Source organism: Lactuca saligna, chromosome 2, assembly GCF_052625555.1.
Source record: "Lactuca saligna cultivar CGN05327 chromosome 2, ASM5262555v1, whole genome shotgun sequence".
NCBI classification, from domain to species: Eukaryota; Viridiplantae; Streptophyta; class Magnoliopsida; order Asterales; family Asteraceae; genus Lactuca; species Lactuca saligna.
In genome coordinates, this window is record NC_136418.1 from 177,510,777 (window position 1) to 177,654,955 (window position 144,179).

Here is a 144,179-nt window from a genome sequence, read left to right on the forward strand (position 1 = left end):
GACGGATTTCTATGTGATTGATCTAGATGAGCAATTGTCTTCCAAATCGGCTCTAATCTTGCTTGGGAGACCGTTTTTGAAGACAGATAGGACAAAGATCGATGTGTATGCGGGAAGTTTGACAATGGAGTTTGATGGTGAAACAATAAGTTTTAATATTTATGATGCCATGAGATATCCTAGTGATGTTTCATCTTTGTACTTTGTTGATGTTGTTGAGCCAATTACTCAAGAATTGTTTGAGTTATCTAACGGTGATATGTTGGAGATGATCTTAAGCAAAGGATTCGATTGTGGGAAGCTAGCCGAGCAATTAAAGCTTTATTCTTTGGATCCGGAAGTTGAGAAGTTGGTAAATAAAATGGAAATGAAAAAATCCACAAGATTAGATGTCAAGCAAATTGAATTGTCCCCAACTCATACAAAATTGTCTCCATCCCTTGTTCAACCACCCGAATTGGAATTAAAGGTCTTACCTCAACACTTGAAGTATGCCTACTTGGGAAAGGATGAAACCCTTTCGGTTATCATCTCAACTCTTTTAACCGAATTTGAAGAAGAGCAACTCCTCAAGGTGTTGAAGGAGCATAAAGAAGCCATGGGTTGGACGATTGCGGATATCAAGGGTTTGAGCCCCTCCACTTGTATGCACAAGATCTTAATGGAGGATGAATGCAAGCCAAGTAGATACGCGCAAAGAAGGCTAAATCCACCAATGATGGAAGTCGTGAAGAAAGAGATATTAAAGCTTCTTGATGCGGGGATGATCTATCCAATCTCGGATAGCAAGTGGGTGAGTCCAGTGCAAGTCGTTCCAAAGAAGACGGGAATCACGGTGGTCGAGAACAACAAAGGTATGATGGTCCCCACCCGTGTGCAAAACGGGTGGAGAGTATGTATTGACTACCGCAAACTCAATGCGAGCACACGAAAAGATCATTTCCCATTGCCTTTCATTGACCAAATGTTAGAAAGGTTGGCCGGCAAATCCCATTATTGTTGTCTAGACGGGTACTCTGGTTTTCACCAAATCCCGGTGGCACCGGAGGACCAAGAAAATACATCATTCACATGCCCATTTGGTACTTTTGCATACCGGAGAATGCCATTTGGATTGTGTAACTCCCTGGCCACTTTCCAACGTTGTATGGTTAGCATCTTTTCGGAATATGTTGAAAACATAATTGAGGTTTTTATGGATGATTTCACGGTATATGGTAACTCTTTTCAAGAATGTTTGACCAATCTCACAAAAATTTTAAAAAGATGCATTGAAACAAACTTGGTTTTGAATTTTGAGAAATGTCATTTCATGGTGAGTCAGGGTCTCATTTTGGGTCACATTGTGTCGAAAAAAGGGATTGAGGTAGATAAGGCCAAAATTGATGTTATTCAAAGCTTACCTTACCCGACTTGTGTTCGGGAAGTTCGTTCTTTTTTGGGCCATGCAGGTTTCTACCGAAGGTTCATCAAGGATTTTTCAAAGATAACAAGACCAATGTGCCAGCTCTTGCAAAAGGAGGTTGATTTTGAGTTCAACGAGGCGTGCAAAGAAGCTTTTGACAAGCTTAAAGAGTTGCTTACATCCGCTCCCATCATGCAAGCACCAAATTGGGATCTTCCTTTTGAGATCATGTGTGATGCAAGCAATTACGCGATAGGCGCCGTCTTGGGTCAAAAGAACGGGAGGGCATCCCATGTGATCTATTATGCATCAAGAACACTAGACAATGCTCAAAGCAACTACTCTACCACAGAGAAGGAGCTATTGGCCATAGTGTTTGCTCTGGAGAAGTTTCGACAATATCTACTTGGCACCAAAGTCATAGTGTATTCGGATCATGCGGCTCTCAAGTACTTGATGACAAAGAAAGATGCAAAGCCGAGACTCATCCGATGGATCCTATTGTTACAAGAATTTGACTTGGAAATCCGGGACAAGAGCGGGTGCGAGAACCTTGTGGCCGATCACCTAAGCCGGATCACTTCAAATGAAACTCCTCTCCCGTTGCGGGATGAGTTTCCGGATGAGCATCTCTTTTCCCTTACTCAATCTATTCCTTGGTATGCCGATATCGTTAACTTTTTGGTCACAAAAAGGTATCCCGACACATTCACACGTGCTCAAAAAGACAAGTTGAAAAATGATGCAAAATATTATGTGTGGGATGAGCCTTATTTGTGGAAACATTGTCCCGATCAAATCATTAGGCGATGTGTACCCCAAAAAGAGCACCAATCCATTTTGCAATTCTGCCATGAATTCGCTTGTGGGGGACACTTTGGACCTAACCGGACTTTGAGAAAAGTCCTTGAGTGTGGATTATTTTGGCCAACCATGTCACGCGATTGTTATATGTTTTGCAAAAGTTGTGAGCGATGCCAAAGGACGGGAAACATTTCGCATAAAAACCAAATGCCCCAAAATCCAATCCTTGTTTGTGAAATTTTTGATGTATGGGGGATCGATTTCATAGGCCCATTTCCTGTCTCATTTGGCAACGTTTACATTTTACTCGCGGTTGACTATGTTTCTAAATGGGTTGAAGCAAAAGCCACAAGATCGGACGATGTCAAAACAGTTATCGAGTTTTTAAAGTCTAATGTTTTTGCAAGGTTTGGTGTGCCTAGGGCTTTGATTAGTGATAGAGGGACACACTTTTGCAACAAAATGATGGAGGCTCTATTGAAGAAGTACCACGTAACCCATCGTGTTTCCACAGCCTATCACCCTCAAACGAATGGTCAAGCGGAGGTCTCGAATCGTGAAGTGAAGTCTATTCTAGAGAAAACGGTGAATCCAACAAAGAAGGATTGGAGTTTGAGACTTGACGATGCCTTATGGGCATATCGGACCGCTTATAAGACCCCGATTGGAATGTCACCCTTCAGATTAGTCTTTGGAAAGCCATGTCACCTTCCCGTCGAGGTAGAGCACCGTGCATTTTGGGCGGTCAAACAATGCAATTTCAACATTGATGAGGCGGGAAGGCATAGGAAACTTCAACTTCAAGAGTTAGAAGAATTGAGAAATGACTCCTATGAAAACGCAAGGATTTACAAGGAGAAAACAAAGCTCTTCCACGACAAGTCCATCTCCCGGAAGCATTTTGAGGTGGGGCATAGGGTCTTACTATACCATTCACGATTGAAGTTATTTCCAGGCAAGCTAAGGTCAAGATGGATTGGACCTTTCGTTGTGATTAAGACCTTTAACCATGGGGCGGTGGAAATTCAAAGCGAAAAGACGGGACAAACCTTCAAAGTCAATGGGCACCGGTTGAAGCCATTCTATGAAGGTTTCAATGCTAATGCCCTTGAAGTCATCCATTTGGATGTTCCGATGTGTTGAAGAGAACTAGAAGGACGTCTCGCCAAAGACGATAAAGAAGGGCATTTTTGGAAAGCAATGTGCTTTCACCATTTTTTTTTTAATTCAAATAAATTTTTGAAAGATTTCACAAAACGTTCCCCGTTTACTCCAAATTTTGTCAAAAAAAAAAAAAAAAAAAGGCCTTAAGGGGATCGTTTTGGCTTAAAAAATCAAGTGTTTTGGAAAAATCTCCTTTTTGATGTGCAGAAGTACCCGCGGCCAGCCCGCAGCCCAAGCCTTGCCCGCGTGTGTGATCAGAAAGTTTTCTAGCAAGTAGACGCGGCCAGCCCGCGGCCCGAGTCCAGCCCGCGTGGGGTTAAGCTCAAATTCAGTCCAGTACACGCGGCCAGCACGCGGCCCGCGCCTCACCCGCGTGGGTTTTCAAAAGACTAGGAGATTTTTTTGAGTAACCAGTACCCGCGGCCAACCTGCGGCCCGAGCTCCACCCGCGCGTAAGGTCAGAAAAAATTCGAGCATGCTAGACGCGGTCATCCCGCGGCCCGAGCTCCACCCGCGCGTAAGTCAGAATGATCCGAGCAGGCTAGACGCGGCCAGCACGCGGCCCGCGCCCAGCCCGCGTGTTGGTCGTTTGATTGGGATTTTGAGCTGTTGACTGCCTTGACTTTCTTTGACCAAGAGATTTAATGAGTTGACCAAACATTGACCGGGTTTGACCCTCTTTGAACAAAGATTAAACACCTCCAACACTCTTCTTCTTCATTCTAACCTAACCAATTCCCCCATTTTCTCTCTAGAAGCTCAAGAACACTAAACCCACTTCTCACAAAAATCCATTTTCCCGGAGTTGTACCGGTCGGAATCTCACGAAACCACCGCCATTCTTCTCCATTTTTCTTCCTCTACAAACCCCACCCAAATTCCGGTCCAATCTGTGGCCGGAACTCCGGGCGCCACCACCACCCACCACCACATATTTTCGCGTTTTCCGGCCAACTCCGGCCACCATTGGAGAATCCGAGCACGGGGTTTTGTTTCTCTCATCAAGAGCTTTCTAGTCATACAAATCTTTCCGCAAAAACTCACGAAAAATTTCCGTCAAATTCCGAGTGCCACTACTCCATTCGCCGGAAAGTCATCTTGAAGCTAGTTTGTGGGGTTGTTTTAGCGATTAAAGCATCAAATACGGAGCAAAATTGCAAGCTTGGGGTGTGTCTTGACGAAATCATTTTGGTGGCACTAGTTCATCCCGGGTCTAAGAAATTGGGTAATCTCATTCTTTTAACTTGATTGTTCATACCTCAATTTCCCATTTGTTGTTGGTATTGTGTGCATTTGTTGTGGTTGAAAGTTATTATCGGTAAAATTTTGTCCCGAATAAATGTTCAAGCGCGCAAAAACGGGGACGGGAGCAACTTCCTCTAAAGGAGGATCGAAGGGAAAATCCAAGGATCCCCCGTTTCGTTTGTTGAATCGTGAGGATCGTAAAACTTATGATTTGCTCGTTTCTAATAAGCGTCAAGTCAAGTCAACAAAATTCCTCCATAGGGAATCTTTTGCTAGTCTTGGGGTGCTCGATGGAGTCCAAGCGTTATTTAACAACATCGGGTGGGGTCAATTCCTCCATAACCGCGCCGCCACCTATGTTGAACCCACCTTGGAATTTCTTACCACATTCAATCCCGAGGAGGAAGCCCAAACCGTCACCTTCCAAATCCTCGGCGAGAAACGATCTCTACCACATCGGGTCGTGAATGCTTTGATGGGTGCTCCCGTGGACAACCTATATTACCAACAAGACCCATGGCCTGGAAACTTCAATGAACATTACTTTTGGCAACAAATTACCAATGAGCCACAATATTCATCGTCTTCGTCAAAGGCCTCCTCCATAATTCACCCATGTTTGCGCCTAGCGCATAGAGTTCTCACATGCACCATTTTCGCCCGCTCCGAAGTGGGACAGATTTCAAAGGCGGAATTATTTTTTCTTTGGTGCATGACTCGTGAGAACGGTTCGCGGACGGATTTTGCTTCCTTTTTCTTCACCAAGTGTTACAACCTCACAACTATGGACAAAGGAGACATTTTCATTGGGGGATTAATCACCCTTATTGCATCCCGACCACCGCTTCAGCTTCATCTCTCTACTCTTCCATTCGAGAAGGCTTCCGGCCCCTCTAGTCTTGACGGCAACGCACTTCGCCGAATGCAACTCATCCGGGATTCGGTTGTCGGGCCCATGTGGATCCTTGACAACCAACCATACCTCATTCTCCCTCATGAGTATATCGGGAGTTTTGAACCGACCGATCCCGATCAATGGATCATTCCATCAGACTACCCTCCACCTGTAGATGATGAGGATGACCAATTTCAGCCTGCACAACAATTCGCCGAGCCCCAATTTCAGCCTGCACAGCAGTTCATCGAGCCTCAGTTTCAGCCGCAGCAGCAGGGGGGATACGAAGTTCCACCATATTTCCCCCTACTTTCTTTGACCAATTTGCCACAATGTTCTCCACGGTGCAGCGTATCGACACCCAAACGCAAGAGAACACGAGAGCCATCCAAGATGTGGCGAGTCGCGTTGAACGATTGGAGCACTCCTTCCCTCCCACTTCCCGCCAGGTCCAAGATATGTGGGACTACCATTATCGTCACGGGCATTTCCCGCCGCCCGACCCACCGATTTAGGTCCTTTCCGCCCTTTCCTTAAGCATTGAGGACAATGCTTGTTCTTAAGCTTGGGGTGGGGCATTTCCCTTATCTTTTACTTTTTCATGCATTTTTAGTTAGGTTGCATAACATTTTAGTATTAAGCTAATTTTCATTCATTTTTTTTATTTATTTAAAATTTCAAAAAGATTTTATTTTCTTCTTTTCCACTTTTTATTTTTGCATAACATTTAGCTTAAGGCATTAGCATTCATGCATTTTTGTTGTCTGTTTATTCTCACCTCTCTTGGATGCCATGGAACAGGTTCACAGTTATTGAATCATTATTGGTCCAGGATCTTGTTGCTATCTCACCCATCGAACCGGGACCACTAGCTGCAGTTTGGGATTTCATACTTGGGAACAGATGCTGGTAGCTTAAAGGGGTAAGTGATCATGGCCAGGTAGTTTCATGAAGAATTATGCATACAATACTAACAACTGTAGGATATACTATAGTAATGGGTGTTCTTAGCCTTGCGGTCACTACCGCGGAGAGGATCACACTTGATCATGTTTGAACTGTTAGGATGAAGCATTGGTGCTTGTCCCCGAGTAGAATCCATATCCGGTCTCTTTACATCACCATATCTTTTTGCGATTTTCTTAGAATTTTAGAGAGTCTATTAGTCCACATTTGGACATTTTCATTATCTTTGAAAAACTGCAAGTTGAAAAGGAGCTTACATTACATCTTTATGCTCCACACATGGTCATTTTCACACTTGGGCCATTCGGATTATATCATTACCCTTTCGGTTCCACCTACACACCTTTGGGAACCAAATTTTGAGTCAAAGGGTTTTATCATCAAAAAAAAAAAAACAAAAAAAAAAAACAAAAGCAAAAACAAAAACAAAAACAAAAACAAAAACAAAGAAGCACACAAATTTTCAGTTGCAACTATCTTAGATAGGTGGCCGGTTCAATTATTGAACAAATTTCCTAACATCTTGGTCACCCGGCGTTTGATATTCATTTGTATAGGTCTGTTTTATTGTATATAGATCGAGTTGTTATTTTTAATTTTTTTTCTTTCTTTCTCACAAATTGGTGATGTTAGAGAGACTGTCGAGTCGGATACTACGGGAGGTTTGGGCTAACACTAAGTGAACTGATTCCTACAACGGTGCCCGAGCGATTAAACCTAGTTACACATGAGAGAAAACGAAAAATGTGAGATAAGAGTGTGCACTTAAACAAGAGCTCCACCCGAGCCCATCCAGTTGCTTTCTCCCTACTACAGATGTTCTTCATTGTATGCATGTTCCATTGAGGCTGCGACTGCTCATCCCTCCTTACTCACCTAAAGGAGTTGTCCTAACTGTGGTTTATGGTTCCATTGTCATCGGATGAAAAAGTTGTGAGATTGCAGCGAAATCAATTCTGACCATGTTGACTAACGTCGAACAGGTTCCATGGTTCTATCCATTCTTTTTATTTCTAGGGTAGTTCATCCCAAGTTCATTTAGTCTTGTCTTACTTGAGGACAAGTAAGGTTTAAGCTTGGGGTGATTTGATAGCTTCATTTTATTTACTTCTTTTTATAGTTTATTTTAGTACATTTCATTCGCATTTTAGTTAACTTTCATTCATATTTTCCCTTTTGTTATTTTTATGACCATTTCGGGGTACTTTCTAGTTTCTTGAGCATTATTGCAGATTTTCTTGGAAACTAGCGGGGCGGCACTCTTGGGAGGCGATTGGGCTTGAAGGGAATTGGAGATTTCATGCTTGATGGCTATGAAGGTGATTCATGGGGTGGACTTGTCAATTGCTTGAAGGCTTGGAAGAATTGAGCTTTAAATTTGAAAGATGCGGGAGAATTCTTGAGTATGCAAGATCAATATTTGGGAGTTTGCGGAAGTTTTGAGTGATGTGGAAAGATAAATTGGGCTCAAATTGAAGAAACATTGAAGAAAAATGGGCTAGAAGCTGATTGGACTCGAACTGGGCCAACGGATTAGCTGTGGGGGCCCAAGACTTGAAGAAGCCCAAAATTCCCATCAGTACCCGCAGCCCGCGTAAGATTCCCCGCGGCCCGCGTGGATTCCTGACAAGGGCAATTTCGGGATTTTGCTTAGAGCTCTATATTGGGAAGGTTGGTGTGCCTCTTTAGGACAATCTGGGAGGTCCGATTTTGAGCTTTTCTCTCTGGAGTTTGGAGCACTTTTGGAGGCCAAGAACACTTGAAGAACATCTTCTTTTCACCTCTTGAATCTTGTCAAATGTTTGGTACAATCTTATCTAACTTTGTTCATTTGAGTTTAGCCATGCTTGGCTAAACAAATCTTGGTTGACTTTTTGTTGAATCCTTTGAACTTTTGTTGGATGTTGAAGAATCTATGAACTTGTTCTTGAATCTTTATGGAAATGTTTTGTGTTTCATCATATTATCATTACTAGTATGTTTTTATTCATGAGTTTAAATATGTTTGTGGTGATTAGTTGGCTAATTTCTTGATTAAGTAAATGATCCTCAAATTAGCTAGCAACAAGTGATTTTTGTGTTGTTTTTGCTTCACACAATCATAAAAACAATTCCTCCAACATGGTAGTGAAAGCAATTGACTCCTCCTGGATTTGGTGATTTTTTGGTTCTTAATGCTAGTTGACTTTCACTAATTACATGCTATTTGGAATTAGTGACTTTGACTAAGGAAATTGTTATGAGCTTCTCTAGCCATTTCAACAATTAAGAAAAGTCTAGGTAATCTCAAGCTCCTTGGATTACTATAACCAAATTAAGGATTTAAATCAAAGTATTGCACTATTGGATTCTAATGATATGTTCATCAAAAGTCAAAGTGAGGAAACTTTAAGTCAACCATCTCTCCCTTATTGATTTTACATCAAACTCTTATTTTTGTTGCATTTGTCTATTTAAATCATAGTTAACTCTAGTTTGTTTCAAGTATTTCAAAACACCAAAACCCCCCATTTTATTTTTATTGTCATTTTACAAGTATTTTTACAAAGAGATTTTTCATAGAGTTATAAATTGAACCAATCTCCGTGGATTCGATCCCTTTACCACTATACACTATTTTAGTGTGTAATAGTTAGGGTTATTATTTGAGTTGGCCTCGACAACCACCAGTTGCATAACATTTTAGTATTAAGCTAATTTCCATTCATTTTTTTTATTTATTTAAAATTTCAAAAAGATTTTATTTTCTTCTTTTCCACTTTTTATTTTTGCATAACATTTAGCTTAAGGCATTAGCATTCATGCATTTTTGTTGTCTGTTTATTCTCACCTCTCTTGGATGCCATGGAACTGTTTCACAGTTATTGAATCATTATTGGTCCAGGATCTTGTTGCTATCTCACCCATCGAACCGGGACCACTAGCTGCAGTTTGGGATTTCATACTTGGGAACAGATGCTGGTAGCTTAAAGGGGTAAGTGATCATGGCCAGGTAGTTTCATGAAGAATTATGCATACAATACTAACAACTGTAGGATATACTATAGTAATGGGTGTTCTTAGCCTTGCAGTCACTACCGCGGAGAGGATCACACTTGATCATGTTTGAACTGTTAGGATGAACCATTGGTGCTTGTCCCCGAGTAGAATCGATATCCGGTCTCTTTACATCACCATATCTTTTTGCGATTTTCTTAGAATTTTAGAGAGTCTTTTAGTCCACATTTGGACATTTTCATTATCTTTGAAAAACCACAAGTTTGAAAAGGAGCTTACATTACATCTTTATGCTCCACACATGGTCATTTTCATACTTAGGCCATTCGGATTATATCATTACCCTTTCGGTTCCACCGACACACCTTTGGGAACCAAATTTTGAGTCAAAGGGTTTTCTCATAAAAAAAAAAAAAAAAAAAGAAAGCAAAAAAAAAAAAACAAAAAAACAAAAACAAAATGAAGCACGCAAATTTTCAGTTGCAACTATCTTAGATAGGTGGCCGGTTTAATTATTGAACAAATTTCCTAACATCTTGGTCACCCGGCGTTTGATATTCTTTTGTATAGGTCTGTTTTATTGTATATAGATCGAGTTGTTATTTTTTTTTCTTTCTCACAAATTAGTGATGTTAGAGAGACTGTCGAGTCGGATACTACGGGAGGTTTGGGCTAACACTAAGTGAACTGATTCCTACAACGGTGCCCGAGCGATTAAACCTAGTTACACATGAGAGAAAACGGCAAATGTGAGATAAGAGTGTGCACTTAAAGAAGAGCTCCACCCGAGCCCATCCAGTTGCTTTCTCCCTACTACAGATGTTCTTCATTGTATGCATGTTCCATTGAGGCTGCGACTGCTCATCCCTCCTTACTCACCTAAATGAGTTGTCCTAACTATGGTTTATGGTTCCATTGTCATCGGATGAAAAAGTTGTGAGATTGCAGCGAAATCAATTCTGACCATGTTGACTAACGTCGAACAGGTTCCATGGTTCTATCCATTCTTTTTATTTCTAGGGTAGTTCATCCCAAGTTCATTTAGTCTTGTCTTACTTGAGGACAAGTAAGGTTTAAGCTTGGGGTGATTTGATAGCTTCATTTTATTTACTTCTTTTTATAGTTTATTTTAGTACATTTCATTCGCATTTTAGTTAACTTTCATGCATATTTTCCCTTTTGTTATTTTTATGACCATTTCGGGGTACTTTCTAGTTTCTTGAGCATTATTGCAGATTTTCTTGGAAACTAGCGGGGCGGCACTCTTGGGAGGCGATTGGGCTTGAAGGGAATTGGAGATTTCATGCTTGATGGCTATGAAGGTGATTCATGGGGTGGACTTGTCAATTGCTTGAAGGCTTGGAAGAATTGAGCTTTAAATTTGAAAGATGCGGGAGAATTCTTGAGTATGCAAGATCAATATTTGGGAGTTTGCGGAAGTTTTGAGTGATGTGGAAAGATAAATTGGGCTCAAATTGAAGAAACATTGAAGAAAAATGGGCTAGAAGCTGATTGGACTCGAACTGGGCCAACGGATTAGCTGTGGGGGCCCAAGACTTGAAGAAGCCCAAAATTCCCGTCAGTACCCGCGGCCCGCGTGGATTCCTGACAAGGGCAATTTCGGGATTTTGCTTAGAGCTCTATATTGGGAAGGTTGGTGTGCCTCTTTAGGACAATCTGGGAGGTCCGATTTTGAGCTTTTCTCTCTGGAGTTTGGAGCACTTTTGGAGGCCAAGAACACTTGAAGAACATCTTCTTTTCACCTCTTGAATCTTGTCAAATGTTTGGTACAATCTTATCTAACTTTGTTCATTTGAGTTTAGCCATGCTTGGCTAAACAAATCTTGGTTGACTTTTTGTTGAATCCTTTGAACTTTTGTTGGATGTTGAAGAATCTATGAACTTGTTCTTGAATCTTTATGGAAATGTTTTGTGTTTCATCATATTATCATTACTAGTATGTTTTTATTCATGAGTTTAAATATGTTTGTGGTGATTAGTTGGCTAATTTCTTGATTAAGTAAATGATCCTCAAATTAGCTAGCAACAAGTGATTTTTGTGTTGTTTTTGCTTCACACAATCATAAAAACAATTCCTCCAACATGGTAGTGAAAGCAATTGACTCCTCCTGGATTTGGTGATTTTTTGGTTCTTAATGCTAGTTGACTTTCACTAATTACATGCTATTTGGAATTAGTGACTTTGACTAAGGAAATTGTTATGAGCTTCTCTAGCCATTTCAACAATTAAGAAAAGTCTAGGTAATCTCAAGCTCCTTGGATTACTATAACCAAATTAAGGATTTAAATCAAAGTATTGCACTATTGGATTCTAATGATATGTTCATCAAAAGTCAAAGTGAGGAAACTTTAAGTCAACCATCTCTCCCTTATTGATTTTACATCAAACTCTTATTTTTGTTGCATTTGTCTATTTAAATCATAGTTAACTCTAGTTTGTTTCAAGTATTTCAAAACACCAAAACCCCCCATTTTATTTTTATTGTCATTTTACAAGTATTTTTACAAAGAGATTTTTCATAGAGTTATAAATTGAACCAATCTCCGTGGATTCGATCCCTTTACCACTATACACTATTTTAGTGTGTAATAGTTAGGGTTATTATTTGAGTTGGCCTCGACAACCACCAGTTGCATAACATTTTAGTATTAAGCTAATTTCCATTCATTTTTTTATTTATTTAAAATTTCAAAAAGATTTTATTTTCTTCTTTTCCACTTTTTATTTTTGCATAACATTTAGCTTAAGGCATTAGCATTCATGCATTTTTGTTGTCTGTTTATTCTCACCTCTCTTGGATGCCATGGAACTGTTTCACAGTTATTGAATCATTATTGGTCCAGGATCTTGTTGCTATCTCACCCATCGAACCGGGACCACTAGCTGCAGTTTGGGATTTCATACTTGGGAACAGATGCTGGTAGCTTAAAGGGGTAAGTGATCATGGCCAGGTAGTTTCATGAAGAATTATGCATACAATACTAACAACTGTAGGATATACTATAGTAATGGGTGTTCTTAGCCTTGCAGTCACTACCGCGGAGAGGATCACACTTGATCATGTTTGAACTGTTAGGATGAACCATTGGTGCTTGTCCCCGAGTAGAATCGATATCCGGTCTCTTTACATCACCATATCTTTTTGCGATTTTCTTAGAATTTTAGAGAGTCTTTTAGTCCACATTTGGACATTTTCATTATCTTTGAAAAACCACAAGTTTGAAAAGGAGCTTACATTACATCTTTATGCTCCACACATGGTCATTTTCATACTTAGGCCATTCGGATTATATCATTACCCTTTCGGTTCCACCGACACACCTTTGGGAACCAAATTTTGAGTCAAAGGGTTTTCTCATAAAAAAAAAAAAAAAAAAAAAGAAAGCAAAAAAAAAAAAACAAAAAAACAAAAACAAAATGAAGCACGCAAATTTTCAGTTGCAACTATCTTAGATAGGTGGCCGGTTTAATTATTGAACAAATTTCCTAACATCTTGGTCACCCGGCGTTTGATATTCTTTTGTATAGGTCTGTTTTATTGTATATAGATCGAGTTGTTATTTTTTTTTCTTTCTCACAAATTAGTGATGTTAGAGAGACTGTCGAGTCGGATACTACGGGAGGTTTGGGCTAACACTAAGTGAACTGATTCCTACAACGGTGCCCGAGCGATTAAACCTAGTTACACATGAGAGAAAACGGCAAATGTGAGATAAGAGTGTGCACTTAAAGAAGAGCTCCACCCGAGCCCATCCAGTTGCTTTCTCCCTACTACAGATGTTCTTCATTGTATGCATGTTCCATTGAGGCTGCGACTGCTCATCCCTCCTTACTCACCTAAATGAGTTGTCCTAACTATGGTTTATGGTTCCATTGTCATCGGATGAAAAAGTTGTGAGATTGCAGCGAAATCAATTCTGACCATGTTGACTAACGTCGAACAGGTTCCATGGTTCTATCCATTCTTTTTATTTCTAGGGTAGTTCATCCCAAGTTCATTTAGTCTTGTCTTACTTGAGGACAAGTAAGGTTTAAGCTTGGGGTGATTTGATAGCTTCATTTTATTTACTTCTTTTTATAGTTTATTTTAGTACATTTCATTCGCATTTTAGTTAACTTTCATGCATATTTTCCCTTTTGTTATTTTTATGACCATTTCGGGGTACTTTCTAGTTTCTTGAGCATTATTGCAGATTTTCTTGGAAACTAGCGGGGCGGCACTCTTGGGAGGCGATTGGGCTTGAAGGGAATTGGAGATTTCATGCTTGATGGCTATGAAGGTGATTCATGGGGTGGACTTGTCAATTGCTTGAAGGCTTGGAAGAATTGAGCTTTAAATTTGAAAGATGCGGGAGAATTCTTGAGTATGCAAGATCAATATTTGGGAGTTTGCGGAAGTTTTGAGTGATGTGGAAAGATAAATTGGGCTCAAATTGAAGAAACATTGAAGAAAAATGGGCTAGAAGCTGATTGGACTCGAACTGGGCCAACGGATTAGCTGTGGGGGCCCAAGACTTGAAGAAGCCCAAAATTCCCGTCAGTACCCGCGGCCCGCGTGGATTCCTGACAAGGGCAATTTCGGGATTTTGCTTAGAGCTCTATATTGGGAAGGTTGGTGTGCCTCTTTAGGACAATCTGGGAGGTCCGATTTTGAGCTTTTCTCTCTGGAGTTTGGAGCACTTTTGGAGGCCAAGAACACTTGAAGAACATCTTCTTTTCACCTCTTGAATCTTGTCAAATGTTTGGTACAATCTTATCTAACTTTGTTCATTTGAGTTTAGCCATGCTTGGCTAAACAAATCTTGGTTGACTTTTTGTTGAATCCTTTGAACTTTTGTTGGATGTTGAAGAATCTATGAACTTGTTCTTGAATCTTTATGGAAATGTTTTGTGTTTCATCATATTATCATTACTAGTATGTTTTTATTCATGAGTTTAAATATGTTTGTGGTGATTAGTTGGCTAATTTCTTGATTAAGTAAATGATCCTCAAATTAGAAAGCAACAAGTGATTTTTGTGTTGTTTTTGCTTCACACAATCATAAAAACAATTCCTCCAACATGGTAGTGAAAGCAATTGACTCCTCTTGGATTTGGTGATTTTTTGGTTCTTAATGCTAGTTGACTTTCACTAATTACATGCTATTTGGAATTAGTGACTTTGACTAAGGAAATTGTTATGAGCTTCTCTAGCCATTTCAACAATTAAGAAAAGTCTAGGTAATCTCAAGCTCCTTGGATTACTATAACCAAATTAAGGATTTAAATCAAAGTATTGCACTATTGGATTCTAATGATATGTTCATCAAAAGTCAAAGTGAGGAAACTTTAAGTCAACCATCTCTCCCTTATTGATTTTACATCAAACTCTTATTTTTGTTGCATTTGTCTATTTAAATCATAGTTAACTCTAGTTTGTTTCAAGTATTTCAAAACACCAAAACCCCCCATTTTATTTTTATTGTCATTTTACAAGTATTTTTACAAAGAGATTTTTCATAGAGTTATAAATTGAACCAATCTCTGTGGATTCGATTCCTTTACCACTATACACTATTTTAGTGTGTAATATTTAGGGTTATTATTTGAGTTGGCCTCGACAACCACCAATGCCCTTAACACAACACCTCGCCAATATCTACACTTCGAGTCACCAATAGGAGGGTTCATTTTCAAATACAAAACCAATTCTGACAATATCACTCTACTCAATTTCAACATTCTCAACCCCAACCCTACTGAGCACAATCTTCTCAACCACAATCTTTCTTGACAACGACAAACCAGTACTAGAATCTCAACCACAACCACAACCATCAAGAAGAAAAAAACAAACAAAAGGTGGTAGAAATTGGATCCAAAGGCAAATAGGAAAGTGTGAAGATCCAAAATATATATACATTCTAAAGTTGTCAGAAACATAATCGAAGATGTCACGAATTTAAGTTCAATCGATGTTTCCAATGCATAAACTCATAACCTTAATAGCAGGGCGAATGAAATTTCGGATGACATTATGGAGGTCTCCCTTCCTCGAGTACCAATAAGAAGGGACAAGGCGAAGCAAGAGGCTAAACACGCAGAAGAAAGTGAAAGGGAATTAAAGCACTTGGTGGAAATAAAAAGCAAAATTCAAGAAATGCATAGTAGTGTAACAAAAGAAAAATGTATTGAGACGCGATCACATACAAGTTCTTCGATGACAAAAAGCGATTGAGTAGGAAAGGTAAGAACGAGAATTAGAACACGAACAGGAATGATGAGAGTGAGAAGACGCACTCTAACAATGACAACAACTTATCAATGACTTGGTAATTCTTACGACAAGCAACTAATGTTTGGCGTCCTCATATCTTGAAGTTTTGATAGACGTGAAGGCAAAGATTCGACAAAAAAATTAGGGGTCAAATTTAAATTAGTTATCGCTATATGTTTTTTAATTATCATAACAGTTTGTTCTTAGTGTTTTGTAATGTTTTTATTTTCAATTAAAATGTAATATTTCTTTTAAATGTTATGTTTTATGAGATTATTATGTTATAAAATTAATATTTTTAGATTAAAAAAATGAAAAAAAATGGTGTCATGGAAAATAAAACGGTGTTTTGGGTAGTTGCCATTTCCTAGAAAAAATAAAATGGTGTGCAGAATGACATGACATATGATATGTAAAATATGATGTGTAGGGTGTCACTTGGCCTCGATCATATGTGTATCTGCCCATGCCTTTATATATATATATATATATATATATATATATATATATATATATATATATATATATATATATAATATGGCCTCGATGGCTTTTATATGTATGCTAAAATTACTAGGGATGAACATATGAACCGGGGAACTGGCTGGAACCGGTACCAGAACCGGAACCCGATGGAACCGGTCGAGCCGGGATCGAGATCATATTCTTGTAGATTTTTGGAATCGGGAATCGGAACCCATAGAACCGGCAAAAACCAGAATCATTTGTTGCTATTTATTAAGGATTGGTTTCAACATTGAAGACACAGCAAGAACCGGTAGGAACCGGGAACCGGTGGAATCAGAACAGGTAGAATTGGCGGTCCGGTTCGGTTCTAAATTTTGACCGACTTCGGTTCCCGGTCCGGATCCGGTTCGGGCCAGTTCCAGCCGGGTCGGTTCTTGTGTTCATCCCTAAAAATTATTGAGGTCCGGTTTCAACCCAATGCCCATAATGTTATGGATAACATATTAGTGTATTAACCAAGCCAAACCAAACATAATAGTCTTGCACGAAAACCTTATACACGATTGTGTCCACTTCCATAACCTACATCGCATGATTATGTAATTAACTCACACTTCAACCAAAGGGTTTCTAGCCCATCGGTATCAGGTGGTGCCCTCCTTCCTTGAGGTCGAGGGTTCAAGTCCTGTCGTGAACATAGGTGGAATTAGGTGTTAGTTTAGGTGTAGATTATATATTTGTATTTGCCTGTTTAAAAATAATAATAATAATAATAATAATAATAATAATAATAATAATAATAAAACCCACACTTCAAAATTCCACATCCAAAAGCCGTTCTTTTAAATATTTTTCGAACTTGCAAGATTTACAACTTTTCCTCCAAGGGAAATCTCAAGAAAAATCCCTAAAGTTTCGGCTTGTTAACGAAAAAGTTACCTCTGTTTTGTTTTGTTTTTGTTTTTTTTTTTTTTTAAACAATTAAACCTAATATACCAGTAAACTTTTGCAAAATGCCCTTGTAATGCTTATGTTTAGTGATTTTTTTGACTTAATTATAGTTAAAAAGTCATTGACGACTTTTTCGTTTATAAGGTTAAAGTTTATGACTTCTTTTTAAAAAATTTCCATTTATATATATACTAAATTTATTTGTAAAAAAAAAAACTCATATTTATTTATTAAAAAATAAAAATAAAAATGCCATCGATATCCTTTTTATTAAAAAAAAAACTCATATTTATTTATTAATTGAAAATTCTAAATAATGATCATTTATATATCATTTTAGGCTTATTTTTGGTAATTTTTTCTTCAAAAAAGTATCATAACTACAGTTATAAAGATACCATTTATATCTTATATAACTTAAAAAGAATTTTACTAATTTGTCGCAAAGAATGCGTTTCTAGTCCACATGTTACCTTTATTGTTGAATTTTCAGGTCTTGGGTTTAAAACAAAGTAACTTAGGTGGAAAGAATGACAATGGAGAGAGTTTCCATTTTTTTTCGAAATGTCCAAGTGAATGTCAAGTTGTTCTACAAAATATTACTGATACGTCAACACGTTTAAATAGCTTCAAAAAACGTTATAAGAGCTACAATAGTTATAGAAACACATGTTAAATATAATTAAGAGGACTTTTGCTAATTTGTCACAATGAACGCGTTTCTAGGCCACATAACATTTCTAATGGAGCTCTATTTGGAAGAAAAAAAAACTCTGGTAGGCTTTTATTTTTCCGACATGTCGTTTGATTTTCAGAAACTCTTCGGTACGACACAATTATAGATTGTATTTGGTTGTTTAATGGCAGCCTCTGATCTTCCATCTGCCATTCTAACAGGTCTTTTTGGGTGTAAATCAAGATATCTTAGGTGTGACCAATGACAATGGAAGGAGTTTCTACTTTTTTAGAAGTGACGCTAAGTGAATGCCAAGTTGTCATACAATACATAACTTAAATGTCAATAAGGTTTAGTGGTTGCAAAGGAGTTGTAAGTGCTACACTAGTTATAAAAACACATTTTAAATATAATTTACAACAATCAATTTTAGACCATTTTTTACATATCTAATTACGACTCAAATTCTTATTACTAAAGTCGATTCTATTATAGATACTAATTATTGACTCCTTAATGTATTAATTAACCTGAGCGTAGTCTAGAAATTTTAACATACCCATGTAACTAGATTTTGGTTTATTTCATTAGGTTTAGTTGGTTTTTAATATAATTTAAACTGACTGTAAGCAAACGTAATAAGATTCAACTTAATAAGTATGGTTAACTCTTCAACCGGATAAACAAAACAAAATTTTAATTATAAATTTTTTTCTTAAGATAAAAGGTAAGTGAAATAAACCAAAATTATGGCAATGGTTCAACAAAATATATAGGAAAAAGTTAAAAAAAAAAATCCCTACACTTTAATCTTATTAACGAGAAAGCCCTCTCGGATCATTTATTTATGATTAAGTCCAAAAAACCGGTGAACATAAGCATTGACCGGGTACACAAGCCATTTTGCAAACGTTTACAGGGGATTAGTAGTAAAAAAATAAAAATAAAAAGGAATGGCTTTTCCATTAATAGGGCCAAAGTTTAGGGATATTTTTTGAAGATTTCATTCCCCCCCCCCCCCCCCCCCCCCCCCCCTCCAATGTTTCCACATTTTTAGATTTACCTCAAAACCTCATCTTTCCCTTAAAAGAACATCATACTTTCAAAAATAATACCTTAATTCCATTTTATTTCACATTTTACTCCACCGAAATACAAGGTTCATCACATACACAAATCCATCAATTTTTAACAACTAATTAACACCCAAAAGTTTGACTAATAAGACACCTCGAATATTTTTCGAAGTGTATCTAGAATATGCTGCAACTCACGAACAACATTTTGGATGTTCATCCGATGTCGTGAGGAATCCACAGAGCATGATACTCCAATCTTGACCGTCAAAGCCAGGCATTCCTCTATTTTCTTTGCCTTTGCTATCGTATGTTGCGTAGCAATAGCATCCTCTTGAAGAAAATTCAGAAGGTTGTCATCAATAACATCGGTTACATGGTTTGGCAATGCCATTTGTGCAAACTTATGAAGACTTAGACCTTCCGTAAAGATGTTGTCTGTCGGCCTTTTTCTTGTCATCACCTCCAACAATAGTATTCCGAAGCTGTAGACATCCCCACTACTTGTCATCTCACTCGCAACACCATACTCTACAACTTATAAGTGATTAAGATTTGAACAGCCTAACATTGTAAATAATTATAAGCATCTGCGAATAGAACTTTACCTGGTGGTGCATACCCAATTGTTCCTCTGATGTCACTTGTATTGTTTTGGTTTGACTTTGTTCCAAGAAATCGAACCAGACCAAAGTCCCCAACATGGGCCACCATATCATCATCCAGTAGAATATTGCTAGGCTTCAAGTCGCAGTGAACGATGGGTGGTAGGCACTGATTGTGAAGATAATCAAGTGCGGATGCGACATCGATGAGAATATTTGTTCTTTGGAGAAGGTTTAGTCTGGATGTACTTTCACGTGAATGCAACCAGTCATTTAAACTTCCATTGGGCATGAACTCGTATACCAAAGCTTTGAAGTCCTTTCCTTGAAAGTCAACACTTGAACATGAAGTTATTATCTTCAATAGATTCCGGTGTCGAATGCTCCTCCATGCGTCACACTCCGCTATAAAGCTTTTGTGAGCACCTCGGTTTTGAAGATGAAGGACTTTAACTGCAACGATTCTATTATGATCATGATCTAGGATTCCTTTATAGACAAAGCCAAACCCACCCTCTCCAATCAAGTTGGCTTCGGAGAATCCATCGGTGGCCTTGAGAAGTTGACCGTATGATATTCTCATAAAGCGTTCATCTCTTGATGATTGGGAGGGTTGGCCCTTCCTTTTCTTGCACCAAGCATACGTAAAAAATAAAATACTGAGAAGGGTGGATGCAATAATAATGACTGTTACGAATAAAGGAAGCGGTTTTTTTATTTTTCCATGTCTCCTTGCACATGGGCAACCCAAGTTCAGCCAAGCCACCACAAAGCCTGCTATTCCCCAAAACAGAGAACGTATTAGCATTGGCAAACACTCCTCTCACCGGTACCTCACCTTCAAAATCATTAAAGGAAAGGTTTACATATTCAAATGAGAACCGTTCCAAGAATTGAGGAACACTTCCTGATAACTTATTATGGGAAAGATCGAGTGTCTTAACTCCTTTCATGGAACTTAATGATGAGGGTACCATGCCCATAAAGAAGTTGCCTTTGAGGGATAAGAATGAAAGGCTAGTGCAACTACCAAGGCTACTAGGAAGGCTACCTGATAAATTATTATTAGACAAATCTAGAGAAGTCAACATCTTGAGTTCGCCAACCTCTGTTGGAAGTGACCCTGACAGGCTATTTTGAGAAAGATTTAACATAATGGTTAGAGATGAAATTTGAAGAAGTTCTTTAGGTATTGTACCGCTGAGTGTATTATCATTAAGCCACAACTCCAATAGATTATGACAATTTCCCAGGTTTGATGGAATATGCCATTCCAATCTATTGGAATCTAAAGCAAGTCTATTTAACAATGATAAGTTCCCTATGGCATCTGGAATTGGCCCAGAAAATTGGTTCTCAAATAGATAAGTTTCTTGTAGCTTGTAAAGCTTACCGATCGTAGAGGGGATTTCTCCATTGAAATGGTTATCTGCTAAATCTAGTTGGGTCAAGCCAACTAGATTACCTATACTTGAAGGGATGTTTCCATATAAATGATTTCCTCTTAGAACTAGTCTACGAAATTGATCAGATAGATTACCAATTGATGTGGGCAACACTCCTTGAAACTTGCAATTATGAAGATCCAACGAAACTAATCTGCTGCAGTTTTTTAAAGTATTAATAAACTGCATATCATCTGATTCTCTTCCGACTCCAAAGGTGTTATCACCCAAGTGTATTCTATAGATATTTTTTAGTTTTTCAAAGTTGATATTCAACTTCCCACTAAAATTGTTGTAGCTCAGTTGAATGTCTACTAGTTTCGAACAATTAGATATCGAGGGTGGAAGAGGTCCGGTCAGTTTGTTATTCCGTAACTGAAGAAACACAAGATTCGGGAGCATTTCGCCTAAGGCTGAGGGAAGACTACCGGTAAGCTGATTCTCAGCCAAGGAAAAATCGGTTAGGAGTGAGAGGTTAAAAATGGAAGGAGGGATGGTTCCAGATAAGTTACAAATACCAGAGTCAAACTGAGTTAAGCTTTTCCAATGGCCTAAGGTGTCCGGAATGCTCCCACCCAACGGATTATTCGTTACATCAAACACTTCCATCGATGTTATATTCCCCAAGGCAGGCGGGATTCCACCTGTTAACTCGTTATAACTAACTGAAATAAAATTAAGTTTGGAGAGGAAACTGATCTCTTCTGGTATGCTTCCAACTAGCTTGTTATCACCGAGTCCAAGCTTTTCAAGTTTAGAACAACCAGATAAGTTAGTTGGAATGACTCCCGTGAAGTTATTATGGCTAAGTTGGAGGAAACGTAACCTGGATAGATGGCCGAGTTGATGAGGGATGGTTCCTTGAAAGGTGTTGTTCCATAGAGAAAACAGACGAAGGAAGCTGAGGTTCCCTACATAAGGAGACAACACGCCTTGTAGGCCCCGCGACTTCAGTACTACAGCAGTCACTCTTCTGTGACTTTTCCCGCATGAAACACCAATCCAATCACAGAAATGAGAGGAAGCGTTCCATGAGCTTAGAGCTTCTTCATTCCTGATCATTGACTTGAACTTCAACAAAGCCTGATAATCGGTCTCGTTACTAGAAAAAGAGATGGTGGAGGTAATCAGAGATACAACAAGACAAGAAAAGAGGAAAGCCATAATAGAGTTCATTTTTGGAACTAAATTCAGGAGTACAAGGATAACTGCTGAGTTTTAAATTTATAATCGGTTTTTCATCGCATGTAGATGGTGAAATGAAAGCCATCAACCAATTCCATATCACCTTGACCAAGACAAAGTGAGGATCCAACTTGTTTAATAATTTATAGCAAAAACTCAATATGATTAATTAAATTTTAATCATAAAATTCTCTTCACTTAACTACAAAAAGATGAAAAGAAGAACTCCCTCCTTAGGTTTAGAGAAATAATCAAATAACCAACTATTTGATTTCATCCATATATCGTCTCGACCAAAATACAACTAAATTTTGAGGTAATACACACTAATTAATACTACTTATCTTGCCAAATTACATCAACCCATGCATTACAACTTTATTCAACTCTTTTCAGAATTGAAGTTTAAAGTTACACCCACACCATATTTTGAATGATTCACATAACTATTTTATGTTTAACGTAAAAAACAAAATTTAATTTACACGTAATATGTCATTTAAAAAAATCACACCAAGATATTCTTAAAATAAATGAGATGATCTGAAATTCGATTTTTTAAATTGTTATGATATAAATAAAAGGTATATCAGAAAAATATAGATTAAAATGTAATATAGAAAATTACAACAAAAAGAATACATAGTATTACAACTAAATTGATTAAAATTTTACATGATTTGTTGTTGCAATGATATTTGCTATTTATGTAAGATGATGGTACGTTTTATAGAAAATGTATCTAAATGCCATAAGTTTGTAGGGATCTTCTTTATTATAGTCTTTGTTGGTTAAACTACATCAAATAGCAACGAACTATACTATGTTTACCAATATAGGCAAAATACTTTGTGTTTTTATCCACCATAGCAACCAACTTGTATCTTTCTATAAGTATAGACAATATGATAGTTGGCGTGACACAGGTTCTTGCGACATCATCTTTCACATTATATATCTAATGTACAAACACAATTACATGGAATTTTCTTTAATCCAATTAGTTTGTAACTTTTATATTTATTCAAGTTATTTATTTTACCTATAGAGGCTTAGCACCTGAACCACCGTCCAGTTTTTCAAGATGTTGGTTCTCCTATATATATTGCTAGGGCCTAGGGCTTTGCTTAATTTTTGTATAAACCGTGAGACTACCAACTCTGAAGTTGTGCGAATATGCTCGATGGATGTACCAAAAAACAAGACACCAGATATGAATGCAACTATATACAGAATATATATGAGGAGTTGAGCTTTAGTTTTTCGGGTTTTAATTCAACTTCAGTTAATTTTTTGGGTTTGGGTTACGATGTTATTGTAATTTAGGCACCCGATAGTGGTTAAAAGGGTGGTATATTTGGTTCTGGTTTAATTTGTGGCTAGAAAAAGTGGAGTTGGTGGGTAGAAGTGGTTTCAGTGAGTAAAGAAATTATCAACAAAATATTGTTAAATGCAGCATGGCAGCGGGCAGGCAGCTCTCAAGTAATTAAAAAAAAAAAAAAAAAAAGTGACATCAGCATTTTTAACAGGTCAGCAATAAAAAAATTAACCGGGTAAACGGTCAAATAGATACCTGAATTATTATGTAGAAAAATGCAAGTAGGTTACTAATGTATCTTTTTATAAGAGTGGTCAAGTTAGTTCGTTGGTATATTTGTCGCAATTGGCCTATTTTTATTTGGCTAAGAATAAATTTTCCCAATAATTATTTTCTGCATTTAAGTTTGACTAACAAAATGGAACGCACCAAGTCTTCTAACCGTCCTTGGTAATGATCCAATCCTTTTTTTCACGATTAATCTTGTAACAGGTACTTTAATGGATAAATAAAAAAAGTAAAAACTTTTAGGGTTTTACTTTCTCTCTAAAAGAGTCAAATAATCAATCGAGCAATCTTTAGGGTAGCGCCAATTGTTACTAAAGTGATTTAACATAAGGCTAATGTTTGAAAGTATCTGCATTCTTCAAGGGAGATATGTTCAATAGAATAAGCTGCTTGTCGTGGATAATCGGTTGAGTAATCGCTTGTCATGTTACGTTTCCGTGAGTTATTAACGGTATCAAAACAAATGGGCTGGATCTCTTTCAGGACCTAATCGAGTTGATAAATTAAATAACTCAGTGAGTCCTATAAATCCTCTTTGGGCCGTTTTACGAAGCTATTTGGTATACCCCAATCTTATCATTTCATCCCATCCATTCATATTACAGGGATGTTTGGCAAAATAATAATAATAATAATAATAATAATAATAATAATAATATTTATTACTTATTAGCTTATTAGCTAGGTATAAGCTAAGAAGTTAAAATGAGTTAACTAATAAAAAAATGACTTAAGCTTTCCATCATAACAAGTTATTTTTTATGTATACACCTTTTTAGTTTATAACAGAATGAAACTACTAATAAACTAATAAACTTTTTAAATAAGTTTAGAAAAACAACCCTTTAATCAAACTATCCAAATCCATCCAAGTTATCTTCTTCAAGATTTCCCATTTCCTCTATAGCTAATTAGATGAAGATCCATATGTTACACAGTTTAAAACTATATATATATATATATATATATATATATATATATATATATATATATATATATAAACATTGAGAACCTTAGTACCTCAAATGATGTGCCTCTAATAGATCACAAACACCAAAGCAAGTTGAACAATGCTAGAGAATACTAAATGATCTCTTTTTCCAATGGCCTAAGGTGTCTGGAATGCTCCCACCCAATAGATTTCTGGCTGCAGAGAACACTTCCATCGCTAGTATATTCCCCAAGACAGGAGGGATTCCACCTGTTAAGTTATTGCTAGCAAATAGAAAATTAGTAAGTTTTGAGAGAAAACTGATCTCTTTTAGTATGCTTCCAATTAGCTTGTTATCATGGAGTCCAAGCTTTTCCATATCAGAACACCCAGAAAAGTTAGTTGGAATGACTCTGATGAATTTGTAATATGTAAAAAGTTATTTCATAAATAATAATGTATAAATGTATATTAAACTTATAGAAAATAATTAATTAAAATGTTTATATATTGTATATTTAATTTTTAAATATGAATGCAACACTTTCATTAGTATCAATTAAAATATAAAATTTAATAGAATATGTTGCATAAAGGAAATATTAAAATAAGGTATAATACTTCTTCAGATGAATTGGAAAACCATTAGTATTATCACAATACATTGTTGTGAAAATTTTACATTAATTGTAAATTTTTATCTAAATTTTTGTGAAAATTTTACATTAATTGTAAATTTTTATCTAAATTTTTGTGAAAAATTGTTTCATAGTGACCATTTATGACAATTAATATATTAAAACACGAACTATATATGTAAATTATATAAATCATTTTATCAATAAAAATTTGTTGTTTTTCAATGATTGAATTGTTATATTCGTTTTTAAGGTTACAATAAAAAGTATCTATACAACGGAAAAAACTAACAAAATGCTCCATTACTGCAAGATGAAATTCACACCAAATTATTGTATATGTTCTTTTGATTTCAGCATTGGTCTGAGTACTGAGTTTTTCCAATATAGTTTTAGCAAAAAAAAAAATGTTTCCTATTATTAGTCAGACACATCATGTTTTTGATTGAAAACACCATCATTTCCTTTCAGGTAACATTTCTTGAAATGCAATGGAGTTTCACTTTGTTCCAAACTCCACCATCATAATTTTATTATGAAATTTTAGGAACCTGATGACTATAGCTACTTGGAAAGTGTGTTGTAATGCTCTTTTTAACACACTTTAGGAAGTTAGTTTTACTCCCAGAAGCTAAATGAGCCTACATCAACTAATCAATAGAGGTGTAGATAGAACAAAGAGAATAACAGCAAAAAAATAACAAAAAAAAGCTAAAAACATTTATTTATGAACCCATTTTGCATTGTTAAGCATCAAGACTTACTAAGACATAATAGAACCCATGAAAAGTTGCAGAAGGAATGCATAGCCAACTTACATCAAGTCATTAGCTAGTAAAAAGTACAACTTGTTTTGCATCATCATCATAAAAAAAGAGTCAACAAATCAAGTGATCGCTTCTTTCATGGCAATCCTTCCACTAATTCTTCTTACAAGAAGAAAATTTAGATTATGTTCTACTATCGGGAAAAAAATGCCAAATAACATTAACTAACGCCATAATATTAAGTTATTAACCAATACTTTTAGAGTGGATAAAAAATAAACTGCTATAAACAAAGTAATTAAAATCTAAGTGTTTGTTGGGGGTATTTTGGACAGTTTCAAGCAAAAAGGAAACAAAATCATAAAAAACAGTAAATTTAAATCAGTATTCAGTTCCATTTTTGATCAACCCATTTTGCATTATCAACATGTCATGTAAGAACCTCCTAAAATAAAAAAGAAACAATCTATACGGAATTGTGATAATTTTTTTTGCCCATTTAGAGATAATGAAAAATGAATATACCGTGAAATGAGTCTTCTCACCTCAACTTCCTAAACCACGCACCTTTCATAAGAATAAAAAAACTCTTTTCATCTATTCTTTTCCCTTTAAGGTAAAGTTCCATATTGCCAATGAACATCTCAATGCCCTTGAGAAAAGAGCTTGTATTTTTATATGATTCTTATAAAATCCCTGAAAAATGAGCCCAAAATTGTATAAGAATAAGAATATAGTTGTACAAAAATACTAAAAGTTAATACATACTTACCATCCTTCGGGAATCACTGACCACATCTACATTGGGCAAAGTTGGAAATGTAGCAAAGCCATTTGATAAATACCAATTCGGTATAAGGCTTATTCTTGTGTTGGCAATCTGGTGTTCTACAAGAAAGAAGGAATATTTTAAATAAAAAGTTTAGATACAATGAAAAATTAAATACTATAACCTTATATTAAAAATTTAGATACAGTGAAAAGCAATGAATTTATGATAAAAAAAAAATAGCTGCAAACTAATGTAGATATTTTGGTTCAAGCGTTTTGTCAAACACTTAGTATGTATTTCCCTGTGTCACGTTACCTTATTTTATGAGGCCAACGACTCTGTCTTGCACAACTCTCTAAACACCATTGCTATCATCTTTCTATCATAAACAAATTACAATAAGAAAATAGTGATAGATGAGGTAACGATAATATAAGAGATGATTCACTGACCATATAAAAGTCGTCCAGACCTGCCCTCATTGAGGAGGAAGAAGGAATTACCAGTTGAACAAAATCAATATTAAAAAAAATCCATAGGGTTTAATATCAAGAATTTGTCCAAACATGAGACCCTCTTGAGTTGCCATTTCTATTAAATCGTACTCAAAATCAGCAAAATTTCATATTTCTAACACCTAATTGCTTTATAATACTCACTGGTAGCTTCCTACAAGGCTCTAATACTTTGTCGAGATGTTCCATTGTTTTGTATAATTAGCCCTACAAAAAATAAAGCCCCGTCATAATCAAAACAGAATAAAAACAGTTGAAATTAATCGAAAAATCAAACAAAGTTATTGTAGTAAAGTTTTTAGAGTCTCATAGATAGAGGAAGAGAGAAAGAAGATTAGATTCATACCTAATAAGGTCGATTTTAATAGAGGGTGAGAGCGTAGATAGAGGAAGGGTGGTGACGGTGGGTATAACGAATCCTAGTAGAACAGTGTGTAGCGGAGATACAACTATCATTAGGTCCGACGACAAGAACCAAAAACCCTTGAAGCATGAGAATTTTGAGGGTTTGAAGGAGGAAAGCGACGGTGTGTGGTAAGAAGGAAGGTGGAGTGAAAGAATTGGAAAGAAGAAGTAGTCATACCTTAAATTGAGGGCTGCAAATCTTGACATATGAATCGATAAAAGGGAATAGACCGATATTTAGGGAATGCAGGTGAAATTGGGGCAAAACAATCAGGTGTATTTTGAATTCCCGATCTTTAGGAATCACAAAATTGAAGGAACTGAGAAAAAATCGTGGGAAGAAGTTGAAAGAAAAGGACAATACGGTGAAATAAAGCAAGGGCAAAATTGGTATTTTACTTTGTATGAAATAAGTGGTTTTGAGTGGACATGTGGCAAAATGATTTTGTTTATTAGACAGGAGATATGTATTCATTTCACATTAAAAGACATGCAACAAGTTTCCACACCCGTTTTTGAATATAGATACAATAAATTATATGATCTTAGTGACACCACTGGTCGTCATACTCAACAACTATGACTTTTACAACTTATCTATCCTACAACGGCAACATATCGTCTTTAAAAAGTAAAGCTTTTAGAACTTTCAAGTAGTCCTTAAAGGGTTGAACCACCTTTCCTGTAATGGGTTTACCTTAAGTTATTTGAACCCTACATTTTGTGGAATGCTCGATGTCCTGTCAGAACTCAAATATAGAAGAATTTGTTTTATTTATTTTATTTTTTTGGTTTTTAAAGCATTTTTACTTTAAACAATGTAAGTTATGCTCCACTAAAAAATAAGCAATAATACAATAAGGATAGTGCGAGTAGATAACTAAATCAATGGACTCAACAAAGGAATTGAATACTATTAATTTGGTTTCACACCACCTCTTTACGTATAGACTTCAAGAATGCCCAAAAAAATTGTATCCTTCTATAAACACAAGGTCTTTAGTTGGTTGTTACATAATAAATATGAAACATCCCTCACATAAGTTGTTTAAAAAAAAGATTTGGTTAAAAATGGTTTATAAAATCTTTAGATTTTTATTCAAAATGGTTTTAATGTTCGAAAAATACGAAAATCTGGTCCCAAAGTCAAAAACATAGAGTTTTTTTTGAACGACCGGTTAGTTGTTAGATGTTAATTTCACCAAGTTGGTAAATTTCCAAGAGGCTTCCAACCAAGGGGACTAGTCCCACATTGGCTCCAAAACATAGTTAACTAGTTAAAAAAGCTAGGTAATGTCAATTAACATCATAACATGTCAAAATGAAACCACTAGAAAGTCGTAACCTTCTAAATATCCTCGTTGTCTTATCCTTCCATAATCAGATAAAGGGTTTGTTAGACCCATAGATCAAGGTATAATACATCCATAAGGCTAACAGTGTGTTAGCTTTGACTAACAATCAACTTTCAAAACTGTCAATTTTAGATTTAAATCTTTTTTTCATATATATGAAGTCCACAACTTTTATTTATCGTGAATTTTTTAAATGGTCCCTTATTTTATAAAAGTCTTATGGTCATCCTCTCCAAAAGGAATCCTCATGTAAAATATGATCTGCTGTATAAGAAAATACTATATCGTGGTATAGCCTCCTCCTTGAGGAATGATACTTTGAGCATTCATTTTTTGGAATTGACATGCACAAACGACCAAATGTATTTCATCCACACATTTCATATTTGTTTTGGCCAATACAAATTGATAACAAACATTTTATATTATCACAGTTACAGGCTACAAATATAAAACATTGATCGCATTTACACCCAATAAGGCAACCAAATGTGTAGATCTTATAAAAACAAATACGACTAATATTTGTAATGGCATAAGTAACAGGAGAGAAGATGACATGTCATATTTTGTGATGGCAGTTACACCGTGCCTATGAACAAATTAACTAAGAAAGAGTCCTTTATTTCTATTCACATAAGTAACAGGAGAGAAGATGGCATGTCAGATATTTTGAAGCATTTCCAAAATATGCTGCAATTCATGAACAACATTTTTGATGTGCATCCGTTGTGGTGGGGAATCCATGGAGCATGATACTCCGATCTTGACAGTTAAAGCCATACATTTCTCTACTTTCTTTGAATATGCTAACGTAGATTGTGTAGCAATAGCATCCTCTTGAAGAAAATTCAGAAGTTCATCATCAATAACATCGTTTACATGGTCTGGCATGCCCATGTGTGCAAACTTATGAAGGCTAAGGCCTTTGCTAAAGATGTCGTCTGTAGGCCTCTTCCCAGTTATCACCTCCAACAATAGTATTCCAAAACTGTAGACATCCCCACTACTTGTCATCTCACTCCCGACACCATACTCTGCAAATTAATTGTAAGAAAGTACTTTAGAAAAGAGTAATATACTGCAAGTAAATATTGGCATGTAGGAATACGTGAACTTTGCCTGGAGGTGCGTATCCAATCGTTCCTCTAATGCCACTTGTGCTGTTTTGGTTTGAATTTGTTCCAAGAAATCGAGCTAAACCAAAGTCTCCAACATGGGCCACCATATCATCATCCAACAGAATGTTGCTAGGCTTCAGGTCACAGTGAATGATGGTTGGCAGGCATTGATTGTGAAGATAATCAAGTGCAGATGCGGCATCAAGGAGGATTTTAATTCTTTGAAGAAGGTTTAGCATGGATGTAGATGCACTTGAATGCAACCAATCGTGTAAACTCCCGTTGGACATGAACTCGTATACCAAAGCTTTGAAGTCATTGCCTTGGTAGTCTACACTTGAACATGAAGTTATTATTTTAACTAGATTCCGGTGTCGAATACTCCGCCACACTTCACACTCTGCTATAAAGCTTCTGTGGGCACCTCGGTTTTGAAGATGTAGAACTTTGACTGCAACAATTGTATCATCATCAAGGACTCCTTTGTAAACAGAGCTGAACCCACCCTCACCAATCAAATTGTCTTTGGAGAATCCATTGGTGGCCTTGAGAAGTTGACTGTATGATACTTTCAAGAATTGTTCATCCCTTGATGCTGGATACGCTTGGCCCTTCCTTTTCTTACACAAAGCATACACTAAACACAATACAGTGAAAATGATGGATGCGGTAAGAATGACTATTACAAACAAAGGAAGCCTTTTTTTATGTTTCCCCTTCGCCTTGCATTTGGGCAACCCAAGTTCAGCCAAGCCACCGCAAAGCCTACTATTCCCCAAAACAGAGAATGAACTTCCATTTGCAAACACTCCTATCACAGGTACTTTACCCTCAAAATTGTTAAAGGATAGGTTTACATATTCAAATGAGAATCGTTCCGAGAATTCAGGAATTTGGCCTGATAAATTATTATGTGAAAGATCGAGTGTCGAAACTCCTCTCATGGAACTAACTGACGATGGTATTTCGCCTTGAAATAAGTTACCTTTGAGGGATAAGAATACAAGGCTAGTGCAATCACCAATGCTACTAGGAATGTTACCTGATAAAGTATTATTAGACAAATCTAGAGAAGTCAACATATTGAGGTCGCCAACCTCTGCGGGAAGTGACCCAAACAAATTGTTTTGAGAAAGATTTAACATAATGGTCAAAGATGAAAGTTGAACAAGTTGTTTAGGTATTCTCCCGCTGAGTTGATTGTCATCAAGGTGCAACTCCAATAGATTACGACAATTTCCCATACTTGATGGAATATATTCCAATCTGTTGGAGTGTAACCAAAGGTTAGTTAACAATGATAAGTTCCCGATGTCATCTGGAATTGGCCCTGAAAATTGGTTCTTAGATAGATCAGCATTTTGTAGCCTTTGAAGCTTACCAATGGTGGAAGGGATTTTTCCTGTTAAACTGTTCTCATCTACATATAATGTGGTTAAGCCAACTAGATTAGCTATACCCGAAGGAAGGTTTCCATATAAACGATTTCCTCCTAAATTTAAGTAAGCGAGTTGATCGGAAAGATTACCAATTGATGTCGGCAACACTCCTTGAAACTCGCAGCTAGAAAGATCCAAAATCTCTAATCTGCTGCAGTTTTTTAAAGTATCAATGAACTTCATATCATCAGCTTCTCCGAATCCATAGATGTTATTACCCAAGAGTAACTTATAAATATCTCTTAGTTTTGCAAAGTCAATTGTCAACTTCCCTATAAAATTGTTGTCCACCAATTCAAGAATTCCTAATTTCGAACAGTTTGATATCGAGGGTGGAAGAGGTCCATTCAGTTGGTTATTTCGTAACTGAAGGAACTCAAGGTGAGGGAGCATTTCACCCATGGCTGAGGGAAGACTACCAGTAAGCTGATTAGCAGACAAAGAAAAATTAGTTAAGAGTGAGAGGTTATAAATGGAATGAGGGATTGTTCCATACAAGTTACAACCACCACAGAAGAATTGTATTAAGTTTTTCCAATTTCCTAAGGACCCTGGAATGCGCCCACCAAATGGATTGTCGGCTGCAGAGAAGGTGATCATTGATGTTATATTCCCCAAGTCAGATGGGATTCCACCTGTTAAATTATTATGATGAAGGCTAATAAAAGCTAGTTTGGAGAGAAAACTGATCTCTTTGGGTATGCTTCCAACTAGCTTGTTATCATGAAGTGCGAGCTTTTCAATGTTAGAACAACGGGACAAGTTACTTGGAATGAATCCATCGAATTTGTTAAAGCCAAGATCAAGGCCTCGTAGCCTTGATAGACGACCCAGTTCATGAGGGATCGATCCTTGAAAACTATTGTTTTTTAGAGAAAACAAACGAAGGAAGCTGAGGTTCCCTATATAAGGAGACAACGAGCCTTCTAGCCCTTGCGACTCCAACCATAGAGCAGTGACTTTTTTATTCTGCTTCCCACATGAAACACCACTCCAATCACAGAAATGAAAGGAAGAGTTCCATGAGCTTAGAGCTTCTTCATTCCTGATCATAGACTTGAACTTCAACAACGCCTGATAATCGGTCTCGTTACCACCACCAAAAACAGAATTGGTGGCAAAAATCAGAAATATAACAAGATTAGAAAAGAGGAAAGCAATATGATCAGGGTTCATTTTTGCAACTAAACTTGGGAGTTGTTTTATTTCTATTTTTTTTGAACAGCAAAGTCGGATGGATACAAAGATAATAGTATGCCGGCTTTAAATTTATACTCAGGTTTTGCATGTTAATATACGTGACATGAAAATGATAAAATGAAAGCTACCCACAAATTACTTATCATCTTGAATAAGATAAATTGAGGGTCCTACTGGTCAAATAATATATAGCAATAATTCGTGATGATGATGAAATGTTTGTCAACATATTTCCAGCCATTAGTGATTTGTTTTGTATATAAGAAAGTCTAAGAGTAATAAAAAATAACTAAATACTATGATGTTTATTGTAGGAATTGTCACAGACAAAGAGTAAGTACAAAGCTTCAAACCAAAGAGATCATGATCATACTTACAACCAAGCATTTTTAACTTTTTTATAACAAGCGTTTAGACAAGTTGAGGCTGATAAGGGAACCATTATATCCAAGACTTTAACTTTATATCTTGTTTTTCTTTTTCATTATTATTGTTATTTATTACAGATATGAACGTTTTGTTATTCTATTAGAGATGATGTTATGAATTTAATAGCTTTATTTTAGGATTGGATAACCGAGTGTTATAACCACAACCAGAAACAAAACAACTTGTTGGCATTGAACCTTACCTTTTACACTTCATAATGAATGAGAATAAACATTATTCACCCACAAATTGAACATTTCTTGTGATTCTTACAGAAAATAGACAGACAAACAGAACAAATATACCCCCTGTTGATTGTGTTTTTGTGACCACAACATCTGCAAAAGTATTGGTAAGTCTTATAGTAAAACTTAATTTGTATCACATAATAATAGTAATATATAAAACCAACTTATAAAGCCCGAAAATCTACATCAACAGGCTTTGGGAGTTATAAGAAGCTGCGGGAATGCAAATTTGTCGCAAAATCTGTTTGCATGCAAACAAAACAAATTATTAATGACTATAAAGTTATATATTGTTGTAAAACTAGTGTAATTTTTTCTTTTCATATGAAAATATTATTACTGAAGAGGGAATAGAAGTCACATACTGTTAGATATTGGAGCAGTCCATCCAGCTGTTGCGGCTTTAGATAAACACCTCCAGTGATATAAGAAGCCTGTCACCCATATATTAATAATAAACAATTAATTATTATACCAATAAAAAGCTACACCAATTATAAAATATAAATCTATGTGCCACCTGTTGCAGGAATGCAGAATGTCGTTGTGCCCCAGACACAGGAATCTATAGGCACCATTGATCTTTGAGCAGAAAAAATGAATTCATAATAGCAACATATCTGTGAAATATATAAAATCTTTTTGAGTAATCATAATGACAAAATGAAAATGAAAAAAAAAAAGTTTGTAGACATAATGTCTAGGTCCATCTTGTGATCCATGCAAACACAAAATACGTAATCATTTATTGGTGATTGGAAGGTAATTTTTATATCATAAAGTATTTACGTAATGGATTTAGCATTGATGAATGCACAAGAACTAACCAAGGTGGTGAATGAAGCAATCCAAAACGAAATACTCGTTGTATGTCTAATCATTGTTGTTATTTTTGACAATCTTGTCAGATATTAAACATAAATGGGTCAAATGCAAGAAATAGCATCGTACTTTACTGATTTGTTTATAATACCATCCAACTTTCATTTTTTCCAGTTACAAAGTTGTACTTTGGCTATATGTCTAATTATCATTGTTATTTTAAACAATCTCCTCATATATTAATCATAAAAGTGTTCAATAAAAGAAATAGCAACGTACTTTCTTGGATTTGTTTACTATAGCAGCCTATTTTCATGTCTTCCTATGACACATTCTACCTAATTATATCAATATCAATGTCAATTGCACTGCTATAATGGGGTAGATTTTTCAAAGTATGATATCGTAATAAAAAAATTAAAGAACAATGCTATATTTTGGTAGAGTTTTAAATGTATAAAAGATTGTACTCTAAAAAAGCCACTAAGTTATAGCACTGTACTTTCATTTTTTTTTTCTTATTAGCACATTATTTTATGAAAATCTACCTAATGATAGCATTGTAATTATTATTTTTTTTTATTATTAGGACTTTGTACTATGAGAAGTCTACCCAATTATAGCACTATACTTTTTTTTTCTCTTAATAGGATATTATACTCTGAGAAATTTACCCATGTATAGCATTATTTTGTCTATTAATAGGACATTGTACTCTGAGAAGTATATCCAATTATAGCATGTCACTTTTGCATTTTCATTCTTTTTCCTTATTAAGACACTATACTCTGAGAAACCTACCTAATTATAACACTGTACTTTTTTTCTTATTAGGATGTTGTACAATGATATCCTCTTCCAATTATCACTTACTACCTTCATTATTTTTCTTATTAAGATATTATACTCAGAGGAAAATACCAAACTATAGCATTCTTCTTTCAATTTTTTCTTATTATTACATCATACTAATAAAATCTACCCAATTATAGCATTGTAGTATTGTACTTTCCTTTTTTCTTATTAGGACATTATACATTGGAAAAGCTACAATGACGTACTATAAATAAATGGAAGTAGTATGCTATAATGTAACGTCTGTGTTTCTGGGCCTGTCATTAATGATGATATAATAGTCTATGTTAACCTTTGTAACCCGTTTTGAAATAATAGAAGTGTATTGTTTGAGTATTATGTGTTTTGTGCTTAATTGCTTAATTATGTGGTTTGATTAATTAAGAATAAAAATAAGCATCAAAATTTAAGTGTAAAATAAACTTGATATCTTTAGATAATGTTGTAGTAGTTGAAATGAGGTTTTCGAAGATATAAAGAATGCCAAAATCCGAGTTATAACGAAGAAGTTATTACCTGTCGAAGTTTCGCGACAGAACCGGCAACGCTGAATGACGTAAAAAGTGAAATTTACGTTAGAGCGATATTTAGCCTTAGTGATCTAAACGAGAATCGAAGATCTCGTTGTTAGTATCGAAGCGATAAAAAGTTAGGTGAGAACGGACGTCAAACGAAGAAGTTATGAATTTATAACGGAATTTTCTGTCCCGGCCTATTAAAAATAAAGTCAAAATTAGCCGACGGAGTCTAAACGAAAGTTGTAGAGCGTAGTCTCACCTTCGCGTGGATATAAAGAACGTCGAAAACGGAGTTCGTATGAAGAAGATATGAATTTTCGAAGTTTATTAAATAATTAATAATTAAATTTAATTATTAAATCCGGCATTATCCGAAGAGGAGTCACCGTACTCATCCAAAGTACACCCAACGTACTAGCGTACGCCCCGCGTACAGCGAAGCATGACACGCCTCGCACTCAAGTTCTTCGGATGACGCATGCAGTGACGAATTCGGAGGCTTACGCCCCGCGTAAGGCAGTACGCCCCGCATACTCCGAGGCTCCAGCCTCCTATATATAGGATGTGAGGCTGCCGAGTTCCTTTGCTATTTTTCTCTCTTCTCTCTCCCGTTTTGCATCGATTTGCGTGCTAGAAGTATCCCGAAACCCCGGTAATATTCCCAAGTCCCGAAGCAAGTCCCGAGATCCCGAAGATCCCGAGAAGTGCGGTTCCCGAGCCGAAGCTCTACCCGCGAGAAGTTCGATTTTTGTGAAGATCTTCCAGATCTGATGAGGATTTCTACTTCTACGAGCCGTAGTGTTGTCCGATCATCTTCTGATCAAGTGAGTGTGTAGTTACTTTCTTCTAACGCATAATTATGAAGTATTTTATACGAAATACGTGTTATGTGTATATTTTGTTGTTATGTGTGTGAATGTATATTCACTTTCTTCTATCTTATAGATCTGATTATTTCCCAATGAAATACGTGTTATGTGGGTGTGCCTCATCTGTTATATGGAAAATGTATTGATTGAGCATGCTATACAAGTTTTGAAACTATGTATAAAAATGTATGTTTTATCTACTAATATGTTGGGTAGAACATGGGTAGATAGTTGGTGTGTAATAAACAGATGAGAGGCCTCGATGTTGTTTTGATCCAGTCATCTAGCGGAATTTAGATGATGACCACAGACTTTTCTAAACAGTCCAGTGGAACGCTAGCAGGCTCATAACCTGTATGTGTTAATGAACTTGGGTGTTCATTCGTTGTATTCCATCCCCCTCATGGTTTCCTTATTTGACTTATATTGCTGAGGAACCCCTGAAGCATGTGTTGTCACCCCGATGAAATATTCTTAGACTAGGTCCCTTGTGTTAGTTATTTTAGGGACATAAAGTGAAAATAACGGGAATGGGTAATTGGGTTATTGTTGGTTGATGAAAATTAAGTTAATTATTTATTGTGGGTTGAAAACCCTATATGCTCACCAGGCTCCGAAGCCCGACCCACTCAGTTTTATTTGTATTACAGGAAGTGGCGCGAGGGCGTAAGATGGATGAACCATCAAGTTGTTTTGTTTACAAGTCTGTATATGTATATATTTGTTGAATGACTTGTAATGTTATCGTTTATGCTTATTGGTCTGTATCGGAACATGACACCCCGAGTTTTGATTATATAATGAAAATACATTTCTTTTATGAAATGCTTTGGTAAACATTGTTTTATCATGCTTTGTTTTTGGAAACAAATTCCGCAACTCTTTCAAATCAAAAGGATTTACTCTGAATTTATTTTAAAAGCATAAATGAAAAAAAATCGGTCTTTTCTGGCTAAGATTTTGGGGATGTCACAGTTGGTATCAGAGCATTAGTTTAAGCGAACTAGGAATTTGTAGGATTTCTAGACTTAAACTTAGAATGCTAAGTGGAATTTTGAGATGTGTGTTTGTTATATTTTCGACACGAGCACTAGTTTATTTTAGGAAAGTTGCCTAAAATACCAACTGTGACATCCCCAAATAATATCATAAAGTTGCCTAAAATACCAACAAATAACAAATAATACCATATATGATATTATTTGTTTGGATCTATGGTCTGTTGCCGATCGGATCTAGAAACTTTATGTGTGTAGGATTCTAAGCGTACGTCTACGATATTAGAACTAGCATGTAAACGTTTCGGAGTGATAACGATGATTTGAATATCTATCGTGAATGAGGATCTAATTTCACCTTATTCAGTGTGTAGATAAAAAATGGTGAGAACAAGAAGTGGAGTTGGAAATGCTGATGAAAACAGGAATCAACCACCAGTGATTGAGCAAAGACCTGTCGTAGCAGCAGCACCTGAGCCAATAACCATGGCTGGTGTGCAAATGATGATTCAAACAATGTTGGATCGTCAGATGGATGAAACTAGGCGGTTGCTTCAACAGAATCATGAAGAACTGTCAATTCGTGTGGAAGAGCCCGAATTAAATGACGGGCACTCGGAAGGTGGAAACTTCAGTGGGTCTGTTGGTCAAGCCAACCCACCGATAGTTAGGCAAGATAACCATGATGGAAGGAATGATGGAATGGGATGCAAGTACAAGGACTTTCTAACTTGCAAACCATCGACCTTCAATGGAAAGGAGGACCCGATAGGAGTGATGGATTGGATCTCTGAAATGGAGTTAGCCTTCATGACTTGTGGCTGCAGAGGCAAGTTGCAGACTATCTATGCAGTGCATCAATTCCGAGGTGGATCCGTTCGTTGGTGGAACACTCTAGGGAAGACTTTAAGCCCTAATGAGCCACTGCAATTGACATGGGCAGAATTCTTGGTGCAGTTCAAGCGCAAGTTCTGCTCGGCCCAAAATCTATTGGAACTAGAGAACAAGTTTATGATATTGATGAAAGGCAGCATGTCAGTTGATGAATACACTAATAACTTTACAGATAAGATGGAGTTTGCTTTGCGCATCGTTCCAAATGAGCTGACAAAGGTGGATCGGTATGCAAAGGGACTCCCATGAGAGTACGAGGTGCCAGTACGTCAGGCACATACTCTAGAGGCAACTATCTGGGCTGCCAAGTCTGTGGAGAACATGATTAAGGGGAGAACCACTTATAAGGTTGAAGTTGGTGAGAAGAGAAAGTTTGAGGGAACATCTGGTTCCGGTAAGAGAAGCAAATTTTCGAAATCTGATTCGAAAAAGTTTTGAGGAAAAGGAGGCGAAGCGAAGTGGTGTGGTAAGTGTAAGAAAAAATACTTTGGGAAATGTAGCGACGATGTAACCTGCTACAAGTGTGGAAAGGTTGGACATTTTGCCAATGAATGTCCGAACAACAAAAGGATGTGTTTTGGTTGTAATGAAGAGGGGCACATTTTGAAGGACTGTCCGAAGAAGAAGGAGGCAGCTAAGCCCAACATTCCACCAAAGCCGAAGGCGAGAGCATTCCAGATGACACTGGAAGCTGCTAAAGATGAAGCTGATGTCGCTTCAGGTACCTTTCTCGTAAACACATTGCCTGCCTAAATTTTATTTGATTCTGGAGCCAACTACTCCTTTATATCGCATGAATCTGGTAGAAAAACTAGCTTTGCCTGTTGATAGACTAGATAATGCTTTATTAGTCGAAGTTGCTAGTGGCAAGTTTGTACCTGTTAGCCATCGTATGAAAAAAAAATTAATCGACCTTAATGGGAATAAATTTCACGAAGAATTATTACCTATCAAACTTAATGGTTTCGACGTCGTTCTGGGAATGGATTGGCTTAGCGCCAATGACGCCGAAATTTTATGCAAGAAGAAGATAGTTAAAGTTAACCCGCCTGGGAAAGATTCGTTTATGGTGTATGGGGACAAACGCCGAGTGAATTTTGGAATCATTTCCCTAATGAAAGCCAGAAAGTGTTTGACCAAGGGATGTACATCATATTTAGCATTCGTGATTGATGCTAAGAAGGAAAAGAAGGTGATGCAGAGAATTCCAGTGGTGTGTGATTATCCGGAAGTGTTTCCTGAAGATCTTCCTGGATTACCGCCTGATCGACAAGTGGAATTCTGTATTGACTTGTTACCAGGAACAACGCCAATTGCAAAAGCACCTTATCGATTAGCATCGACGGAGATGAAGGAATTGATGATGCAACTTCAGGAGTTATTGGACAAAGGTTTCATTAGACCTAGTTCATCACCCTGGGGAGCTCCAATGTTATTCGTGAAGAAGAAAGATGGAAGCATGAGGATGTGCCTTGATTACCGAGAGCTGAATAAGGCAACAATAAATAATAGATATCCGTTGCCGAGGATTGATAACATATTCAATCAACTACAAGGTTCAAGTTATTTTTCAAAGATCGACCTAAGGTCAGGATATCATCAGCTGAAAGTAAAAGAGCAGGATATAGAGAAGACTGCATTCAGAACCTGATATGGACACTACGAGTTTTTGGTTATGTCGTTTGGACTAACCAATGCTCCAGCAGCATTCATGGATTTAATGAACAGAATTTGTAATCCGTTCCTTGATAAATCTGTGATAGTGTTCATAGATGACATTCTGATTTACTCAAAAAGCCAGGAGGAGCATGGCAGACACTTGCGAGAAGTGTTAGAAGTCTTGAAGAAGGAGAAGTTGTATGCTAAGTTCTCCAAATGTGATTTTTGGATTCGTGAAGTCCAATTCTTGGGTCACGTGTTCAACCAAGAACAGATAATGGTTGATCCAGCAAAGATTGAAGCTGTAATGAAGTGGGAACAACCGAAAAGTCCCACGGATATCCGAAGCTTTTTAGGATTAGCCGGATATTACCGAAGGTTTATCCAAGGTTTTTCTTCGATTGCTACTCCATTGACAACTTTGACCCACAAAGGAGCTCTTATGCTTGGAGTGAGAAGCATAAAGAAGCATTTGAGAAGCTAAAGAAGAAGCTATGCGAGGCACTGATACTTTCTCTACCCGATGGAGTTGAAGACTTCGCTATTTATAGAGATGCGTCTGGTGTTGGATTGGGTTGTGTTTTAACCCAAAGAGAAAAGGTGATAGCATATGCGTCTCGACAGCTGAAGGAGCATGAAAAGAATTACCCGACTCATGATTTGGAGTTGGCAGCGGTAGTTTTCGCTCTGAAAATATGGAAGCATTACCTCTATGGCACGAAGTGCAAACTTTTTACTGATCATAAGAGTCTCCAATATCTCTTTAATTAGAAGGAATTGAATATGAGGAAACTACGCTGACTGGAATTACTCAAGGACTACGACTGTGAGATACTTTACCATCCCAGTAAAGCTAATGTAGTTGCTGATGCTCTCAGTCGGAAAGTCAATCTTGAAAGGAAAAGGCCAAGAGCGTTGAGAATTGAAGTTGTCTCAACCATTGTGGAAAGTATAAAGAAAGCTCAAGAGGAAGCTTTTGAAAAGAATGACCGAAAGGAGGAAAGTTTGGGCAAAACATTGGTTTTCGGTGTAAACAGTCATGGACTGAAGGTGTTCCAAGATCGGATTTGGATACCTAAGACAGGAGGAGTCAGAAATCTTCTGATGGAAGAAGCTCACAAGACCATGCACTCGATTCATCTCGGTAGCACTAAAATGTATAGGGACCTGAAACCTTACTATTGGTGGCCGACGATGAAGCTTGACATCGCGAAGTATGTGGCGGAGTGTGTGACTTGTGCGAGAGTCAAGACACATCATCAGAAACCGTACGGGAGTTTAGAACCATTGCCTGTGCCTATGGGTAAGTGGGAAGACATTGCTATGGATTTTGTCACTAAACTGCCTAGAACAAAGAATGGTCACGACATGATTTGGGTGGTCGTTGATCGATTCACTAAGAGTGTGCATTTCATAGTAGTCAAGGAGAAATGGTCTATGGAAAAGCTTGCAAATTCTTACGTGAAAGAAATTGTGAGGCTTCACGGTGTTCCGTTAACGATTGTATCGGATCGTGATATCTGTTTCACCTCAAGGTTTTGGAAAAGTCTACAAGAGGAAATGGGTACTAAGTTATGTTTAAGTACAGCTTACCATCCGCAGACTGATGGTCAGAGTGAAAGAACGATACAAACACTTGAAGATATGCTAAGAGCATGTACCTTGGAATTCCTAGGTAACTGGGATGAACATTTACCATTGGTAGAATTTTCATACAATAATAGTTTTCACTCGAGCATTAAGATGGCACCTTATCAAGCTTTGTACGGACAGAAGTGTTGTACGCCGTCTTGTTGGCTTGAGGTTGGGGAAAAGAAGTTTATGGGACCGGAGATGGTTCATCAAACTGCTGAAAAGTTGAAAATAATTAGGGAAAGAATGTTAGCAGCTTAGGATCGTCAAAAGAGCTATGCTGACAAAAAGTGAAGACCGATGACTTTTGAAGTTGGGGATTCGGTTTTGCTTAAAGTCTCGCTGTGGAAGGGACTTATAAGATTTGGAAAAAGGGGAAAATTAAGTCCAAGGTTTATTGGATCGTTTAAAGTTCTTCAGAGGATTAGGAACCAAGCTTACAAGCTCGAACTACCAGAAGAACTGAATGGAATTCATAACACTTTTCATGTATGTTATTTACGAAAGTTCACGGGGGAAGTTCCCGACATGATTCCACTTTCGGAGTTGAGAATCGATGAGAAAAAAAGGTTGATTGAAGAACCAGAGGCAATCGTTGACCGAAAGACTAAGAAGTTGCGACGCAAGATGGTCGAGTTAGTGCTTGTCCGATGGAAACACACGAATGGGTCGAATCTCACCTGGGAGACGGAGAGTGACATGATGGGTCGCTATCCGCATTTGTTTGTTGATGTGTGATTCTGGAGATAAAATCATTCTAAGGTGGAGAGAATTGTAACGCCTGTGTTTCTGGGCCTGTCATTAATGATGATATAATAGTCTAGGTTAACCTTTGTAACCCGTTTTGAAATAATATAAGTGTATTGTTTGAGTATTATGTGTTTTGTGCTTAATTGCTTAATTATGTGGTTTGATTAATTAAGAATAAAAATAAGCGTCAAAATTTAAGTGTAAAATAAACTTGATATCTTTAGATAATGTTGTAGTAGTTGAAACGAGGTTTCCGAAGATATAAAGAATGCCGAAATCCGAGTTATAACGAAGAAATTATGACCTGTCGAAGTTTCGCGACAGAACCGGCAACGCTGAATGACGTAAAAAGTGAAATTTATGTTAGAGCGATATTTAGCCTTAGTGATCTAAACGAGAATCGAAGATCTCGTTGTTAGTATCAAAGCGATAAAAAGTTAGGCGAGAACGAACGTCAAACGAAGAAGTTATGAATTTATAACGGAATTTTCTGTCCCGGCCTATTAAAAATAAATAATAAAAATAAAGTCAAAATTAGCCGACGGAGTCTAAACGAAAGTTGTAGAGCGTAGTCTCACCTTCGCGTGGATATAAAGAACGTCAAAAACGGAGTTCGTATGAAGAAGATATGAATTTTCGAAGTTTATTAAATAATTAATAATTAAATTTAATTATTAAATCCGGCATTATCCGAAGAGGAGTCACGTGACTCATCCAAAGTACGCCCAACGTACTAGCGTACGCCCCGCGTACAGTGAAGCATGACACGCCTCGCACTCAAGTTCTTCGGATGACGCATGCAGTGACGAATTCGGAGGCTTACGCCCCGCGTACTCCGAGGCTCCAGCCTCCTATAAATAGGATGCGAGGCTGCCGAGTTCCTTTGCTGCTTTTCTCTCTTCTCTCTCCCGTTTTGCATCGATTTGCGTGCTAGAAGTATCCCGAAACCCCGGTAATATTCCCAAGTCCCGAAGCAAGTCCCGAGATCCCGAAGATCCCGAGAAGTGCGGTTCCCGAGCCGAAGCTCTACCCGCGAGAAGTTCGATTTTTGTGAAGATCTTCCAGATCTGCTGAGGATTTCTACTTCTACGAGCCGTAGTGCTGTCCGATCATCTTCTGATCAAGTGAGTGTGTAGTTACTTTCTTCTAACGCATAATTATGAAGTATTTTATACGAAATACGTGTTATGTGTATATTTTGTTGTTATGTGTGTGAATGTATATTCACTTTCTTCTATATGCTCACCAGGCTCCGAAGCCCGACCCACGTTTTATTTGTATTACAGGAAGTGGCGCGAGGGCGTAAGATGGATGAACCATCAAGTTGTTTTGTTTACAAGTCTGTATATGTATATATTTGTTGAATGACTTGTAATGTTATCGTTTATGCTTATTGGTCTGTATCGGAACATGACACCCCGAGTTTTGATTATATAATGAAAATACATTTCTTTTATGAAATGCTTTGGTAAACATTGTTTTATCATGTTTTGTTTTTGGGAACAAATTCCGCAACTCTTTCAAATCAAAAGGATTTACTCTGAAATTATTTTAAAAGCATAAATGAAAATCGGTCTTTTCTGCCCGAGATTTTGGGGATGTCACATATAACACCCAAATCAATGAAACTACATTGCTATTTCTTGCATTTGACCCAACATAAAGTAAGATGAACACACAAGATTGTGCAAATCATCAAAGGATACAACAAAGTACCATTGAAACAGACCCTGAAAGCAATGAAGACCCAATCCCATCAACCGATTCTTCCTTATTAAGCTCCTCATTTTTAACTACAACCTCCTCTACATTTTGCAACAATATCTCAGCTCTCTGGTTTCCATGCCCCAATGAAGAATTTAAATGTAATCACAAGAGTTAAAGCCAGTTGTTATCACCATGACTTGATTCAGTTGATTTAGTAGAATAATTGAGTTCAAGAACAAAAGAACCTACATTAAATTAAAAAGTGAAGTAGTGAGGACAACATTTATGAATTTTTTGTTTCACATGAGTTGTTCGAGTTTCATATTTTTAAGGGTTAAAAGAAAGTACATTGCTATTTTTTGAAAGAAAAAAAAATATTAGTGTATTATATTAAAAGACTAATATGAAAAGATTGTGTTTACTTGAGCTAGGAACTTGGAGAATGAGAAAGGATTAGCAGTTGAGCTTCGAACTTAGAGAATGAAGCAACGGATTTGTGTCTATTAAAACCATTTGCAAGCTTGCATTATCTTTGATTTAAGTATGGATTAGATTATTAATGATAGCTATATAATGAAAATGAGTTAGAATATAAAAATGATTATAGACATATACATTTACATGACTACTTCTTACATAATTTGTAATTACAATTATATATTGAAGGGGTATTCTGTTTGGGAGGATTACTGGATGGTGTTGGGTTAAAATATGGTTTATACTTTGCTTTTCAGGGCAATTATATTTTCTGTAATATTTTATAAGTTTACAGTCAGGTTTACGGCCAGGGAGGTGTTTACGGCCGTAAACAGGTTTACGGCCCTGCCGTAAACCCATTTATGGCCCGACCGTAAACCCATTTACGGCCCATGTTCACCAAGCCCATATTCCCTAGTATATATATAGGTGTTAGAGTTGAGGAGTGGAGATTGATGAACGTGAGAAGAGAGAAACTAGAGAGCATTTTGTGAGTGTGAATCTTTTGTATCCGGATTTTCATTCTAATCAATTCATACATAGATTCATCATATTCTTCTTCTCATTCTCTTCTATTTGATCTGACTTCATCCGTTTGATTGGGATTCTGCACCATCAAACGGATCTGATTGATACACATGCAAATTAGGGACTTACAATTGGTATCAGAGCTTGGTTGTATCAGACAATTTTGTCAGATTTGGAGCATTATTTGATCTTATTTTCAAAATATTTTTACGTTTTTGGATAGATCTCTGAAAAATAAGGGGGGTTTCTTCTTTGCATTTTTCATAAAAAATGGTTTTTGATCGAGTTTTAGAGAAAAAAATGGATGAAAAACGTCGTTTTTTTAAGGGTTTACGGCCGTAAACAGCTTGCGGCTAGGGTTCTAGAGTTTGCGGCCTCGGTTGGGAGTATACGGCTAGGCTCAGTGGCCGGCTAAGCAGCAGCTCGCATCAGCACCTTCATAAAAAAAAATCAGAAAGGAATTGAGGATGCCCAGGATCAAAACCAAGAAACCAAGACCTCTAGTTCATCTATTCACGCACTAGACCAGTTGAACCAAGGAACAACTTGTAACAAGTCTTTCGATTTTTATTCATAAACACTTCCTGTCGCAGCAAGTTTTTTATTTTTAACACTTTCAACCCAAAATTCAATTCGTTTTTAATTTTAAATTCCTTTTTCATCCAAAATTAAAAAATATATATATAAAAAAATAAAAATAAAATAATAATAATAATAATAATAATAATAAATTAATTAATTAATTAAATTAAAGTTCATAAATAAAATTATATTTTATTTTTTGACTTTTATTTTTTAACTTTTGACCTTAAATTTTTACTTTGACTTCCAAGTTTGACCTTTAACTTTGAACTTTGACTTTTTTGTTTAACTTTTAAATTTTCAAATTTAGCTTTTCGGTTTGACTTTTAAGTTTGAAATTCAAGTTTGACTTTTGAGTTTAACTTTTTAAATTTGACTTTTAAGGTTGACCTTTAAGGTTTATAGTCAAAGGGCCTTCTTTTAAATTTTAGTTTGACTTTTAAGTTTGATTTTGGTTTCTAGTTGTGCTTTTTAATTGATTTTAAGGTCTACGAGTGAGTTGAAAACATGAAAGAGACTCGTCAAGATATGTTAAGACAAAATTTCAACATTTTCGACTATATCCCTGGAGAAACCCTCGAAACTCAGTTGCAGCGATTTACTACACTTACTACTGAGATGAATATAGCTGGGATCTTCTTGTCTAAGTTTGAGATAAACAAAAAGCTACTGAATTCACTTCCGAAATCGTAGGATATGAACGTAGCTATCATCAAGAAGACAAAAGATCTCAGTCATCTTAGTCTTGCTGATGTAATTAAAGAACTTGATGCTTTAAAGTGTAGAAAAAAAAATGAGTTCTGAAAACATTCTCGTCACTAAAGTTACATGTACTCCAGCTTGTGAATCTATGATTAAATTATTTCGGGAACAAATTGATTTATTAAAAAGAGAAGTTGAGGACCTGAGATATGAAGGATATCAACTCAGGAAAGGACAGAAACGCCTGAAGGCTGAATTAGAAGCAAAAACCAAAGACTTTAGGAAGCTTCAGGAAGAGTATAGCAACAAGTGTGAAAATTATGACTATATTAAGAGACAACTTATTGTTGTAACTAAAGAACTTGAGACATTGAAAATTAAGTGTGGAAAAACAGATGTTAGTTTCAAAAATTATATTGCGTCAAGTCAGACAGTCGAGTCCTTATTTGAAACCCAATTAAAATTTAAAGATAATCAAAACAAGGGTCTAGGGTATGATAGTGTTCCTCTTCCTTTCAATCATAACTACACATCCATCCCTATGACACATGAAGAAATTGCCAGGGAGGCACATATTCAATATGGCAAACGAGCTGGATTTGTGTTAGGAGGAGTTATTAATGTTAAAAATACTAATGTTTCTACTTCATGTGGAGGTAAAGTAGTAGAAGATGAGAACAAAGAGAGCACTACTGAACAAACCAATGACTCTTCAAACTCAGAATCTGTTGCTTCGAATTTCGTTACTCCTAACAAACCTGCCGTTGAGAAATATAGGCCTCCAATTCCAGCGTAACAGAATGCTTGTTTCAAGTGTGCGTGTAGGAAAAGCAAGAGACAAGGCATGGATACGTCACCAGGTGAAGGAAGAAATAACTTCACAGTGAAGAAAAAGACTTGTTTTCACTATGGAACACCTGTACACATTGCCCGAAACTATCCAAATCGCGCATACGTTCCTTACTGCGCACAAGGATGGCAAAACGCGCCAAGTGGGAGACACTTCAAAAGAAATCCTTCAAGGTCACGTTCAGACAATGGTGACTGGAATGCGCAGAACGTCAAGAATCAAACCCACAAGGCCAAGAATTTGAATCTCAAGGGTATGAAGGAAATGTCGGCCAAAAAGTCCAATCCAAGAGATGCACCAGTGAAACCAAGATTGGCTAGGTCAAAGTCATCTCAACGTCCGACTTCAAGTTCCAAATCAAGTGCCGAGACAACCATCGGATCGAACAAGAAATGGGTTAAACCCAAATATAGATGGGTACCAAAGGTGAAAACTCCTAAATCTTCTAATGACTCTAATATTTCATCGTCTTCTATTTGTGATCAGCAGGATATGTCATGGGAGAGAGTATCGTGCAAGGATGAAAAAGGTCGTCCCAATTCCAAAATGGATCGGGTTCCAAAGACCAACTGATCCCTCTCTGTGTCGGAGCAGCTATGGAGGCATATTATCAGACTTCGGTTTGTTGGTAGTGGCTGCTCCTGGCATATGATTGGGGACATCTCTCAACTGTACAACACTCAGAACATTATTTGAGAGTATGTGTCCTTTGTGGGAAGGGAGAAAGGAAGGGATCACTCATGGGGTTAGTACTTAACGATGTGAAGAATTTTTGGATCTGTTCTGAGATTATGTGTGTTGTTCTCAGACCTTCTAGATGCAAATTCAATTGGTGACTTACGGTTTGAATTTTCTTCTCTATACTCCTGAGTTTTTCTTAAGCTGATTCGATTTAAAGAATAATTTTTGTTTTAGGATAGTTTAAATCTGTGCATTCAGTTTCGTTTCTCTCCTTGCACAAATTTAGGGGGAGAAATAAAAACAAAACAAAAATTAGAAAATTTTAATTAAAAAAAATCCAAAAACATTAGAAAATCATAAAATCAAAAATATGGTGTTAATGGAATGTGCTTGCATGAGATGTTTTGGGAAGTGATATAATCATGTGATAACAGGCAATTTGAATCTGTGTAAGGGACTGAATCTGAATTGTCTAGGCTCTGTGTTCGATGCGCTCGTAGGCACGAAAGATTTTAAATGGACTTGACTAGGAGGATTTAAAACTTAAGAAATTCAAGGACTTGACAAACATTAACCTAGTTAGATCCGTTTAACCTGACAATACGATGCTAGGATACGTTGAGCAAGGAGATATACATGAGAATCTATCGGTCACACTAAATAAGAAATTCAAGGACTTGACAAACATTGACCTAGTTAGATCCGTTTAGCCTGACAATACGACGCTCGGATAGGTTGAGCAGGGAGATATACATGAGAATCTATCGGTCACACTAAATAACCCGTATCTAGAACTGTTGATTCACTTTTCCTCGATGTGCAATTCCGGTTGGATGGGGTGACTGGGGAATTCCGATAAATTAGGTACGTAGAAGGTTATTTTCTTTCTTTCTGTCTGTTAGTAATATGTTGTGTCCTCTACGTGATCGGGAGATCCGACCTGGACTGTAACATATGTAACTTTATTTCTCTGCATCTTTTATCTATGCAATTCTTTCTATCTGTTAGCCATATATTGTCTCCTCTACGTGACTCAAAATCCGACCTGGTACACAATATATGCACCATTCTCTTCTCAATCCTTCTAAAACTTCAATTAGTCATATGTTTCATCCTTTGCGTGATTGGAAGAGATCCGACCTGGATGTACAACATATGCATTCTAAATCTATCTTCTCTCTTAATAATTTTCTGCTCACCCGGTGTAAAGAGTATTTTGGAAGTCCTTGATGGCTGGGGCATGCCAGGAAGCGGGAAACACATTCTAGTACAATTAAAATTGAACACATACAGGTTGTCTGTAGATCTCGCTGCTCAATTTAGGTGGACAACAATATTCCTGGTCGTAGTCAGTTAAATGGTCATAAGAAAATTTTATTTAATAATTAGGGCCAATCATGATAGTAAAGAGTTATAATCATTTATATGTATATGTATCATGTCATTGGTAAATTGTCCAAAAATTGTCACAAACTTTTCGTGTTTAAGTGGACCACAATACTGACGATCGATCAAACGAAGGTGTGAAGATAAGGGTACCGATAAGTGGAATAAGGCTGTCCAACAACTTTGATCCCAAATCACTCTAAAAGTTAGCTATTATTTTTGTTTTTGTTAAGTTTGTTCATAGTGGTCTTCTAATTTAAATATAAGGAGGAAAATTTAAAAAAAACAAAAAAACAAACAAACAAACAAACAAACAAACAAAAATCAGAAAATTCAAAATCAAAAATAGTGTTATTTCTGTTATATTTCTTTTTCAGAAAATATAAAAAATCCAAAAATATTTTTGTTTTGTTTTAATTTATGTGCTAAGTTTTCCTTTAGTTTTGTTTTGTCTTGAAAAGTGATTTCAGGTATAGATGAGACTCATGGAGTTTGTGTTGAAGATTTCTGAGCCACAGCTTCATCCGTGAGCATCGAAGAATTCTCATTCGAAGGAGCCAGAAATGAAGATTATTCTTCCAACATTCAATCCTTCAACCCCAGAAGCATGGAGAAGCTGAAATTGAAGATTATGTGATGGATTGCATTGAAGCCTCCTCAATCAGTCTGCTGCTATCTTAAACCTGCTGAAGTGATCTAGAAGATTTGTTCTCTTTGATGTTCTCTCTAAAGATTCTCAAGCTGAAAGCGTTATCTTTCAAGAATCAGTACAAGAAGCCTCCTCACCCAGTGTGCGTTCAATGTCAAATCTTGAAGAAAAGCTCAAGTGCTCAAGATGAAGTCATTCATTGAAGATTCATATGTTCATCCTGATGTTGTGAAGAAATCGAAGGTTAAAGCTGAAGCTAAACTCCCATTGAAGATTGACAAGAAGAGCCAACTACATTTTAGGGGGAGCTTGTTAGGTCATTTAAGAAAAAGAAAGCTATAAACCAAGGGGGAGATTGTTGGGTCAAAATATGGTTTATACTTTGCTTTTCAGGGCAATTATATTTTCTGTAATATTTTATGAGTTTACGGTCAGGTTTACGGCCAGGGAGGTGTTTACGGCCGTAAACAGGTTTACGGTTGTAAATCCTGTTTACGGCCCGACCGTAAACCCATTTACGGCCCATGTTCACCAAGCCCATATTCCCTAGTATATATATAGGTGTTAGGGTTGAGGAGTAGAGATTGATGAACGTGAGAATAAAGAAACTAGAGAGCATTTTGTGTGTGTGAATCTTTTGTATCCAGATTTTCATTCTAATCAATTCATACATAGATTCATCATATTCTTCTTCTCATTCTCTTCTATTTGATCTGACTTCATCCGTTTGATTGGGATTCCGCACCATCAAACGGATCTGATTGATACACAGGCAAATTAGGGACTTACCAGATGGATTTCCTGGTTGATCAAACTGAAAATTATTATCAAGATTTACAAGGTTAGTCCCTCAAAAATTTCAAAACTTTGTTCTCAAATCTATTTGATGCATTATGTGTGCATCTTAGCTCATTAAGTTGTTGTAGGTTAGTCTTCTCAGCACATTACATGCTCATATAGACTTTCCTTTTACCCTGATTTTATGAATGAAACAATTGAATAATCTCCAAACTACTTAGTCATATAGTAAAATAAAACTGGTTATTTTTGTAACTGTTCTTGAATGAAGGCTAAAAGCCTAAAACTATGATGAGTTGATTTAGTTAATCAAATACATAAACAAAATGATATACATGTATCACTCCAAGTCGCTCCCATAGCCAACGTCTAAGTGCACAAAATCTATGACCAAAACTAAAAATATATCTTAAAAAAATGCCAGCTCCATCCATAGTTAGAGTCGCCATCTTAGAACTATTGTCAAGAGCATATGCCACAGTACTGAGTTTCAAACTTGATGACATTGCATCGTTTTTCACTATATTTAGGAACTTGCAATTCTTTTTTCTAAGCAGAATCTAATCATGGGAAGAGAGTGGTACATACTCATTGAGGAGTTTCATCAAACACGTAGAATGCGATATATAACTAGGATTTTCACACAAGAAGAATACTTTCTTTGACTGTACATCGTTAACTTTGGAGAGGAAACTCAAAGTGGTTTAAAGACGGCATTGTTGCGGCTTGATGCACCTCACGTAGTCCGTACTTAAATCGAACAAAGGAGTATTCAAGGGTAATCACACTCTGTTATTTATCACCACCAATTTTTATAGCATGAATTTCTACTATTTTCGTTTTTTATTACAATATTATAATATTTGTGCATTTAAGCAAAGGTTGGCAGTAAGTGAGTTTGGGTTGGGTTTGTATTGTTGAGTTTAGGAACTTACCTCCATAAAAGTATCAAGAATGAACATCCTCTGAAATTAGGAGCTTACATCAACTTGGACTACTAACTCCTTCACGGATAAACATCTAGCATGTTGGAATGACGCCTCCAAATTGGTTTCTTGAGATGTCAAATCTTCAACACCCTGTTCCCGAGTTCAACGGAAAGGAAATGGGTGGAAATTAGAAGAAAAAAAAATGATGTTCCTGAGTTTCATTAAAGGAAATAAGTGGAAGAAGTGGAGGGGAAATGGAAGAATCATTTTCCTTCCTATCTTTCCTTCCGATTTGGGAGAAAAGAAGAAAATTATTAATTTTTCTTTCGCTTCTTTCCAACTCGGGAACACAAAAGAAAATTTTGTTCTCCTTTCCTTTCTTTTCTCTCGTTAAATTGAACTCGGGAAAAATTAAGAAAATTATTAATTTTTATTCTTTTCTCTCATTACTTTCTTTTCTTTTCTTTTGATAAACTCAGAAACGGGGTGCAAGAGAAATAGGAACTAGGAAGGGTTTTTGATACAAATTTAAACCTCATGTTGTTAAAAGAAATATAAATAAATACAGTTTTATCGTAAGTCCGTTTTTATATTTATTATTGTCTGAAATTTATAAATGGTTTTTTTATTTTTATTTTTATTTATTTATTTATTTTAATTTTATAAGTGATGACAGATTTTCAAATTAACATCTAATAAAATTTATTTATTACATATTGTAGAAGCTTTACAATATTTAATTTAAGCCTAATTTTTTCTTTTTCTTTTTTTTAACATACAGCCCAGTAGCCCACACATTAGTGATCCATAATCAATTGTCTTTTTCGTCAGACAGACAGATCGACACAACAGCCCCACCCATTTTTTCAGCCATGTTTTAATTTTTTTTTTTTATTTCCGTTATCGCTCTTATTTATCAAGGATTCTGTCCTTCCTCTTCCACCTTAACAACCAAATGAGTATCATCATTTGTTCAAATCAATGCTTACAAAGAAAATTCTAACTATTTATATGAACCAAAATCTGATTTATCACTTGATGAGGTTTTCACAGTGGTGGTCGAATGGCAACGCGATGCACTCTATGTTACTGCGGTTCGATTTCTAGCAGGGGCACCAAGTTCTACTTGTGGTGTTGGAATTTAATCGAGCCGTATTGTGATCAATTTCTCCGCTTATATGATGTCCCCCAAGCCGAAGGGGAAAAGGCATATATTCATCTAGCGTTCAGACGTGGTTAATACTCGGCCTGAGGTTGATGCAAATGGGCTTTCTGAAGGAAACGCATCTATTTACCAATAAGGTATGTTATATTTCTTTTAGTACCGATGTAGTTTTGTGCTTTGAAAACGTACAAGGACATAAAAAGCATACGTAATTGGTAATAATTTGGTAGTCCAATCCAATTTCTGTCAAGGAAATTCCTCGTTTATGGAAATTTGTAATGTTTACGTCTTTGATTTTGAAGTTGCTATGTTTAGTATAACCGATTCTGGAATGCTTAGATTAGATTGTCAACAGTATCATTTTGTTGGATTACTCATCGTCGTAGAAACTTTAATTAGCAAGAACCTGAGGATTTTCCATAATTAGATATCATATTTTGACTTTCTGCAGTCAAAATTTGAAACCTCCAACCTTTGAATTTGATATGTAGGTATTTTAATTCCTATTAGAATCAATGAAGACAGTAGCTTGTAGTATTTTAAGGACACCATGTTAGCCATTTTTGTTTTAGCTACTACATTACCATTATTCATGTCATTTTGTATCATGCCATTTTTGTTGTTAACTTCAACTTTTGGTCTGGATTCTTGTAATCATGGTCTATTCTTTGTTAAGAGTACCAGCATTTTTTTTGTCAGTGATTTTTTGTTCTAAAGAAACATAGAGCTTGTGGTGGTTATGATCTCCAAACCATAATTAAACTGTATTCTACATGAATAGAAACTTGCTCACTCTTAAGAAGAAAGTTAAACATTACTTCAATAATTTGAGGAAAATGATCAAATATTGTTTTGTGCTTTTATTCAGTTGAACGCCAGAGTTCTGCAATCAGGAAAATTGGTGATGTCCTGATTGAAAGGTTACTTACTGTTTTGCCCTTGCTGAAATCTAATATAAGCAACGAAGACTCTATTACTTTAATATTCTGAAGGAAATCTTCCACACCTAACAGTGTCAAAACCAAGAAAGATGGACCAATTGAAGTTAAATTGAAAGATAAAGTTGATAATTTGTCCATGAACACAGGTGATGGAGGAAACATGATCCCTTCATTTTTACAACATATGCCCATGGCTTATCCTGACTGCTCTACTGCAATGCCATCTGTTTGTGGCTTTTGAGTTTCCAAGTAAAAATCGTAAGCTGTTATGCAATAAGGGTTTCAGTTTTCATTTTGCATTATGATTTATTTACACACAGTTGGATCGATCCCTGCTTTTATATAACTTGGTTGCAGGAAAAACAAGCTTCATTGGCACTGATAATCTTCAAATCAAGGATTTTGTAGGTTATGCATTCTTATCCTCAAAAGGCCACCATATTCTCAAAGTAATACCTTCATTCCATTTATTTCACAACTTATTTCAACAAAATACAAGATTCATCAGATACTCAAATACATCCATATTTAACAATTAACACCCAAAATATCGACCAACAAGACACCTCAACTATTTTGAAGTGTATCCAGAATATGCTGCAACTCATGGACAACATTTACGATATTCATCCGTTGCGCTGGGGAATCCACAGAGCATGATACTCCAAGTTTGACAGTTGAAGCCATGCATTCCTCTATTTTCTTTACATCTGCTGCTATTGTAGGAATTGCATCCTCTTGAAGAAAATTCAGAAGATCATCATCAAGAACATCAGTTACATGATCTGGCAAGGCCATGTATGCAAATCTATGAAGGGTAAGGCCTTCAATAAAGATGTTGTCTGTTGGCCTCTTCCCTGTCATCACCTCCAACAATAATATTCCGAAACTGTAGACATCTCCACTACTTGTCATCTTGCTCCCAACACCATACTCTGCAACTTATAAGCAATTATTTTAAAAAAGGTAACACTATAAATAAGTACAGGAATCTGGGAATACATACATGAACTTTACCTGGAGGTGCATATCCAATTGTTCCTCTAATGCTACTTGTACTGTTTTTGTTTGAATTTGCTCCAAGAAATCGAGCTAAGCCAAAGTCTCCAACATGGGCCACCATATCATCATCCAACAGAATGTTGCTAGGCTTCAGGTCACAGTGAATGATGGCTGGTAGACAGTGATTGTGAAGATAATCAAGGGCAGATGCAACATCGATGAGAATATTTATTCTTTGAAGAAGGTTCAGTTTAGTTTTAGTTACATTTGAATGCAACCAGTCATGTAAACTCCCATTGGGCATGAACTCATATACCAAAGCTTTGAAATCATTGCCTTGAAAGTCAAGACTTGAACATGAAGTTATTATCTTCAACAGATTCCGGTGTCGAATACTCCGCCACACTTCACACTCCGCTGTAAAGCTTCTGTGAGCACCTCGGTTTTGAAGATGTATAACTTTGACAACAACACATCTATCATCATGATCATCAAGGATTCCTTTGTAAACAGAGCTGAACCCACCTTCGCCAATCAAATTGGCTTGGGAGAAGCCGTTGGTAGCCTTTAGAAGTTGAGCATATGATACTTTCATGAACTGTTCGTTCCTTGACAATTGAGATGGTTGACTCTTCCTTTTCTTACACCAAACATATACAAAACATAATATAGTGAAAAGTGTGGATGTGACCAGAATGAGTATGACGAACAAAGGAAACCTTTTTTTATGTTTATCACGAGTCTCATTGCATTTGGGCAGCCCAAGTTCAGGCAAGCCACCACAAAGCCTGGTATTCCCCAAAACAGAGAATGCACTTGCATTGGCAAACACTCCTAGCACCGGTACTTCACCCTCCAAATCATTAAAGGATAGGTTTACATATTCTAGTAAGACCAGCCGTTCCAAGAATCCAGGAATTTGGCCTGATAAATTATTCTGAGAGAGATCCAATGTTATAACTCCTCTCATGAAACTTAATGACTGTGGAACCATTCCTTGAAATAAGTTGGCTCTGAGGGATAGAAATGAAAGGCTAGTGCAACCAGCAAGGCTACTAGGAATGTTACCTGATAAGTTATTCTGTGATAAATCCAAAGAAGTCAACATCTTGAGTTCGCCAACCTCCGCGGGAAGTGACCCAAACAAGTTGTTTTGAGAAAGATTTAACATAATGGTCAGAGATGAAAGTTGAACAAGTTGTTTAGGTATTCTCCCGCTGAGTTGATTGTCAGCAAGGCGCAACTCCAATAGATTATGGCAATTTCCCATACTTGATGGAATATATTCCAATCTGTTGGATTGTAACCAAAGTTTAGTTAACAATGATAAGTTCCCGATGTCATCTGGAATTGGCCCTGAAAATTGGTTGTTAGATAGATAAGCAACTTGCAGGTTTTGAAGCTTACCAATGGTGGAGGGGATTTTTCCTGTGAATCGGTTATCTCGTAAAGATAAAAGGGTCAAGCCAACTAGATTACCTATAGCGGAAGGAAGGTTTCCATAGAAATGATTTTCTCCTAAAAGTAGGAGAGAGAGTTGATCGGAAAGATTACCAATTGATGTGGGCAACACTCCTTGAAACTGGCAATCATTAAGATACAACAACGTTAATCTGCTGCAGTTTTTCAAAGAATCAAAAAACTTCATATCATCAGCTTCTCCGAATCCAAAGGTGTTTTTACCTAAGAGTAAATAATTGATATATTTTAGTTTTGCAAAATCGATTGTCAACTTCCCACTAAAACTGTTGAAGTTCACTTCAAGAATTCGAAATTTGGAACAGTTAGATAGCGAGGGTGGAAGAGGTCCGGTCAGTTGGTTTTGCCGTAATTGAAGGCGCTCAAGATTCGGAAGCATTTCACCTACGGCTGGAGGAAGACTACCGGTAAGCTGATTCTCAGCCAAGGTAAAATTAGTGAGGAGTGAGAGGTTAAAAATGGAATGAGGGATGGTTCCAGATAAGTTACAGCCACCAAGGTAAAAACTTGTTAAGCTTCTCCAACGGCCTAAGGTGTCTGGAATGCTACCACCCAACGGATTGCCAGAAGCAGTGAACTCTTCCATTGATGTTATATTCCCCAAGTCAGGCGGGATTCCACCTGTTAAATTATTAGCATCGATTTGAATATGAGCAAGTTTTGTCAGGAAACTCATCTCTTTGGGTATGCTTCCAACTAGCTTGTTTTGATAAAGGCCAAGCCTTTCAATGTTAGAACAACGAGACAAGTTGGTTGGAATGGCCCCGCTGAATTTGTTAGATCCAAGATAGAGGAAACGTAGCCTGGAAAGACGACCCAGTTCATGGGGGATCCTTCCTTGAAAGCTGTTGTTTGAGAGAGAAAAGTGACCAAGGAAGCTGAGGTTCCCTACATGAGGAGACAATGAGCCTTCTAGGCCTTGTGATACCAGTACTAGAGCAGTGACTCTTTTATTCTGCTTCCCACATGAAACACCACTCCAATCGCAGAAATGAAAGGAAGTGTTCCATGAGCTTAGAGCATCATATGGATCATGGGTGATCATCGACTTCAACTGCAACAACGCCTGATAATCGGTCTCATTACCGCCAACAAAAGCAGAAATGGTGGTGGTTATCAGACAAATAACAAGAGTAGAAGAAACAAGGAAAGCAATACGAGAATTCATTTTTGGAAGTACAAAGATAACTGATGATGCCTTAAAATTTATACTCAGTTTGTTAATGTTAACGTACGTGACAGGCAAACGCTGAGAAGCCATCCACAAGTTTCTTATCACCTTGACCAAGACAAACTGAGTAAACTTGCTTATAGCAATAATTCGTTTGTTTTTCTATTGCTTGGAAGATGAGAAACACTCTGAGAGCTATTATATAACAAACCAATCAATAAAAATATAACTAATGAAATTATTATCAACTTGTAAAAATTATTATGGATTATTGTTGCGTCGACAGCGACTACGTACAAAAGCTTCAAACCCAAAAACAAAAGATATGAAATAATTTTTACGCCCAATTACAAAACGCTTTAAAAAAAAAAAAAAAAAAAGTAATTCTCCTACCAAAATGCAACTAAATTTTGGTATAATACAAGTTATCATTTTATCTGGCCGAATAAGATCAAATCAAACAAATCACATTTCATTTTAAATGTTTTAGATACAAAAGTTTTACTTCGTCATATTTTTTAATTATCACATATAACTGTTAATATATTTAAACATAAAAGGTAAAATTGAACTTATACAAAACATATCATCGAGATCTTTAAAATAAATAAATAACTGAATATGATGTTTAAGTGTCATAAAATACTTACAAGGCAAATATTTAAATAAAAGGTACAAAAAGAAAATTTTAATTAAACAAAAAAATCACAACAAGATGATAATATAGAATACTAGGTTACAACCCATAGGAACCACGGGTAATCAATTTCAGTTTTAGAGAAGATCACTTGTTGATTTATCATTGATTACATTGACTCAAAAAAATCTCAAATAATTGCGGATTTAAGATATGCAAATTTCTAGAAATAATTCATGATATAAGGGATTGAGTATTATTATGGAATTGAAATTAAATACATAATAATGATTGCTTATTTGTAGGGATTGATTCAAACATAACATATTATAACATATTTAAAGATTACAATTGATGGAAATTAATATGGATACCAAATTTAAATTAAATGAGGGTAAAATAGTCAATTAACTTTGTAAAATATTAGAGTTGGAAGTGTCAAAGAGAGACTCTTTTATTAGAGAGTAGATTACAACTATGTTTGTTGTAGCTACAACTATATGTCTTACATATTATTAATTTATATTGTATATAATCTTATAAGTAAATTTTGATAATTAAATAAATTTGTCTTTAATTTTATAAATTAAATTCTCCAAATAATCTTTTTGTAAGTATAAATTAATTATATTCGATGCATATATTGAACTAATAAACCAAAATTTGATGTAAATATATTTTTAGAATATGCTTTTATAAATAAATTTTGGTACGAAACACATATTTTGGTGTTTCTACTAATTATTTTTCATTGCTAATGTTGTGAAATTGTAGTTGCTAATATGATGTCAATGTTTTTGTTCCGTAACCATTAGGGATGGGATTTAAAACCGGAAAAACGGACCGAAACCGGAATCGGACTGGAAATTTAACCGTTAAAACCAGAATATATAGAACCGGTTACAGTTTTGGGTTTAAAGAATGAGAGTTTAGGTCCATCGGGTCCGGATAAACTGGGTTTAAGAACCGCAACCACTTTTAGGGGTCAAAACTGGTTTCTATGAAAAGTTTAAAACATGCATATCTCATTCATTTGAAGTCGGATTGACATGTGGTTTTTTCCAATGTATAATTTAGAGTTTTTAAATGATTTTAGACAATAAATTTACCATTTTTAGTGTAACATCCCGAATTTCAGGAGTACGATTTAAGAGTTTAAAGTGTAATTTCGAAGAAGGGACTCGGCGAGTAGGTACGCTTACTTGCCGAGTCGGAGCGGGTTTGGGTCGCGATTTAAGTGACCAACTCGCCGAGTCGGAAGCTGGACTCGACGAGTTGGTGCTGGGATGAGAAAAACCCTAATCTTAGGGTTTGCACCCTATTTAAAGGACTTAATGTCCTCCCCTCAGCTCCCTTCGCCCCCTTTGAGATCCAGTAAACCCTAACTCATGTGTATAAGACCATTGGAGGGAGATTGAAGCTTTGAGAGGTGTTCTAGTGGAAGAAACTTGAAGATCAAAAGGGTTTGCATCAAGGAAGTAGTGTACATCCAGAATCTACTGCAGTTTTGGGCACATCTTGGAGGTAATGAGCTGTTACCTTTCCTTTGTTGCTCTTAGATTTATTCTTGAATGAGATTTAGGGCCATTTTGGTATGATTGGGATCCACTTCGGCTTTGTAGTCCAGAACTGAGGTTGCTACTTCAGATCTAGACTTGTATTGGTCCAGAAAGTCATAAAGCATCAGTTATTGAATTGTAGGTGAAGCCCTTTTGTCCCAAACCCAAGCCCTAGTGTGTTTTGGGCCTATATCTCTTTGGTTTCACGTAAAGTTTACAACTTTATGTGAGGGATAGATTGTAGGAGGGTGGATCTACGGATTGGAGCCTCAGCATGGCTCGAAAAGCCTCTGAATGGATTGAGAACCGGAGAGACTCGACGAGTCACATGGGTGTACTCGACAAGTTATATGAACACGTACATGGACTCGACGAGTTGGAAGACCAACTCGGCGAGTCTGTTGAAGATTGCCTTGGACTCGGCGAGTGTGTTCTTGGACTCAATGAGTCTGGTCGTGAAGCCCTAACCTCTTTTGGTCAAAGCTTTGGATCGGTGAGTCGAGGGACGACTCGACGAGTTAAGTCGTGTTGTGGGAGTTTAATGCAGTGCTTCGGGATTGTGCTCTCATGATTCGGTTCGGCAGTTGCAAGGTGAGTTATCCTCACTATATCAATAGGGTCTAAGGCACCAAGGTTGGACCTTTTAGTAGTTATCATGGTTACAGTATGCTACATGTGGTTATGATATGTTAAATCGGTATCCGGATAGACAGTATGTTAACATGCTCTTATGATCCGTTAGGATTGGTATATTAGTGACCTGGTTAGGTCGTGTTTTAGTTATGAGAGATTACTATGATCGAGGATCCGTGAGATAGTTATGTCTGATATCTGTACGTGTACTGTTTGATGTGCTTAGTGATCTGTTTAGATCGGCATCCTGGTAATTAGGACAATATTACGTTAGTGACCTGGTTTAGGTCGGTATCTTGGTATATAGGATGATGCTATGTTAGTGGTCGGTTTGGTCGGTACCCTGGTTAGGATGTTAATATGCTATATGATCTGTTAGACTGTTTGTCTGGTTAAGGATTTGTTATATGATTAATTGTTTTATGTGCACATGGTTGTTTGACGGGGGTTGGGTTGCGGCGTGTAACATCCGGATTTTACCAGGTATAATGAAAGTTTAATTATGTTATTTTGTAAGAGGGACTCGGCGAGTCGGGGCTCAGACTCGCCGAGTAGAGACGCGGGATTGAGCGAAGGTGCGCGCTTGGACTCGGAGAGTCCAAGGTATGGACTCGGCGAGTCTGCGCTGTGTATTGAAACCCTAAATCTCCGGGTTTGTGGCCTATTTAAAGGGCCTTATGGCCGTCATTTGCGCTCATCCAACCCCCAGAGTGTGTCCCTAGAGTTCTTGAGCGTTTGGTGAAGGATTGAGAGCAAATCTTGACCTTGTGAGTGTTGTTTAGCAAGAAGAAGGAGGCTCTAGGCAAGAGGAAGCAAAGGAGGTTGCCATTTCGTGGATTTGGAGCTTGGATCATCACTCTAGAGGTACTATTTTCGGACCATTTCCTGTTTGGTGAAACTTGATGCAAGTTAGGGCTTAATATGATCATTTATGGGGTGATTTGGTGCCCTTTTGTCCCCTCTTTGAGTTGAGACCATGGATCTGGATCCATAGAGGTCCAGAGGGCCTCACTCATCAAGCTTTATGGGTGAAAATGGAGTCCTTGGCCTTGTGTTGAAGTAATAGAGTCAAAATCATCATTTGTGATCATGTAGAGGTTATTTATGCATCAAGATTGTGACTTTACGTGCTAAATAAGCATGGGGGGACTGGATCTATGGATTAGTGGACTGGATCTGGCCTTTAGAGCAAGATTGAGTCAGTGCATGGCACGGACTCGCTGAGTCCGAAGAACAGACTCGGCGAGTAGCATGAATGTTGCGTGACCACTCAGCGAGTGGTCTCGCCGAGTTGGGAAAGGTGAACTCAGTGGGTCAAGGGAGAGTCAGGATGGACAGGTGGACCGAGTCAAACTGGACTCGCCGAGTTGTTCTTGAGACTCGGCGAGTTGAGTCGTGGTGGCCCCACAACTCGTGCCAGGTGGAGCTCATCGAGTTGGGGGAAATACTCGACGTGTCAAGGGAGGATTCCAGGGAAATTGGTGCATGCGCACGGACTCGCCGAGTCGCCATAGTGCACTCGCCGAGTCCGGTCAGAGTTGACCGTTGACCAGCGTTGACCAAGAGTGATTTGTTATAGTGTGATCAACCCTAGTTGGGAGAGTGTTAATTAGAGATGTATTGTGCTATAGGGGGACTACAGCTCGGCGGATCGAGTGTTTAGTGATTTCAGGGTTACGAGTTACCGAGACACACGAGGTGAGTCTCCTCACTATACTTTACCTTGAGTAGGTAACCAGAGTTATGTGTTAGAGTATTTGTATGCTATGTATGTTATGTGTTGTACTGCATGACTTATATGTGATTTATGTGGTGCATGTTTATCAGAGCTAGAACCTGAGGGTTCACAGAGTTTGGGTGCACGGACCCACAGAGTTATAGCCTCGAGTGGCTAATATGTGTTTTATGTGGTATTTTGGGGAACTCACTAAGCTTTGTGCTTACAGTGTTGATGTTATTTGTTTCAGGTGTTAGTGACGACCGCGGGAAGGCGCCGGCTTGATCCGTACACACACGTTTGAAGTTTTACATGTTGATCTTGGGATTTTGTACTGTTTATTTGAACAAGTAAAATGGGTGTTTTTATGAATATTAGTGGAATTATGTTTTATATAAAAATCGAAAATTTTGTTTGAAAAATCAGTGTTACACGGCGGGTCCTGCTTTGTGTTGTAGGTCAACATACCCAGGGCGGACCGGATATTCCGAAGGCTCAGCGAGCGGTCCGAATAGGCTAAAGGCCCCAAGAGGGCGGACCAGACGTGCCGAGGCTCGTAGAGTGGACAAGGCCGACTAAAGGCCTGGTGTGGGTGGACCAGTCATACTGTAGACTCGATGTACATGGCTAGACTCGGAAGGTGGACCAGGTGGACTGAAGGCCCGGTGCGGGCGGACCAGTCACACAATAGACCCAGTGTTTTGTTTCAGGTACTTCAGGAGATCGTGGCAAGGCGAAGGCGTGATCGTACTGCTCCTCATGTTTTATGATTTATGTGATATGGTTATGGGGGATACTCTGATGTTTAAACTATTTTGAAAACAAGATGTATGAACTTAATGGTTTTTGAATGAATTAAAATGTTTTAATTTGGCTAAAATTTTATGGCCGTTACATTTAGTTTTATATTCATTGACTTAGAGTCACCCAAAGTCGAGAAGTTTTTAGCTTTTCAGCTTTTTTATATTTTGTGAAAATATTAAGACATTCATATCTAATTCATTTGAAGTCACATTGAAATGCGTTTTTTTCCAACTTGTAGTTTAGAGTTTGTATATGAGTTTAGACTATAATTTTGTCATTTTTTTGTTTAATATTCAATGAGTTACAGTCCACCAAAGTCGGGATATCAAAGCTTAAAATTTTCAACATTTCAGCTATTTGTTTTTGTACTTTGTATTTTGTGAAAATGTTATATATATATATATATATATATATATATATATATATATATATATATATATATATATATATATATCATTCGTTTAAAATCCGATTGACATGCGTTTTTTTTCCAGAGTGCAGTTTAGAGTTTGTATATGATTTTAGACTATAATTTTGTCAATTTTGGGTTCGGATTCAGTGAACAGTCCCCCGAAATCGGGATATCAATATGAAAATTTTCAAAGTTCAACCCACTAAGTAGAAAGTAATTACCAAAAAATTCCATTTTTTCCAGTGTAACACTCAGTTTTGGATTTGCTTCGTTGCTTGGGGATGCGGTCCAGTCATTAGTTTTCATGAGGCTTAGGGCTTCGGGAAAGGAAGTTTTTTACCCATTTCAGATGTGGGTGTCATGGTATGAGTGATCCAAGTATTTGACTATGTCTTCGGAAACCAAGGGTATAATTATAATTTGATATCTTAGTCTTTTTTTAGATTTTTGGTTTTGCGTGGGAGGATTTAAGGCTTGGTTGTGTTATTTGTAGTGTAGGGATTCTCGCTACCTTTTCATGGATATAAGGTTTGTTGGAAAAGGACCTAGAATGAGGAAGTTATGGTATTTTGAAGTTATTGGCAGATTTGGTCCCTAATGGAAATTATTTGCAAGGCAACCCCATGCATGCAAAGATGCGTGCGTGTGTTTGGTTCGGTATGCCTAGTGTAAGGTTAGATTAGTGATGCACATATGATCAAGATGTATGCCCAACGTAAAGTGCTGAGTCCCAAAACCCTAATTTTTAGGGCTGGCTCACTATTTAAACACCTTAAGTTCTAGATGTGAGCCTCCCTTTCATCCTCCATTGTCTTAAACCCTAATTTCGAGTTGTAGCTTTATCCTAGAGTGTTGTGAGCTTTCTTATGTGCATCCTTGGTGGGTTTTAGTGTGTATTCAAAGTGTGGAAGCTTTGTACAAGGTGTTGAATCAAGGAAAGGCTTGTGGATCTGGACTCTTTGCTACATTTTCAGCTCTTAGAAGGTAAAAAAGTTCTTATCTTGATCATTAGAAGTTGAGATCTATGATTATGTGGGTTTTTGGTCCCATTTTGACCTCATGGGTAAGATCTTGTGGTTGGACAACACTCCAGGAGCTTTGAGTTGCTACTCTTAGCATTTATGAGGTTTTAACTTTTAAAGTCCATAAAGTTGCCATCTTTATGGTTAGAAACCATTCATGCATGTTCTAGATGGATTAAGATGGGTATTATTGGGTTAAGATGGTCATTAAGTCTCTTTGAGTCATGCAAATGCATAAAGGTGCCCACTTTATGCATTAAGAGTTTTATTTTGAGTTTTCTTGAAGTTTAGACACCAAGTTATTAATTGGTTAAGTCACAAAAGGAGTTTGGAGGATCTAAGGGTACGCCCCGCGTACTAATCTGAGGCCCCCGATCTTTATCTTCGAGTACGTTGAGCGTACCTAAGGAGGTACGCCCCGCGTATGTGCATCAGTGCGCTTATGGGTTTGTTTCATGCTTGGGCTTCGAGCTTGGGTTTGGGTGTTGTATGTTGGGCTTTTGAACAGTGGAATCTTAGAGTCTTGGGCTTTTGTTTGGACATGTCTAGTTGGGCCAAGATTTTGTATTGGGCCTTGGTGATCCCAATGGTTTTGGACTTTAGAGGGCAAATGGGCTTGGACCTTTGGACCATCAGGGAATATAATTGGACCAAGAATTGTTGGGCTTTTGGGTAAGGCCCATATGGGGTTAGGCCTAATTTGGAAAATTGGGCCATTAATGGGCTTTTATGGGTCTTATAATTTTGTGCCTTATTGGTTTTGGGCTTGGGCCTTGGTTGTGAGTCTTGATGGGCTAGGGGTAAAATGGTCATTTTACCTCAAGTTTGGATTATTGATTATGGATTGGAATTCAGTTTCTAAATGGATGTTGCTTTGGTATTGCTAGCTTGGGAACTCGTTAGGGCAGTAGCTAGAATTTCTTGTAGTAAACTTCAACATTCGAGGCGAGTCTCCTCATTATTATATGGGTCGAAGGCACCAATACCAACCCATTCGGTTTGTGTATTGTAGGAAGACCTGGAGGTTAGCCCTTGTCATTATGCATGAAAGACCAGGAAGCAGCTCTTAGCACACTGTATGAAAGACTAAAATCTGAACTCTGACAATTATTAGTTAAGTAGTTGTAGAATGTATGCTAGTTGTCTTTGTGATGTTCGCATGGAGGACCCGGAGGTGGCTCCTGAAACTTGTTTGTAAGACCTAAGGTTGTGGCCCCCGACATGGTAGGGAAGACCACGAGGCGGCTCGTAGCATAATGGCAACAGTATGTGCGGCGTATAGCACCTTTATTGATTATGATATATGAATGATATGTATGACTTACGGTTATGTATAACTTGTATGGATCGTTGGACATGTATGGTATGTGGTATTTAAGGAACTCACTAAGCTTTTTCTTACAGTTTTTAATTTTGTTTCAGGTACTCCAGTTTTCAAATGAAAGAGCTTGGGACGATCGCAACGCATACACCCGTGTTTTCCGCAATATGTGATCTTTGGGATTAGACCCTGATAATTGTTATAACTGAAATGTTTTTCAGTGTCTTAAAAAAGTTACAATAGTGTTGTTGGTTATCATAAAAATGAAATTTTTACCATGGAATTTTGGGTCGTTACATCCAGGTTTCCCGGTTCTAAAACCACTTTATCCGGTTACACCCTACCCACTTTGATGTTTCCGTGTTTTCCGGTTCTAGACTCACTTTCATCCCTAGTCACCACTAAATATGCCGCCGTTAATGCCTATACAATATCTTATTCCCTCCTTATCATTTCTATCTTGCAAGTCCTACGTCCTCTCTGCTAGATTTGTTGTGGCAAATTAAAATTTCCGCGATGAGTTCCACTTGCGCAACGAAGTAAAGTGCTTTTTATTTGTGTGTAGCTTAATTTTCATTCGAGATTGTTTCTAAATTATTAGATGTGTTGTCATGCACTCCTAGAGTGTTAAAGTATTGATCGACGATGAAAGGTATGGGCACATTTATAACGACCCAAAATTTAAGACCAAAAATTTCTTTTAATAAATCATTACTTAAAGTAAAGTCATCATTCCAAAACATAATATGAGTATAAGTTTTCAAAACACATGTTCATTATCAGAGTAAACATTCCCAGGTTGTTTAATCTATAGTGTGTGCCATGCGATCACCCCGAGCTCTTCCCTCCGCTACCGGAAGTACCTGAAACCAAAACTGAAAACCGTAAGCATGAAGCTTAGTGAGTTCCCCACCCTACCACATACCACGCATAACCACATACTGCACATACTGGGCCACGCCTACTATCTTGGGCCTTGCCCCCTACTTTGGGCCTCGCCCGCTACAACGGCCCCGCCGCTCCAGGCCCCGCCTGGCTTCGAGCCCCGCTCGAATACAGATCTGTTTTACTTAGGCCTCGCCTGTCACAGGGCCTCGCCCGTCAACAAATAATAACACATAAACATTTCACAACACATAACTAACACATACAACTGGTTCTATCCTAAGGCCTCACCTATCCCGGGCCTTGCCCATGTCCTGCTACTGATGAGTCATGGGACCCCGTCCACGCTCCTAATGGTAGTGAGGTACGGGCCTAGCCCACTCTCACTCCTGTTCTAGTTCGGGCCTCACCCCTATTCTGCTACTAATGAGATATGGAACCCGATCCACACTCTGCTACTGGTGAGATACGGGACCTCGCCCACACTCACCTCCCTACCAGGCACATACATGTATCACATAGACAACAAGTATAAACTATCATATAAACAATTCCTTGGGCACCCGCCCGCTATTACTGGACCTCGTCCTGAAAATAATACTAGCATACTGTGCCTAGGTCTAACCCCCGAGTCTTCTACTCATAACTACATGGGCCGGCATTGTGGCCTTAGACCCATTCACACAAAGGGAAACTCACCTGCACTAGCTGAACTTGCTGATGATCTCACTAGTTGCTGCCCGACAACTCACGAAACTCCTGCTCCCCTTGCTCCCCGAACTACCAATATCAATGCAACACTGAGTCTAACTAACCCCCGAAAGACAACCAAGTCAACCCTGGTCCAAGGTCAAAGTCCTGGTCAAAGTCAACCTTCCAGGTCAACCCTACTCGCTGAGTCACCCTACTGACTCGCCGAGTTCAAAATGATAAGATTCCTTCCATTCGCGACTCGACTCGTTGAGTCAGTCCATGACTCGCCGAGTCTACCGATTTCTGAGTCCAGGCCTATCCAACTCACTGAGTCTCCACCCGACTCACTGATTCGAGTCACAACTCGAAGGGTTTGGGGTTTCGCGACCTGACTCGCCAAGTCCAAGAACAGACTCGCCGAGTACAAGGCAATCTTCATACGACTCGACGAGTTGTTCATCCCACTCGTCGAGTTTCTCCACAACTTCATGCTACTCGCCGAGTCCACCCATAGGACTCGCTGAGTCCCTTCAGTTCTCCTTACATGCAAAGGACTTTTGAGTCATGCATGGACTCCAAGCTTTAGATCTACCCTTCCCAAGCCTATTCCACACGTAAAGTTGCAAACTTTACGTGTAGAGAATGAGATCTAGGCAAAATATGCCATAAACTAGGGTTTAAGGCCAAGGGGTTTCAAAATCGACTCAATGTCTGATACTTTATGCTTCTCCAGACCATAACACACTTGGATCTGAAGTAGCAACTCCAGATCCGGCTTCTAACCCATAAGGGTGGCTAATCATGGCTTAAAAGCCCCAAAACTCACAACCAAAATAGATCTAAGGGAAGGAAATGACTTAATACCTTCAATACTTCAGAAAGGTTCCACAAACTCCAGATCTGAAGCAAATCCTTGAAGCTTCACTGTTTCCCCTCCTTCTTCTTCCTTCAAATCACCCAAAAATGGGTTGGAAGCTTGAATGCACAACAATGGAGGCTTAGGCTTCGTTTTCTGAACAAGGGGGGCTCTAAGGAACCCTAATGGAGAGAATAAGGAGCTTAAATAGTGCCCAAAGTCCCGGATTTAGGGTTTTTCTCGCACAGACCAGACTCGCCGAGTCCACTTGGCCGACTCGCCGAGTTGGCCACTTACACCTTGACCCGAATCCCGCTCGGACTCGCCGAGTCACTCCTTGGACTCATCGAGTCGACCCTTAAAATTTGGGATTTCATTCCTTTCTTGTCTTTTAAAACTTTGGGTGTTACAACATTACTTACCACTCCTAGAATAGTTACGGATGTTGTAGACATCCTTTATGATTTTGATCTCTTATGGGTGTCTAGGATAAATCATGTGTAACACCCTATTTATTTAATAAATAAATAAACAAATTACTGAATGAATCGTAACCCTAAAATTAATAATTATATAGCAAGGTGTTGGTCTCGACGAGTTAACTATCATGGTTTTAGAAGGCGGGGGTTAAAGTGTAAAATTTGGACTTAATCTGTAAGTAATATTGAAGATAGGGGCTGCTTGGTAATAGTTAGGACTCAATGTGGAAGGAATTATGGAAGCAAGGGATAAAATGTAAATTATGGAGTTATATTGTAAAGATTTATGGAATCAGGGGTTAAAAAGGTAAATTTAGAATTTATTTTGGAAAAGATAAGGGAAGGAGGGACCAATCTTGTCAAAATTGGAAAGCGGTTATATTGGAGACGAGTTTATACCCATCACTGGCCTCCCCTCCCATAAGCATGGAACCCTAACCCTAAATATAACTATATTTGTCTTATTTATTATAAAAAAGAGACCCTAAAGTTTTAAACTTCAATGACTTAGAGATTCCGAAGATAAAAAAAATTTAATGAAGGAAGAATTGAAACACTTATGAACTCGGGTTAGACGTCTTCAAATGTTACTATTTTAAAGATATACTTAAAATGGTTAATTTGATATTAACAAGTGTTTAATTAATATCTAATTAATAAAAGGATCTATTTGACATTTATAGGTATAAATTGTCATAGAGGAAACTTAAATGGGATTGAACTTAATCATTTTAGTTTAATATGAAATAATATAAGTTGAAGGGGTGGTTTTACAAACATCAAAAGTACCAACAAGTTAATAGAAAACAAGAATACGGGTTGATTATAATAAAAACTCTAAAGATAATGGACCAGATTTTCCATTTTCGAAACTTTGTCATGCTGATTTGTAGACACATCACCTTAATATTGTACATATTGATGTTGTATCTAATCCCATGAGTTCGATCTTAAAGCTAAGTAAACTAAAAAATCATAGTACTTGTGATTTCACTCGTTTGTAGACTTGTCTAGAATCGATGATACGATAAATCATTTGATTGCAAATGTAAATGTAGTCATGAAATGTGTCTACTTAGTTAAGATTCTCCTAATAAATATTCAAGTGCATTATAAAGTTGTACATGTATGAATAATGTCCTTTCGTAGGTTATGTTTTGAAGAGAAGCAAGAATGAATCTCATAAAGTCATTAATATCACTAGGAGATGATGTGGGATTTGTTGTAAATGAGTAAAAGGAAAATGAATTAGGAAGGTAACCAACTGTTGCATTTGTTCTCATTTGGTCCCTTTCATTTTTTTTTGTACTCAATATACCATCAAACTTGTTGTTTGTGTTCACCATAACCCTTTGACCGGTTATCACAGGTCAAAAGCCGGTCAAAAGGGCTATGGTAAACACCAACAACAAGTTCGATGGTATATTGAATAAAAAAAAAAAGACCAAATAAGTACAAACGCAAAAGTTAATTACCCATTCTTTTTCTAAGCAAAATCTAATCGTGGGAAAGAGACTGGTACATATTAATTGAGGACTTTTATCAAACGGGGTAGCATGCGATATACAAGTTAGGGTTTTCGCACAAGAACAATACTTTCTTTGACAATACGTTGAATGGTAACGTGATGCACTCTATGTTACTGTGGTTTAATTTCTTGCAGGGTCACCGAGTTCTAATTGCGGTGTTGGAATTTTATTGTGAGTAATTTCTCCGCTTATATGATGCCCCCAAGTTTGATTTCCGTGCATACGTGGTTAATACTTGACCTCAGTTTGATGCAAATAGGCTTCCGGAAGGAAACACATCTATTTACCAATAAGGTATCTGATTTTATTATAAATTTTTTTAGTACCAATGTAGTTTTGTGCTTTGAAAACGTAGAAGGAGATAAAAGCGTACTTAATTGGTAATAATTTTGCGGTCCAATTCAATTCTGTCAAGGAACTTCCGTGTTTATGGGAATTTGTAATGTTTAGGTCTTTGATTTTGAAGATGCTTTGTTTAGTATAACCGAATCTGGATTGCTTAGATTAGATTGTCAACAGTGCCATTTTGTTGGATTACTCATTGTTGGATCTCATAGACACGCTAATTAGCATGAACTTGAGGCTTTTCCATTAGATATCATATTTTGACTTTCTACAGCCAAAATTTGAAATCTCTAACCTTTGAACTTGATATGTAGTTATTTTAATTCCTTGACAGTAGCTTGTAGTATTTTAAGGACACCATGTTAACCATTTTTTTGTTTTAACTACTACTACTACATTGCCATTATTCATGTCATTTTATATCATGCCATTTTTGTTGTTAACTTCAACTTTTGGTCTGGATTCTTGTAGACAGTCATGGTCTATTCCTTGTTAGGAGTACAAACATTTCTTTGCCAGTGACCTTTTGTTCTAAAGAAACATAGAGCTTCTGCTGGTTATGATCTCCAAACCCTAAACTCTATTCTACATGAATAAAACTTGCTACTTGTAGACTTGTAGTTTAAGGTCTATACAATTCATGGACCTTGGTATACCACTCTTAAGAAGAAAGTTAAATGTTACTTCAATATTTTGAAGAAAATAATCAAATATTGGTTTGTGCTCTTATTCAGTTGAATGCCAGAGTTCTGCAATCAGGACAATTAGTGATGTGGAGATTGAAAGGTTACTTACTGCTTTGCCCTTGCTAAAATCTAATATAAGAAAGGAAGACTATATTACTCCAATATGTTGAGGAAATTTTCTGTGCCTAATGGTGTCAAGAACTGAGAAAGATGGACCAATTGAAGTTAAATGGAAAGATAAAGATGATGATTTGTCCATGAACACAACTGAAGAAGGAAACATGATCACTTCCTTTTTAATAACTTATGTCCATGGATTATCTTGATTGCTCTACTGCCATGCCATATGCCATCTGTTGGTTGTTTTGACTTTTCAAGTAAAATGGTAAATTGTTATGCAATAAGGGTTTTAGTTTTCATTTTGAATTATGATTTATTTACACAGCTGGATCGATCCCTGCTTTCATTTATCTAGGAGGCAGGGAAAACAAAGCTTCATTGGCACTGATAATCTTCAAATCAAGGATTTTGTAGGTTATGCATTCTTATCCTCAAAAGGCCACCATATTCTCAAAGTAATACCTTCATTCCATTTATTTCACAACTTATTTCAACAAAATACAAGATTCATCAGATACTCAAATACATCCATATTTAACAATTAACACCCAAAATATCGACTAACAAGACACCTCAACTATTTTGAAGTGTATCCAGAATATGCTGCAACTCATGGACAACATTTACGATATTCATCCGTTGTGCTGGGGAATCCACAGAGCATGATACTCCAAGTTTGACAGTTGAAGCCATGCATTCCTCTATTTTCTTTACATCTGCTGCTATCGTAGGAATTGCATCCTCTTGAAGAAAATTCAGAAGATCATCATCAAGAACATCAGTTACATGGTCTGGCAAGGCCATGTATGCAAATCTATGAAGGGTAAGGCCTTCAATAAAGATGTTGTCTGTTGGCCTCTTCCCTGTCATCACCTCCAACAATAATATTCCGAAACTGTAGACATCTCCACTACTTGTCATCTTGCTCCCAACACCATACTCTGCAACTTATAAGCAATTATTTTAAAAAAGGTAACACTATAAATAAGTATAAGAATCTGGGAATACATACATGAACTTTACCTGTAGGTGCATATCCAATCGTTCCTCTAATGCCACTTGTACTGTTTTTGTTTGAATTTGCTCCAAGAAATCGAGCTAAGCCAAAGTCTCCAACATGGGCCACCATATCATCATCCAACAGAATGTTGCTAGGCTTCAGGTCACAGTGAAGGATGGATGGCTGGCAGTGATTGTGAAGATAATCAAGTGCAGATGCAACATCAAGGAGGATTTTTATTCTTTGAAGAAGGTTTAGCCTGGATGTACTTGAACTTGAATGCAACCAGTCATGTAAACTCCCATTGGGCATGAACTCGTATACCAAAGCTTTTAAGTGATTGCCTTGAAAGTCAACACTTGAACATGAAGTTATTATCTTCAACAGATTCCGGTGTCGAATGTTCCGCCATGCTTCACACTCCGCTATAAAGCTTCTGTGGGCACCTCGGTTTTGCTGATGAACAACTTTGACTGCAACAGTTGTATCATCAAGGACTCCTTTATAAACAGAGCCAAACCCACCCTCGCCAATCAAATTGGCTTGGGAGAAGCCGTTGGTAGCCTTTAGAAGTTGAGCATATGATACTTTCATGAACTGTTCGTTCCTTGACAATTGAGATGGTTGACTCTTCCTTTTCTTACACCAAACATATACAAAACATAATATAGTGAAAAGTGTGGATGTGACCAGAATGAGTATGACGAACAAAGGAAACCTTTTTTTATGTTTATCATGTGTCTCCCTGCATTTGGGCAACTCAAGTTCAGGCAAGCCACCACAAAACCTCCTATTTCCCAAAACAGAGAATGCACTTTCATTAGCAAACACTCCTATCACCGGTACTTCACCCTCGAAATCATTAAAGGATAGGTCTACATATTCTAATAAGGTCAACTGTTCCAAGAATTGAGGAATTTTTCCCGATAAATTATTGTGAGAAAGATCGAGCGTTGAAACTCCTCTCATGGAACTTAATGAAGATGGTACCATGCCTTGAAATAAGTTGCCTCTGAGGTTTAAGAATACGAGACTAGTGCAACCACCAAGGCTACTAGGAATGTTACCGGATAAATTATTATGAGATAAATCCAGAGAACTCAACATCTTGAGTTCGCCGACCTCTATTGGGAGCGACCCAAACAGGTTGTGATAGATCCTTGTTGAATCTATCATATACCCCAGACATTCCAACAGATTCACACGAACAAAACCACTCAATAATACAAGAAAATTAAAGATAGATTTCCATTCATTCGAGAGGAATGGTCTCTCCAAGAAGAACAAAGTTCTTTACAGATTAATTCTTAGCTACCTTCCTCATACTACTAACTACTATATATACTACTAAAGAAAAGCATAAAAGGGAATAACAGCCAATATAAATCAGGTGTTGTTCCCACTAACAAAACAGCCAATAACAGCCATAATACTAAAAGGACCAAAGTACCCCTATAGCCAAAAAGATAACAGAATAACTCTTTAGAAACTAAAAGCACTATAGGATTAGTTAGGCTTATCAGGTTATTTTGAGAAAGATTTAATGCTATGGTTAGAGCTGGAATTTGATGAAGTTGTTTAGGTATTGGGCCACTGAATTCATTGTGATCAAGGTATAACATCGATAAGTTATGACAATTTCCAAGGAGTGATGGGATATGCCATTCCAACTTGTTAGAATTCAACCAAAGTTTAGTCAGTGATGATAAGTTCCCGATGGCATCTGGAATTGGCCCTGAAAATTGGTTATCGTATAGATAAGCTTCTTGTAGATTTTGAAGCTTACCAATGGTGGAGGGGATTATTCCAGTAAATCGGTTTTCTCCCAAAACTAATTTGTTCGGCCAACTAGATTACCTATACTTGAAGGGAGGTTTCCAGAGAAATGATTTCGTCCTAAATGTAGAAAACTGAGTTGGTCAGAAAGATTACCAATTGATGTGGGCAACGCTCCTTGAAACTTGCAATCATCAAGAAGCAACACATCTAGTCTGCTGCAATTTATCAAGGTATCAATAAACTTCATATCATCAGTTTCTCCGAATCCAAAGGTGTTAACACCTAAGGATATTTGATAGATATCCTTCAATTTTGCAAAGTCGATAGTCAACTTCCCGCTAAAATAGTTGGCAGTCACTTCAAGATGTTGTAATTTGGAACAATTAGATATCCAGCGCGGAAGAGGTCCAGTAAGTTGGTTACCCCATAACTGAAGGTACACAAGATAAGGGAGCATTGTGACTAAGGGAAGAGTACCAATAAGCTGATTTTCAGGCAAGGAAAAATAAGTTAAGAGTGAGAGGTTATAGATGGATTGAGGGATGATTCCAGATAAGTTATAACCACCACAATCAATTTCTATCAAGCTTTTCCAATGGCCTAAGGTGTCTGGAATGCTCCCACCAAATGGATTGTCATTAGCGGAGAACACTTTCATTGATGTTATATTCCCCAAGAAAGGTGGGATTCCACCTGTTAAGTTGTTAATATTGAACTACCATAAAAGTTAGTTTTAAGAGGAGACCGATCCCTTTAGGTATGCTTCCAACTAGGTTGTTATTATTAAGTCTAAGATCTTTAAGGTTAGAACAATGAGACAAGTTAGCTGGAATGACTCCGCTGATTTTGTTATAGCCAAGATAGAGGAAGCGTAGCCTGGAGAGACGACCGATTTCATGAGGGATCATTCCTTGAATGTTGTTGTTCCTGAGAGAAAACACATGAAGGAAGCTGAGGTTCCCTACATAAGGAGACAACGACCCTTCTAGTCCTTGCGACTCCAATACTAGAGCAGTGACTCTTTTATTCTGCTTCCCACATGAAACACCACTCCAATCACAGAAATGAAAGGAAGCGTTCCATGAGCTTAGACCTTTGTTTGTAATCATTGACTTGAACTTCAATAAAGCCTGATAATCGGTCTCGTTACCACCATCATAAGCAGAAATAGCGGCGAAAATCAGAAATATAACAAGATGAGAAAAAAGAAGAGCAATATGAGAGTTCATTTTTGCAGCTAAACTTAGGAGGTTTTTTTTTAAAAAAAAAAAAAAAAAAAAAAAAAAAAAAAAAAAAAAAAAGGGGCAGGGTACAAGGTTAATTAAATGTAGGCCTTTAAATTTATACTCAGGTTTTGCATGTAAACATACCTTATCATCTTGAGCATGACAAATTGAGGGTCTTACTTGTCAAATAATTTATAGCAATAATTATGATGATGATATGTTTGTCAACATATTTCCAGCCATTAGTGTTTTGTTTTGTATATAAGAAATAGTCTAAGAGAGTAAAATATAACTAGAAATACTACTATGTTTATTGTATGAATTGTCGGGGACAAAGAGTAACAGCTTCAAACCAAAGATATCATGATCATCCTGCAACCTTGCCAATCAAAATAAACTAAATTTTGGTGTGATATCTTGCCAAATTACATCAAAGTAACATTATTTATATAAGTTTTTTAAGCATTGAAGTTTTACTTCATACTCTTATCATATTCATTAATGATCACATTACTGTTATATATTGAACATAAAATGTAAAAGTTCAATTACACAAAATGTATCACTAAAAATCTCATCGTGATCTTTAAAATAAATATATTACTAAATATGATTTCTAAATTTAGTTATAATTGTTCTTATGAAGGTTTTTATACTTACCTAATTTTTTAAAATATTTAATACTGTGAATACTGTAAAATTCTGAATAGAAGGCGTATGAAGTATAAACATATAAGTAAAATAAACTAAAGTATTGATTAAAATACTATTGAATTAAATAAATGTTGTCAGCCGATAACAAACTTTTGTTTTTATTATTAAAAAACCATTTTAAATGTGATAGTAGGTTTTTCCAATTACAATTGTCTTTTAAAAATAAAATAACTGCATTATTGTCTTATTTCAAATTTAATTGTACTTTTCAAACGTTTTAGATACTTTATTATTTACTCATATATTTCATTATCTCAAAACTTACCGTTTCTTATAAAATCAGCGTCTTATTAAAAGCCATGTTAGATAAGCCCAAAAAGTCATGTTAACCCAGCCCAAAATAGAAGTATTTTCTTTTCTTTTCTGTTTTTCTTTTTAATTTTTTACAATAACCCTGTAAAAGCATAAGGCCATAAGCTTGCTTTAACAGTAGTTGACGAGTACACACCAGTCACGCAGTTGCTTGACTACCTGCTTGAATTGCGTCTCCCGTTTCTTTCCCCAACCCCTTCCGGAAACAATCTCCGGTGAGACATAAGGTAAGTCTTTTATCCCGCTTCATGACTCCGTGCGTTTGTATTCTTAGTACTAGTCCCGTATTTATTTACAATGTTCTTGCTATATTTTCTCGTTGTTTGTCAAATGTTTACTAGGGTTTATCGGATTCAAATAATTCATTGTTCATTGACTTATTTTGGTTAGGAGTTATTGATTTAATCTCTATTTGTACGAAATTTAATGGGGATATCAACTGGTCATTAGCAAATTTCCCATCCTATCATACTTTTTTGGGGAGAGGGGAATGCAGATGATTGGGTTATTATTAGGTTAGGAGCAAACTGATTCGATATTTCTGTTATTGTTCGTTAGCTATGTATTTTGTTGTTGTGAAAAACCTAGATTGCTCTGAGAACCACGAGTGCTGTAGACGTTAGGTGTATTAGATAAGGATGAGATTTTAGTTTGCGCTTGAATATAAGGGGTAAACCACAGAAACATAATTGTCCTCATAAGTCACATACAGAATTGGCTCATTTGAATTTTTGTTTCTGGTTGTAAGGAGATTAGGGGAAAAAGCTATCAAGCAATAACCCCAAACTTTAGGTGAGGAATATGAAGCAGGAAGTAGATGGAACAAGCAAACTGGGGATAGATATGGAAAAAAGTAATGGTGAAGAAGATATTATAAATCAAATATTATGGCATTATCTGGAACTCTTTCACAAAAGGGCATCATGTTGCTTCAACTTCATGACCCCAAATATTGGCATGTTTATGTTTGTTACCTGACATACCTCTTTGCAACATGACCACCTGCGATGGAGTTATTAGGAAGAAGATGTTGCGAAGAACTTTGCACAGTAGTTTACTTATGCAATTACATCATTGAAGATATGCTTTTTCTTGATATAGCAAGTGCCTTTATTCAGTGATTCACTTACATGTTTGCTTGGTTAAAAAAACACAACTATTGAGTATTCACTTGGTGATATATAAGTAAAATAAGTTCCCTATTTATACCCACACAAAAAGAACTAATCTGTTCATCCATGGATATCTGCAGACTTCTGTAGCTGTCAGTGAACTTTAATGTTTGAAATCTTCCACTTAACACTCTGCAGATATTTTCAGTAATAAAATCATCTCCTAAAAACCTGTGGATGTCTGCTGAATTTTGCAGGTATCCATGGAATTCAGTGTTTTGACATTTTTATACAAGGCTTTAAAGTAAAATCATGTAATAAAATGTTTTGTAATTCTTATTGAAGTTGGAAAAGTCAAAAGTCAGTGTTGGAAAAGACTTATAGGTCCATTGGCATTAAAAGTAGACATTTTTTGTGAAAAGAACTAAAATGAACATTTCTTGTGAAAGATGGAAGAAATTGTACTCCACAGATGTCCATGGATGAACAGATAAGTTATAATGATCAAACCCTTCCCACTTTTTCTGTGTTATTCAAAAGTAGGTAAATGTTACCTACAACAGGTTGGCACTATCATGCTTCAGTAATCATTTGAAACTATTTTTCTTGGTGTAATAACATTTTTTCCTAGTTCACACATGTTCTTTTCTTAGTGCAAAAGTTTAAACCTGCTTGAATTTACTAAAGTTTAGCAATTAACTGTAAAATGTGATAGCATAAGCCATGTGTGAAGGTTTACATTAACAAAACTCTACTTCAGATCTGTGTTAGCATGCTAAAGATGTCACTTTGCAAATGATATGACATTTGATGCTTCTTCCAGAAGTATATAACTTTGCTCCTGTCAGGCATAGTGTTCCTGTTTTCTGCTTATTATATAAACTATAAACTATAAAGGAACATTACATATTATCCATAACTTCATTATTGAAAAGAATCTGATGCATAAAATGTTTTTTCCCAAGGTCAATGCTAAATTCTGGTGAGTGCCATATGTTTTGCATATTGAATGATATATTTAAACACATGCCTTATACTTTTGTATCTAATGAAACATGCCTGTTTATTAAGTAATGACTACATCCTTTTTTTAGGTAATTGTTGCCCCTTCCATACGGTTTGACAAAGAGTGGCGTCTGTCAAATGAAGAAGAAGAGAGCAGGAACATCACTTAAAGCACAAGTGGAAGAAAAGAAACCCAAAGTCACAGTTAAACATGAGACATCTGAGGAGGAAGAATCAGAAGGTGAAGAAGAAACACAAGTAGTTGAAGAAGTAGAGGAAGAAGAAGAAGAAGAAGAAGTTGAAGAGGTAGAGGTTGAAGAAGAGGAAGAAGAGGATGAGGAAGAAGAAGAAGAAGAGGAAGAAGAAGAGGAGGAGGAAGAAGAAGAAGAAGAGGAAGATGAAGAAGAAGATGATGAGAGTTCTAAAAAGGAGACTCTTAAGAAGCTTTTAGAGCCATTATCAAAAGCCAAGATCATTGATTTCATCAAAGAAGCAGCTCTGAGTGACACTTCAATAATGGCTACCCTCACCCAGACTGCTGAGGTGGACCCCGCCCACCGCAAGATCTTTGTCTACGGCCTTGGCTGGGACGCCACATCAGACCAAGTCCTCTCCGTCTTCAAACCTTACGGTGATATCGAAGAATGCAAAGTTTTAATGGATAAGGTAACGGGAAAAGCCAAAGGCTACGGCTTTGTTCTCTTCAAGACCCGAAGAAGCGCACAAAAAGCCCTCAAACAAACACAGAAAAAGATAGGATCCCGCATGGCATCTTGCCAGCTGGCTTCTGCAGGTCCAGGTGGACCCACCAACAACCAGACCGGTGTCACTGCCACGTCAGATCCAGCGGGACGAAAGATCTTCGTCGCAAACGTCGGGTCCCACGTGAATCCGAACGCGCTCAAGTCCTACTTCACAAAGTTTGGAGAAATCGAGGATGGGCCGTTGGGGATGGACAATGCAAGTGGAAAGTTCAAAGGTTTTGCCATGTTTGTGTATAAGACAGTTGAAGGCTGCAAGAAGGCTTTGGAGGAACCGAATAAGGTTTTTGATGGTTGTCAGTTGCATTGCAGACAAGCTGTGGATAATCAACGTGGTGGAAATAAAAGCAACAAAAAGGCGCAAATGGGTATTATGAATAATATGTCTAATAATCAGCAGCAGAGTGAGATTGGGAATGTGGGGTATGGTTATGCTCCTCCTCAGCTTATGAATATGAATCCGATGTTAGTGTCTGCTTTAAATCAGAATAGTGTAGCTCCAGCACAGCAGTCTTTTGGTCTGAATGGTGGTTATGGAATGAATACAGTTAACCCAAACATGATTGCAAGTTATGGTTCTCAGTTAGGGTTAGCATACCAGAATAATAATGTTTCTCAGGTGGGACGTTCTTCAGGTGGCACAACACCAGCACTGCCAGCTAGGCAACAACAATCTGGAGGTGGGAATTTTCCTTCATACCTTGGTCGCTAGTTCATACTCACTCAACTTCCTTTCTGTGAATCGTTGTTGTTTGATCTTAGGTTGTGATTCACATTTTGTTTCTTTCAGTTATGTTGTTTTGTTGGATAGATGCATTGCTAAGGTGTGTGTGTGTGTGACTGGATTCTGGTTAAAGTTTTGTATGGAACAATGATAACATAGTCAAGTAAATGTTATCATCGCGTTTATGGAAATTTCTCTAGCTTTTCACATAAGTCTACCCTAATCAATAAAGAAAATTTTGCAAAATGTCAATTTCTTATTGAATTTGACCCATGTTATTTTCTTAGAATTTTAAAATTATTTTTTTTCTACTTGTCATTTTGTATTTTTTTTTTTTTTTTCATTTTTATTCAGCTTTCACCTATTAAATGTCACCTTATAGTAATTAATGTGAATTAATGTATATAATAAACCTTTCATTTGTGAATTCTTATTTTTATTAAATAAATTCCATTTGTGAATTTATATTAATTAGTTTTATTAGTATAGATTAATTAAAACAAATTACATAAATGATCTTTGTGGTTTATTCTATTTATTGTATTTATTTCAAAAGTTTACTTTAAAAAATACTTAGTTTTTACACATTCATATTCAGCATGATTTTTTAAAACATGATAATAAATTTTTATTATTATAGATTACATTACTTATTCATCATTTCATTTATATTTATTTTAAAATTTTACGTTAGAAAATATTTAATGTCTACACCTTATATTTAATTTTTTTTAATCAACCCATGTAATACACGAGCCTCACACCTAGTTTTTATTAAAATGTGTTTAGTTTGACAATTTTTTTAGATTTATCCATTTTACATAATTATAAAAAACTTGAAAATTTGATAATTATTGTTTTTCATATTTTTCCATTTCCAATTTTTTTAAATATATGAACACTTATACCCATCCCATACCTAACCACACCCACCACTAGGAATGGCAATGGGGTGGGTTCGGGGCGGGGCATGGATTCCTAAACCCGCCCCGATAACTTTCGGGTATCTTATCGGGGTGCCCCATTGGGTTTCGGGTTTCCCCGTCGGGTTTCGGGTATCTTATCGGGTTACACCAACTGATAACGAAATCTTTATTCTCTTTTAGGGTACCCTAATGTCTTATAAAATATACATGTTCTAGCAACTCTTTTAAATTAAAAACATGATGCATCACTTTAATAAAATAAATTGGACGTTATATAAAAAATTATTTGATTTAAGTTTTGTTTAATACGTCAAAACACATAAAAATGATCATTAACACCAGATTGTTAATAACTAAAAAAATTATCTACGATAAGTATTTTATATTTGAACGTGTACAATTAACAGCAAAATTTTTTGAACATATTATATATATATATATATATATATATATATATATATATATATATATATATATATATATATATATATATATATATAATCGGGGCGGGGTGGGTCGGGGCGAGGATAACCCACTCCCTGCCCCGAACTTGATAAAAAACCCGATAACGACACGTTACCTGACCCGAAATGATCGGGTTTCGGGTTTCCCCGTCGGGTTCGGGTTTTTTTGTCATCCCTACCCACCACTCAACACACCTATCTTCACCACACGCACAACCTCCCTACCACCAATTTTCACCTCATTCACTAGAGGTCAGGGGCGAAGCCAGGATTTGAGGATAAGGGGGGCTTATATTACGCCCGATAACGGTTTTGGACGATAATGAAAAAAATTATAAACAAAAATGATTAAGAAAAAAATCATATAAATAGGAGTTGAATACTATATTTTTTTTAATTAAACCACTACTACGAATAAAAAGAAAAAAGTAACTTAATATACCCGTTAATCGGCAGTTAAAAAGAGCTATTAATGACTTAAATTAAAATAAATGTGGAATTTTAGTTGTGAGCTTCAATTTTAGTCCTAGTATAGCCTCATTAGTATTAGTGTTCTTTATAATAATTGAAATTTTAAAAGGTTGAGGGGGCCTTAGCAACAAAAAACCAACATTGGTTACAAATTAGTGATAGGTTTATTATTTATTTATAATATAGTTTGAATTGTAAAGGAAATTAAGGGGGGCAAAGCATCCGGCAGCCCTCTACTAGCTCCATCCATGCTAGAGGTGTTCAATGGTTTAAATCCAATGAACTTTAATGGAACCTATCAAATCCAATTATCCATTAGATATTGGATTTTTTTTAAATGATCCAATCCAATTTGTTATATGCAACCGAATCGAACCGATACAATTAGATATTAGATTGGATCGGTTTTATTTATATTTGATTGGTTATCTATTATCTAACCAATACTAATTCATTTTATATTCAATAACAACCAAATATAATAAACTTCATTGAATATGTCTAACATATGATAGTTCAAATCTTCAACTTCAACAACCAACAATTAAGGTTACAACATCTAGAAAGCAGTTTTCCACAAACAAACACAACCTTAATGTCTCAATTTTTTTGGGTGGTATCTTGGATCTACGTATTTGCTTTCTTTAATTAAGGTCACTTGAAGGATGGTGTCTTGGGTTTGTAGATATTTCCTCATTGGATGGTTAATCATATGGGTTAATCCATTTTCAAAAACCTCACCACTAACCGCAAATGTGGTTAATCCATTTTCAAAACCGCTTGGTGCAGTTATTTTTGCGGTGCGTTTAGGCGGTTACTTTTGCGGTGCGTTTTTTTTTTTTTTTTTTTTTTTTTTTTTTTTTTTTTGTTATTAACCGTATGGATTTGGTGCGATTATTTTGTGTGGTCTTTAACCACAGTTTAGAGTTCAAATATATTACTTATAATAAAAAAAACATAAGATACAAGATAATGAACAGAAATCACAAACAACTAATATTTTAATAACATCAAATCACTAGTAATTAACAATAAGAATTTAATTGTCAAATTTCACCATTTTCCAAGGTTAAATATAACAAAAAACCAACATTTTTGTCTTCTAATATTTTATGAAACTTGTCTTATTATATTTAATATATTAATAATTAATTAAAAAATTGTATATAATATATGTGGTGCGGTGCGGTTTTTGAAAACTAATAATCGCATTGCACCGCAAATTTGCGGTTTTTGAAAAACATAAAACTTCACCATCAGTTTTTATTGCGGTCGCAGTTTATCGGTTGCGGTTTTTACGGTTAATTTTAGTTGTGGTGCGGTTTTTACTCACCCCTAGTTAGTGTCATGTAATGAGAAGGTTATTCGTTAGTTTTATATCATTCTTTTTATTTAAATTAGTTTAGTCTAAAGGGCATTGATTGTGTTGCATGATTAATGTTTTCATGCATAAAAAGTTCGACTGTTTCTGAAAGAAGTTAAACCCTAAACCTGTAGTTTACCTTCCCAAGGAGGGTACTTTTGGAATTATATGTTCTTCTTTTGCAATACAATAGATTATATGGTAGATTACCTTCCTAACTATGTTAACTGAATAACATTCACTTCCTAGACCTGTCTAAGAAATGATCTTAGGAAACATTCATCGGTGATTTAGTAATTTCACAATTAAGCCAGGAGAGGCTCACGATAGGATAGTATTAACCATACTTACTACTCATATATGGGTTTTATCCCCAGATAAAATCGAATGACGAGCCTCAACAATAGATATATGTTTAAGATCCTTGGCTAATTGTAGATGTAACTCCTAATTTCTAACACCCATAATCAGAAAGACCAAGAAAGGAAAGGAAAACCCTAAGTTAAAGGGTCAACTCATCGAGTCCATGGGTGAACTCGGCGAGTTGGAGCGGGGCCCGTGTCGGGGTTTAAGTGACCAACTCGGCGAGTCGGAGGGACCGGCTCGGCAAGTCAGGTCTGGGTTGGAAAACCCTAATTTCTGGGATTAGTGCCCTATTTAAGCATCATTTCAGGCCTTCACCCCAACCTCCATCACTCCCTCTACCTTCACTCGAAACCCTAAGCAACCATTGAGTGTCATTGAGCTTCTCTTGCCATTTTTGAGTGATTTAAAGCTATAAGGAAGAAGGAAGACTTTGGGTGATTCAAGAAGTAGCAGTGGACTCTGTGTTAGTGTGTCATTTCAAATCCTAGAAAGGTATGAAGCTCATACCTTGGCTGTTATTCACTTAGATCCCCTTTCCTAGTTAGATTTTTGTCATTTTGGGCCATTTCCAAAGCCAATTCGTGTATTGTGCCTTTGTGAGCAAAGAGAACTTCGGGTCTAGGGTTGTCTTGGCCTAGAAACCCATAAAGCAGGAGTCTTTGGTGGGTTGGTGAAGCATGCTTGTCACAGAACCAAGCCCTAGAGTGTTTTAAGCCTATAGCATCTTGGTTTCACGTAAAGTTTGCAACTTTACGTGAAAGATGGGCCTTAGAAGAGTGGATCTACAGTTTGGAGCCCCTGCATGGATCGAAAAGCCACTGTATGGGTTAAGAGCTAAAGCTACTCGGTGAGTCACATGGGTGGAGTCGGCGAGTTGGATGAAGTTGGGCAGGAACTCGACGAGTTGGAAGAACAACTCGGCGAGTCTGTTGAGGATTACCTTGGACTCGGCGAGTCTGTTCTTGGACTCGGCGAGTCAAGTCGCGAAACCCCCAAACCCTTCGAGTTAAGACTCGGATCAGTGAGTTGAGTGGGGACTTAGTGAGTTGGACAGGTCAGGACTCGGAAATCGGTAGACTCGGCGAGTCAGGGGCTGACTCGGCGAGTCCAGTCGCGAATGAAAGGATTCTGAGCTAATGAACTCGGCGAGTCAGTAGGCAGACTCGGCGAGTAGGGTTAACCTGGAAGGTTGACTTTGACCAGGACTTTTGACTTTGACCAGGATTGACTTGGTTGACTTTCGGAGGACAGTCTGACTAAGTGTTATATTGGTATTGATAGCTCGGGGAGCTAGTGGAGCCGCAGTTCTGAAAAGTTGTCGGGCAGCAGCAGAGGGGTTTCGGCAAGTTCAGCAAGTGCAGGTGACTCTCCTCACTGTTTGTATGGGTCTAAGGCACCAATACCAGTCCATTTAGTTTATGTATGCTAGGAAGACCCGAGGGTTAGCCCTAGGCATTATGCATGAAAGACCAGGAGGCGGCTCCTAGCACATAGTATATTATTATGTATGATAGGAAGACCCGGGGGTTAGCCCTAGGCAATATGTATGAAAGACCAGGAGGTGGCTCCTGGCACACTATATGCTATTGTGTATGAAAGACCATGTAACGCCTGTGTTTCTAGGCTTGCCATTTTTAGCAATGTAATAGTCTAGGTTAACCTTGTAACCCAACTTGAAATAATAAGAATGTATTATTTGTGAATTATTTGAATTATGTGATTTATGTGTGTATTTTCTTAATTTTTATAATTCAATGAATTAAGAATAAAATAAGCGTCAAAATTTAAGTGTGAGATAAGCCCGACATCTTTGCATAAAGTTGTAGTGGTCGAAACAAGGATTCCGGAGATATAAGGAATGCCAAAATCCGAGTTATAACGAAGAAGTTATGACCTGTCGAAGTTTCGCGACAGAACCGGTACGACGCTGAGTGACGTAAAATATGAATTTAAGATAAAGCGATATTTAGCCTTAGCGATCTAAACAAAAGTCGTAGATTTCGTTAAACCGAGAGCATGCATAAAAGGAACGCCCAAATCTGACTTCGTATGAGGAAGTTATGATTTTCTGAAGTTTCGACGTGGCAGTATGCAGCCCGAATACTCGATTTGAGATCGAGCGGTTTTTAGCCAAAACAATCTAAATGAGAATCGAAGATCTCGTTGTTAGTAGTGAAACGATGACAAGTTAGGCGAGGACGGACGTCAGACGAAGAAGTTATGAATTTATAACGAAGTTTTTCTGTCCCGGCCTTCTAAAAATAAATAATAAAAATAAAAGTCAAAATTAGCCGACGGAGTCTAAATGAAAGTTGTAGAGTATGGTCTGACCTTCGCGTGGATATAAAGAACGTCGAAAACGGAGCTCGTATGCGAAAGTTACGCAATTTAGAAGTTTGACAAGTCAATTACGCCCCGCGTAATTTGAGTACGCCCCGCGTACTCAGTCGGATGCAACTTGTCTGACCAATACTCGAGTGCCACCAGTCGACGCACGCAGTGACGTCAAAGTACGCCCCGCGTAACCCGAGTACGCCCCGCGTACTGAGTACGCCCCGCGTAATTTGAGTACGCCCCGCGTAATCCCAGACCCAGCAGCCTATAAATAGAACTCGAATTCAACCATTTTCTCTTGTTCAAACTCTTCTTTCTCTCTAAGTTTTGCCTCGTTTTGCATGCCGTTTATACCCCGAAGCCCCGGTAATATTCTCGAGCCCCGAAGCAAGATCCGAAGCCCCGAGAATCCCGAAGAGCGTTATTCCCGAGCCGAAACGCTGCCCGCGAGGAGCCCGATTTTGTGAAGATCTTCCAGATCTACGGAGAAACACCTCTTCTACAAGCCGTAGTGCTGCCCGATCATCTTTTGATCAAGTGAGTGTGTAGTTACTTTCATTCCAACACAATATTATGAAGTATTTCCTATAAAATACGTGTTATGTGTATATATTTGGTTGTTATACGTGTGAGTGTATATTCACTCTCTTCTATCTTATAGATCTGAAGTATTCTCTATGAAATACGTGTTATGTGTGTATGCCTCATATGTTATGTGAAAAATGTTTTGATTGAGCATGCTATACAGGTTTTGAAACTACGTATAAAATGTATATTTTATCTACTAATATGTTGGGTAGAATATGGGTAGATAGTTGGTGTGTAATAAACAGATGAGAGGCCTCGATGTTGTTTTGATCCAGTCATCTAGCGGAATTTAGATGACGACCACGGACTTTTCTAGATAGTCCAGTGGAACGCTAGCAGGCTCATAACCTGTAGGTGTTAATGAACTTGGGTGTTCATTCGATGTATTCCATCCCCCCCCATGGTTGCCTTATTTGACTTATATTGCTGAGGAACCCCCGAAGCATGTGTAGTCGCCCCGATGAAATATTCTTAGACTAGGTCCCTTGTGTTAGTTATTTTAGGGACATAAAGTGAGAATAACGGGAATGGGTAACTGGGTTATTGTTGGTTGATAATAATTAATTTAATTATTTATTGTGGGTTGAAAACCCTATATGCTCACCAGGCTCCCAAGCCTGACCCACTCAGTTGATTTATTTTACAGGAAGTGGCGCAAGAGCTTAAGATGGGCGAACATCAAGTTGTTTTGTTTACAAGTCTGTATATGTATATATTTGTTGAAAGACTTGTAATGCTATCGTTTATGCTTTATGATCTGTATCGGAACATGACATCCCGACTTTTGATTATGAAATGAAATCATATTTCTTTATGAAATGTTTTGATAAATATCTATTTTAAAATTAAAAGGATTTACTCTGAAAATTATTTTAAAAAGCATAAATGAAATCGGTCTTTTCGGGCCGAGATTTTGGGGATGTCACAGTTGGTATCAGAGCATTAGTTTAAGCGAACTAGGAATTTGTAGGATTTCTAGACTTAAACTTAGAATGCTAAGTGGAATTTTGAGATGTGTCTGTTATGTTTTAAGACACAAGAACTAGTTTATTTTAGGCAAGTTGCCTAAAATGCTTTATGTGCTAAATGTTATATGTTGCCGTATATGATATTATTTGTTCGGATCTATGGTCTGTTGTCGACCGGATCTAGAAACCTTATGTGTGTAGGATTCTAAGCGTACGTCTACGATATTAGAACTAGCATGTAAACGTTTCGGAGTGATTAGGATGATTTGAATATCTATCGTGAATAAGGATCTAATTTCACCTTATTCGGTGTATAAATCAAAAATGGTGAGAACAAGAAGTGGAATTGGAAATGCTGATGAAAACAGGAATCAACCACCAGTGATTGAACAAAGACCTGTTGTAGCAGCAACACCTGAGCCAATAACCATGGCTGGTGTGCAGTTAATGATTCAGACGATGTTGGATCGTCAGATGGAGGAAACTAGACGGTTGCTTCAACAAAATCGTGAAGAACTGTCGATTCGTGTGGAAGAGCCTGAATTAAATGAAGGGCACTCGGAAGGTGGAAACTTCAGTGGATCGGTTGGTCAAGCCAACCCACCGATAGTTAGGCAAGATAACCGCGATGGAAGGAATGATGGAATGGGATGCAAGTACAAGGAATTTTTGACTTGCAAACCATCGACCTTCAATGGAAAAGAGGATCCGATTGGAGTTATGCATTGGATCTCAGAAATGGAATTGGCCTTCATGACGTGTGGCTGCAGAGGTAAGTTGCAAACTATCTATGCCGTGCGTCAATTCCGAGGTGGAGCTGTTCGTTGGTGGAACACTCTAGGGAAGACTTTGAGCCCTAATGAGCCACTGCAATTGTCATGGGCGGAGTTCTTGGTGCAGTTTAAGCGCAAGTTCTGCTCGGCTCAAAATCTGTTGGAGTTGGAGAACAAGTTCCTGACATTGACTAAGTGCAGTATGTCAGTTGATGAATACACCAATAACTTCACCGATAAGATGGAGTTTGCCTTGCGTATCGTTCCAGACGAGCTGACGAAGGTGGACCGGTATGCGAAGGGACTCCCATGGGAGTATGAGGTGCCAGTACGTCAGGCACATACTTTAGAGGCAGCTATCTGGGCTGCCAAGTCCGTTGAGAGCATGATAAAGGGGAGAACCACCAACAAGGTTGAGGTTGGTGAGAAGAGGAAGTTTGAGAGAACATCTGGTTCCGGTAAGAAAAGCAAATTTTCGAAATCTGATTCGAAAAGGTTTGGTGGGGGTAAAGGAGGGGAAGCGAAGTGGTGTGAAAAGTGTAAGAAAAAGCACTTCGGGAAATGTAGCGAGGATGTAACTTGCTACAAGTGTGGAAAGGTTGGACATTTTGCCAATGAATGTCCGAACAACAAAAGGATGTGTTTTGGTTGTAATGAAGAGGGGCATATTTTGAAAGACTGTCCGAAGAAGAAGGAGGCAGCTAAGCCCAACATTCCACCAAAGCCGAAGGCGAGAGCATTCCAGATGACACTGGAAGCTGCTAAGGATGAAGCTGATGTCGCTTCAGGTACCTTTCTCGTTAACAATTTGCTTGCCCAAATTTTATTTGATTCTGGAGCCAACTACTCCTTTATATCGCATGAATTTGGTAGAAAACTAGCTTTGCCTATTAATAGACTAGATAATGCTTTATTAGTCGAAGTTGCTAGTGGCAAGTTTGTACCTGTTAGCCATCGTATGAAAAACATCTTAATCGACTTGAATGGGAATAAGTTCCACGAGGAATTATTGCCTATCGAACTTAATGGTTTCGACATCGTGTTGGGAATGGATTGGCTCAGCGCCAATGATGCCGAAATTTTATGCAAAAAGAAGATAGTTAAAGTAAACCCGCCTGGAAAGGAATCGTTTATGGTGTATGGGGACAAACGCCGAGTGAATTCTGGAATCATTTCCCTAATGAAAGCCAGAAAGTGTTTGACCAAGGGATGTACATCATATTTATCATTCGTGATTGATGCTAAGAAGGAGAAGAAGGTGATGCAGAGTATTCCTGTGGTGTGTGATTATCCGGAAGTATTTCCTGAAGATCTTCCTGGATTACCACCTGATCGACAAGTGGAATTCCGTATTGACTTGTTACCAGGAACCACGCCAATAGCAAAAGCACCTTATCGATTAGCACCAACGGAGATGAAGGAGCTGATGATGCAACTTCAAGAGTTGTTGGACAAAGGTTTCATTAGACCTAGTTCATCGCCCTGGGGAGCTCCGGTGTTATTCGTGAAGAAGAAAGATGGAAGTATGAGAATGTGCATTGATTACAGAGAGCTGAACAAGGCAACAATAAAGAATAGATATCCGTTGCCAAGGATTGATGACCTATTTGATCAATTGCAAGGTTTGAGCTATTTCTCGAAGATCGATCTTAGGTCAGGATATCATCAGCTGAAAGTAAGAGAGCAGGATATAGAGAAGACTGCGTTCAGAACTAGATATGGACACTACGAGTTCTTGGTTATGTCGTTTGGACTAACCAATGCTCCGGCAGCATTCATGGATTTAATGAATAGGGTTTGTAATTCGTTCCTTGATAAATCCGTGATAGTGTTCATCGACGACATTCTGATTTACTCAAAAAGCCAGGAGGAGCATGGCAGACACTTGCGAGAAGTGTTAGAAGTTTTGAAGAAGGAGAAGCTATATGCTAAGTTCTCCAAATGTGATTTTTGGATTCGTGAAGTCCAATTCTTGGGTCACGTGGTCAACCAGAAAGGGATAATGGTTGATCCAGCAAAGATTGAAGCTGTAACGAAGTGGGAACAACCGAAAAGTCCCACGGAGATTCGAAGCTTTTTAGGATTAGCCGGATATTACCGAAGGTTTATCCAAGGCTTTTCTTCGATTGCTACTCCATTGACAGCTTTGACCCACAAAGGAGCTGCTTATGCTTGGAGTGAGAAGCATAAAGAAGCATTCGAGAAGCTAAAGAAGAAACTATGCGAGGCACCGATACTTTCTCTACCCGAAGGAGTTGAAGACTTCGTTGTTTATAGCGATGCGTCTGGGGTTGGATTGGGTTGTGTTTTAACCCAAAGAGAAAAGGTGATAGCATATGCGTCTCAACAACTAAAAGAGCATGAAAAGAACTACCCGACTCATGATTTGGAGTTGGCAGCAGTAGTTTTCGCTCTGAAGATATGGAGGCATTACCTCTATGGCAGTAAGTGCAAACTTTTCACTGATCATAAGAGTCTCCAATATCTCTTTAATCAGAAGGAATTGAATATGAGGCAACGACGCTGGCTGGAATTACTCAAGGACTACGACTGCGAGATACTTTACCACCCCGGTAAGGCTAATATTGTTGCTGATGCTCTCAGTCGGAAAGTCAATCTTGAAAGGAAAAGGCCAAGAGCGTTGAGAATTGAAGTTGTCTCGACCATTGTGGAAAGTATAAAGAAAGCTCAAGAGGAAGCTTCTGAGAAAAATGACCGAAAGGAGGAACGTTTGGGTAAAACGTTGGTGTTTGGTACAAACTGTCATGGACTGAAGGTATTCCAAGATCGTATTTGGGTACCTAAGTCAGGAGGAATTAGAGATCTTCTGATGGAAGAAGCTCACAAGACCATGTATTCGATTCATCCCGGTAGCACTAAAATGTATAGGGACCTGAAACCCTACTACTGGTGGCCGACGATGAAGCTTGATGTTGCAAAGTATGTGGCCGAGTGTGTGACTTGTGCGAGAGTCAAGACACAACATCAGAAACCGTACGGGAGTTTAGAACCTTTACCTGTGCCTATGGGTAAGTGGGAAGACATTGCCATGGATTTTGTCACTAAACTGCCCAGAACAAAGAATGGTCACGACATGATTTGGGTGGTCGTTGATCGATTCACTAAGAGTGCGCATTTCATAGCAGCCAAGGAGAAATGGTCTATGGAAAAGCTTGCGAATTCTTACGTAAAGGAAATTGTGAGGCTTCACGGTGTTCCGTTAACAATTGTGTCGGATCGTGATAGTCGTTTCACCTCGCGATTTTGGAAAAGTCTACAAGAAGAATTGGGTACCAAGTTGTGTTTAAGTACAACTTACCATCCGCAGACCGATGGTCAGAGCGAACGAACGATACAAACACTTGAAGATATGCTGAGAGCATGTACCTTGGAATTCCTAGGTAATTGGGATGAACATTTACCGTTGGTAGAATTTTCCTATAACAATAGTTTTCACTCGAGCATTAAGATGGCACCTTACCAAGCTTTGTATGGACAAAAGTGTCGTACGCCGTCTTGTTGGCTTGAGGCTGGGGAAAAGCAGTTTATGGGACCGGAGATGGTTCATCAGACTGCTGAAAAGTTGAAAATAATTAGGGAAAGAATGTTAGCAGCTCAAGATCGTCAAAAGAGTTATGCTGACAAAAAGCGAAGACCGATGACTTTTGAAGTTGGGGATTCGGTTTTGCTTAAAGTCTCGCCGTGGAAGGGACTTATAAGATTTGGTAAAAGGGGAAAGTTGAGTCCAAGGTTTATTGGACCGTTTAAAGTTCTTCAGAGGATTGGGAACCAAGCTTACAAGCTCGAACTACCAGAAGAACTGAATGGAATTCATAACACTTTCCATGTGTGTTATTTGAGGAAGTTCACGGGAGAAGTTCCCGACATTATTCCACTTTCAGAGTTGAGGATTGATGAGAACAAAAGGTTGATTGAGGAACCGGAGGCAATTGTTGACCGAAAGACTAAGAAATTGCGACGTAAGATGGTGGAGTTAGTGCTTGTCCGATGGAAACACACGAATGGGCCAAACCTCACCTGGGAGACGGAGAGTGACATGATGAGTCGCTATCCGCATTTGTTTGTTGATGTGTGATTCCGGGGACGGAATCATTCTAAGGTGGAGAGAATTGTAACACCTGTGTTTCTAGGCTTGTCATTTTTAGCAATGTAATAGTCTAGGTTAACCTTGTAACCCAACTTGAAATAATAAGAATGTATTATTTGTGAATTATTTGAATTATGTGATTTATGTGTGTATTTTCTTAATTTTTATAATTTAATGAATTAAGAATAAAATAAGCGTCAAAATTTAAGTGTGAGATAAGCCCGACATCTTTGCATAAAGTTGTAGTGGTCGAAACAAGGATTCCGGAGATATAAGGAATGCCAAAATCCGAGTTATAACGAAGAAGTTATGACCTGTCGAAGTTTCGCGACAGAACCGGTACGACGCTGAGTGACGTAAAATATGAATTTAAGATAGAGAGATATTTAGCCTTAGCGATCTAAACAAAAGTCGTAGATTTCGTTAAACCGAGAGCATGCATAAAAGGAACGCCCAAATCTGACTTCGTATGAGGAAGTTATGATTTTCTGAAGTTTCGACGTGGCAGTATGCAGCCCGAATACTCGATTTGAGATCGAGCGGTTTTTAGCCAAAACAATCTAAATGAGAATCGAAGATCTCGTTGTTAGTAGCGAAACGATGACAAGTTAGGCGAGGACGGACGTCAGACGAAGAAGTTATGAATTTATAACGAAGTTTTTCTGTCCCGGCCTTCTAAAAATAAATAATAAAAATAAAAGTCAAAATTAGCCGACGGAGTCTAAATGAAAGTTGTAGAGTATGGTCTGACCTTCGCGTGGATATAAAGAACGTCGAAAACGGAGCTCGTATGCGAAAGTTACGCAATTTAGAAGTTTGACAAGTCAATTACGCCCCGCGTAATTTGAGTACGCCCCGCGTACTCAGTCGGATGCAACTTGTCTGACCAATACTCGAGTGCCACCAGTCGACGCACGCAGTGATGTCAAAGTACGCCCCGCGTAACCCGAGTACGCCCCGCGTACTGAGTACGCCCCGCGTAATTTGAGTACGCCCCGCGTAATCCCAGACCCAGCAGCCTATAAATAGAACTCGAATTCAGCCATTTTCTCTTGTTCAAACTCTTCTTTCTCTCTAAGTTTTGCCTCGTTTTGCGTGCCGTTTATACCCCGAAGCCCCGGTAATATTCTCGAGCCCCGAAGCAAGATCCGAAGCCCCGAAAATCCCGAAGAGCGTTATTCCCGAGCCGAAACGCTGCCCGCGAGGAGCCCGATTTTGTGAAGATCTTCCAGATCTACGGAGAAACACCTCTTCTGCAAGCCGTAGTGCTGCCCGATCATCTTTTGATCAAGTGAGTGTGTAGTTACTTTCATTCCAACACAATATTATGAAGTATTTCCTATAAAATACGTGTTATGTGTATATATTTGGTTGTTATACGTGTGAGTGTATATTCACTCTCTTCTATCTTATAGATCTGAAGTATTCTCTATGAAATACGTGTTATGTGTGTATGCCTCATATGTTATGTGAAAAATGTTTTGATTGATCATGCTATACAGGTTTTGAAACTACGTATAAAAATGTATATTTTATCTACTAATATGTTGGGTAGAATATGGGTAGATAGTTGGTGTATAATAAACAGATGAGAGGCCTCGATGTTGTTTTGATCCAGTCATCTAGCGGAATTTAGATGACGACCACGGACTTTTCTAGATAGTCCAGTGGAACGCTAGCAGGCTCATAACCTGTAGGTGTTAATGAACTTGGGTGTTCATTCGATGTATTCCATCCCCCCCCATGGTTGCCTTATTTGACTTATATTGCTGAGGAACCCCCGAAGCATGTGTAGTCGCCCCGATGAAATATTCTTAGACTAGGTCCCTTGTGTTAGTTATTTTAGGGACATAAAGTGAGAATAACGGGAATGGGTAACTGGGTTATTGTTGGTTGATAATAATTAATTTAATTATTTATTGTGGGTTGAAAACCCTATATGCTCACCAGGATCCCAAGCCTGACCCACTCAGTTGATTTATTTTACAGGAAGTGGCGCAAGAGCTTAAGATGGGCGAACATCAAGTTGTTTTGTTTACAAGTCTGTATATGTATATATTTGTTGAAAGACTTGTAATGCTATCGTTTATGCTTTATGATCTGTATCGGAACATGACATCCCAACTTTTGATTATGAAATGAAATCATATTTCTTTATGAAATGTTTTGATAAATATCTATTTTATCATGTTTTGTTTTTGGGAACAAATTCCGCATCTCTTTTAAAATTAAAAGGATTTACTCTGAAAATTATTTTAAAAAGCATAAATGAAATCGGTCTTTTCGGGCCGAGATTTTGGGGATGTCACAGACCAGGAGGTGGCTCCTGGCACACCATATGCGGAGTAGTCTAGTAGAGTAGTATGTATAGTTGTCTTTTATGATACTTGCATGAAAGACCAGGGGGTGGCCCTTGGCACCTGTCTGTAAGACCTAGGGAGTGGCCCCAGGCTTTACCAGGAAGACCACGTGCGGCCCGTGGCACAACCACCAGACTATGTTTGGCACATAGCACCTTAGCAAGACTATGTTTGGCACATAGCACCTTACTTGATTGTGGATATGTTAGTTATGTATGGCTTTTGGCTATGTATGGCATGTATGGATCAGTTGGGTTGTATGGTATGTGGTATTTGGGGAACTCACTAAGCTTCGTGCTTACGGTTTTCAGTTTTGGTTTCAGGTATTTTGTTTTCAAGGAAGGAGTCGGCTCGATCGCAGCGCATCACACTATGTTTTCCGCACACGAGATCTTTGGTATTACACTCTGATATGGTTTTATGATAATATGTTTTGATCATCGACACTTTGGTTGTCACTAGATATTATAATGAATATTTTTTTTATATACTGATGGTTTTATGTAATAACTAATTTAAAAATGAAATTTTGGCCTGAAATTTTGGGATGTTACATAATTCTTTCAGTTGTCCGGGTGAAGATACGCTTTTCATTGACAACGCACTAGTTGAATAGTGTGTTGTCAATGAAAGGGAACAAACTGCAAATTAAGAAGATATCTTCTACTACTTAAGGGCATTGATGTTTCAAGCAACAAATTCTCTGGAACAATTCCTTATGAGATCATAATTCTTCATGAACTGACCTACTTAAATATTTCAACTAATGAACTCCATGGGAAGTTCCAAAAGCATATGGGTCAATAGAAATTTCTTGAAATTCTCGACTTGTTAAAGGGCGTGTTAGAGAGTAGTGCACATTAAAATAGATCAAATATGTATTTCATCTAAAACATAACACATTATGCCCCACGTCTTTCATAACAAAATATGAGCCAAATCAAACTTTAAGGACTTAATCCGCCATAGTCATCACCGATAATAATCATGTCATTTACATATAAAGAAACAAGAATATTACATTCACTCATGCATCTAATAAAGAAAACCAAATCATTATTACTATGAAGAAAACTAAGAGAAATAATCATCATAGAAAATTTCTCAAACCAGGAAAAATGGGCTTATTTGAGACAGTACAAAGATTTTTTAAGCCAACAAACTTCACCCAGATGGTGAGAAATACCTGTTGAACACGATTCTTTATGTGACTCTTTATGTGGGAAACAACAATACTTTTATTAAGACCACTTAATAAGAACTTACACTTTGAGAGACTACTACACTTTGCTTACTTTGAGTGTTTCTTGGATACTTGGATGTTGGGATGGTTTGGAGCAAATGAGCTCCACACCTATTTATAGGTGTTTCCACCTCCCTATAGGAAGTGTTTAGATCTTCCTACAAGCTACATACATTCATAACTATTCTAGAATCTTCTACAATAATCTATATCTATTACATGCTTATATATGTTTCTAGAATTTTCTATAATTTCCTAGATAAGTCTAAGGCGTTCTAAACTAAATCTGCCATAGTCATCACCGATAATAATCATGTTATTTACATATAAAGAAATGAGAATATCACATGCACTCATGCATCTAATAAAGAAAACCAAATCATTATTACTATAATGAAAACTAAGAGAAATAATCATCATATAATTTTCTGTAATTTCCTAGACAAGTCTAAGGCATTCTTAATCCGCCATAGTCATCACTGATAATAATCATTATTACTATGAAGAAAACTAAGAGAAATAATCATCATAGAAAATTTCTCAAACCAAGAAAAATGGGCTTATTTGAAGAAAACTATTCTAGAATCTTCTACAATAATGTATATCTATTACATGCTTATATAAATTTCTAGAATTTTGTGTAATTTCCTAGAAATTTTCTATGATGATTATTTCTCTTATGGCATCCAGTGTCTTCTAGAATGTTCTATAACATTCTAGGGTCTTCAATGTCATTTTATATATTCTTTGAGTCTTCTTGTATGTTCTAGAATATTCCATGGGCTTCCACTATGTTCTAGAATTTTCTATATCGTTCTAGAACATTTTAACATTTTTTTATAAAGGGATAAACTCTATTAAACTCCACTGGGATAGTGATGATCTTCGACACTCCTCCTCAACACTAGCCCCTATTATTCGTACCATGTTGATCTGAATATGAAAACTCTTATATTTTACAATACTCAGCCCTTTCGTGAACTCATCTGCTACTTGACCATCAGTCTTGATATTTCTCATATTGACTTCTTCTTTTAGAACTTTTTCTCTTCCACGTGCTTTGTTTTTCCTAAGTTGTTGCAGCCGTTGCTTCATATATTTTTTCCATAGTTGATAATGACAGTCTTGGTTGCCTTTTGTTGCACCATAATATTGTTCTTGGCCCTATTAAACTATCTTGTATAGTTTCTTATGCCTCTATTTGGCAAACTTGTAAGCATGTGGGTTATCCCTTTTACAAGCCTTTGAAAATGCCCACAATATTAACATGTTATAACGTGATCCCTTATTGATCTTATCATCTCGTTTAGATGTTGCTAGGTTGAGAGATTCTACTTCGCTCTTACGAATCAATGTGATTTTCTTCTTATTCGCCTTATCAAGTTTTTCCATCACATGTTCCACTTTTCATCTAAGATGAGACTTTTTATGCAACTTTGGTGACGTTATGTTCTTATTCTACTTCGAAATGTCCATCTTTGAGGAAACAACTTCCTCTTTCAAGGTTTTCATAAACTTTGTCTCACTCTTCTTGAGACCTTTGTCGAGTTACATAGTTGATAGGATTCAGGACCTAATCCTATTTCTTTTCAAGGATACAAGGTGAATTATTGAACACTTAGTGATATATATATATATATATATATATATATATATATATATATATATATATATATATATATATATATATATATATATGGTATCATCTCTCTCAAATGACTAGGGTCGTACATTGTCTAGGAAATCCATTACTAATAGCATACAATAATCATCCATATGTACCATTGTCAAGTCTATGTTGCCTTCCCATTCTGCAGTTTTAAGAGGTGCTCCATATGCAACATCAAGGATAAGCTTGGATAAAAGAGTTAACAACTTTCAACCGGACTGGATTTTTGGTGTATTTGATTCCCAACTTCCTAGCTTCATCTCCAGTAAGGAAATTATGAGATGCACCGTATCTATCATTGCCATGGTGTATCCTTTATTTACCCTGGCCTCCAAGAACATTAGTCTTCCTATTTTAGTCTTATTCTCTTATATGGCACATAATACCTCAACATCCCATTCATCATCTACTTCCTTTTTGGAAGTCATCAAATTGCTTCCGACAGACTTTTTCTTTGACTAGCAATACTTGGACATGTGGCCCCACTTTCCATAGTTGTTGCAGTTGCCTTCGAACCTCTTCCCCCTAGAACTCTGATTGCTAATATTTTTTAGATCTCAATGGTTGTGACTTTCCTTGTTGACTCTTCCCTTTGTCAACATTTTTGTATCCTTCTTTAGTAAGTGTTTTGATATTCCTCTAACTTTTACTTATATAGAGCACTTCGTCTTCACTCTTCAGCGTGATGCCTCCCATTTGCTTATCCATAACTTCTTGGTTGGCTAGCAAATTATGAAACTCTACAGGTGATTGTTGAATGGGCCATCATTGTACAACAGTAGCGAAGTTTTTATATTCTGGCCTCAGTTCATGGATGATGATCCTCTTCATTCAAGCTTCTACAATGATGGATTGGGGATCTAGTTTAGTAATCTCCTGATGTATCGACTTGACCTTGTAGAAATATTAAGTAATCGTCGTGTCACATTGTGAAATTGATAAAAGCTCGTTCTCTAGAAGTTGTAGTCTCATATCATTCTTCTTTGAGAAAAGTGTCATGAATGTGTCACATGCTTCTTTCAGTGTCTTCTTTTCACAAATATGCTCCAACATCTCTTCTTCGATTGTGGTCTTCAAGGCAAACATTGCTTTGCATGCTTTCATTTTCCATTTGCGCAGAGCACCATTAATGTCTTCCCATAGCGGCGTAGTTTCACTTCCGCCAACGACCTCCCATAAGTCTTGTCCTTGTAAGTGCGACATCATACATGTTACCTATGTTTTGTAGTTATTGTTGTTGAGTTTATTGATTCCCCCCATGACTTGGAGATCACCCATCGTGTTGGCAATACCTCGGTAATACCAAACAAGCTAGTTTCAACCCTAAACTTGTAGAGTCAAAGACTATTCATGATACAAAGAGAACATTTGTTCTCACTATCAAGAAACCTCGCTTTTATACCAGATTGCTGAACACTACTCGTTATGTAGGAAACATTAATACTTTTATTAATACCACTTAAGAAGAACTTACACTTTGAGAAACTACCACATTTTGCTTACGTTGAGTGTTTCTTGGATACTTGGATGTTGGGATGGTTCGGAGAAAATGAGCTCCACACCTATTTATAGGTTTTTCCACCTCCCTATAGGAATTTTTTAGATCTTCCTGCAAGTTACATACATTCATGAATATTCTAGAATCTTCTATCGTAAGCTATATATATATATATATATATATATATATATATATATATATATTACATGCTTATATATGTTTCTAAAATGTTCTATAATTTCCTAGATAAGTGTAATGACCCAATTTTTAAAAGAAAATTTTCATTTTTAAATAATCAAAACATTTCCAATAAACCACAAAATCTCAAGTACATTTGTTTTCAAATTCATAACATCAACAATATTGTTCCAAACATCAGAGTGTCCCATAAAAATGCTTGAGAGAGAGTGCATGTCGCGTCATCAAGCCTTGTCCTTGCCCTTAGGCTTAGATGTACCTGAAATAAATCCACAAACTGTAAGCTAATGCTTAGTGAGTTCCCCAGAGCATACCCACACAATCCACATAATCACATATACCATATTAGCTAATAAGCTACATAAACTACATAATCCATGCATACAACATATAGGGATGTCGTGGGCTCACGCTAGGGTCTTACTCCAGGATATCATGGGCTCCCCACATGGTCTTACACCTAAGTGTCATGGGCTCCCCCATGGTCTTTAATAGGAAATTCATAGGCTCTCCATATGGTCTTACATCCGGGTGCCATGGGCTCTCCCATAGTCTTTAATAGGAAAGTCATGGGCTCTCCACATGGTCTTACATCCGGGTGTCATGGGATCTCCCATGGTCTTCCATACAAGCATACCCCATATACAACTAGCATACTTCCTAGCATATAACCAACTATCATGCCACATAATACAACTTCAGCTAGTGTACCACATATCATAAAATGGGTTGGCCTTGGTGCCTTTGACCCATTGGTATAGTGAGGAGTCTCACCTCTGTCTGCTGAATCCGAAAGCTGCTCTCCTAATAGTATGTAACCACCCATGTTGAACAATAATACCATTACCCAAGGTTAGGGTTGAACACAATCCAATTGAAGAACCCAAACCCCAAGTCCTTTCACAATGGCCTAAAAAGTCTTCATTTTCTAATGGGCCCAAAGTTCATGTCTAAAATCATTAACAGGCCTCATGGCCAAATAAAGCCCAACCATAATAACCATAGCCCAAAACAGATAAGCTAGCCCACTAACTCAAAACATGACCAGGCCCAATGACTAATTAAGTCCCAAAGGGCTTACAAGCCCAAAACAAGTCCGAGCCCATCTGAGGTGTGTACGCCTTGCGTACCACCCTGGTACACGCAGAGTAGTGATTCCCTGAGTTGCACACACTGCATACTCTAAGTTACGCTCAATGTACAAACAAATTAAGCACATTCTTCCATTAAGTGCTTAATACTCAATGTTCTGACGTCTAATATCATATCCGAGCTCATTAAGACGTCCTAGGGCATAAACTTGGAAACTTTATGCCCTTGTATGCTATATGAGACTTAAAAACTTCATTCTTCACATTAGGACTTCATGTAAACCTTTAAACTCATGCATGGAGTCTAGTTACTCTTCAAGCTAGCACCTTTATGCATCTAGCATGCTCACAAAGCTCAGATCTAACCATTTCAGTCTCTGGAGTTGCTCAACTCTCAAGAAAAGGTCCAAAACCAACTAAAGGGACAATATAGAAAACCCTAGCTAGTTCTAATGCATAAGATGGCAAGATCAAAGCTTTATACCCCCAGAAGCTCTTCAAGGTGAACTAGATGCAGATTCTTGAAGCTCAATGCCACTCCAAGCTTGCTTAGCAAATCCTTCTTCTTGAATGAACTCTAAAATTGCCACAAATACACTCCTTAAGCTCAAAAACACTCTCACAAGGTATCCCTGGTGTAGAAGGGAGAAATGAGGCTATGGAGGCTGATTAGGGTTTGGTCCAAGAGGCTTAAGGGTGTTTAAGAAGGTGTCAAGTCCGAGAATTAGGGTTTTGGCCCTCTGTCGCGTACGCGGCCACCCTCTGCGTTCATGCATTCTTAGTACGCTAAGCGTACTCTTGGAGTACGCCCCGCGTACTAAGGGACCTTTTATGCCATCTTTTCCATTTCAAGGGTCTAAAGAGTAATACCTGATTTGGAGTGTTACAATAAGTCTAGGACGTTCTTGTGTCATCTACAGTCTTCTAAAATGTTCTATAACATTCTAGGGTCTTTAATCTCGTTCTATAATATTCTTGAATCTTCTTGTATGTTCTAGAACATTCCATAGACTTCCATTATGTTCTAGAATCTTCTAGAACAATCTAACATTTTTTATAAAGGGATAAACTCTATTAAACTTCATTAGGCTAGTGATGATCTTCAACAATACCTAAGGGAGTCATGTAGACCTCCTCATGAAGATCATCGTTCAACAATGCATTCTTGACATCTATTTAGAAGATCTTTCACTGACGAATAGATGTAACTGTTTTCAAAGTATGTATATTCGTCATATTTTCAACTTTGATAAATGTCTCCTCATAGCTAGGGTGGAAATTTTCGATACGACATGGAATCCGACACAAACCTAACACTCAAATAAACATGTTTGGGTCATAGATTTCAACTTGTTTAATTAAAATATTTTGATAAGACACGACATGAAATTAAATGGGTTAATGACCAAGGAGGATAATAATAATGTTTCAACTTTGTCCACATTAAGTCTTTAAGGTTTTTTTGTACATATTACACTAATATGGTTATATATAACCGTTAAAAATGGTAATAAGGTTTTAATTTTATCCACATTAAGTCCTTATAGTCTTTTTTTGTACATATTACACCAACATGGTTTTTATAACCGTTTAAAGAGGGGTAATAAGGTTTTAATTTTATCCACATTAGGTCCCTATTTTTAATATTTTTATCATTTCATCTAACTCTTTTACAATTTATATTAGTATCTAATTAGATGACTTCATTATTTCATCTTCTCATTTTAGTCACACATTCACCACAACCACGGTTTCAATTGAAATGTTACATAACAATTTTTTGTCATTTTTACACACATACAAAAAAAACTAATAATTATCAAAGTCTTAGTGATTAAGGTTATATTTCGTGCGCCACAACTAGCTGATAAGCTAGTTTATTTTTCAATCTTTTTTAAGTTGTCATGTTTAGCAAGCCAAAAAAATAGCTTATAAGCTAGCGTTTTAAAAAATTACTTAGACTAGTTTTTTAAAAGTTTTATTAATTTCCAAATATACCTCTTAATTCATTAAGAAAACATATTTTTTAAATGCCATTTTATATCATTATATAAATTTAAGATAACTTATGAGCGAGTGACAGATCGGGGTATATTTAACAGTTTCCCCAAAATGCAAAAGAGTATCTGCCAAAAGTAATGTGGTATCCCCGATAAGTAATGATGTATCGGCGATACCCTGTTGGCGGAACCATTACTTATCGGGGATACCCCGTTACTTTTCGGGGATACTCTTTTACTTTGACCCTAGCTTCGTCACTAGCTTATAAGCTATCTGAAATTTATATAGTGACATAAAAGGGCATTTAAAAATATGTTTTCTTAATTAATTATGGGGTATATTTGGAAATTAAAAAAAAAAAAAAAAAAAAAAAAAAAAAAAAAAAAAAACTAGTCTAAGTAGTTTTTTAAAGGATTAGGTTGTAAGCTACTTTTTAGTTTGTCAAACATGACAACTTAAAAAAGATCGAAAAATTAACTAGTTTATCAGCTAGTTGTGGCGCACCAAACATAGTCTTAATCACTAAGACTTTGAATATTATTAGTTTTTTTTTTGTAAAAATGACAAAAAATTGTTAATTAACATTTCAATTGAAACCATGGTTGTGTTGAATGTGCGACTAAAATGAGAAGATGAAATAATGAAGCCATCTCACTAGATACTAATATAAATTGTAAAAGAGTTAGATGAAATGATAAAAATATTAAAAATAAGGACCTAATGTGGACAAAATTAAAACTTTATTGCCCCTCGTTTGTTATAAAAATCATGTTTGTGTAATATGTACAAAAAATACCTTATGAACCTAATGTGGACAAAATTAAAACTTTATTACCTTTTTTAAACAATTATATACAACTATATTGGTGTAATATGTAAAATAAATAAATAAACTTAAGTACTTAATGTGGACAAAGTTAAAACCTTGTTACTCTCTTAGGTCATTAACCCAAATTAGATAGATAAGTTTAGGCTCGAAACAATCAACACGGAAATGACCATTTTATTTATATGCAACTTCTTTAATCTTTTAAGTAAACATGGCATGGCCAAGACCAAAACCAAAACCAAATATAAAAGAAAACTTTAGATTGAGTCATTTGTATTTCATAGAGATCAAATATGTATTTCATACAAGATATAATTATTAGCATACCCCTTGAAACCAATGCATGATATTTTCCAAATAATGGTGTCCTTTTATTAGATCTGAGATTGTATCGTACTATTGTGGGTAGTTTGGTTTACTTTACAGTCACTCATTTGGATATAGCTCATCCATTTCATGTGGTTAGCCAATTTGTTTCAACTCTTACTGTTGTACAATATATATATATATATATATATATATATATATATATATATATATATAGAGAGAGAGAGAGAGAGAGAGAGAGAGAGATGTTCTCATATTTAGGACATCTTCATGGCAGTTAGTTTTAGAGTCTTTTGTTCCACTTAAATTCCTTTCTAGAGTTGTGTACCTATGGTGATTGTAACACCCATGATTTTTAAAACCATTTTAAGTTACAAAATATTACATTTTGCATGACTTCCAGTCATGTCAAAATACAGCTTATAAAAATTTCCAAATATTATCAGAATACATTTGATGGTGTTATAAAAGACACACATCCATAGATTAAGGAAAGTATTATACATACTACACTAGGTCTTCAAAAAATCCTATCAACTGCACCTCTATCACTTGATACCTTTGATACTAAACATGAGTACGTAAAGTACATAGACAACATTAACAAAAACAAAATACGTAAATCCAAAGACTTGTGAGCTACACGAGCTCTGACCTAGTATCAAAACTTGAAATATATTTCATAAACTTCTAGCATGTCATAATAACTTAAACAGGAATCTTGTAAATCATAATGACTCTAACATAAAGTAAGCATGAAATACTAGCACAAAGCTAGTTTAACATTTCTAGCACATAGCTAGTTTCAAACAAGATCCTAACACATATGGGGAGTCGAGACCTTTAACTTTAACTGCATAACTTGGCCCTGAAAGAAACATATCACCCCCGTGTCGTTAGGTTAGTATATATTCATATAATTATATTCCTTTTCTCAGGTCCTTTAACTATGTCCCCATTATTAAGACTTGTGATTGTAACCTTTTTTGAGACCTTTAACTTTAACCTAGTCCTTTTACATGTCTTTTTTTTTCACAAACCGTTTTCATATATTATATTTTACTTCGTTTTTATATCCATTTTACAATTTCATTTTTTTTACCTTGTTTCTATATGTTTTTTCATAATCAGTTTTTACTTCGTTTTTATATGTTTTTTTTTTCACAATTCCTTTTTAAGCTTCATTTTTTGCTGATTTTTACATGTTTCTTCATAGTTCGTTTATACAAACTAATTGTGAAAAAAACATGTAAAACTAAGTCAAATAATAAAGTTGTAAAGATAAATTGTGTAAAAAACATATAAAATGAATATATATATATATATATATATATATATATATATATATATATATATATATATATATATATGGAAAAATGAATATACCTAAAGGTAGCTAACTTGTATATCCGCTACTCAAAACTATCGTAGTTTTGTTTTGTTAAAGGATTTGATTTTCTAGCTAAATAAGCAATTTTCTAAAATACAAAATCTACGTTCATTCTTTTGTTTTTTTGTTTACGATAACATCGATCCTTCCTTCATTTTCTATTTCTTAATTTTTGATTGTTTCCATTAGCGCCGATATGAAAAACTAACATGAGTTCAACAAATTGAGGTCCTCCAAAACAATCCGATTTAACAAATTCGATCAGATTTTAAAGAAATAAGAATTCAGTAAAAACGAAGAAATCATAATTCAATTCAGAAAACTTGAACTTGAATGCTTATTGCTCGATTTTTTTTCTCCATCTTTTGTTTGATGTCCTTTTTCTGAAATAAAACACTGGAAAGTTATTCATTTGGAGTCGAAATTGATTTATGATTCTCATTAAATATGTGTAAGTTCTACTTTTTTCTTAGCCCGCCAAGCGTTCGACAAAATGTCATTTCATATCATACACCTTTTTTTTCAATTTAGTGAGATAACTTGATGTTAGTTGAAGATTTATGAAGATTTTAAGTATAGAGAAAGATGGTAACAATGTTTTTGTCTTTGTCATGACGAATTACATTTTTTGGTGTTTGTTTAATGTGCAACATGAATCCCTTTAGGCTTATTGCAGTTGGTTTGTTAATTTGGATTTTTGTTGTGATTGATTTTGGAATTTCAATTAGTTTTTGAATAATTACAGTGTGGTGAATGTAAGATACTAAATAAAAATTAAGTTTTTATTCTTCTTATTTAATCAAATGTGGCACTTCGTCAACATGATGTAATTCCTTAATGTTTTTAGGTTAGTTGGTGTTGGTGAAGCTTCTTTTATAAGTCTTGCAGCTCCATTCATTGATGAAAATGCTCCACCAAAACAGATTTTCTTGACGATTCTTTCATGACTCAGGCAGATGAATCGTTGCAGACAGATGAATCGTTGCAAGAGAAACAATGATGAGATGTGTTGTTTTTATGAGCAAAATAAAATTCCATATGCTTCGTGGCATTTTTTACATTCTTTTTTAGTTAACGATGTATGCATAATCTGAATTATTTTTATGTCTCTTAATATTTTTTACTATTTTCGAATGAATAGATTATTTTTGATTTATGTGTTTAAAACTAAATGTTGGTTGTTGTTATGTGTTTCAAATGAAAGTATGTTGTCATTTCGGGACAAAAATGAAACTTTGGTGCAATTATGGGTTAAAAATGAAAGTAGGTTGTCATTTTGGGTTAAAAATGAAACTTTGGTGCAATTGAGGGTTAAAAATGAAAGTAGGTTGTCATTTTGGGTTAAAAATTAAATTTTGGTGTAATTGTGGGTTAAAAATGAAAATAGGTTGTCATTAGGGTTAAAAATGAAGCTTTGGTGCAATTGTAGGTTAAAAATGAAAGTAGTCTGTCATTTGGGGTTAAAAATGAAAGTGGGCTGTCAAAAACAAAAATATGATGCTAATTTGTGAAAAAAAAAAAAAAAAAAAACAAAAGTATGATGCTATATCGGATATAAAATGAAAAATGGGTTGCTATTCCGGCTCATAAATGTAACTTGTTGGTTATGCTGCAAATGACAAGTACGAACGTATGGTTCTTACGGTTCTTAATTGTCGTTTGACGCACCAATGCTAGATCTATGAGCTCTAGTGATTGGTGTGGTTAGATCTATGAGTTCCGTCAACGGGGAGGCCAACTCTACAAACTCCGATGACTAGCAATGTTCCACCACAACCGGTTCCTTCCACATGTACTCTGACTTCTATTCCTCTAGATTTGCTTTATCTCCAACCACCTTGTTCACCTCCGACCACCAACCCCGCCGCTCGCCACTTACTGTTTGCCGGAAAAAAAAAAGCAGCTTCATATGTGCTGTAGGAGAGGGAGACGTTTCTCGTTGGTTTACAGGTGATTATTTTAGTAAGAAGCCAAATTTACAGCAACTTGTCTTTTAGAGAGAAAAATAAAGGTAATATTTTAATATTTTCTTTTAATTTATGGTATTATTATATGCGTAGATCTATCATACTTATAGCTAAATACATATTTGCTTTCTTTTCAACTGTGTATATCCTACCTTTATGACTTTTATCATTTTCTAGATATTATTTTTAAATTGTTTTTTAGAAAACAAAATCCACCAATTAATATGCATCATGTTATGTTGTAATTATGCCATTTTCCCCTGCATATATTTGATTGATATGTTTTTCATTTTTCTATTATTTAAAATTTAATAAATTTAATAAATAAATAATAGTTTTATATTATAAATTGGTGACATGGTATTATATTACTTTATATTGATTTATGGATGCATAAAAATAATCATGACATTCGAATTGATATTTTATTTACTTTTGCTTCTATCACTACAATCTAAGAGCTAGTGAGCTATGTAGTATAATATTAAAGTATTATTAACTAAAAACATGACATAGGAATTATTTTGGTTTTTATACTTTTTAGTTTTATTTTCATGATTGTTTATTTCATTAAGAATTTAATTATTTTAAATCTTAAAATTTTGAATTATTAATTATACATGTTTTGAGTTTGATTTTTCTAGAATATATCATTCTATTATAATATATTCCCCTTCTATTCTAAAATTCTTGCTATGCCTTTGATCCACGTGATGAAAAATAGATTATTTTGATCGTTTTTTTCTTTTTGTTAATGTGTGTATTTAATATTTAAAATTCTAATTTGTTGTTTGGTTTTGTTAACTTAGTTTTAGCTGCTATTAAGTTGTGAATCTAAGTTTGTTTTCTTATTTGTTATAATATTTACATAAAATATTAAGTTGTGAATCCACTCCTATTAAATTGTGAATCCATGCTTGTTTATTTATTTGTTATAATATTTGTATTAAATTGTTATTCACGGTTTATGTTTTATGATTGTTGTGATGTGAATTGAATTTGGAATGTAGGTTATTATGTTAGCGTTTTTTCAAACAATGTGATTTTTTTTTAAATTGTGAATTGTGATGTTTTAATGTTTCAACTATTGTTTAGTTTTGTTAAAATAAGTTTTAACTATGAATGGATGAATTAATATGTTTTTAATCTACACATACTATGAATGAGAGTCATGAACTCTTTTAATAAACTATGAATTTGTGTGTAAGGTGTTTATGAAATGTTTCAACAAATAAAGGATGTTTTGAAGTAGTAAATACTATGAATGAGACTCATAACCTACTTTATTAAACTGTGAATTAAATTCTTGATTATATATTTTTTGTGTATTAAACTTATGGATTCATTATGTTAAGCTATAAATTTTGTGTATTAAAATGTGAATTGACTGTATTAAATTGTGAATTAATTATATTAAGTTGTGAATTGACTGTATTAAGCTGTAAATTTTTTATGAATTATTTGTTTGCTTCTAAAATATAAGTTGAAAAAAAAAACACTATACACGGATCTAATTTTATTTATTTTTGAATAAAGTATGTAAACGTTGATTTCTAAATATTTGTGTAAATAAACTTTGAAAGAAACACTAGGCTATAGATCTAAAGATATAAATATAAGTTTTAAGTTGAGAATATAATTGTAAATGTATAGTTATTGCGTATACAGTGAATTTATCATATTAAGATGTGAATTTTGTGTATTAAATTGTAACTTGACAGTATTAAGTTGTGAATTGACTGTATTAAACTGTGAACTTTAATGAATATTGTGTTAAAATTTGACTTTTGTATTTACGAATGTTTGTATTAATTTCCTTATAAATATAAAAATTTATTATGTTGTATAAATATGTTAAAATATATTAGTTTCTATTATTATTTTGCGTTAAACTTTGAATTAGAGAATTAATTGGTTTATTAAACATGAATATAATGTCTACATATATGATTTTGAGGGAATGATGGTTACTATAATGACACATGTGGTTGATGGCGACGTGTGGTAGTTTGTGGTGCTGATAAAGTTTGAGTTTGGCTTTTATGAATATATGAATTAGTGTAAAACAGATTGTATTAAATTGTGAAATTTATGTATTAAACTGATAGTGGCATGTATTAAGTTCTGTATATTATATAAAATTTATGTTAAAATACGAATAAATGTATGAATGAAATTAATAGATTGTGAATTAGTAAGTTAATATGTTTAATAAACTGTGAACATTAAATATTTCTTATACATGATATATTTTTTAAATAAATCTACAATTTAGAAAAAAGAAACTTGATTTTTTTTCAAGATATAACTATTTTTTTTACTAAAATTTTGTATATTTTGGTTGGAAAAATAAAAAGTTATTACCAAATAAATGAGAGTTACAATGTTTGTTTTTATTAAGCTGTGAATACGACCAGAAAAATACTACTGAATTTAATGTTAATCCGAAGACAGTCCGTCGAAGGTGTGATGGTGGTCCGACAACAAGTTGCATGCAAGTAGTTTATAAACTAGAAAATGAAAAAGTTTGTTTAATAAAATATTAATGTTGGATACGTTCAAAATGTCTTAATTAAAACATTTTAAAAATAGTTCTTCGGGTTCTTAACATTTTTTGGTTCTTATTTGAACCACTCTATCTATATATATATATATATATATATATATATATATATATATATATATATATATATATATATAACATATTGCTCATTTCTTGAAAATTAATAGGTACACCTATTATAACATTATGTACAAATCTATTAAGCATAATGAAAACGTAAACGCCCCTACGTCTAAACGTGGAAAACCCTAATGTCACCTATATACCATCGTTGCTCCCAAATCTCTTCTCTCTCTACTTGCTCTGTTGAATCTTCAGTAGGCCTCCGTTACGACCACCCTCATGACGTCGTTGCTGCAACCCAAAAGTATGTCACCGTCCACCTTGTTCTTCCCTCTCAACTAGATGATCGACCCCCTGGAAGTCCACCATTTCCGCCACCGCCGTTCACCGCCCCCTCTGTCGCTTCTACCTTCTGTCGAGATGAGAAACCCTAACCCTATCCCGTCGTTCCCATCAACGCCAATGTCACACACTCCAAACTCCAATCAAGTAAATTGATAATTACTTCACCTTTATTGAATCTTGATTTTTTTTCACTAATCATCTGGTCGCTTATAAAATGATATGTCTAATTGTTGATATATTCAGTTGATTTTAAGTTAAGGTTGGTTGGGGGTGCACCCGGTCACTTCTCCTGTTGTCAGTCGTCATATTATATAATCATATGCATCATTAATGGTAGCTTATAAGTCACTAACTAATTTGCCAACCACAGCAACATCGGATGATTTTCTTTCTCTCTCGCTTCTTTTAGTGAGAATGTGCAATTCGGATTTCATGATTTAATGATTTTGTTGTTCCGTAAACCTGCAATTTTGTTTGATCGATTGATTAAACTGGGTGATAATTGGGTTTTTAGATTTGGATATCTTGAAGGAAAACTTGGCAAAATTGGTTTTAATAGAAACTTGCAATTTTGTAGAACCTGCTAGATTTTATGATTTGGATTGAACGAAAGTAGGGTTATTTTTCTTTGGATCCCCTCTATCACCACTTGTTCTCGATGCTGTCTGCAACCTTTTTTACCAATCACAACATTGAAAGTTCATTGAGTCTCACTTTCTTCCTCGATAAAGTATATGGATGACTGAGAGGCTTAAGATAGTGTTTTGAATCACTATTGAGGTAGAAATGTTACCAGACTTGACTTAAAGGTGAGTTTTTACATCTCATGGTTTTAATTCAATTGGTATGTGAAGTGGTGGACGTTTTTTAATGAGGACATGTGATTATTTCTTTCATGTTGTTTCATTTTTAAGCTTCACAACATGTAATCCCCCAAAGTTCCGATTTTTGTAAAATCGTATTAAAATTCCTTTGATTTAGAAATCTTGAAGTTGATTCTGCAATTTTCAGTAAAATTAGGTATTGGAGGTACCAAAGGCTGAGGTGGTTATGGTGGCAGCATCTACCTAAAGGCTAATAAACCGAAACAGAGTAGGGGAATCCCCTAAATCCCCTTGATGTATAGTACTTTGATATCTACCACAAATGAGTTTTGTGTTTATATGTGGCTATATCAGTAAAAATGTGTTTGGATTTGCCTGTAAGTTTAATTTTCTAATTTGCAGGGCAGTTTTGGAAACATCTAGAAATAAGATCAAATCTTTGAATGCTATTTGTATTGTTCTTTTTTCCAGGTGATTCAACTCCTTTTGGGAATTGTAGAAAACGATTTTGTTTATGTATATGTTTATTTCCACTTGATTCTCTATTCCTATTATTTTGTATAGTTTTTTCTTCCTTGACATTGAATAATAACATATGCATGGTGGTAAGCCTCTCGACATAATTACTAGACAAAAGTTTAATGGAGTTTCTATAAGTCTTCATAAATTTAAGTCTATTTCCCATGTTCTTTATGTTCTTTATGCAGGTTAAAGTGGGAATTGTCATAGTTGAAGAACTTGAACCAGTCAGCAAACCACATGGCTTGTAGATCTGTATTGGTATGTTTTTTTTTTAATATTGTGTATTGGTACATACTAACAAATGAAAATTTACACAAGCAACAAAACACAAACATATTAAGGTTAGACAATTGTTATTTTATGGGAAAACCATGGAGCGGTAATGAGATTATATAAAGAAAGGATGCATGGAAACGTTTTCACTTAAAAGTATTATATGTATAAGGTGGTTCACAAAATTTCTTCATTCTCCTTAATCACTTATATTGTTTATTGATATTGTGTTTGTTAGATTTAAGGTTTCATGTAGATTTGTCATGGTTCTCTAATGCCATCTTTTATTGTCTATTGCTTGCATAACGCATGTTATCTTCTTTCCATTATAATGCTCCATTTGATTGTAGTAGATACTTACAATGTTTAAACCTTATTCCCCAGGTTTATACAATGGATGCCTATGAGATACCATTGTAGGTATGTTTTTTGTTGACACTAAATACATTTTGTTTATAACATAGCAGTGAGATTGAAATTTTATTAATTCCAGATAAATTTATCTGTGGACGGATATTTTTGTAATGTTTATAATCTCTCTTTGGATTGATTTATAGATTATCTGTCAAGCAACCTTGAGAAGGAGTGATGCATGTTTTTGTTTTCTTCCTTAGAAAAGAGCCAAGAAGAGATCATGATTAGAGATTGATGCATGTGATATAGGTTACTTACCCATATCTACAATGGTGTTAATTGTTAAATGAGATTAAAATTGATTATGTAGCTATCTTTCGCTGTTGTTTTTCTGTCCGTATGCTATTCCCTTTGGTTTTGTTGTTGAATAATTGGGTGGTTAAATTTTATTTTTATATAAAAAAAATAAGTATTTCTCATTGTTAATGCTAAAAGAGCACAACATCAAGTTATTTGCAAAAATTTGAGTATAAAAAATGTTTATGAAATCTCTCTGGATCCACTGTAGTTTGTATTGATTACATGTTCATACATATTCTAATATTTTATATTTTTCCGATTAATACTTGCATGAATTCCATTATGAGTACATAAAATTATATTTATTCTTTTACTATATAAAATCCTATTTACTTTTATTTATACGATTAAATAAAATATTTCTCAATAAATGTAAAATAGAAAATAACCTTTAAAATTTTGAAATTGCATGTATATAACTCATGATCTCACAACAAACTAAGCATTATACATAATAATAATAAAATCAAAACATGAACAAACAGTTACAAATAATAACTTTCATTTTAATTTGACAAACTCAATCGTTGGTTCACATAAATCATCGTTTATCCTTTTACAATTAAAATGATCACAAAATTATTCTACTAAAAAAGTTGAAGTGATGATAATAAAATAAAATTAAATTATCTAATAAAATTGAATCTATGACAAAAACTAATATACATATCATATGCAATATAAAATGAAATTATTCTAAATTTAAAACATTAGCATTATATCCATATATATGAGATGTTATAAGGTAAGTACAAATTCGATCTTTAGATTTTACCCTTTTTTTTCAAAAGTATTTTATGATTAACTACTAAAAGTTTGTTATTTTTTTTTCAAATATAACCACATACATTTTTTAATTATATTAAAAAATGAAAAAACGTATGTGACATACGTTTATTTTTAAACAAAATAATAACATACCTTTAAATATGTTTTTTTCTCTAAATTTACAAACAAAAAAATGGTTTGCACAAATATATTATCATGAATTAGAAAGTTATATGTTTTCGTAACAATAGAACAAACATATAAAAACACCTATTCAACATATACAAACCCGGCAAACACATTACAAAATACATTGTGGGTCGGAAAGAAAACAAATTATTGAATTGAAGCTAATTTTTAATATAACATATTTCTTAAAGCAAAATAATCGTTGAATTGAAACTAATCAGTGTTCGCCGGAAAAAAACAAATCATTGAAACAAATTATTCACACCCGACGCTTGGCGCGGGTAAACGGTTAGTGTGTGTATATATATATATATATATATATATATATATATATATATATATATATATATATATATATATATATATATATATATATATATATACACAGAAAAAAATCAATAAACTCATAGCAAAAAAACATAAAATCCTGACATTGTTGGTCATAAAGACAGTTGACTAAATAAATTTTCGGTGACTTTTTAGACAAAACAAAATTTTGACTAAGTGATCACAAAGAAAATAGTGCGTAGTAATTTCGACTTTAACCTTTATCTTATTGATATTATAATGGAATAAAAGTAAGATTGTTTAAAAGAAACCTCAAAGGCCAAAATTTTATTGTGAAATTTTAGAAGTAGGTCCAACAAAGCATTAAGCAATCCGCGAAATGCAGGGATTTAAATAAATTAAGGGAAATCATTTAAGCCCACAAATTTCTTTGTTGGAGAAGTTGTTGACTTGGGCTTCTAATGTGAAAAGAATTTTTGTTGCCTTTGTCTCCTAATGGGAAAAGTAATTATGTTACCTTTGTTTCCTAATGGGAAAAGTTGTTGCAACGTCGAATATTTAACAACTATGTAGCATTATCGGTTGGTCAAAAAGTTATTGCCATTATTTTGTGTAAGTCATGTAAAAAACGCTTCATGATTAAACAAAGAAAATAACTATCACATCATCATCACGAGTTAGGGATCGTTTGATAGTTGCTAACTGAGTTTGAATTACAGATTGAATTAGAAGTTCTGACTGAGTTTATATTGTTTGATTATTTTTCTGACTGTGGTGAATGATAAAAAAAATAACCATATTACCCTTGTGAGTTTGTTCATACACATAACAAGACATCTACTAGCAAAATAACAAGCAATGTAATTTTAACAACAAAATAAATCACAGCAACAGCAAAAAGGTAATATTAACAGAAATTCGACTCTACATCATTTGCATTTCTTGTATAACAAAATTACATAAAAGCGCATAGCATCTACAAAAACATTTATTAAAAAAAAAAAAAAAACATACATATATCTGAAAAACAGGAACAAGAAGGAAGAAACAGCAAAACAGGAACAGAAGAAACAGAAACAGCAAAACAGCCAATCGACTTGTCAGCAAAAACTCATACGATATAGCAGCAAAATTTCAGAAAGAAACAAGGAAGAAGAAGGAGAAATCAGAAAATATGGTATGAAATAGATAGAGAAATCCCGAAATGAGGAACAAGAAGGAATGAAGGACGAAATAGGTAGCTGTTGATTCGTCGGAAGTTTTCTCTATTTTCTTAGGTGGAGCGCAAAATGGAAAGTCTTTCTTTTCTTTTTGTTCCCGGTCCGGTCCATCAATTAACTGGAAAGCTAGGACCGAATCTGATGAAAAGGTTGGACCGAGTCCCTCACTTTCTAATCCTCCACATCAAACATGCCAAATGGCTTTTTTTGGACCCAGTCAGACACTATATCAAATGACCCCTTTATTGTAATAAATAACTGGAGTAGGGTCCTCAAAATGCCTAGATATAAAAGCAAGCAACTAGCTAAGTTTAGTTGCAAAAATGAACACAAGGCAACCAACGTCCTTTTCCTGTTTTGTTATATTTCTGATTGCTGCCTCCATCTCAGCTTCCATTGATGATGGTAACGAGACCGATTATCAGGCTTTGTTGAAGTTCAAGTCAATGATCAGGAATGAAGAAGCTCTAAGCTCATGGAACGCTTCCTTCCATTTCTGTGATTGGAGTGGTGTTTCATGTGGGAGGCAGCATAGAAGAGTAACAGTTCTACTACTGGAGTCACAAGGACTACAAGGCTCATTGTCTCCTCATGTAGGGAACCTCAGCTTCCTTCGTTTCTTTTCTCTCTGGAACAACAGCTTTCAAGGAACCATCCCTCATGAAATCGGTCGTCTCTCCAGGCTAAAAGACCTCTCTCTTGACTACAACAAATTCAGTGGGGTCATTCCAACCAACTTGTCCCATTGTTCTAAACTTGAAAACCTTGGAATTGGTGATAACAAGCTAGTTGGAAGCATACCCAAAGAGATCAGTTTTCTCTCCAAACTTACTTTTTTTTATGCTAGTACAAACAAGTTAACAGGTGGGATCCCTCCTGTCTTGGGGAATATAACATCAATGAAACTGTTCTCTGCTTCTGAAAATTCGTTTGGAGGGAGCATTCCAAATACCTTAGGCCATTGGAAAAGCTTAACAAATTTTTACTGTGATGATTGTAACTTACATGGAACCATTCCTCATGAACTGGGTCGTCTCTCTAGGCTACGTTTCCTCTATCTTGGCTCTAACGAATTCAACGGAGTCATTCCAACTAACTTGTCCCGTTGTTCTAACCTTGAAGAGCTTGAACTTTCTAAGAACAAGCTAGTTGGAAGCATACCCAAAGAGATCAGTTTCCTCTCCAAACTTACTTTGTTTAGAGTTTATGATAATAACTTAACCGGTGGAATCCCGGCTCTGTTGGGGAATATGACATCAATGGAAATGTTCTCTGCAACCAGAAATCCATTGGGTGGGAGCATTCCAGACACCTTAGGCCGTTGGAAAAGCTTAACACAACTTTACCTTGGTGCTTGTAACTTATCTGGGACCATCCCTCATTCCATTTTTAACCTCTCACTCCTAACCAATTTTTCCTTGGCTGAGAATCAGCTTACCGGTAGTCTTCCCTCAGCTTTAGGTACAATGCTCCCGAATCTTAGGTACCTTCAGTTATGGGGTAACCAACTCACCGGAACTCTTCCACCCTCGATATCTAATTGTTCGAAATTAGATTTTCTTGAAGTCCATCTAAACAACTTCAGTGGGAAGTTGGAAATTGACTTTGCAGAAATGAAAGATATGTATTTTATATCCTTTGGTGGTAACAACATCTATGGATCCGGAGGTGCTGATGATATGAAGTTTATTGATACTTTGAAAAACTGTAGCAGATTAGACACATTGGATCTTTTTCGTTGCACGTTTCAAGGACCATTGCCTGCATCAATTGGTAATCTTTCTGATCGGCTCAGTTATCTAAGTTTAGGAGGAAATCGTATACATGGAAACCTTCCTCCAGGTATAGGCAATCTAATTGGCTTGACCAATTTAGGTTTAGAAGATAACCAGTTTACTGGAAAAATCCCCTCAACCATTGGTAAGCTTCAGAACCTACAAATGGCTTCTCTACGTTACAACCAATTTTCAGGGCCGATTCCAGATGCCATTGGAAACTTATCATTGTTGACTAAGCTTTGGTTAAATTCAAACAAACTGGAATCGCACATTCCATCAAGCCTGGGAAATTGTCGTAATCTATTGGAGTTGCACCTTGATGACAATCAACTCAGCGGGGGAATACCTAGACAACTTCTTCAACTTTCATCTCTAAGCATCATACTAAATCTTTCTCAAAACAACCTGGTCGGGTCGCTTCCAACAGAAGTTGGCAACCTCAAGATGTTGACTTCTCTAGATTTGTCAAATAATAATTTATCAGGTAACATTCCTAGTAGCATTGGTGGTTGCACTAGCCTTGTATTCTTATCCCTCAAAGGTAACTTATTTCAAGGCGAAATACCAACATCATTAAGTTCCATGAGAGCAGTTTCGACACTTGATCTTTCTCATAATAATTTATCTGGCCAATTTCCTCGATTCTTGGAACGGTTGCCCTTATTAGAATATGCAAACCTGTCCTTTAATGACTTCCAGGGCAATGTACCCGTGATCGGAGTATTTGCAAATGCAAGTGCATTCTCTGTTTTGGGTAATAATAGGCTTTGTGGTGGCTTGGCTGAAATTAGGTTGCCCAAATGTAATACAAAGAAGCATAACAAAAAGTTACCTTTGTTCGCCATACTCATTCTAACTGCATCCACACTTTTCACCATATTATGTTTTGCATATGTTTGGTGTAAGAAAAGGAAGAGTCAACCATCTCAATCATCGAGGGACGAACGGTTCATGAAAGTATCATATGCTCAAATTCTAAAGGCTACCAACGGCTTCTCCCAAGCCAATTTGATTGGCGAGGGTGGGTTTGGCTCTGTTTATAAAGGAGTCCTTGATGATACAACTGTTGCAGTTAAAGTTGTTCATCTGCAAAACCGAGGTGCCCACAGAAGCTTTATAGCGGAGTGTGAAGCACGGCGGAACATTCGACACCGGAATCTGTTGAAAATAATAACTTCATGTTCAAGTCTTGACTTTCAAGGCAATGATTTCAAAGCTTTGGTATATGAGTTCATGCCCAATGGGAGCTTACATGATTGGTTGCATTCAAGTGCAAATACATCCAGACTGAATCTTTTCCAGAGAATAAATATTCTCATTGATGTCGCATCTGCACTTGATTATCTTCACAATCACTGCCAGTCATCCATCCTTCACTGTGACCTGAAGCCTAGCAACATTCTGTTGGATGATGATATGGTGGCCCATGTTGGAGACTTCGGTTTAGCTCGATTTCTTGGAGCAAATTCAAACCAAAACAGCACAAGTGGCATTAGAGGAACAATTGGATATGCACCTCCAGGTAAAAGTTCATGTATTCCCAGATTCTAATATTTATTTATATTTTATAGTGTTACCTTTTTTTTTTTTTTTTTTTTTTGATGTCATTACTTATAAGTTGCAGAGTATGGTGTTGGGAGTGAGATGACAAGCAGTGGGGATGTCTACAGTTTTGGAATACTATTGTTGGAGGTGATAACTGGGAAGAGGCCTACAGACGACATCTTTAACAAAGGCCTTAGCCTTCATAAGTTTGCATACATGGCCTTGCCAGACCATGTAATCGATGCTATTGATGATAATCTTCTGAAATTTCTTCAAGAGGATGCTATTCCTACGCAACGTACAATAGCAAATGCAAAGAAAATAGAGGAATTCTTGGCTTCAACTATCAAGATTGGAGTATCATGCTCAGTGGATTCCCCACCGCAGCGGATGAATATCAAAAATGTTGTCCATGAATTGCAGAAAATTCTGGATACACTGCAAAATTTCCATGGCTCCTTGTTCTCTCATCTTCCTAAGTGAAAACATAATTAAAGAACCCTCTGCCTTTCCTGAGAGGCACTTGTCTTTATTACAAAATATTAGTAGTGTTTGTCCGTCTTATGTATCTCATTAGTTAGTTCATCACACACCAAACTTGGGTGGTTACTCGTTAGTTAGGTAATCACTGCTTCATATGGTGTGTGCATTTCTAATATATCTTCTACTTCATATTTGACATTTCAATTCAACTCGATATATGAGTTAGAAGCCATTCAAGTATTGCATTTACATTACTTAAATGATTTGACTTGTACCCAATTTTCATGAATAATCTTGAAACTCACCTCTCTGAACTAACAAGTAACAACATTCCGACCTTGTTTACCTTTTCCCTCTACAACTTATCAATCGAATTCCTCATCCTTTACTGAAATACATAGTTATTTATCAACGTCATAGATGATATCATTCTAGACACAAAACGCTATAAGTGTAGCTATTTCTAATTTCTATGCTTGGTTGTGCTTTAAATATTACAAACAGTCATATAGAGCAAAATCACCATTTCTGTTTCATACTATTTGCACAATTTTGTTGAAGTTTTAAACATATAAAATGACACCATTTCATAATTAATCACAGTAATTTTAGCCACAACAACCACGTATTACAAAGAAGGATTTCCAAGTATTAAAGCATCTTTCAGGTAAAAATCCGACTAAATACCCAAAACCCCAGATTTATCATTTTTAACATAAGTAGGGTTCTCATACTTCGTAATATGTGTACTCCAACAAAATTACATCATCTTTCGGTAAACAGCAAGAATGACATTAAGATTGGTAGAATCATCCATAGAACATTAGGCTTTACATACCTCAGTTTCATTCGTATAAACATCAAACCCACTGATTCCGTTATGAAACTGATTCCCAATCTTGCTGTCGATCAAACTTTAACTTCCACCGCTTAAACCTCCTGTCGCTCTCTTTGAGTCGGTCGAGATAGAATCAGAAGATAAAAATGGAAAAAATTGTATTTGTCTTTACAATTGAATGTTTCTTTTTTCTATTTTTACAACTAAATCCCATTTGGCAATGAGTGGAGATGCAACCACTGTGATAAATGAGTGTGCGCTATGAATTTTATCGTTCAAGCTAAAGAAGAATGCCCAAGGAAACACTCTTTTAAATAAGAAAAAACATCCACGTGGTTACCAAAATTTGAAGTTTAGTCCCGTGGTATAAACACAAGCACCAAAATCTGCAACACCATAAATCTCCCCACTTTTGATGTATGGTTCAAGAATGAGTATATGCTCCATATTTCCAGCTCTTTTTACTCTTACAAAAATGGATTAGTGTTGATTTAACCTAGAAAACAAAGACATTCGACCATTTATTACACAAGAAATACAATCTTTGTTTTAATTTTCAACATCTCTTTTTTCAGCTTATTGAAATCAATTACTTAGGGTTCTAGAAACATAATGAATATCCCAAAAACAAAACCAGATGATAATCCTAAAAACAAACCATAAAAATCCCAAAAAATTCAAATTGACGCCTGTAAAGTAGGAAGAACAGCTATCATCATCATCTGGTCCATCTGAATCCATGTCATCATGATGCCGATGAATAAGAGCGAAAGAAGATGGAGGAATCAATTGCTCCTCTTTAATATGCCTCTCTCTGAAAACGAAATCGAAGCTGACACCCACATCCCATACCTTATATCCACTTCTCCCCTTTCGCCATGATGTCATCGATTTCCCCTATTATAGGCTTGATCTATAGTTTCTTCGTGTTTGTTTCTATTGTCTGAGGGTTTAGATCGGAGGATTTTCCAAATTCGATGAATGGTGGGTTTTCCGATCTAGTTGCAGGTTTGAGGCAACAGTCTCCTATGGTGATGGCGGTTTGAGTTGCATGTTTCAGAACAAGAACAAAGGAAGGAGAGGTGGATTATATGGTGTTTTTGCGCTTAACATCATACATACTTATAAAGCTAGCATTTTTTTCTTAAATTTCATGCATTTGAAACTCCTTTTTTTAACTTTCTCAAACCACATTCATTTGAAACCCTTTTTTTTAACTAATGCAACTCAAAAGTTTTCTTAATTAGGATTTAACACTCAAAAGTTTTATAACTTATATTATGTTTAATTAGCATTTAGTGAAAAGTTTACTATAAAAATGTCAATCTTTTGTGTCTTTTGTGTTATATAAAATCTTACATGTAAGAATGATTTGAAGATATTGTGATTCAAAAGTTTTCATATAGTTGAAGCATTCACGATCCAAATATGATGATTTGAAGAAATGGGTTATGTCGCATCGATGGTAATTGTAATATGATTTTTTATTTCAACCAAAACAAATGAAGCTTTTCTATTCTTTCTTTATATTTAAGTTTCTCATTTAATCTTTATATGTGATTTGTGTGTATTACTCAATCTTGAATGTGACTCTCCAAACATCAACGTTTTGTTTGGAATATCTTTCTGCTTCTTCTTTTTCAAAAAAAATATATTTTGATTGCAGGTTAGTGAAGAATTGTCATCAAGTTTCTATGGTTGAATGGTGTTAAATGGAGAAAGAAGATCCATAAAATGGATATAGGTTTTTTGTTTGAGCAAAGTTCACGAATGTTAGTTTTTTCTTTTGATTTTTAAATGTATGTTTATGTAACATTTTTATTTATATATTCAACCATCTAATGCTCTTATTTATTTGATTGTAGTTTTTCTATTTTGATTATGTTTATTTTCTATTATTTTTTATTGGGTTATCCTACACAACATATTTAAAAGATAGAAAAAACATATGTTTTCCCAGATTCTGAAGTTTAGTCCCCGTGGTTTAAAAATCTCATAAGTGGTCCCTGTGCTTTCAAAACTTTTGACAGATGGTCCTTATCCCTAACTCCGTTAATTGAGGGGCATTTTCGTCATTTCACACCACAGGGACCATCTATGATCTTTTCAGTTTTTTTAAAAAAAGAAAAAACTAAGTATAATTATTTAATATATAAAATATCTCTCTCTCTCTGAACACATATACAGACATTAAAACTCTCTCTCTCTCTCTCTCTCTCTCTCTCTCTCTCTCTCTCTCTCTCTCTCTCTCTCTCAACACATATACATACATTAAAACCAATACTCCCTACAACCAAAATCTTTGTCTATGATCCACTCCCACCCCACCATTTCCCTTTCTCTTCTCATTTTTCTAAATCCACGAAATCGAGATGCTCTAAGCATACCTGCAATTGAGAAAAGAAAATAAAAGCTGAGCAGATGAATGAAAAACCCTCACCTTTACTCTCTTCCATTTACAGAAACAAAATCAGATCAAGCAATCAGAATATCTAATCACACTAAGCAACAAGTAACAAGTAAAAATAAAGAATTTTCTCTAATCTAATATGATTACGACTAGAAAACGCTCCAATTAATCAAAAAAATCATGAGATTCAGATCTTTAGATCTTTAACCGGTAGAAACCTACCAAAAACAAGATTCAAAGTACAGTAAATGGAGTTTGAGGAATTATCGAAATGAAAAGAAGATCAGAGAGAAGATGATTGAGATCAAAAGAAGCAGAAGTTGATATGGGAGAAGGACGTCGGGGAAGTTAAACCCTAGCCCTCAACTCTCTTTTGCTATGATAGATGCGCAGCCACCATCGACCTCATCTGTTATCTTTAAGCCACCTTCTGCAACATCGACCATTCAACAACAAAATTGACATCAAGCCACCTTCAACGCAGACAACGATTTTGTGGTTCAAGACTGCCACCGGAGAAGATGGATTTGTGGTTCAACATTCAGCGCCCCTATCTTCACCCGCCACTGCAAAGATCATCGTTGGAGCAGGTTCTGAAGTTTAGGTTTCAATTTCCACAATGAAATCAAGCAAGAACAAACCCAAATCAAGTAAGGATGCAAAGGAGTGATTTTGTTGACCTCAATAGGAGACGAGATAAAATGTAATGGGATGTCGTACAAACTTAACGGAGTTACCAAAAAGGACCAAACATCAAAAGTTTTGAAAACACAGGGACCATCTATGAGGTTTTTAAACCACGGGGACTAAACTTCAGATTTTGGGTAACCATAGAGACCATTTATGATGTTTTTTCTTTAAATAAGTGAAAATTGTAAATTTAACCAAATATGTTAATTATTTTTGTGGAAAATAGTTAATATATATATATATATATATATATATATATATATATATATATATATATATACTAAATTACATTTTGAGCCACCAAAATCACAAATGGATTAAGGTGTTGTTTGATTTGGTGTTGACAAGGATCAGTCGTTTTTTTTTACTCGGTTTGGTTAGAATATTTGATTTGTGTTGATTAGGCAGTTGACCCGGTCTCAGTCCACAAAATTGATCCGACTCGGTAAGGTTTTAGCTCATCTGCGATTTTTCTAAGTCATACGCGAACGTATAAGTCGCTAAAGCATAGTCGTGCTTTAGCGACTTATACGTTTGCAGGTGGTTTTGTTTTTAGTTTTTTTTTTCCCGCATAAATACCTCTATCCCTGACTAAAATCGCAGATTAACTAAGTTCATCTGTGATTCCTCTCATCCCATCTATGATTTTGCATTTTTTTTTTAAATTTATTATTTTTTTTAACTACGAAATTAATAGGGTTTGACTACGAAACAACCTTATTATATATAAAGTTTTGCAAAAAATTATCACTTTAGTTGTTATTTCTTTAGAAAATTTGTTTAAAATCTCTCTAATAAAATGAATTCCTCCATAGTGCCTCTAGAGTGAAAATTCTCCAACAAAAAGTTTGAGAAATAAAAGAAGAAAAAATTCTATTTTTATACACTTGAAAAAAGGGAAATCAAAGATGGGTGCAAAATTACAAATGGAAAAGTCCATCTGCGAACGTATAAATGCTTTAGCGACTTGTATGTTCGCAAATGGTCAAGTAAAATCGCAGATCAAGTTCATTTGCGATTTTAGTGGTTATTTTTGTAATTTTAGTTTTTTAGTTATTTTCTACTAAGTAATTAAGAAATTAGACTATATTTGTAATTTTCTCTTTAAATAAATACGTTAGGGTTAAATTTTATTAAAAGACCTTAGTGGTATATATGCAGGTAGGTTATTTGTAGTTTAAAAAAATGAAGAAAAAAAAATTAAGACGAATATGAAATCTACAATGAAATACATACATTTACCCGGTTGTGAATAAACTACAAATTTGGTATACGGGTTATCCAAAAAAATTCAATTTATATAACTAGTCCAAAATCAAAAAAAAAAATTATCTTGGGTCTTTCAAAAAAGTTGAAAAGGCTGAAATACATTTGCCCTATGTCAATTCTATTAATTTGAAGAGTAAACTCTAAATTTAGTCTCCATAATTTATTAATGAATTTCAAAAAAAAAAAAAAAAAAAAAAAAAAAAAAAAAAAAAAAATCAATTTGTACCTTTGGTTAAAAATCGAAATTATTTTGTAGCTTTGGTCCTTAAAAAGGTTGAAAGGATTGTTTTACGGTTTTAATTTCTTTTTTCTATTTTTTTCTATTTATTTTAATACATTTTTTAATTAAAAAAATGAATCAGTCTCTCTCTCTCTCATCTGCAAATAAAACATCTATATATGTATATATATATATATATATATATATAGAGAGAGAGAGAGAGAGAGTTATATTCAAATGTTTTTAGCAACTATTGTGTGTATGAATGTACCAATAAGAATTTAGGAATAATTTAATCATTAAATAAATTAATAAGGGTAAATAAACAAATCATGACTCTAAATTTATGGTGATTGAGATAAAATGGGGGATTTGATTTTAAAATCACCAAAATAAAAGGAGGAAGCACGACCTGCCTTCATCTTCTGCTCCGCTTCTTCACAACTCAACCCTAAATCACAAAAGTCATCGGACACCACGACCACCAAAGCCGCAATAAACCCTAAAATCGCCATCTGGTTATGAAGATTCTAAGTTCAAATGATTATGAAGATTGGCTGCTAATCAGCATGAAGGAGATGATGAAGCAGAAGATGATGAATAGGTTTCACAAGCGCAATTCCTCTTCAGCATTGTATGTTGATTTTAAATTAGGCAAAGTAATGGAGCTCCGTTTAAGTTTTTAGTTTCGTTGATCTATGCTCATGTTCTTCCTCTCAGTAAGTTTATACAATTTATTCTCGATTTTTATGGATAATTTAATTAAATTGTTTCTGGGTGTACTTATAGTTCGATTGTAATATTTTTGCATGGACTGTGTTTTTTCCAAATTCCAATTTTTTGTGGTATGATGAATGTGCTTATGTGTTATAACAATTGTAATTAATTACAGGTGTGGGTAAAAGTTGCCTTCTTTTGCGTTTTTCTGATGGTTCTTTCACCACTAGTTTCATCACTACAATTGAGTGAGTTAATTTCTTAACTAATGTATTAAAAATTAATTTGTTTTTTAAATATGTTAAAAAAAATTCTTGATACGGTATTGATTTCAAGTTAAGAAACTATGAACTTGATGGCAAACAGATCAAACACCAAATTTGGGACACAATTGGTCAAGAAAAATTCCCGAACCATCACAGCAGGTATAGATTTTTCTCATGTTTTTCAGATTATAGTGCTATGTAATTGACACTTTTACCCCTCTATACTCCAACTTACTACAAGGGTGCTATGGGGATTTTATTGGTGTATGATGTTACTGACGAATCATCTTTCAATAGTAAGTGTTTTTTTAATGAATGAAACATTGTTGACAAATCTCTTTATATCTCCAGACATAAGAAACTAGATTCGCAACATTGAACAACATGCTTCAGACAATGTTAACAAGATTCTTGTTAGGAATAAAGCTGATATGGATGAAGGCAAAAGGGTATGCTAGTTTTTTTCTATTTTTTTACAATTTTACCCTTGAAAAAAAATCCAAAAATGATGTGTCACAAACTCATACTCTTATTTTCTTGTAGATTGTTCCAAATGCAAAGGGTCAAGCTCTTGCAGATGAATATGGCATTAAGTTTTTCGAAACTGTAAGTACATTTTTTTAATATATTTGAATTATTTATTTGAAACGGTTAAAACACAATTCAGTAAGTTACATTTTGCTTCCTGAGTATTGCTGTTTTTTTACACTATTATTCTGACAAAATTCGATCTCAATCTCCTTATTTGTCAAGATAGGAAAAGTAAAAAACATTGCAAGATAGGAAAAATGTAGGGGTGCAAACGAGCCGAGCCGAGCCCGAGACTGAGCCTGAGCCTGACCAGGCTTGGCTCGGGCTCGTTTAAGTTATATGAGGCTTGAACTCGAGCTCGGCTCGATTCGAGCTTTCTTGTACTGAGATTGGCTTGAGCTCGTAAAGAATTATACAGGCTCAGGCTCGGGCTCGACTAATTTTTTATCTGACATGTCTAAATAAGCTTAAGCTCGGCTCGAGCTCGTTAAGAAGCTCGTTTACTAATACCGTAAATCCATAATTCCCATGATATGTTTTTATTTTAATATAATAAAATAATAATAAATTATACTATATAAAGGCTCGTTTAGGCTCGCGAGCCTAATCGAGCTTAATGACATAGGCTCGAGCTCGAGCTCGTTTAATAAGCGAGCTTAATATTAAGCTCAAGCTCGGCTTGGGCTCGTTTAAAATCAATTTCGAATCGAGCTTTTAACGATTCGATCTCGAGTAGCTCGCAAGTAGCTTGACTCCTTTTCACCCTTAGAAAAATGGAATACATTCTGTTAGAATATGTTATCATTCTCTATTATTTAGTTTCTATTAAATAAGTAATGCTTGTATTCTGTCAGAATTTATTTGTATAAATGCATTATGTTAGAATGTCTTTGAGAATGTCTGTTAACAAACAGTACATTAGTTTCACTGGTAATACTAACGAATAATGCATCTTATTCTTTCAGAATGGCTTGAAGAAGGGATTCAATCTTGATCATACAAGAGAAAGATTTGGAATCGAGTTCAACAACAAGTATATTTTGCGAAGAGTTACATTCTTACGATAATATATCACATTTTCATCATAGTTTGAATCAAGTGCATTATTTGGACCATTGATGAAGATAATGTGTATTTGTTTAATAATTATACTATATATTAAAATTGTGTGTCCTTAGCTACAGTAAAGTTGCAAAAGTATTAGCAGTTTTGGTCCTTTGTTTATTTCCCTATCACTTGTGTCAAATGAGTTTATTTTTATTTTAACCGCTACACTTTTAGTGTTTTTGGGTTTTATCAAATTTCGTCCCTCATCAAATATTGTATGCATCCTCCTCACTATATGGTCAATGGCGGTGGCTGAACTAGCTTACTCACAGGTACGTGTCGAGTTCTCCTTCGCCACCATTTTCTTCTCCAATGAAATGCTTACAGATTATCATCTCCCTCTTTCTCTTTATTTTTCTCGATTAAAGGCCATTATCCAGAACTCTCTCTATCCCTCTCGCCAAACACCGAGTCCTGCTACGTCGGCGAAGAAGAAAAACACGACGATCCTGTAGACCCTCTTCCAAATTAGGGCTCAAATCATCATTGGGTTTAGGGGAAACGATGGTCGACCGATCAATAGTAGGGTTTTTAAGGTGGGTGTTTGGCTTGCAATTTTGGTTCGGCCGACTCGCTCTAATACAAGGTATGCAACTGCTTTGGTGTCACAAGATAACCCACACACAAATGACTTTGGTTCGTTGAAAGAGATCTCAAAAGGCACAATTGGCACCTTCAACTTCAGCTTTAGCCTACGTGGGTTTAAAGCGTCGACCACTGCTCCTCAGAAACAGACTTCGGTCTCCACGAACTCAATTAGGAGAGGGATACTTAGTTTCATACAAACAAACTTCAGATGATGTCTTTACGTTTCCGATTTCTTACCTGTGGCTTCAAAGAAGAGATATCGGAGATGGAAGCCAGTGAAAAACCTCCATCGGTATCTCCATCGTATTCTTCCTTTCTTCAATTTCGCTCTTTTTAGTTCTACTGCTTTTGTTGGTATTGTTATGTTGTTTTCTAAGGTTCGCGTAGGGAATCTTGAAATCCTAAAAAACACGAACACAAAGAACCATGTGCTAATAATATCCGTTTTGAATCGATCGCATTTCGAAGATTATGTTATTTCAGGTGAAGAAGAAGTTTTATCTGTACATTTTGTTAATTTAAACTGATTGTGCGTAGTAAAATCAATTCATTATTTGTGTGTGTGTGTGTGTCAATGGATTCGAATAGAAGGGCTAGGAGTTCGAAGAAGGATTCACGAAAAATGGCACCTCCAATCCTATGTTTAGCTTTACCATCGGAAACGGGCCGAGTTCTCAGTATTCAGTCTCACACTGTTCCGGTTCGTTCCACTTTCCGTCCTCTCCCACCGTTTGACTGGAAATTTGTTTGATTTATTGTGAATTAACATTCGATGATTTATCAAAATCAGGAAATTAGTTGAAATTACAATGGTTTTTTCTTCTTCTCACTGCACTATAAGTTCTAGCAATGGAAGTTCTCCACTAATTTACACAGCTTTGTGTTTATGACTCTGTATGTTCATCATCTTAAGCCAACATTCATATTTGTTTACTACAAAGGATCATGCTCAGACTGACAGATACTGACAGATACTGAATCATGTTATCAAGTTTCTCTCTAAAATTGTTCTCTCTCTCTCTAGGGTTATGTTGGCAATAGATCTGTTGTCTTTCCACTCCAATTACTAGGTTATGATGTTGATCCAATTATGTGAGTGCAATTCTCAAATCATACATGCAAGTTTAAGCGACCCCAACATTGAGGGACATGTTTGTGAATTTAAATCTATCCATGGCTTTAACAACAACAACATAATTTTGCAGGAACTTTCAAGGGGCAAGTTCTAAATGGAAATCAACTTTAGGAGTTAATTGAAGGCCTAGAAGCCAATAATCTACTATACTACACACATCTATTGACTGCTATTTTCTATCTTTTTTTCTAATACAAAAAAACATTTTCTTCAACATTACAACTTAGAAAAAGTGTTATTGTTTTGTTGATGCATTTACAATTATAGGTTACATTGGTTGAGTTTCTTTTCTGGAAAATGTAGTAGAAGTACTTAAAAAGCTTCGATCCATTAATCCTACACTTACATATGGTAAGTTGTCATTTTTAGCATCCAATCACAATTCGCATACATGTTTTGTTTTTGTGAAATATATATAAATATAATGTGTGTAGTTTTGTTTTTCCGTTATTAGTTTGTGATCCAGTGATGGGTGATGAAGGAAGGCTGTATGTTCCTCAAGAATTGATGTCTATGTATCGTGAAAAAGTTGTCCCTGTTACTTTAATGTTGACTCCCAATCTGTTTGAAGCTGAACAGTTGACTGGATTCAAGTGCTTTTAATTTCATCACACAAAATTTCAAAACTTTATTAATTTGTTAGACATATGATTTGACATATTTAACCTTCTACAGAATTGCTTCTGAACAAGATGGACGCCAACCATGCAGGCATCTTCATGTTGGTAGCCCATCAAAGGCTCTCTCTCTCTCTCTCTCTCTCTCTCCTATTTATATTATTATTTTTTAATTATTTATTGGAAGTCATCAGAAACAAAAGGTACACATTTAAATTCAATCAATCTTTATAAATTATAGCAACTTAATTTTTTTTATTTTTAAATTTTTTCTACTGCTTACAACTTTCTTTTTGTTTCTTAATATTTAAAAATTCTAAATATTATAGAATCAATTAGGTGTGAGCATGGATGTTGTGTATATTGGTACATGTTTTTTTTTTCTTTTGATGTATACTCAATTTTTCATATTTTGGATTACACATGCAACTACTGTTGGTTTGCCTCAGTTTTGAACGGTGTTTTTATGGAGAAGAGAAAATATAATTTACTTTATCCATATTATTTGTTTTCTTACTCCTATTGTATGGATTTTCTTAGTAATTATATGAAGATTTCTTTTATATAGGTTTCCTTCAACAGAGGCTAACCACAATATAAAGAAAAGAAGCAACGTTATTAGGATAATTTACTTTATCCATATTATTTGTTTTCTTACTCCTATTGTATGGATTTTCTTAGTAATTATATGAAGAGTTTTTTTATATAGGTTTCCTTCAACAGAGGCTAACCACAATAGAAAATTTTAACAAATGTAAAGGTAATAAAATCGTTAAAATCAAGGCAACTTTGTTGTTGCTCACTGACATTTTCTTTATTAAATGATTTTACAGATTGAAAAGGGCAAAATGGAGAATGGTGGGTATCATGTTTACAATTGTGTATCTGTCCTACAAATGAGTATCATCACGTTCAAAAATGAATTAGTGGAGGTATAATTTATTTTTATATTTTTTATAATACTCTTTTCATACCAAAAAACATACAAAAATAGTAGGTTGCTTTAATTTTTAATATATAAACAACATCCTTCTTTCATTAGCATATTACTTTCACTTAAAAAAAAAGCATTCCATTTTCATTAGACAAAAACTTTCATTTTTAGGACAAATACATATAGGCTGCTTCTTTTGTTCTTCAAGGGCTGTAATGAAATCTGAAGTTGGATTGAATCTGTTATTTTTGTTGTACCATAGGGACCATTTTTCTAATTCAGTCATTTCTTTACATGCAAATATAAACCAAAATTAAACTTTATAGCAAATTACATTTATAATTTTTCATGTAATAGTTTTGATTCTAGGGTTTCTTAGTTTTTGGTTATTTGATGCAGGTCATTTGAATAACCTTCCTACTGCATTGCTCCACGTTTCAACCAGAGGCCTTGTTAAGGTTGGTTTACATGATTCTTAGATATACTAACAGAGAGTGTGACAACTATTAGTGAATTAAAAAATGAAAAAAAAAAAATATAACAGTTAGGACATTTTTATTTTGATACTATTTGTGATCGTTCTGAGGATAATGTTGTTTATGTTAACGAACACTGGAGGTTCACTTTCTTATGTGCTTTCTTATGATCTTTAAAACATATAAATTTCTTTCCTATTACATATTATCACGTACCTCCTTCTTTTTATGGTTGGAATTTTACAAGGGGGATAAATTGGACCAACATTTTACAAGTATATAAGGAAACAATCAGAAGGCTATGATGTTCTTTGTGGAGGTATATTTCATTTTTTTAAATTAATTTGATGTATGATATAGCAACATGTTTTCATGTTGAACTATAGAATGAAAGTAAATTTCTGTTGAAGGTATTAGTTGGGTTTTGCAAATCACAATTTCATACGAAGGCCACTCCTTTATTTCATTAAGATGGAAACCATAAGGAATTCAAATTTTAGAGAAATCATCATACATCAGATTGATGTATATTTTTTGAAATTGATGCCATTTATGTATTTTTTTTAGGGACTGATCATTTTTGATGTTATTTTAAAGCACGTTGTCTCAACATTTTGTTAACATGAAATAATTTTTGAAATAACTAAAAGTTTTCCTTATTATAGCATTGTACTTCAAAAGTATAACGGTATAACAGAATACCGACACCTTCCGTCCCGCGCAACGTGCGGGTAACCATCTAGTTGTATATTTAAGAATGTTATTTCTTAATATTTTTATTCATTTTTTATGATATTCTGTTAGAATATGTATAACTATATTAAATTGTATAAGACTATTAGTTTGTAAGCATATGTATGATTTTGTATTCACGTTCGAATTTATATGAAGAATATATGTTGAATCATTAAATCAGGTTAATTATCAAAAATATATGCATTGGAAATATATTCCGCAATAATAAAATCGAAAATATCTTTACTAATTAATGTTTGACATTCTGACAGAATAAAATCGGATTTTTAAATTTGAATTAATTTAAAATATTTAAAATTTTAAAAATAACAGAATTAATCCTAAAAATCCGAAATTTCCTTTTTTAATATAGGTTAATTGAATAAAATACCCTTATGCTAGAATTTGTGTGATTATATGGTACATGTTATCATATTCTACTATCATAGACCTTCGGATCATGACCTTTGATTATATTCCATCCGATGGTCCAGATCTATTCATTCTGGCACACAATAGTTACTAGAAACAAAATAACCTAACCATATATATATACACACACACACACACATTTCCTTTATACACTTCTCCTCAATCTTTTATTAGGTTTAAAGGGTCACCAATTAGGATTCATCACTTGTTCGTGTTTCAATCTCTTGTGTTTATCTGCTTCCCCTTTTCCTCAACTCTTCTCTTATCTCTTTTTTCGGTGATTGAAGCCATAGCGTATGCGGTAAGCCGGTAACAAGCAATAATGACATGAAAAAAAAGTCTAAGAAGCACACGATGAAGAAAATCCATGAGCAAATGGACATGACCACGACCAAGAGTAGCAGCGGCAAGGTCGAAGTTGTTGAATGGACCTATCAAGGGAAGGATGGTCGTACTAAATTTGAATGTCCTCACTACAAGATCATTGTGTCGAATGTTAAAACGATACAGATCCACCAGGAATCAAAGCACCCCAAGCTTCCCATGCAATAAATCAAAGATAACTAACCTCCATGAAATGCTTGCACTTGTCCTAATACATGGAAGCCTCACCCTAGAGTTTGTGGTAGTCTCAAGAAGCGAATATCTTCATATATTATCACAAATAAATCGTCGTCATGTGTTGATTGGTAACATTCTCAAAATGGTCCTAAAAGTTTTTTCCATTTTTAGTGACAATATATATATATATATATATATATATATATATATATATATATATATATATTATTGTTAGTAAATATGTAAATTAAGAAGATAAAAGTTAAATTTAACACATCTAGTAACTAATGCTTAAATTGGACAAAATAAACTTTGATCAAGAGTTGACTCACTTAAGTAAGAATTAGGACCAAAATTGTTTTACACCACCAAAATGAGCTTCTTGAAGTCAAAAATCATCCAAGGATGAAAGAGATGAGGCGTTCTAGGGTTTCTCTAAGGTTGGAGGGCAGATAAGGAGGCTAGGGTTTGAGCCATTATGTTCTTTATATAGTGGTTGGCCCTAAAGTTAGGGTTTTTGGACACTGGACATACGCTGGGCGTACTTCCTAAGGCACCCGCGACCATTTCCCTTTATATGCTTGGCGTAACCCAGCTTACGCCCACGCGCCTTCCACTTTGCATGCATGGTCCTTCCTTGTCAACTTTTTTTCCATTAAGGACCATTAATACCAATAACTTCTAAGTGTCATTTCTTCCTTATTCGAGGTTCGTTTCCAACGAACTTTATATCCACAAAAAGGTGGCGAGAAGCCCTAGGCTTCTAACGACACACCCCAACCCAAAAATCTTCCAAATAAAACTTCAAGACCCATAAAAGACCAAAACGCCCCTAGCTTGGTCTCTGAAATGTGTCTTCACCTTTGATAAACCACCAAAACCTCCGCTTTGTCTTCTCCGACAAGACTCGTTTTGATTATAGTTTTGATTATCATTTAGTTTTATAAGGAAAAGAGATTATTAGATTTTAAGCGAGATGTCTTTTGTTTTATTAGTTTAATTTAATTTTACTTACTTTTGGTACATTTTGGTTCACACAAATCCTTTCGCTTGTTCATGAAATTTTCTGCAGAGTCCTCATCGAGGTTGAGTTTCTTCCTAAAATCCCCAAAATCATAACCATAATTCTTCCATCGTTTATGATCTTCCCACTTCAATTCAAACACTCCAAATAATTGTATACACACCCTTATAATCGATTCTATCTTTATATACTTGTGTAATTCAATCTCTATGCAATGACAACTTTTGTTTGATTGTTATCGTTTAATTCATCCAAGTTACTACGTCATTGAATTCTTTTTGCCAAAACTATAATCTCCAAGCTTTTTTTATGGGTGGGTTTGTCCAATGGTGATTGAGTAGCCAAAGTGTGTGTAAGGGTGGATGTAGGGTGAAAGAGAAGAGACAAAGGTTTTGGGTTTAATCATGGTGGGTTTAATTGGTGATTGTAGATGCTAATTCAAACGAATAAGATGATAACTTTTCCGATGGGTTTATCTTTTCAAAGTAATTGATGATAGATGAAAGAGAGGGAGCCAGTAAGAGTTTGAAACAGAGGTTTCATCTATATTGTGGATGTGTTTTTCGGTGGTCAATGTGGTTTCCTGTCACAACACTTGTTTCCGGCAAGCTAGTAGCCATTGACAGTGGATGTTGTTTACGACGGAGTTTCAACGATATCAGGGCTAGTTTGGGGGTAGGCGGTGGTCCTGATTTTCTTATAGAAGAAAGAAATAGAGTAACTGATGATTTAGGGTGGTCGTCGGAAGCAGGTGTGGTAGTTATCCTCGTGAATCATCAGAGGTAGAAAATGGGTGGTTGAAGAATTTTCTAGGGAAGAAGGTATGTATGGAAGGAGATGAGGGATAGAGAATGGAGAAGGGGAGGAGAAAACAAGGTGTACGATTTATGGGTGGCCCCTTACTATTAATTAAACATTTATTTGATTAATTTAAATATAAAACTCATATAAGGGTAATATAATCATTTTAGGTATGTCAGAGGCGAACCACACAACAAAACGAAACCACTGGGGACGGTCTAAGTGCAAAAAAAAAAAAAAAACGTTACTAAACACAAAATTTTGACAAACCATAGGGACGATTTCAGTAATTTGTTCCAAAAACAAAATACATAAGTCCAAAGACTTGTGAGCTACACTTATGGTTGTTCACTATTTGGATAAAACCGAATTGTCCACTTGGACAATTTGGATCAGACTATTTGGTTCGGATATTCGAATTTTTGAATTGGTTTTCAACAAAGCTAAAATATTATTTTGGATTTCGGATTGGTTTTGGTTTATAATAGTCCGAAAAAACCGAATAGCAACTTAGTATCGATTTTTCATATGTATATTTAACTATTTATAAATTTACTAAATAATTATTTAGTTTTTAGAAATTTTCATCGAATATACTACTTTAAAATTACTTCTTATCAAAAGTTTTTTTTCAATGAAATATTAACTATAATATATTTTCTTAGTATTTCTTCATAAATTATAATTTATAAAAAAATAGTTTATTTATAGAATTTGCTAATATTCAAGTTATCTATTTTTCAAAATGTTTTGCCTCTTGAAAACCAAATAGTAAAAACCGATACCAACCGAATTGTAGTTTGATTGGATCAGATCGGATTTAAATTTAGTTTGGATTATTCAGATCAATGTTTTGAAAACTGAAATCTATTTGGATTCACTTGATTGGATCAGATCAAATCGCTCCATCCAAACGAACACCCCTAGTTACACGAGTTATGACCTAGTATCAAAACTTGAAATATATTTCATAAAGTACGGATAAAATACTAGCATGTCAAAATAAGTTAAACATGACTCTAACATAAAGTACACATAAAATACTAGCACAAAGCTAGTTTAACATTTCTAGCACATAGCTAGCTTCAAACAAGATCTTAACACATACTAGCACAATGCTACTTGCATAACTTGGCCTAAAAAAAACATATCACCCAGCGGTGTTAGGTTAGTATATACTCATATAATTATGTCCCGTTTCTGGGGACCTTTAACTATGTCCCCATTATTGAGACTTGTGACCATAACCTGTTTCGAGACCTTTAATTTTAACCGGGTCCCTTTAAATATTTTTTTCACAAACGTTTTCATACTTTATATTTTACTTCGTTTCTATATGCATTTTACAATTTCATTGTTTTTACTTCCTTTCTATATGTTTTTTCATAATCAGTTTTTACAACTTCATTTTTGACTTTGTTTTTATATGTTTTTTTCGCAATTCCTTTTTAAATTACTTTTTTTACGTGTTTTTTTAGAGTTCGTTTATACAATAAAATTGTGAAGGACCATGTAAAACAAAGTCAAACAATGAACTTGTAAAGATAAATTGTGTAAAAAACATATAAAAATGAATACCGATAAAAAAAATAATTTCCATATAGAAAAAAATCAATGAACTTAGATAGCAAAGAAAACACAAAAACCTAACATTGTTGGTCATAAAAGAGTATGTTGACTAAGGTGTTGTTTGTTTTTTTGAAGCTAAAATATCTACAGTCTGCGGACCACATCTGCAAGCCTCTACAACAGAAATCTCTGTAATCTGCAATAAGAAGACTATTTGTTTTTAACGTCTGCAGCTGTTGAAATAAATTATTTTTTCAAACTTAATTTCCCGTCATAAATATTAAAAATGCATTTTCAGCAAAAAGAGAAAGAAAAAAAACTGGTGGATTTTTTTTTAAAGGTAAATATGAGGTCTGAAGACCTTTGAAGACAGTGGTCCATGTCTGCGTCAAGAAGACCTCGCGCAGACGTTTTTTGATCTGCACACTTCCAAAAAACAAACATGCTGCGATGACATATGTCTGCGCGGCGCAGACAAAAGTGGTTGCGCAAATCTTCCCATAAAAAACAAACAACCTCTAAAAATTTTTTGGTGATTTTTTAGTCTTAAAACAGATTTTTGACTAAATGAACACATAAAATAGTGCGTAGTAATTTTGATTTTAACCTTTATTCTTTCTAATAAATAAAAGTTTTTTGTCAAATTCTTAAAAGTCTTGTCACATGTAATTTTGTGGAAGTTTTAAAAATTATTATTTTTCACTTCCATTTTTTGGGAATTTCAATTTTTTTAAAACAAAAGTTCATAAAATTCTAAGAAGTTTTATAAGAAAAGATAATCATTCTATTATTTTGATAATAAAGTCTTATAAATACTTTAAAGAATATTTGATTTCTTTTATAAATGTTTCAAAAGAATATATAATAGTGTAAATAACATTTAATATTTAAATATTGATATTAGGTTTGTTTATCTTTTAATTAAAAATTAAAAGATAACCTTTTAAAATTTCAGACTTGTTTGGTAGCATCTTAAGTAATACATAAAAAAAAAATTAGTTAATAGGCTCTTAAAAAATCAGACTTGTGGTCGTGGATACATCTGGAAAAAAAAGGACCAATATTCCCGAAACCAAAATACACGCTCTTCTTCTCACTAACGGCCGCCGCATCATCTTTCTTCTATCGACGCGGCCTCCGAAATTTCTTTCTTCCATCAACGCTCCTTTCTCCATTCCCGGCGTCGTCTCCGGCTCCAGAGTCGTCTCCGCCAAGCCCTCTGCTATTGCACCATTCCTCCATCCTTATCTGCTCAGATTTGCCTGTGAAGCTGCTTCGATCCTCAGGTACTTCGATTTCCTTATTTCTCTTGCTATGTTTCTTTTGGCAGTGCTTCAAATGTTTCTTTTGGTAGTGCTTCAAATCAGAGGTTATTTATTTATCTTTATTTTTATGAAATCAGAGGTATGTAATTTGCTATATAATTGATTTTTTTTTTCCTGAAATTAGAGCTATGTAATTAGCTATGTCATTTAAGTCCATTTTTCTGAAAACATATCAGATTTTGTATGTAATCAATTTTTTTTTTTTTTTTTTTCTGAAATATGTGAGATGAAATTAGATGTTAACTTTTTTTTTGAAATCAAACCTGATATGTTTACCTGATTTGATTTGCTGAAAAAAAAATCATGGTGCAGTTTGATTTGCTGAGAATCAGAGGGTATTTTCTGAAAATCAAATTTTAGTTTGATTTGCTGAAAATCAAAGTGTAGTTTGATTTGCTGAAAATATGATATGTTTTGCTTGAAATATGGTGTTTTGTTGACACTTGATAATTCTTTTATATAGGATCCATTAAGGTTAGATGTTGTTATAAGCTTTCTAGATCATGACTTTAATCTTCGTTTTGATCCATGGTTGTCAAAGTTATAAAAGTTATGAAGATTTTGCAAGTTCATTTTTCTGAAGTTGTCAAAGTTATGTCTCAACATTCGTTGGCTTATGAAACATATAGACACATTGAAGACTCAAAGCTCTAAACCCGATTGAAATTTAATCCAATGGTATAATGAGAACTCAAAAAAGACTTTACCTTTCAAGTTTTAATCATTGTTTATTGTATCATATTGTTTAAATTAAATTGTTACAACTCTACATATACTGTAAAAATTATTATTATTTAGTTAGTTTTAATGACATAATCATCATCAATGATATATAGTTGTTAAATTTTAACTATAATTTGTTTCGTACATTTTAATATTCATATAAAATAATGACATGCATTAAGTTATAATGTATTGTATTTTTAAATCTCATCTAAAATTTTTGACATTTATCTTTGATTTAATGAATTAGAAAATTAATCGGGCTAAAAAAAGCTAAGGATATTTTGATATTTGATTTCTCTTAATCCATATCCTTATCTGTTATACTATTTGAACAGGTATATATTTATTCTAATCTTGAATAACAACCTATGCGTATAAAAGGACACTTTGTTTGCTTGGGAGATTAGGTCTGTTCTGCTCACTTTCCATGGATACTCTATCTCTACCTAAGGATGCTCTTTTTCTTGGATTTGATAGCTCCACACAGTAAGTCCATTTTTCTATGTATGATACAGTGATTGAAAAGTAAATGATGGTTTTCAAAATTTCTACTTAATTACCCACTCAATTGAGTGTACGCTTGCTAGAATTGATTCTTGAGCTAACAAAGATTGTGGGGTTTTAGAATTTACTGTTTTAGATTGTGAATTCTGTGTTTTTTTTTAAATATATGATAGAATTGACTCTCGATGAAAATTTTGTGTAATTATATTACAGGTCTTTAAAGGCAACTGTGCTGGATTCTAGTCTCAACATTGTGAGTTCAGAGATTGTGCATTTTGATTCTGAGCTACCACATTACAAAACCAAAGATGGTGTATACAGAGACCCATCAATTAATGGTAGAATTGTATCCCCTACCTTAATGTGGGTTGAAGCATTGGACCTAATTCTTAAAAGACTCAAAGATTCAAAGAAATTTGATTTCAAGAAGCTTGCTGCTGTTTCGGGCAGCGGGCAGCAACATGGTAGTGTGTATTGGAAGAAGGGCAGTTACAAAACCTTATCATCTCTGGATCCTAAGAAGCCTTTGGTTGATCAATTTGGGGAAGCATTTTCTACAAAAGAATCCCCAATTTGGATGGATAGCAGCACAACCCAACAATGTAAGGCTATTGAGAAAGCTTTAGGTGGTGCATTGGAGTTATCTAAGCTTACTGGATCTAGAGCCCATGAAAGGTACACGGGCCCACAAATTAAAAGGATATTTGAGATGCAATCTCAAGTTTACAACAACACTGAAAGGATCTCACTTGTGAGCTCATTCATGGCATCACTTCTGATTGGAGGATATGCTTGCATTGATCATACTGATGGTGCTGGGATGAACTTGATGGACATTAAAGACAGAACTTGGTCAAAAAAGGCTTTGGAGGTTTGTATTATTTATAACTTTCAGAGCCTAAGGGTAGTATGGTCATTTAGTTAGTAAGAAAACTCATACGTTTTAGTTTTGTAATTGATATTTAATTAATATAGGCCACGGCTCCTGGTTTAGAGGAAAAACTTGGGAAGTTGGCTCCTGCTCATGCTGTTGCTGGTTTAATTGCCCCGTACTTTGTTGAGAGGTTAGTATTTGTAAAAGACCAATATACCCTTTTCATATAGAGTTGATGGTCATTTATCAAGCTTTTTATGATGTGGTTCATTTAGGTTCCAATTCAACAAGGAGTGTTTGGTTGTTCAATGGTCTGGAGATAATCCAAATAGCTTGGCAGGTGAAACTTATCTTCCCTTTTTTACATTCTACATTGTATGATGTGATAGTTTTATACAATAAGTTTATCTTTTGGGTAACTGATGCTAGGTTTTACTTGTGTTTGACTTTTAAAAGTCAAACCTGAGTGTCTTTACTCGATTTTATATCGTTTATTGCTACTTCATTTGGCTTTTATAACTTAAGCCTGGTAATCTTATCTATCTATCTGTCTTAAAAATTAAAATCAAGTGTAACAAAATTTCTTTCAGGTTGTCCCGAATTAAATGGTTTCACTTTCGTGTAAGGATCAATAAAATGTAGTTTTTTCCCTCATAATTAGGCATCACAAGATATTGTTAGCATTGATTTTGATATCCGAAATTCCTCTGTTTTGTCCTAATCGATGTGGATTTTAGGTTTTTAACAAATGATAGTAAATCTGTTAAATCTAACTTTGTGAAAAAAATGTAGTATTTCATTTGACAATACAATAATAGTACTTGATTTGAGTTTTGAAAGTCAAGCTTGGTATTTATATAATAATATGCTAACTAAAGGAATATGGAATTTGACAGGATTGACCCTCAACACACCAGGGGATTTGGCTATCAGCCTTGGCACCAGTGATACTGTAAGATCCTTAATTCATTCAAAATGCCTTTCACTTTAATATGGACCAAATGAATATATATATATATATATATATATATATATATATATATATATATATATATATATATATATATATAAATTTCGAAAATCGGAAACATTTCTGTTTTAATTTATCAAAAACATTGAAAGGGAACTTTGCTATTTGTTTAAGAAAGGTATATGAAATCCTTCCTTCCTCTTTGTGGGATAAATGATAATCATATTTTGTTGATAAAAATATTCAGGTATTTGGAATAACCATGGATCATAACCCAAGCCTAGAAGGGCATGTTTTTCCAAACCCTGTTGATACAAAAGGTTATATGGTGATGTTATGCTACAAAAACGGGTCTCTAACTCGTGAAGGTATGTAATCCAATCTAATGTTAATATCTTATTATGAAGAGAAGAGAAGAGAAGAGAAGAATAATTTATATTGTTGTTGTCATCTTTTGATTGATAGATATTCGTGATCGGTGTGCGGATAAATCTTGGGATATTTTTAATCAGTCCCTGAAGCAAACACCCCCCTTAAACGGTTTGTCTTGCTTGATCATATATACATTCCATTTTCAAGATTTCTATAAGAAAGACCTTCTGTTTTATTTGCAACAAAAACCCAGATGATAAGATGGTTTGGGAAATTAATAACTTTAATCACAAATTATATGTATATATGTTATAAAAGCATAAACGAGTATTACCCATTTTTCAGGTGGAAAGATGGGTTTTTACTACAAGGATCATGAGATACTTCCTCCCCTCCCAAGTAAGTTATACATATACATACCCTCTTCTCTCTTTTCAATACATAGAAAGTCAAATATTTGACCTTTTTAATATAAAGTTTACATTAATTTTTTTTAGCTTTTTATAAGAATCCTTGTATCATTTTGGAAATCAATGCTTATATATAAATATAATTGATGGCCAAAGTCAACTTTTTCATAAAACCAAATGTTTGTTTTTTCTTATTTTATCAGTTGGTTATCATCGATATATCCTTGAGAATTTCAAAGGCGACACCTTGGATGGCGTAAGTGAACGTGAAGTGAAGGAGTTTGATCCTCCTTCTGAGGTCAGTATAGTCAATTCATTTACCCATATACCAAAAATCTGTTGCTAAAAAACAGTTTGAAACCGAAGCTTTCACCTACTATTGTTCAAGTTTATGTAATATAATATATATATATATTTGCATGCATGTGCAGATCCGAGCATTAATCGAAGGACAATTCGTGTCAATGAGAGGGCATGCAGAACGATTCGGGATGCCATCCCCTCCAAAACGCATAATCGCAACAGGTGGGGCCTCTGCAAATCATACCATTTTGACCTCCATAGCTTCCATTTTTGGCTGCAATGTCTACACAGTACAAAGACCAGGTAATTAATTTGAAAAGACAGATATACCCTTTGGTTTTGGCTTGTTGAAAATTAAGATTTTGGTTTTTTCTGAAACTTTGGTCAGATTCCGCATCATTAGGGGCTGCATTAAGGGCGGCTCATGGTTGGGTATGCGAGAACAAGGGAAGTTTTGTGCCGATTTTTTATTTGTATAAAGACAAGTTAGAGAAAACGGCCTTTGGATGTAAAGCTGTTGCAACAATAACAGCTCAAGACAATGAACTTGTGGCAAAATATGCACATTTCATGAAGAAACGAATGGAGATTGAGAATCGGCTTGTTCAGAGATTGGGACGTTGATAAGAAACGGCTTGTATAGTGATTATTGTTAAGGGGATGTGTTCGTATAGTGTCTTGGAATAAAAACTCGACTCTGACTTTAATATGAGAATGTGGTTTAAAAGTGGGGATATATTCACAAAAATGGCCATTGTGAGATTATATATGACATCATCCTTTTGCATTTACGAAAATGACTATGAATATCCGAAATGTGTATTTCGGACAAGGATATTTAAATATTATTTTTATTTCCATATGATTAAGACATTTGTTTTATTTAAACATGCTGACCACCTTTAGTGTTGGTAGGATAATAGTTCAAAAGAAGACATTGACATTTAATAATTCAACCACTACAACTTCCACTAACACTAATCAATGGATCCACATTAACTCATCTCTTTATGAATTCTCCATAATCATTCCTAAAACCTTTTCCAATTTGTGTATAAACATGGTAACAATATTCACTCTTAAAATATCTCACGATAGTCCAAAATCATATCTAAACTTACCTGTCCTTCAAGCTCCGACAATGACCTCAGAGCCTGTTAATATATTCAATTTTCAATATACCAAACTAAAAAATCACAATAATATCAAAGATAACTATAGTAAAAAAACAACACTTTAAAATAAGTTTAAATTCTACATTGAACACATATAACCCTGTAACATCCCAAAATTTCAAAACTAAAAATTTCATTTTTGATGTAACAATTAGAAAATCGTTTATAAGAAAATACCATCAAGTCAAGTCATTTCATCAAAACCATAGTCACATGTCTCAAAGTTATATCATGAAAACAATAATAACATTAGAGTACAATCCCAAGAATGTCATGTGCGGAAATCCTGTGTGTGTGATGTGCAGCTACCGCTCCAGTTCTTTCCATTTATCTGAAGAGGTACCTGAAACAAAACTAAAAATTGTAAACACAAAACTTAGGTGCTGTTTGTTTTTCTATAAAAACCTCTTCAAACCACTTATTGCTGCGCGGCGTAGCATACGCACAACACTTTTCCTCTCGCAGCAGTTTATTTTTTGGAAGACTACATATTACAAAACCTCTGCGCGTGTGCTGGGTGACGCAACACTTGATTTGCCTCTTCTAACCTCTTCAACTTTCATTTTTTCTAAGTGTTTTTTAAGATTTTTTGTATAACCTTTTTTTTTAATTTTTTTTTTTTAAACTTTGATTTTCTTAAATTTTTATTTACGAATGTGATACAATTTATTTTTATAATTTCCACGATTTTTTTAACTTGATTTTTAAATTTTTTTTTACCGTTTTATTAATAATATTTTCAATTTCAGTTACATCTTTTTTAACGTGTGTAATTTTTTACGAACTTTGTAGACAACGTTTGCAATACTTTCTTATTTTTTTTTTATTATTTTCTTTTTTAATGTTTTTTAAAGTTAGTTTTTTTTTTTCTAGAATAAAACTATTAGCTTCTTTTACATTTTTTTTTATTTATTTTTTTAAATTTATATTTTTGTTTTTTTACATGTTCTTGTTATTATTATTTCAATGTTTAAGACTAGAATTATTAAGTTTCAGTGTTGAAAATTACTTTCGGTTTATAAAATTAGTTTATTTAAATTTTAGTTTACTGCAGCAGTCTGCAGATGTTAAGAAACAAACATGCTTCTTATTATAGGCTGCAGCCGTTTGTTTCACCTCTTCTGCTACAGAGGATTGCAGAGGTGATCTGCAGACTTCATGAATTTTCGCTTCGAAAAAACAAACAACACCTTAGTGAGTTCCCCCCATCATACCACATACCACATAAGGCCTGTCCTTCAGTGTCTTTCAACCGGAATCTAGCTGGCATGACTAGGAGTTGGGCTCCCCTTCAATATCTTTCAACCGGTAGTCGAGAGCTAACCTCCCATTCAGTATCTTTCAACCGGTAACCGGGAGCTAATCTCCCATTTAATATCTTTCAACCGGTAGCCGGGAGCTAACATCCCCTTCAATATCTTTCAACCGGTAACTGGGGACTATTTCACCCTTACCACTACCATATAATGACGTATCATGAACATATAGCTAGGCATGCATGGGTGCTGTCTACTCCTTCGGTATTTTTCAACCGGTAACTGGGGACTATTCCTCCCCTACTACTACTAACACATATAGCATCCTAGCACATAATCATAACAGATCGCAACATACCAGATAATTATCACAAAGACAATCATCTCTACTATAATCTCTTACTAGTGGGCTGACCTTGGTGCCTTAGCCCACTTCTATTAAAAGGTAACTCACCTCAAAGTCGTGTAGTATCTGAACTATCTTCGGCGCTGGGATCAACTCTTCTCAAACTCCTACACATAACAACCTTCCTTTATTACCATTACATACTCTTAACCCTTTCAAGAGTCAACTCAGGTCAAAGTCAAAGTCAATGTCAACATCCTGGTCAAAGTCAACTTTTGAGTCAAAGTCAACATCTGGTTGACTCAACTCACCGAGTTGGTCCACCAACTCGTCGAGTTCCATAACTCACAGAGCACTAGAACTTCGATCCTACTCGTTGAGTCTTGCAAGAGCTCACCGGGTTCTCCTTTAACAAAGTTGGGACCTTCTACATTGACTCGTCGAGTTCATCCTTGAACTCATTGAGTTAATCTTCATCCGAGTTAAAGTGTTTAGTCCTTGACTCGCCGAGTTCTTCTTCATATAATT

General features: G+C 35.7%; 6 protein-coding genes, 4 long non-coding RNA genes and 4 pseudogenes across 23 annotated transcripts; 9 read left to right on the forward strand and 5 right to left on the reverse strand.

Moving 5' to 3' along the window:
* Window positions 1-18,997: 18,997 nt before the first annotated feature.
* Window positions 18,998-22,254, reverse strand: LOC145029383 (LRR receptor-like serine/threonine-protein kinase EFR). Its single transcript, XM_078977934.1, is given in 3 exon segments — window positions 18,998-19,456; window positions 19,534-20,245; window positions 20,247-22,254. Coding segments are annotated over 3 exon segments (3,006 nt in total). The 5' UTR covers window positions 22,152-22,254; the 3' UTR covers window positions 18,998-19,067.
* A 7,300-nt stretch (window positions 22,255-29,554) lies between these two features.
* On the reverse strand, window positions 29,555-32,916 carry LOC145032977 (LRR receptor-like serine/threonine-protein kinase EFR). Its single transcript, XM_078981954.1, has 2 exons — window positions 30,272-32,916; window positions 29,555-30,186 (listed from the first exon to the last, which is right to left on the reverse strand). The coding sequence occupies exons 1-2, from the start codon at window positions 32,883-32,885 to the stop codon at window positions 29,813-29,815; spliced, it is 2,988 nt and encodes a 995-aa protein (XP_078838080.1). The 5' UTR covers window positions 32,886-32,916; the 3' UTR covers window positions 29,555-29,812.
* A 660-nt stretch (window positions 32,917-33,576) lies between these two features.
* On the reverse strand, window positions 33,577-47,425 carry LOC145030435 (general transcription and DNA repair factor IIH subunit TFB4-like; annotated as a pseudogene).
* Window positions 47,426-52,760: 5,335 nt separating this feature from the next.
* On the forward strand, window positions 52,761-57,871 carry LOC145032979 (uncharacterized). 2 transcript variants are annotated; one of them, XR_013677249.1, is made up of 6 exons: window positions 52,763-53,174; window positions 53,906-53,957; window positions 54,125-54,236; window positions 54,336-54,427; window positions 54,561-54,944; window positions 55,063-57,871. It is a non-coding gene; the product is annotated as an uncharacterized LOC145032979 (long non-coding RNA). The 2 variants fall into 2 exon arrangements; XR_013677248.1 differs by having other exon boundaries at window positions 52,761-53,174; window positions 54,336-54,944.
* On the reverse strand, window positions 54,420-57,720 carry LOC145032978 (uncharacterized). Of its 2 annotated transcripts, none has more exons than XM_078981955.1 (2): window positions 54,996-57,720; window positions 54,420-54,913 (listed from the first exon to the last, which is right to left on the reverse strand). In XM_078981955.1, exons 1-2 carry the CDS (start codon window positions 57,718-57,720, stop codon window positions 54,546-54,548), a joined length of 3,093 nt encoding a protein of 1,030 aa, XP_078838081.1. In that variant the 3' UTR covers window positions 54,420-54,545. The 2 variants fall into 2 exon arrangements, with proteins under 2 accessions (XP_078838081.1, XP_078838082.1); XM_078981956.1 differs by having other exon boundaries at window positions 54,810-54,913; window positions 54,985-57,720.
* Window positions 57,872-58,962: 1,091 nt separating the features above from the next.
* Window positions 58,963-63,012, forward strand: LOC145032980 (uncharacterized). Of its 2 annotated transcripts, XR_013677251.1 has the most exons (4): window positions 58,963-60,942; window positions 61,242-61,323; window positions 62,091-62,157; window positions 62,427-63,012. It is a non-coding gene; the product is annotated as an uncharacterized LOC145032980 (long non-coding RNA). The 2 variants fall into 2 exon arrangements; XR_013677250.1 differs by having other exon boundaries at window positions 58,963-61,323.
* An 8,365-nt stretch (window positions 63,013-71,377) lies between these two features.
* On the forward strand, window positions 71,378-72,714 carry LOC145032982 (uncharacterized). 2 transcript variants are annotated; one of them, XR_013677253.1, is made up of 4 exons: window positions 71,378-71,593; window positions 71,684-71,783; window positions 71,917-72,300; window positions 72,419-72,714. It is a non-coding gene; the product is annotated as an uncharacterized LOC145032982 (long non-coding RNA). The 2 variants fall into 2 exon arrangements; XR_013677252.1 differs by having other exon boundaries at window positions 71,378-71,783.
* LOC145032981 (receptor kinase-like protein Xa21) lies at window positions 71,833-75,366 on the reverse strand (annotated as a pseudogene).
* Window positions 75,367-76,431: 1,065 nt separating this feature from the next.
* Window positions 76,432-80,152, forward strand: LOC145032983 (UBP1-associated protein 2A-like). Of its 3 annotated transcripts, XM_078981959.1 has the most exons (3): window positions 76,450-76,586; window positions 77,108-77,212; window positions 78,566-80,152. In XM_078981959.1, exon 3 carries the CDS (start codon window positions 78,615-78,617, stop codon window positions 79,947-79,949), a length of 1,335 nt encoding a protein of 444 aa, XP_078838085.1. In that variant the 5' UTR covers window positions 76,450-76,586; window positions 77,108-77,212; window positions 78,566-78,614; the 3' UTR covers window positions 79,950-80,152. The 3 variants fall into 3 exon arrangements, with proteins under 3 accessions (XP_078838084.1, XP_078838085.1, XP_078838086.1); XM_078981958.1 differs by lacking the exon at window positions 77,108-77,212 and having other exon boundaries at window positions 76,432-76,586; XM_078981960.1 differs by lacking the exons at window positions 76,450-76,586; window positions 77,108-77,212 and adding an exon at window positions 77,227-77,728.
* A 29,523-nt stretch (window positions 80,153-109,675) lies between these two features.
* Window positions 109,676-112,318, forward strand: LOC145032984 (uncharacterized). 5 transcript variants are annotated; one of them, XR_013677256.1, is made up of 5 exons: window positions 109,676-110,010; window positions 110,878-110,986; window positions 111,093-111,470; window positions 111,870-111,905; window positions 112,043-112,318. It is a non-coding gene; the product is annotated as an uncharacterized LOC145032984 (long non-coding RNA). The 5 variants fall into 5 exon arrangements; XR_013677254.1 differs by having other exon boundaries at window positions 109,676-110,986; XR_013677258.1 differs by lacking the exon at window positions 110,878-110,986.
* A 2,669-nt stretch (window positions 112,319-114,987) lies between these two features.
* On the forward strand, window positions 114,988-118,666 carry LOC145032985 (uncharacterized). The gene is made up of 2 exons (XM_078981962.1): window positions 114,988-117,964; window positions 118,067-118,666. Exons 1-2 carry the CDS (start codon window positions 114,988-114,990, stop codon window positions 118,468-118,470), a joined length of 3,381 nt encoding a protein of 1,126 aa, XP_078838088.1. The 3' UTR covers window positions 118,471-118,666.
* A 5,752-nt stretch (window positions 118,667-124,418) lies between these two features.
* LOC145030436 (ras-related protein RAB1BV-like) lies at window positions 124,419-126,478 on the forward strand (annotated as a pseudogene).
* A 1,235-nt stretch (window positions 126,479-127,713) lies between these two features.
* Window positions 127,714-129,031, forward strand: LOC145030437 (pyridoxal kinase-like; annotated as a pseudogene).
* A 7,390-nt stretch (window positions 129,032-136,421) lies between these two features.
* XK-2 (xylulose kinase-2) lies at window positions 136,422-141,762 on the forward strand. Of its 4 annotated transcripts, XM_078981964.1 has the most exons (13): window positions 136,422-136,676; window positions 137,257-137,393; window positions 137,777-137,927; window positions 138,159-138,816; window positions 138,921-139,009; window positions 139,095-139,159; window positions 139,716-139,771; window positions 140,037-140,157; window positions 140,255-140,329; window positions 140,507-140,560; window positions 140,775-140,869; window positions 141,003-141,177; window positions 141,263-141,762. In XM_078981964.1, exons 3-13 carry the CDS (start codon window positions 137,869-137,871, stop codon window positions 141,496-141,498), a joined length of 1,683 nt encoding a protein of 560 aa, XP_078838090.1. In that variant the 5' UTR covers window positions 136,422-136,676; window positions 137,257-137,393; window positions 137,777-137,868; the 3' UTR covers window positions 141,499-141,762. The 4 variants fall into 4 exon arrangements, with proteins under 4 accessions (XP_078838090.1, XP_078838089.1, XP_078838092.1 ...); XM_078981963.1 differs by lacking the exon at window positions 137,257-137,393; XM_078981966.1 differs by lacking the exon at window positions 137,257-137,393 and having other exon boundaries at window positions 137,849-137,927.
* Window positions 141,763-144,179: the final 2,417 nt, after the last annotated feature.

Excerpts from the sequence above, each read along its gene's own strand:
- LOC145032977 (XM_078981954.1), bottom strand. The coding sequence starts at position 32,885 with ATGAACCCTGATCATATTGCTTTCCTCTTTTCTAATCTTGTTATATTT. Across the intron at positions 30,187-30,271 it reads GATTGGATACGCACCTCCAG|AGTATGGTGTCGGGAGTGAG; the intron begins GCAAAGTTCACG and ends ATTAATTTGCAG.
- LOC145032978 (XM_078981955.1), bottom strand. The coding sequence starts at position 57,720 with ATGGCTTCTCAGCGTTTGCCTGTCACGTACGTTAACATTAACAAACTG. Across the intron at positions 54,914-54,995 it reads AATTGGATATGCACCTCCAG|AGTATGGTGTTGGGAGCAAG; the intron begins GTAAAGTTCATG and ends TATAAGTTGCAG.
- LOC145032983 (XM_078981958.1), top strand. The coding sequence starts at position 78,615 with ATGAAGAAGAAGAGAGCAGGAACATCACTTAAAGCACAAGTGGAAGAA.
- LOC145032985 (XM_078981962.1), top strand. The coding sequence starts at position 114,988 with ATGAACACAAGGCAACCAACGTCCTTTTCCTGTTTTGTTATATTTCTG. Across the intron at positions 117,965-118,066 it reads AATTGGATATGCACCTCCAG|AGTATGGTGTTGGGAGTGAG; the intron begins GTAAAAGTTCAT and ends TATAAGTTGCAG.
- XK-2 (XM_078981964.1), top strand. The coding sequence starts at position 137,869 with ATGGATACTCTATCTCTACCTAAGGATGCTCTTTTTCTTGGATTTGAT. Across the intron at positions 140,330-140,506 it reads GCAAACACCCCCCTTAAACG|GTGGAAAGATGGGTTTTTAC; the intron begins GTTTGTCTTGCT and ends CCCATTTTTCAG. Across the intron at positions 140,870-141,002 it reads AGTTTGATCCTCCTTCTGAG|ATCCGAGCATTAATCGAAGG; the intron begins GTCAGTATAGTC and ends ATGCATGTGCAG.